This window comes from Salvelinus namaycush, chromosome 19 (assembly GCF_016432855.1).
Source record: "Salvelinus namaycush isolate Seneca chromosome 19, SaNama_1.0, whole genome shotgun sequence".
Classification (NCBI taxonomy): domain Eukaryota; kingdom Metazoa; phylum Chordata; class Actinopteri; order Salmoniformes; family Salmonidae; genus Salvelinus; species Salvelinus namaycush.
Window position 1 is genome coordinate 4,204,937 of NC_052325.1, and position 130,672 is coordinate 4,335,608.

At 41.7% G+C, this 130,672-nt stretch overlaps 5 protein-coding genes across 6 annotated transcripts; all 5 read left to right on the plus strand.

Annotated features, from left to right (window-relative positions):
• The first annotated feature begins 21,071 nt into the window (after positions 1–21,071).
• On the plus strand, positions 21,072–57,503 carry LOC120064068 (M-phase phosphoprotein 8-like). 2 transcript variants are annotated; one of them, XR_005478562.1, is made up of 15 exons: positions 21,072–21,356; positions 32,841–33,002; positions 34,040–35,035; positions 35,185–35,272; positions 35,670–35,906; positions 38,181–38,303; positions 40,502–40,590; positions 52,064–52,204; positions 52,342–52,428; positions 52,629–52,783; positions 55,608–55,765; positions 55,885–56,009; positions 56,139–56,222; positions 56,359–56,487; positions 56,706–57,503. XR_005478562.1 is itself a non-coding variant. In XM_039014397.1 (14 exons), exons 1-14 carry the CDS (start codon positions 21,267–21,269, stop codon positions 56,398–56,400), a joined length of 2,577 nt encoding a protein of 858 aa, XP_038870325.1. In that variant the 5' UTR covers positions 21,072–21,266; the 3' UTR covers positions 56,401–57,503. The 2 variants fall into 2 exon arrangements, 1 of the variants encoding a protein (XP_038870325.1); XM_039014397.1 differs by having other exon boundaries at positions 56,359–57,503.
• On the plus strand, positions 44,501–50,052 carry LOC120064066. The gene is made up of 2 exons (XM_039014396.1): positions 44,501–46,708; positions 46,948–50,052. The coding sequence occupies exons 1-2, from the start codon at positions 44,557–44,559 to the stop codon at positions 48,348–48,350; spliced, it is 3,555 nt and encodes a 1,184-aa protein (XP_038870324.1). The 5' UTR covers positions 44,501–44,556; the 3' UTR covers positions 48,351–50,052.
• Positions 57,504–64,071: 6,568 nt separating the features above from the next.
• Positions 64,072–81,715, plus strand: LOC120064070 (M-phase phosphoprotein 8-like). Its single transcript, XM_039014399.1, has 5 exons — positions 64,072–64,156; positions 72,509–72,709; positions 80,316–80,456; positions 80,666–80,752; positions 81,532–81,715. Exons 2-5 carry the CDS (start codon positions 72,524–72,526, stop codon positions 81,553–81,555), a joined length of 438 nt encoding a protein of 145 aa, XP_038870327.1. The 5' UTR covers positions 64,072–64,156; positions 72,509–72,523; the 3' UTR covers positions 81,556–81,715.
• LOC120064069 lies at positions 72,718–78,139 on the plus strand. The gene is made up of 2 exons (XM_039014398.1): positions 72,718–74,594; positions 74,830–78,139. The coding sequence occupies exons 1-2, from the start codon at positions 72,896–72,898 to the stop codon at positions 76,176–76,178; spliced, it is 3,048 nt and encodes a 1,015-aa protein (XP_038870326.1). The 5' UTR covers positions 72,718–72,895; the 3' UTR covers positions 76,179–78,139.
• Positions 81,716–83,507: 1,792 nt separating the features above from the next.
• On the plus strand, positions 83,508–120,046 carry LOC120064071 (zinc finger MYM-type protein 2-like). The gene is made up of 24 exons (XM_039014402.1): positions 83,508–83,614; positions 97,864–98,662; positions 98,809–99,097; positions 99,175–99,337; positions 99,663–99,875; positions 100,477–100,633; positions 100,928–101,037; positions 101,255–101,380; positions 101,615–101,765; positions 102,021–102,193; positions 102,365–102,530; positions 102,612–102,646; positions 102,765–102,897; positions 103,016–103,137; positions 103,416–103,566; positions 103,852–103,977; positions 104,556–104,656; positions 106,652–106,802; positions 106,952–107,106; positions 117,299–117,413; positions 117,760–118,005; positions 118,131–118,269; positions 118,440–118,632; positions 118,768–120,046. The coding sequence occupies exons 2-24, from the start codon at positions 97,882–97,884 to the stop codon at positions 118,825–118,827; spliced, it is 4,056 nt and encodes a 1,351-aa protein (XP_038870330.1). The 5' UTR covers positions 83,508–83,614; positions 97,864–97,881; the 3' UTR covers positions 118,828–120,046.
• Positions 120,047–130,672: the final 10,626 nt, after the last annotated feature.

Below are 130,672 nucleotides of genomic sequence, written 5' to 3' on the forward strand. Positions count from 1 at the left end.
ATAAAGTCATATTAAACATTCCTGAAAATACAAGTGTCTCACAAGCTTCAAAAGCCTAGAATCTTGCTAATCAAACTGCGTTGTCAGATTTAAAAAAGGATTTACTGCTAAAGAATACGATGCGATTATCTGAGCACAGAGCCCCATACCAAAATACTATTTCAACCAGCACAAGCGTAACAAAATCAATGATTGCAATGAAATAAATTGTTTACCTATGAAGATCTTGCTCTGTTTGCAATCCCAAGGCTCATTGTTACACAATGAATGTTCTTTTGTTCGGTTAAATCCATTTTTATAGCCTAACACGAAACATTTTGTGAACGCTTATCTCGTTGAATTTCGTGTCATTCAATTTTTGACTAAACATTTGACGTAAATACACAGACTAAACCTGACTTTATCCAGTCATGTTTGGTTTCATTGCAATCAACTGTTTGTTTGTATCACAACCAAACTTGATGGGTCATTTCGCGGGACGTATTGACCCAAAGAAACCGATTGGAAGACAACAAGTAACGACCTCATTGTGCACCAATTATATGACCGCTGTTTCGTTGATTGACTGTATTTTAACCCAATGACCACTGATCGTCTTGAAATCTAGCTGGGTAGATAGCCAATGAGCAGAGGTAAACAGCAATATGCAATGGCTCTGTGTTGGAAGACCAACCCATGTAGTAAACTCTGGCGTAAAGACGGTCTTTCGCCACTGAATATTCATACTGGAAGGAGCTAAGTTTTTTATGCACTGCACTATTTCGGTAACGCGCATCTTCAGCTGTTTATATATCGAACATCATGGCGAATAAGTCAGGGAAAGCTAAATCTAAGACTAGTTATACGAATGTGGACAAAATTATAGAGGAAATTGATCGTGAAAGTGAAACATATGCTTTGGGAAGACAACTCAGTTAGCGACCATGACTCAAATGGAAGCATATTTTTGGAACGGAGAGGACATTGTTTTGGACTGGTAAGTTCTTCTCATGCTAATGCCGTTGTTTGAAATTAATAATATAAAATATTATTTGTGATTGTTTTTACATTTTATTTGCAATATATAAAAATGTAATGAAATGTGTAAAGCTCCACCCCACCCCCACATGAAATAGCCTATTTGAGGCAGGCCCACAACAATGGCCAAAGTGAAATGGAACAGCACTTTATGTTCCCTGTACTCTATATATCTGTTTATTATACCTGTTAATACAGGGCTCATATGTGAAACTATTCTAACTGAACATTTTCTTTCACAGTGACACTGACTCCGAATGGGAGCCCCCAGTGCCAACGTGTCCATCCCCCTCTGAAGCTGGTTCATCCAGCTGGACCCCTGCTGTCTCTGGCTCCACACCTCCCGGGCCATCTAGAGGTAAACTGTTCATATTTACTCTTGAGGTGCTGTCCTGTTGCACCCTCTACAACCACTGTGATTATTAGTGTCTGACCCTGCTGGTCATCTATGAACGTTTGAAAATCTGTTCTGTTATAATCTCCACCCGGCACAGCCAGAAGAGGACTGGCCACCCCTCATAGCCTGGTTCCTCTCTAGGTTTCTTCCTAGGTTTTGGCCTTTCTAGGGAGTTTTTCCTAGCCACCGTGCTTCTACACCTGCATTGCTTGCGGTTTGGGGTTTTAGGCTGGGTTTCTGTACAGCACTTCGAGATATTAGCTGATGTACGAAGGGCTATATAAATAGATTTGATTTGATAGAGGACTGAGGGTCTTCCAAATATTGAAAGTGTGTAAATAGTTACCCATGTTATTTTGTAAATGTATATATTTTTTTTCCATCATATTTTTTTCCCCCCCCCCAAAAATCCCTTTTTTTTCTTTTTTCTTTTTTTTCCCTAAATTTTTTGGGGGCGTGTGTTAGAATACCATTTTGGTATTTTGTATATAGTAATTTGTTTCAAAATGTATACCTTCACCAATTTGGCCACTTGGGTACATTTGGGCTACTTGTGTGGGACACCTGGGTGACTTCATGATAAATTCCATGTAGCACACTCATTTTGGAAGTTATCATTCTGAAACTTTGCACAAGTACTGTTGCCCTCTTATGTTTTTCACTGAAATTGTCCCCATATTCATATCTGAATGTTTGTTTTATCTTGTTCATTTTAAAGATAATGATACAACAATTAAAAAGAAAAAACGTATGGTTTTTTCATTGTATTATCTAAACCAGATCTCCTACATTCAATTCACATTTACTTTTGGCAAATCTGACCATAATTCTATCCTCTTGATTCCTGCTTACAAGCAAAAACTAAAGCAGGAAGTACCAGTGACTCACTCAATACGGAAGTGGTCAGATGATAGGATGCTAAGCTACAGGACTGTTTTGCTAGGACAGACTGGAATATGTTCCGGGATTCATCCGATGGCATAGAGGAGTATACCACCTCAGTCACCTGCTTAGTCAATAAGTGCATCAATGACATCATCCCCACAGTGATTGTACGTACATATCCCAACCAGAAGCCATGGATTACAGGTAACATCTGCACCGAGCTAAAGGCTACAGCTGCCGCTTTCAAGGAGCGGAAACACTAATCCGGACGCTTATAAGAAATCCCGCTATGCCCTCAGATGAACCATTAAACAGGCAAAGCGGCAATACAAGACTAAGATTGAATCCTTCTACACCGGCTCTGATCACGTCGGATGTGGTAGGGCATGCAAACTACTACGGACTACAAAGGGAAACCTAGTCGCGAGCTGCCCAGTGACGCGAGCCTACCAGACGGGCTAAATGCCTTTTTATGCTCGCTTCGAGGCAAGCAACACTGAAGCATGGATGAGAGCACCAGCTGCTTCAGACGAAAAGGCCGCGGGGCCAGTCGGATTACCAGGACGTGTACTCAGAGCGTGCACGGACCAACTGGCATGTGTCTTCACCTACATTTTCAACCTCTCCCTGACCCAGGTCTGTAATACCTACATATTTCAAGCAGACCACCATAGTCATTGTGCCCAAGAACGGGCCACCCCTAGGTAGTAAGGGTAGGCAACAACAGATCTGCCACGCTGATTCTCAACAGGGGTGCATGTTTAGTCCCCTTCTGCACTCCCTGTTCACCCACTACTGCATGGCCAAGCACGACTCCAACACCATCATTAAGTTTGCTGACGACACAACAGTGGTAGGCCTGATCACCAACAGCAATGAGACAGCCTATAGGGAGGAGGTCAGAGACCTGGCAGTATGGTGCCAGGACAACAACCTCTCCCTCAGTGTGAACAAGACAAAGGAGCTGATCATGGACCACAGGAAAAGAAAGGTGGAACACACCCGCATTTACATTGACGGGGCTGTAGTGGAGCGGGTCGAGAGCTTCAAGTTCCTTGGTGTCCATACCAAACACACCAAGACATTCGTGAAGAGGGCATGACAACACCTATTCCCCCTCAGGAGACTTATAAGATTTAGCATGGCTCCCCGATCCTCAAAAAGTTATACAGCTGCACCATCGAGAGCATCCTGACTGGTTGCATCACTGCCTGGCATGGCAACTGCTCAGCATCCGACCGTAAGGCACTACAAAGGGTAGTGCGTATGGCCCAGTACATCACTGGGGCCAAGCTTCCTGCCATCCAGGACCTCTATACTAGGCGGTGTCAGAGGAAGGCCCTAAAAATAGTCAGACTCCAGCCACCCAAGTCATAGACTGTTCTCTCTGCTACCACACGGCAAGCGGTACCAGAGCTTCAAGTCTAGGTCCAAAAGGCTCCTTAACAGCTCCTACCCTCAAGCCATAAAACTGCTGAACAGTTAATCAAATGGCCACCCAGACTATTTACATTGACCTATTTGCATTTTTTTTTACACTGCTGCTACTCGCTGTTTATTATCTATGCATAGTCGCTTTACCCCTACCTACATGTACATATTACCTTAATTACCTCGACTAACCTGTACCCCCGCACATTGACTCGGTACCGGTACCCCATGTATATAGCCTCGTTATTTTATTCTCTTACTTTTTAAAAATGTTTAGTTAATTTAGTAAATATTTTCTTAACTCTTATTTTCTTAGAACTACATTATTGGTTAAGGGCTTGTAAGTAGGCATTCCTGTTGCATTCCTATTTTATTCTGCGCATGTGACAAATAAAATTTACTTTCATTTGATTTAAACATTTAACTTTGTATTCAGGACAAAAAGTGAATTGCTTTGCCACATTATTTTGCAGCAGTACTTTAGTGTCGTGTTGCAAACATGATGCATGTTTTGGAATATTTATATTCTGTACAGGCTTCCTTCTTTTTACTCTGTCAATTAGGTTCGTATTGTGGAGTAACTACAATGTTGTTGATCTGTCCTCAGTTTTCTCCTATCACAGCCATTCAACTCTGTAACTGTTTTATAAAGTCACCATTGGCCTCATGGTGAAATCCCTGAGCAGTTTCCTTCCTCTCTGGCAACTGTTAGGAAGGAAGCTTGTATCTTTGTAGTAACTGGGTGTGTTGATATACCATCCAAAGTGTAATAAATAACTTCACCATGCTCAAAGGGATATTCAATGTCTGCTATTTTTATTTTCACCCATCTATCAATAGGTGCCCTTCTTTGTGAGGCATAGGAAAGCCTCCCTGGTCTTTGTGGTTGAATCTGTGTTTGAAATTCACTGCTCGGTCAAGGGACCTTACAGGTAATTGTATGTGTGAGGTACAGATATGAGGTAGTCATTAAAAAATCTTGTTGAAACCTATTTTTGCTCACAGAGTGTGTCCATGCAAATTATTATATGACTTGTTAAGCAAATGTTTACGGCTGAACTTACTTAGGTTTCCCATAACAAAGGAGTTTAATATTTATTGACTCAAGACATTTCAGCGTTACATTTTTCAATTTCTTTGTAAACATTTCGAAAAACATAATTCCACTTTGACATTATATGGTATTGTGTGTAGGCCAGTGACAAAATAAATCTCAATTTAATCCATGTTCAATTTAGGCTGTAACACAACAACATTTGGAAAAAGTCAAGGGGCGTGAATACTTTCTGAAGGCACTGTATGTGTTTTACAGGGCTCAAAGACCAGTTTCCACATATAGCAGAGGAGAGATCCGATTGGCTGATCCTGATGCCAGAGTGATCTCACAGCTGCCTCCAAAACTCTCCATCACCGTTCCCTCTTTATTGGAGGTGGTGTACAGATGTTATCTAAGCTGTTTTTCTGGCCCTTCTTTGAACTTCTCATCCTCTGTGTAGATTAGAACAATGGCAAAACATGTTGCCCCCAGAATGACTGACTTGCCTGGTTGTTGAGAGTCAGCCTGGCTGATGTTGCTCTTGAGCAGGTCCTGTGGGTGGGTTATATCCTGCCTGGTTGGCCCTTTCCAGGGGGCATCGTCGTACAGGGCCACAGTGTCCCCTGACCCCCCTCCCCCTGTATCAGTCTCCAGTGTCTATGCTGCAATAGTGTATGTGCCGGGGGGATAGGGTCAATCTGTTTTATCTGGTGTAATTATCCTGTCTTATCTGGTGTCCTGTGTGAATTTATGTATGCTCCCTCTAATTCTCTCTCTCCCTGCCGGAGGACCTAGATGATAGGATCATGCCTCAAGACTACCTGGCCTGATGACTCATGGCTGTCCCCAGTCCACCTGATCATGCTTCTGCTCCAGTTTCAACTGTTCTGCCTGCGGCTATGGAACCCTGACCTGTTCACCAGACATGCTACCTTGTCCCGGACTTGCTGTTTTCGACTCACTCTCTCTCTCTACCGCACCTGCTGTCTCGACCTCTGAATACTCTGCTATGAAAAGCCAACTGACATTTACTCCTGAGGTACTGACCTGTTGCACCTTCTACAACCACTGATTATTATTTGACCCTGCTGGTCATCTATGAACATTTGAACATCCTGAAGAACAATCTGTCCTTAAATTGCCATGTACTCTTATAATCTCCACCCGGCACAGCCAGAAGAGGACTGGCCACCCCTCAGAGTCTGATTCCTCTCTAGGTTTCTTCCTAGGTTCCTATAATGACTCAGGATAAGACCCAGATGCAGACACAGGAGCTGGATGGTTCAGTTCTCAGATAATTTATTATAACACGGGGAGCAGGCAAAGGGCAGGCAGAGGTTCGTAACCAGATCAGAGTCCAATAGGTACTGGACGCCAGACAGGCTCAGGGCAGACAGAAGTTCATAAACCAGATCAGAATCAGGCAGGTACAGAATGGCAGGCTCAGGGTCAGGGCAGGCAGAAAGGTCAGAACCGGAAAAGCTATCAACAAAAAAACTAGAGAGCATGGAAAAACAGGAATCACGCTGGTGACGACCTGACAATACAAAATCAACTGGCAACAGACAAACAGAAAACGCAGGTATAAATACACAGGGCATAATGGGGAAAATGGGAGACACCTGGTGGGGGGTGGAGACAAGCACAAGATAGGTGAAACAGATCAGGTGGTGATAGTTCCTGCCTTTCTAGGGAGTTTTTCCTAGCCACCGTGCTTCTACATCTGCAATGCTTGCTGTTTGGGATTTTAGGCTGGGTTTCTGTATAGCACTTTGTGACATCTGCTGATGTAAAAAGGGCTTTATAAATACATTTGATTGATTGATTGATTGATTGAAGTGGCTCTCCTCATCTTGAAGTAAGAAGTAGTCCTGGTCGAATTCTGGAGGAATGGCCCTCGCCTTCAAACATGATTTTAAATGGGATTACAATCTGTGCTGTATTATTTTTGTTTACATTTACAAAGGGTATAGCATACACTAGCGTTCAAAAGTTTGGCGGCCTCTATTAAAAAGAGGAGGATCCCATCAGCTTTCTTTAAGCTAGGCCTACTATATTTATTTCTCTACTTCCCTAATAATAAGCACTTTACTTTGCTTTACAACAGGAGTATAGCCTACTTGGATGGCTTGAAAATGAACCGTGGGAAAAGCCTCCTCCATTCGCTATTTATGTTCCGACAGGTGCATGATAATTTTACACATATAATACTTAGTATACACTACCGTTCAAAAGTTTGGGGTCACTTAGAAATGTCCTTGTTTTTGAAAGAAAAGTATTCAAAAAATGTCCATTAAAATAACATGGAATTGATCAGAAATACAGTGTAGACATTGCTAATGTTGTAAATGTCTATTGTAGCTGGAAACGGCTGATTTTTAATGGAATATCTACATAGGCGTACAGAGAACCATTATCAGCAAACATAACTCCTGTGTTCCAATGGCACGTTGTGTTAGCTAATCCAAGTTTATCATTTTAAAAGGCTAACAGCTGAAAACTGTTGTGCTGATTTAAAGAAGCAATGTTACTGGCCTTCTTTAGACTAGTTGAGTATCTGAGGCATAATAATTGTCTCTGGCCCCCTCCCAGTTAGGGGGAGTGACGAGCTCTACAGCAGAGTCTCACAACTCAATCGCTGGTTGAAAACTGTTTTTTCCCTCCCAAAAGATAGAATTTGTAGATAATTGGCCCTCTTTCTGGGACTCACCCACAAACAGGACCAAGCCTGACCTGCTGAGGAGTGACGGACTCCATCCTAGCTGGAGGGGTGCTCTCATCTTATCTACCAACATAGACAGGTCTCTAACTCCTCTAGCTCCACAATGAAATAGGGTGCAGGCCAGGCAGCAGGCTGTTAGCCAACCTGCCAGCTTAGTGGAGTCTGCCACTAGCATAGTCAGTGTAGTCAGCTCAGCCATCCCCATTGAGACTGTGTCTGTGCCTCGACCTAGGTTGGGCAAAACTAAACATGGCGGTGTTCGCCTTAGCAATCTCATTAGGATAAAGACCTCCTCCATTCCTGCCATTATTGAAAGAGATCATGATACCTCACATCTCAAAATAGGGTTACTTAATGTTAGATCCCTCACTTCAAAGGCAGTTATAGTCAATTAACTAATCACTGATCATAATCTTGATGTGATTGGCCTGACTGAAACATGGCTTAAGCCTGATGAATTTACTGTGTTAAATGAGGCCTCTCCTCCTGGTTACACTAGTGACCATATCCCCCGTGCATCCCGCAAAGGCGGAGGTGTTGCTAACATTTACGATAGCAAATTTCAATTTACAACAAAAAAAATGACGTTTTCGTCTTTTGAGCTTCTAGTCATGAAATCTATGCAGCCTACTCAATCACTTTTTATAGCTGCTGTTTACAGGCCTCCTGGGCCATATACAGCGTTCCTCTCTGAGTTCCCTGAATTCCTATCGGACCTTGTAGTCATAGCAGATCATATTCTAATTTTTGGTGATTTTAATATTCATATGGAGAAGTCCACAGACCCACTCCAAAAGGCTTTCGGAGCCATCATCGACTCAGTGGGTTTTGTCCAACATGTCTCTGGACCTACTCACTGCCACAGTCATACTCTGGACCTAGTTTTGTCCCATGGAATAAATGTTGTAGATCTTAATGTTTTTCCTCATAATCCTGGACTATCGGACCACCATTTTATTACGTTTGCAATCGCAACAAATAATCTGCTCAGACCCCAACCAAGGAGCATCAAAAGTCGTGCTATAAATTCTCAGACAACACAAAAATTCCTTGATGCCCTTCCAGACTCCTTCTGCCTACCCAAGGACGTCAGAGGACAAAAATCAGTTAACCACCTAACTGAGGAACTCAATTTAACCTTGCGCAATACCCTAGATGCAGTTGCACCCCTAAAAACGAAAAACATTTGTCACAAGAAACTAGCTCCCTGGTATACAGAAAATACCCGAGCTCTGGAGCAAGCTTCCAGAAAATTGGAACGGAAATGGCGCCACACCAAACTGGAAGTCTTCCGACTAGCTTGGAAAGACAGTACCGTGCAGTATCGAAGAGCCCTCACTGCTGCTCGATCATCCTACTTTTCCAACTTAATTGAGGAAAATAAGAACAATCCAAAATTTCTTTTTGATACTGTTGCAAAGCTAACTAAAAAGCAGCATTCCCCAAGAGAGGATGGCTTTCACTTCAGCAGTAATAAATTCATGAACTTCTTTGAGGAAAAGATCATGATCATTAGAAAGCAAATTACGGACTCCTCTTTAAATCTGCGTATTCCTCCAGGGCTTAGCTGTCCTGGATCTGCACAGCTCTGCCAGGGCCTGGGATCGGGAGAGACACTTAAGTGTTTTAGTACTATATCTCTTGACACAATGATGAAAATAATCATGGCCTCTAAACCTTCAAGCTGCATACTGGATCCTATTCCAACTAAACTACTGAAAGAGCTGCTTCATGTGCTTGGCCCTCCTATGTTGAACATAATAAACGGCTCTCTATCCACCGGATGTGTACCAAACTCACTAAAAGTGGCAGTAATAAAGCCTCTCTTGAAAAAGCCAAACCTTGACCCGGAAAATATAAAAAACTATCGGCCTATATCGAATCTTCCATTCCTCTCAAATTTTTTTGAAAAAGCTGTTGCGCAGCAACTCACTGCCTTCCTGAAGACAAACAATGTATACGAAATGCTTCAGTCTGGTTTTAGACCCCATCATAGCACTGAGACTGCACTTGTGAAGGTGGTAAATGACCTTTTAATGGCGTCAGACCGAGGCTCTGCATCTGTCCTCGTGCTACTAGACCTTAGTGCTGCCTTTGACACCATCGATCACCACATTCTTTTGGAGAGACTGGAAACCCAAATTGGTCTACACGGACAAGTTCTGGCCTGGTTTAGATCTTATCTGTCGGAAAGATATCAGTTTGTCTCTGTGAATGGTTTGTCCTCTGACAAATCAACTGTACATTTCGGTGTTCCTCAAGGTTCCGTTTTAGGACCACTATTGTTTTCACTATATATTTTACCTCTTGGGGATGTTATTCGAAAACATAATGTTAACTTTCACTGCTATGCGGATGACACACAGCTGTACATTTCAATGAAACATGGTGAAGCCCCAAAATTGCCCTCGCTAGAAGCCTGTGTTTCAGACATAAGGAAGTGGATGGCTGAAAACGTTCTACTTTTAAACTCGGACAAAACAGAGATGCTTGTTCTAGGTCCCAAGAAACAAAGAGATCTTCTGTTAAATCTGACAATTAATCTTGATGGTTGTAAAGTCGTCTCAAATAAAACTGTGAAGGACCTCGGCGTTACTCTTGACCCTGATCTCTCTTTTGACGAACATATCAAGACTGTTTCAAGGACAGCTTTTTTCCATCTACGTAACATTGCAAAAATCAGAAATTTTCTGTCCAAAAATGATGCAGAAAAATGTATCCATGCATTTGTTACTTCTAGGTTAGACTACTGCAATGCTCTACTTTCCGGCTACCCGGATAAAGCACTAAATAAACTTCAGTTAGTGCTAAATACGGCTGCTAGAATCCTGACTAGAACCAAGAAATTTGATCATATTACTCCAGTGCTAGCTTCCCTACACTGGCTTCCTGTTAAGGTAAGGGCTGATTTCAAGGTTTTACTGTTAACCTATAAAGCGTTACATGGGCTTGCTCCTACCTATCTTTCCGAGTTGGTCCTGCCGTACATACCTACACGTACGCTACGGTCACAAGACGCAGGCCTCCTAATTGTCCCTAGAATTTCTAAGCAAACAGCTGGAGGCAGGGCTTTCTCCTATAGATCTCCATTTTTATGGAACGGTCTGCCTACCCATGTGAGAGACGCAGACTCGGTCTCAACCTTTAAGTCTTTACTGAAGACTTATCTCTTCAGTAGGTCATATGATTGAGTGTAGTCTGGCCCAGGAGTGTGAAGGTGAACGGAAAGGCTCTGGAGCAACGAACTGCCCTTGCTGTCTCTGCCTGGCCGGTTCCCCTCTCTCCACTGGGATTCTCTGCCTCTAACCCTATTACAGGGGCTGAGTCACTGGCTTACTGGTGCTCTTTCATGCCGTCCCTAGGAGGGGTGCGTCACTTGAGTGGGTTGAGTTACTGACGTGATCTTCCTGTCTGGGTTGGCGCCCCCCCTTGGTTTGTGCTGTGGTGGAGATCTTTGTGGGCTATACTCGGCCTTGTCTCAGGATTGTAAGTTGGTGGTTGAAGATATCCCTCTAGTGGTGCGGGGGCTGTGCTTTGGCAAAGTGGGTGGGGTTATATCCTTCCTGTTTGGCCCTGTCCAGGGGTATCATCGGATGGGGCCACAGTGTCTCCTGACCCCTCCTGTCTCAGCCTCCAGTATTTATGCTACAGTAGTTTATGTGTCGGGGGGCTAGGGTCAGTTATATCTGGAGTACTTCTCCTGTCTTATCCAGTGTCCTGTGTGAATTTAAGTATGCTCTCTCTAATTCTTTCCTTCTCTCTTTCTTTCTCTCTCTCTCTCGGAGAACCTGAGCCCTAGGACCATACGTCAGGACTACCGGGCATGATGACTCCTTGCTGTCCCCAGTCCACCTGGCCTTGCTGCTGTTCCAGTTTCAACTGTTCTGCCTGCGGTTATGGAACCCCTACCTGTCCCAGACCTGCTGCTTTCAACTCTTAATGATCGGCTATGAAAAGCCAACTGACATTTATTCATGATTATTATTTGACCATGCTTGTCACTTATGAACATTTTGAACATCTTGGCCATGTTCTGTTATAATCTCCACCCGGCACAGCCAGAAGAGGACTGGCCACCCCTCATAGCCTGGTTCCTCTCTAGGTTTCTTCCTAGGTTTTGGCCTTTCTAGGGAGTTTTTCCTAGCCACCGTGCTTCTACACCTGCATTGCTTGCTGTTTGGGGTTTTAGGCTGGGTTTCTGTACAGCACTTCGAGATATTAGCTGATGTACGAAGGGCTATATAAAATAAACTTGATTTGATTTGATTTGATAAGCATTTGTCGGTTAGATTACAGGCTCAAAATGGCCAGAAACAAAGAACTTTCTTCTGAAACTGTCTATTCTTGTTCTGAGAAATGAAGGCTATTCCATGCGAGAAATTGCCAAAAAACTGAAGATCTCGTACAACGCTGTGTACTACTCCCTTCACAGAACAGTGCAAACTGGCTCTAACCAGAATAGAAAGAGGAGTGGGAGGCCCAGGTGCACAATTGAGCAAGAGAACAAGTACATTGGAGTGTCTGGTGCCAATAAGATAGGATATACTGTTGTTCACTAAATTAAGTTGAGGATTTTGATAACTAAAAGACATTAGTATTTTCATTTTCTTACCTTTACAGCAATAACCATTTGCTTTCCAAACTATGTTTTTCTGTGATTGTATTTTTAAATATTTCGATGTGTCTGGTTTGGCATCTACTTTTCAGACAGTCACAATTCAAAACTAATCTGCCCAAATTGTGCTCTGCCTTTCTTTCCGACTGAAGGCAATACTATTTAAAATAATCCACAACTTATTTTTTTAGCACGTTGTGTTAACTAATCCAAGTTTATCATTTTAAAAGGCTAATTGATCATTAGAAAACCCTTTTGCAATTATGTTAGCACAGCTGAAAACTGTTAATTAAATTAACTATGCTAATTAAAGAAGCAATAAAACAAGGACATTTCTAAGTAACCCCAAACTTTTGAACGGTAGTGTATATGCCTTCATCAAAATGTACTGCATGTGACATGTCATTCTCTAGGCCTACACTAAAAATATAATTTAAAATATAATTTTGCAATATCAGAGGAATTTATTTACAACGCCAATTATAGTTTATAATTTTCCATTTCATAATCACGTTATACTCTGACATCCATCCAGAGGTGATTTGATGTTGAAGTTGAAATGGTGCTGGAATAGTGGAGGTAGCTCCTGTTTTCTTTGTGACTTGCAGTAACTCTCTGTTGTTCTAAATCAATAGTTGTTAGTTTAGTGTTCCGAAAATGTCAGAAACATTAACTTGCTTGACCATGCTGTAGGTCATGTAACTCTCTGTTACTGTACATGCAATATGGTTTGTTGACTTCACTGGACAGAGGTTGCTATCCAATTTTGTGATAAAACAAAGGTGCAGTTGAATTTATTCTGCCGCTGTGTCTTCTTATTGTCTCAGCCTTTAGACCTACAGTTGAAGTCGGAAGTTTACATACACTTAGGTTGGAGTCATTAAAACTTGTTTTTTAACCACTCCACAAATTTCTTGTTAACAAACTATAGTTTTGGCAAGTCGGCTAGGACATCTACTTTGTGCATGACACAAGTAATTTTTCCAACAATTGTTTACAGACAGATTATTTCACTTTTAATTCACTGTAGCACAATTCCAGTGGGTCAGATTCCAGGTACATTCACTAAGTTGACTGTGCCGTTAAACAGCTTGGAAAATTCCAGAAAATTATGTCATGGTTTGAGAAGCTTCTGATAGGCTAATTGACATAATTTGAGTCAATTGGAGGTGTACCTGTGGATGTAGTTCAAGGCCTACCTTCAAACTCAGTGCCTCTTTGCTTGACATCATGGGAAAATCAAAAGAAATCAGCCAAGACCTCAGAAAGAAATAATTGTTGACCTCCACAAGTCTGGTTCATCCTTGGGAGCAATTTACAAACGCCTGAAAGTACCACGTTCATCTGTACAAACAATAGTACGCAAGTATAAACACCATGGGACCACGCAGCCGTCATACCCCTCAGGAAGATGGGAGATGAACGTGCTTTGGTGCGAAAAGTGCAAATCAATCCCAGAACAACAGCAAAGGACCTTGTGAAGATGCTGGAGGAAACAGGCACAAAAGTATCTATATCCACAGTAAAACGAGTCCTATATCGAAATAACCTGAAAGGCCGCTCAGCAAGGAAGAAGCCACTGCTCCAAAACCGCCATAAAAAAGCCAGACTACGGTTTGCAACTGCACACGGGACAAAGATCGTACTTTTTGGAGAAATGTCCTCTGGTGTGATGACACAAAATTAGAACTGTTTGGCCATAATGACCATCGTTATGCTTAGAGGAAAAAGGGGAGGCTTGCAAGCCAAAGAACACCATCCCAACCGTGAAGCACTGGATTGGCAGCATCATGTTGTGGGGGTGCTTTACTACAGGAGGGACTGGTGCACTTCACAAAATAGATGGCTTCATGAGGAAGGAAAATGATGTGGATATATTGAAGCAACATTTCAAGACATCAGTCAGGAAATTAAAGCTTGGTCACAAATGGGTCTTCCAATTGGACAATGACCCCAAGCATACTTCTAAAGTTGTGGCAAAATGGCTAAAGGATAACAAAGTCAAGGTATTGGATTGGCTATCACAAAGCCAATCAATCCTATAGAAAATGTGTGGGCAGAACTGAAAAAGTGTGTGCGTGCAAGGAGGCCTACAAACCTGACTTGTTTACACCAGCTCTGTCAGCAAGAATGGGCCAAAATTCACCCAACTTATTGTGGGAAGCTTGTGGAAGGCTACCCGAAATGTTTGACCCAAGTTAAACAATTTAAAGGCAATGCTACCAAATACTAATTGAGTGAATGTAATTTTCTGACCCACTGGGAATGTGATGAAAGAAATAAAAGCTGAAATAAATAATTCTCTCTACTATTATTCTGACATTTCACATTCTTAAAATAAAGTGGTGATCCTAACATGACTTAAGACAGGACATTTTTACTCGGATTAAATGTCAGGAATTGTGAAAAACTGAGTTCAAATGTATTTGGCAAAGGTGTATGTAAACTTCCGACTTCAACTGTGTATATCATGGTCACAAGGCTTATGAATAATTTAGGGCTAGGCGTCCCGCTAGCGGGACAACTTCCGGGGATACTGGAGGGAGCGCAATTCAAATAAATAATCATAAAAATTATAGATGTTAAACATTTAGGTACATACAAGTGTCTTATATCGGTTGAAAGCTTAAATTCTTGTTAATCTAACTGCACTGTCTGATTTACATTAGCCATTACAGCGAAAGCATGCCATGCGATTGTTTGAGGACGGCGCCCGACATCAAAATATTTTTCCACCAGCACAGGTTTCATAAATTCCCAAATAGTGATTAAATATTCACTTAATTTTTGAAAATCTTCCTCTGATTTGTCATCCAGAGGGTCCTAGCTATAACATGTAGTGTCGTTTTGTTAGATAAAATCCTTCTTTATATCCCAAAAAGTCAGTTTAGTTCGCACCATCGATTTGAGTAATCCACTCGTTCAACATGCAGAGATAGGAATCCTAAAATCTACCCCTAAACTTTCTTTCAACAAGTCAAAACACATTTCTATTGACTCCTCAGATACCCTAAAATGTAATCAAACTATAATATTTCATATGGAAAGAAGTATGTTCAATAGGAAACTGATTTTAGCAGTTGCGTTCTGTCTTCATCGCGCACATACACAAAAAACGGTATCCGCGAGCACGGACAATTCAGGTGAGCACTGGTAACTCGGACAAAAATATATTGATAAAAAACTATTTGACCAAACCCTAGCTAGACTTATGCCTGTAAGTCCTGAAATCAGATGGCAGTCTCTTGTCCTGAAGTTTACAAAACTGTAAACTTATAATTGAAAGGAAAGTGGATCATCCCGTTTCTGTAGAATGCGGTTTTATCTTACCTGGAAATGGCTTAGTTCCAAATAATTGCATTTCTAAATTTGATAATTAGTTTTATCAAACTAGAGCTGCAGTTTAATTTATAAAGCACCATTTCTGACCTTAACCATATTAATTTCATCTCATGGAAAAGTTCAAATAAATCCTGAAAGTGAACTCTCAGTTGACATTCCCCGCCTGTCCACTAACACACATACATGTTTAATAGTACCCATAAAACATCCATGGGTGATGTTTTCAAAACACAACAGTGCAGTGTAGGGGTATTAAAAGTGTTTCTTGGTATCACATCTCTGCAGTATTTAAAACTGACTTTGCTGTTTTACAGGTGTGATAAGCAGCACAAGGCTTGCCTGTGAGATAAACAAGTAGGTCAGTGTTATTGAGACTCACAGGGACAATTAAAATCGAATCAAATTTTTCTGATATGGCACTGGGGGTGGACAGAAGGAACATGGTAAGGGTGTTTGGTAAAGCTGTGGTTTAAATGAGATCCCTTCTGGGTCTGTCTCCACTCTTAAACACAGGATCAAGGTTGTTCTATTTAGAGACAATGAACTGATGGGCTTTGGTTTGATTTAGAGGCTGTTGGGTATGTGTGGGGTGCTGAACCCTGGATCTAAAGAGGATCAGAATACTGAAACCTAAAAAATGCATTCTCGAACGTTTGTATAATTTCAACCAGTAGTTTTGAAAGTGGTGCTCACGAGCCAAAAGTGGTCCCCATTTTTTTGTGTACTACGTCATCCAATTGTGTACTATGTCATCCATTTCATGTGATATGTTACGTATTTTGTAATTTGTGTGATATGTTACAAATCCAATTTGTGCAATAAGTTACATGGACATACAGACCTCCTTTTCTTAAAACATATCCCTTTCTTTTACAGCCAACCCACTGCCCATATTGTATAATTTTCCATTGTACGATATGTAGATCATTAGCAGATCAGCTTTCTAATCCATCTAAAGATGGAGAGTACTGCTGGTATGAGGAAGTGGCTGCCTTTGACTTCTCCACCTCCCAGTGGTGTGTAGCCTGAGAGTTGGTGTTTGCTCGAAATCACACTGATATAGGGTCACAGGAAGTGTCTGAGCCTAATGGTCAGTGTAAAGAGAAGACATTTGCACTCTCTCTGTCCACCAAATGATAGATTACCTGTTGCTATTCACACTACTCCGAGCCCAAAGCCCACTGGCCATCCAATCACAATATCACTTGATTGCGATCTGTGTGTTGGTTCAGTGTCTTGGTGTTTTGTTGAATCTGTGAGAAGATGTCACAAATTCCCTGAGTGATTTTCCACAATCACTTTATTAAACAGGTTGTTATTTTGCTCCTGCCATGTCAGTACAGCTGAGACCAGTTATGGGTGACTTACAGGTGACCTGCCCCAGCCTGACTGGTCAGATGAATTACACAGGTTGAGGAAGTTGTGTAAACCTGCTACTGATTGCTGGTACCACTGGTACTGGCATATAATATTCCATCAAAATGGCCTATGGCTTTTAAGTATGACAGAATATTGGTACCATACACACTGAAGAGTGATAAAGAATAAAAAAGGGCAAATCTAAGTCTGGTAGGTCTAGTCTGTTGGCCAGTATAGTTAAAAGGCAGGTGTTATTATCAGTGGCCCGTGAAGACAGTGTGGATACATAAACACAAGAACAGGAGTGTAAGACCAGTTCCAGGCTGTGTCACACATCTTGCTTATTATTAGGTGCAGGTGCAGGGTACATGTCATGAAACAAAATATTGGTTATGCCACCTAGTGTGTTCAATCATGAATAGCATTACTGTATAATATCTGATCATGAGAATACATTAGGTCTTAAAACACTGTGATAGCTGCCAGCAGTTATAGGCCTAGGTTATGCTCATATTTATTGATGATCGATTGATTTAATGAGAATGCTGTATTCTAAAGTAAAAGTATCTTTTGGAATAAAATATTCTGGATCTTGAACATCTTTGATATGACTGGCTGATCATCACGTCTCCCAGCCCATGTACCTTTTCCCATTTTTGGAGTAGGTCTATCTGAGGACAGCACACTGGGCAGTGGCATTTGGGGCGAGGCATGTGCGATATACTACACACTGTCTGCGCCCACTAAGTAGTGCCATGCGAGAGTTGGGTTCAATAGGGTCTGGCTCCAGCAGATGTGTGTACTATCAAAAATCTAAATCAAATTGAATTTTATTGGTCGAGTACACATATTTTGCAGATGTTTTCGCGGGTGTAGCGAAATGCTTATGTTCCTAGCTCCAACAATGTAGTAATACTTAACAAAACAAAACAATACACGCAAATCCAAAAAATGTAAAGAAAGGAATTAGGAAATATAGAAATAATGTACATGTATATGATGGTGTGTACAGACATTATCGACAGTATATAAATAGAAAATGTGTGTACAGCAGTAGTTATATAGGATGAGCCTTGACTAGAATATAGTATATACAGTGCCTTCAGAAAGTATTCATACCCCTTGATTTGTTCAACATTTTGTTGTGTTACAGCCTGAATTCAAAATGGATTAAATTGATTTTTTCTCACCCACACAATACTCCATAATGATGAAGTGCATTTAAACAAAAAAATCTGCTAATTTATTGAAAAGAAATAAGTATTCACACCCCTGAGTCAATACATGTTAGAATCCCCTATGGCAGTGAGTTCAAATGTGAGTCTTTCTGGGTAAGTCTATAAAAGTTTTGCACACCTGGATTGTACAATATTTGCACATTATTCTTAAAAATATTATTCCAGCTCTGTCAAGTTGTTTGTTAATCATTGCTAGACAGCCATTTTCAATTCTTGCCATAGATTTTAAAGCCGATTTAAGTCAAAACTGTAAGTGGGCCACTCAGAAATATTCAATGTCTTCTTGGGAAGCAACTCCAGTGTATATTTGACCCAGTGGAGGATATTTTAATTCTGTACAGGCTTCCTTCTTTTCACTCTGTAATGTAGGTTAGTATTGTGGAGTAACTACAATGTTTTTGATCCATCCTCAATTTTCTCCTATCACAGTCATTCAACTCTAACTGTTTTAAGTCACCAATCTCTGAGCAGTTTCCTTCCTTTCTGTCAAATGAGTTAGGAAGGATGCCTGTATCTTTATAGTGACTGGGTGTATTGATACAACTTCCAGCGTAATTAATAACTTCAACATGCTCCAAGGTATATCCAAAGTCTGCTTTTATATTTTTACCCATCGACCAATAGGCGCGCTTCTTTGTGAGGAATTGGAAAACCTCCCTGATCTTTGTGGTTGAATCTGTGCTTGAAATTCACTGCTCGACTGAGGAACCTTACAGAAAATTGTATTTGTGGGGTACATAGTTGAGGTAGTCATTAAAAAATCCCATTAAACACTATTATTGCATACAGAGTGAGTCTATGCAACTTATTATGTGACTTGTTAAGCACATTTTTACTCCTGAACTTATTTAGGCTTGTCATAACAAAGGGGTTGAATACTTATTGACTCAAGACATTTCAGCTTTCCATTTTAATTTTGAAAAACATAATTCCAGTGACACAAAATCACAATTTAATCATTTTAAATTCAGTCTGTAACACAACAAAATGTGGAAAAAGTCAAGGGCTGTGAATACTTTCTGAAGTGGGTAAAACAGTATGTAAACATTAAAGTGACCAGTGTTCAATGACTATGTACATTGGGCAGCAGTCTCTAATGTGCAGGGTTGAGTACCGGGTGGTAGCCGGCTAGTACTTTTAAAAATGTAACTTGGCAAGTCAGTTAATACAAATTCTTATTTACAATGACGGCCTACCCAGGCCAAACCCGGACAACTCTGGGCCAATTGTGCGCCTCCCTATGGAACTCCCAATCAAGGCCGGATGTGATGCAGCCTGGATTCAAACCAGGTACTGCAGTGATGCGTCTTGCACTGAGATACAGTGTCTTAGACCACTAAGCCACTCGGGGAACCCAGTGACGTAGTGGTGACTGACTAAAGTTCAGGGCATGGTACTAGGCAGAAGCTGGTTAGTGGTGACTATTTTACAGTCTGATGGCCTGGAGATAGAAGCTGTTTTTCAGTCTCTCGGTACCAGCTTTGATGCACCTGTACTGTCTCTGCCTTCTACATGGTAGCGGGGGGAACTGGCCTTAGTCCTTGACGATCTTCTTGGCCTTCCTGTGACACTGGGTGCTGTAGAGGTCCTGGAGGGCAGGTAGTGTGCCTCCGGTGATGCATTGGGCTGACTGCACCACCCTTTGGAGAGCCATGCTGTTGCTGACGGTGCAGTTGCATTTCCAGGCGGTGATACAGCCCGACAGGATGCTCTCAATGGTTCATCTGTAGAAGTTTGTGAGGGTCTTAGGGGCCAAGCCACACTTCTTCAGCCTCCGGAGGTTGAACCTTCTTCAACATACTGTGTGGATGGACCACTCCAGCCCCCTCTGTTGTCTCCTGAAGTTCACGATCAGCTCCCTAGTTTTGTTGACGTTGAAGGAGAGGTTATTTTCCTGGCACCACTCATCCTGGCACCACTCGTGTGTAAACTTGATGATTGAGTTGGAGACGTGAGTGGCCACACAGTCATGGGTGAACAGGGAGTACAGGAGGGGGCTTAGCACGCAACTTTGTGCGGCCCCCATGTTAAGGATCAGGGTAACAGAGGTGTTGTTGCCTACCTTCACCACCTTGGGTCAGCCCGTCAGGAAGTCTAGGACCCAGTTGCACAGGGGGCCGAGTTGCAACCAGTCAGGATGCTCTCGATGGTGAAGCTGTAGAACCTTTTGAGGATCTGAGGACCCATGCCAAATCTTTTCAGTCTTCTGAGGGGGAATAGGTTTTGTTGTGCCCTCTTCACGACTGTCTTGGTGTGCTTGGACCATGTTAGTTGGTTGGTGATGTGGACACCAAGGAACTTGAAGCTCTCAACCTGCTCCACTGCAGCCCCATCGATGAGAATGGGGGTGTGCTCGGCCCTCTTTTTCCTGTAGTCCACAATCAGCTCCTTTGTCTTGCTGACGTTGAGGCAAAGGTTGTTGTCCTGGAACCACACTGCCAGGTCTCTGACCTCCTCCCTGTCGGCTGTCTTATTGTTGTTGTAGATCAGGCCTACCACCATTGTTTTGTCTGAGAACGAAATGATGGTGTTTGAGTCGTGCCAGGCCACGCAGTCATGTGCAAACAGGGAGTATGGGAAGGGACTAAGCACGCACCCCTGAGGGGCGTCAGCATGGTGAATGTGTTGTTGCGTTTATAGCAATGGTTATCAACTGTACTGCAGGGATAGAATGTAAGTTACAGAACATTTAGGTTGTGGTGGTAGCTGCAGAGAGGTATTTGGGTGTACGAGACTTGACAGCAGAAGAGGTACAGGCTGTGTTGGTTGGTGGTGTACTGTCCTTTCAGGCTGTTGGCCTGAGGTAAGATAGATTTAAATAATAGAGTAGGGTGGTGGGTTTTTTGTGAGTGTAGGGTTAGATGGTAGGGTATTGTTTTCTTCTTTAATTTTTTATTTATTATTATAAAAAAAAAAAATTCAAGCAAAGTAAAAAGGAGGTATACTCCAGTGTAGTAGGTGGCGGTAATACAACATGTATTGGATGCCAACTGCCTCATCGGAGAAGTCAACTACACGAAGAAGACGTATCTCAGCCTAGTCTATCAGCTCCCCGCTCTTTAATGTTAGTTAACCAGCTAGCCTAACATACAGTTGTTGTGGCTAACAAAGCTAATAAAAATTGCTAGCGTGTACTGTAGATAGTTAGCTATCTCAGGGCTTGGCTTTAATACCGGCGAAGGCATAATAAGATAATTATTGTTGTTTATTCCTGTTACGATAAAATGGCGGAAAAGCCAGAGGCTGGAGACAGCGAAGACGAGGTTGAAGATGTTTACGAAGTGGAGAGGATTATTGACATGCGAACGGAGGAGGTACAGTAACAAAGCAAGCTTGTTGTTAACTTAGCTAACTGAACGTTGCTGCTAGCTAGCAGTCTACACAATTTGACAATGACAACAATAAACACTAGGGACCGTTTTGTATTGAACTAAATAACGTTGTATGGCCTTCTAACGCAGAGAAACGCTCAAATGTCCACGCACAGTTGACTGATGTATAAAATAAACCGTTAGCTAACTAGCCAACCGCAAAGGAAATGTCAATGGCTGCACAACTTTGCCCAAGCATCCGATGCCCCCCTCGTTGCACGAACATTAACGTTTGGCCAGACAGACTGGTGTTATTCTTTCATCCACTGGACTTCAGCCAGACCCACTTGCAGAGACTTGCCAAATAGAACAAACCCTCCGTGTTAACGCGTGTACAACCAACTCGTAACTAGCTCTAACTGTCTGTAGTAGGCAGCTGCAGAATACTCTCTTCTGCTGTCAACTTTGTTTTTGTTATGTTGGCCATATATATTGACACTGTCTCTAGACATGTTCTATCTTCGAGCTAACTAAATACATTAGCAATGACGCTCCTTTTCCCACGGTACATAATACAATGGTACAGACCGTTCCTTTTCACGGCTATGAAAATAATGAACAGGTGATGGTGTTCTACAATAATGAGTCGGCTTTCTTTTGAGCTGTGGGTACAGCCAGGTGTCCTTGCAGAACATTACACTGGTCTCTTCTTGGGTGGTTGCACTGGTTATTCAGTGTTGCAGAACTGCATATTAGTTTGACATGGACCAGTTATCTTACCTGATTGACAGCCACAATAACACAGTGTAATCCTAATACTATAATATTGTAATGTTTTCTTAGAGGTATGCAGTCATTCAATGATCCAAATGCATTGGTGTAGAGACAGTGTCTATCATATTATTTACACCAATTCAATGCTTTTATATGTATTATCAAATTGTATTTGTCATTTGCGCTGAATATAACCGATGTAGACCTTACAGTGAAATGCTTACTTACAAGCCCTTAACCAACAATGCAGTTTTGAGAAAAATATCAACAACAAAAAAATTCTGAAATAAAGTTACAAATAATTAAGAGCAGCAGTAAAATAACAATAGCGAGGCTATATACAGGGGGTACCGGTACAATGTGTGGGGCACCGGTTAGTCGAGGTAATATATACATGTGGGTAGAGTTATTAAAGTGACTTATGCATAGATAATAACAGAGAGTAGGGGGGGGGGGGGGGGGGGGGGGGGGGGGGGGCAATGCAAGTAGTCTGGGTAGCCATTTGATGGGCTCCCGAGTGGCGCAGTGGTCTAAGACACTGCATCTCAGTGCAAGAGGCGTCACTGCAGTACCTGCTTTGAATCCAGGCTGCATCACATCCGGCTGTGATTGGGAGTACCGTAGGGCGGCGCACAATTGGCCCAGCTTTGGCCTGGGTAGGCCGTCATTGTAAATAAGAATTTGTTCTTAACTGACTTTCTAAATTTAAAAACCATTTAAAAAAACGGCTTGGGGTAGAAGCTGTTTATAAGCCTCTTGGACCTAGACATGGCGCTCTGGTACTGCTTGCCGTGTGGTAGCAGAGAGATCAGTCTATGACTAGGGTGACTGGAGTCAATTTTTAGGGCCTTCCTCTGACACAGCCTGGTATAGAGGTCCTGGATGGCAGGAAGCTTGGCCCCAGTGATGTACTGGGCCGCACGCACTATCCACTGCGGGACTCTAACCAAGAAGCTTATAAGAAATCCTGCTATGCCCGCCGATGAACCATCAAACAGGCAAAGCATCAATACGGGGTGAACAAGTGGGAGTGAACAACAGGGGGAGTGAACAAGTGCACACTTTGGCGAAAAGGGGGCGGGAGGACTGGAGTTTGGCTAGGGTTTGTCTTCCCCTTGTCTGAGAACGGTTTGCAAAGTCCCCTGAGAATCAGACAGATGGCAAACACATTTCAGTCTGGTGAGATAACTGTACTACATACAGTACACCAGGGATCATCAACTAGATTCAGCCGCGGGCTGTTTTTTTATTGGTCAGGGGGCCGGAACATAATTACAAATAATTTCTATACCAGCACATCGTGTCTCTCTTATTATGTGTGGAAATACTTGAACTTATGTACAACAACAAAAAAATTACACACACATTATTTATTTTCTCTAAAAACTTGGGGGCCAAATAAAACCATCCGCGGGCCAGTTGGGGAACCCTGCACTACACCACAGAAGAGAGCTGCTGTGTTGCCACACAAGATGGACCAGAAGGCTCCTCTGCAAACAAGCATGTGTGTGTGTGAAATGGAGAAAGAGAGGCTTGTGTTTGTGATTGTTGCTCAATAGCGATTCAGTGAAATACCCAGCCCCAGCAAAGGCAAAGTTTCGGAGGGGAGGGCAATATTGGATGAGAAGGAGGGGTCTGTGTGTGTGTAGGGGGAGGTCTGGTGTCACTCACACAGCCAGTTCCTCTTATGTAACTGCTTTTGAGCTGAGGCATGAGATAGGGAGAAAGGAAAACAAAGCCTCTGAGGAAGATGGAGTGGGGAGAGAGAAACCTGACTCTTTAACATTTATTTTATTTTATTTATAATCACAACCAGCCATGCACTGTGCTACAGTCACAATTGTACCCCACTTGAACCAGTACACATTATTCATATGATCCAAACAAGCAAAGTCTGTCAAATTGTCAGAGAACTCTGCAGCCCCTGTCCCTTATTCGCTCTGACTGGAGCTCTCTGTTGTCCCAGTTCACTGGATAGGAGGGTGGGGACTGAAAATACTGTGTGCCACAGTGCTAGACACAGCCGTTCAACTGAATGTGTGTTTGTCTCAGACGGAGAGGTCTATGAGTAGGCATGGGTCAAATCAAATGTATTTGTCACTTGCTTTGTAGACAACAGGTGTAGACGAACAGTGAAATGCTTACATACGGGTCCATTTCCTACAATGCAGAGTTAATACACAAGGAGTACCGGTACAGAGTCTATGTGCAGGGGTACGAGGTGAGGTAATATGTACATGTAGCAGGAAAATGTGATGCTGGACACTTGACCGGCAGCGTTTGAATTTACCTGACATATGCATAGGTTGCATAACCTGATTAGGGCGTGCACCCCCTGTTCTCAGACTGACAAATCACATTTAGTTTATGGTAATTCATCGTAACAGAACATGCAACTTGGATACAGCGGTGTGTGTCATTCTTACCGAATTTCAATGAGCAATTTGAAGATGTTAGAAGACATTGGCGGTGACTCCATAAGGCTAGGGGAAGCTAAGCTTTCCTTAAAGTACATTTAATTAAATTGCCAAAATTATATAGCCTAATTAGCTTACTCCTGTTTATACAGAAATAAATAAAATAATTTAAAATAAGCTACTACACCAGAAAGCATGATTTGGCCACAGAAGATTATTAGCTTTATTTTAAATCGCATTGCCTACAGTCGGAAGGGCCCGCAGTTTGGGCAGAGTGTGCTGCAAATGCCGTATAGATGATTGTTGAGTTGCGACTGTCAGTGAAAAGTGGAGAGCCAGGCATATTGCAATATTTAAATATACAATCTCAGAAAAACTGTTTAGAAAATAAATGGCTATTGCTGTAAAGAGAAGACAATGAAGACTCCAATCTGTCTTTTAATGATCAAAATAATCAACTTAATTGAGCGAAAAGTATTGTATTTTATTAGCACCAGCGGAGAACATCGGCCATATCCCCGGTGAGTGTGCATATTCATTGTCTGGATTATTGTGTCGGTGCCCAATGATAAAGAGGGCATTAATATCCTCCATCAGGTTAGAGGGACGTCATATTGTATTTGTCTCCCCTTTTCGTAGGCATAATATGTGGTTCAGAAAATTTTATTTATCATTGAATCACAGCCTACTTCGCCAAACGGGTGTTTTAACAAGCGCATTTGCGTAAAAAGCACTGTGGTTGCACAAATGTGTACCTAACCATAAACATCAATGCCTTTCTTAAAATCAATACACAAGTAAATATTTTTAAAACTGCATATTGAGTTAATGTTGCCTGCTAACATGAATTTATTTTAACTAGGGACATTGTTTCACTTCTCTTGCGTTCTATGCAAGCAGAGTCAGGGTATATGCAGCAGTTTGGGCCGCCTGGCTCGTTGCGAACTGTGTGAAGACCATTTCTCCCTAACAAAGACTAATTCATTTGCCAGAATTGTACAGAATTATGACATAACATTGAAGGTTGTGCAATGTAACAGCAATATTTAGACTTAGGGATGCCACCCGTTAGATAAAATACGGAACGGTTCCGTATTTCACTGAAATAATAAACGTTTTGTTTTCGAAATGATAGTTTCTGGATTTTACCATATTAATGACCTAAGGCTCGTATTTCTGTGTGATATTATAATTAAGTCTATAATTTGATAAAACAGTCTGACTGAGCGGTGGTAGGCAGCAGCAGGCTCGTAAGTATTCATTCAAACGGCACTTTCCTGCATTTGCCAGCAGCTCTTCGCTGTGTTTCAAGCTTTGCACTGTTTATGACTTCAAGCCTTAGGCTGGCAATACTATAGTGCCTATAAGAACATCCAATAGTCAAAGGTATATGAAATACAAATGGTATAGAGAGAAATAGTCCTATAATTCCTATAACTACAACCTAAAACTTCTTACCTGGGAATATTAAAGACTCATGTTAAAAGTAACCACCAGGTTTCATATGTTCTGAGCAAGGAACTTAAACGTTAGCTTTTTTACATGGCAAATTATGCACTTTTACTTTCTTCTCCAACACTTTGTTTTGCGTTATTTAAACCAAAATGAACATGTTTTATTATTTATTTGAGACTAAATTGATTTTATTGTGTTCATTCAGTGTTCATTCAGTATTGTTGTAATTGTCATTATTACAAATATATATTTCAAAAAATCGTCTGATTAATCGGTATCGGCTTTTTTTTGGTCCTCCAATAATCGTTATCGACGTTGAAAAATCATAATCGGTCGACCTCTAGTAGGCAGTCATTGTAAATAAGAATTTGTCCTTAACTGACTTGCCTAGTTAAATAAGACGAGTAATGAACAGCAAAATCACTAGCCTGTCAATCTACTATCCCCCATAGTAGAAAAGTTTACCTATTCTATTGGTCAGCTTGTCGTTGTGCGAGAAAGAAATAGCCTATTCCAAACAGACTCTGGGACCGTTGTGGGACGATAGATCCCAAATTCTTACAACCAGTAGGCCTAGACTATATCCCAAAAACTTTAAAAAGCAATGAGGATAGATTAAGAGTAGTAGCAGCAGCATACGTGAAAGTGTGTGTGGCGCAGGGTTTCCATTAGCCGGTAATAGGTGGCTTTTGTCCGACTTTTTTAAAATAGAAAAGCCGATAAAAGTGTCTCTGGCCAATTGTCCGGGAGAAAAAGAAAAAATCCCATTGCGATAGAATTTAAGCAATAAAGCCTGAGAAGGTGTGGTATATGGCCAATATACCACAGCTGGTTTGAGTCCTGAATGCTGATTGGCTGACAGCTGTGGTATATCAGACCGTATCCCACAGATATGACAAAACATGTTATTTTACTGCTCTAATTAGGTTAGTAACCAGCTTATAATAGCAATAAGGCATTTTGGGGGTTAGTGGTATATGGCCAATATACCATGGCTAAGGGCTGTATCCAGGCACTCCGCTTTGCGTCTTGTATATTAACAGCCCTTAGCTGTTTTATATTGGCCATATACCACACTCCCTCGTGCCTTATTGCTTAATTAGCCTATTCATTAATGGATATACCAGTCGATGTAAAAATGTGTGACTGGTAATGTATATCAGTCTAGGTTAATTTGCATAATCTAGTGGAATTAAATTGCAGTTTGTGTACAGTATATTTGTTAATTATCCTATTAATCACATGTGCACAGCATACAGCCTTTGAGTGGAAAATCTGTCAGACGGTACAAGAGCTTGTGGTGCTTTCAAGACAACTGGGAACTCGTAAAAAAATACGAGGTGAAATCATGACGTCAGTGATCTTCAGTTCGGAAAGTCGAAGCTTTAGAAAGAGTCCAGAGTTCCCGAATTGGAATTCCGAGTTGGATAAGCGTTCAAAACGATTTTCGGAGCTCGTTTTTTCCCCAGTTCCCAGTTAGTTGTCTTGAAAACACTGAAGTCGGAAGTCGGAGATTTCCGAGTTCTCAGTTGTTTTGAACAGTGCATCAAATGGCAACGGAAGACAGGCTTCATCAGCACGTCACACATCACTTTGCAATGAGCTGGAGGTGGTATGCATTTTGAAAAAGTACTTAATTGTTTGAAACCTGAACATTTTAAAACCTTTTATGGCTAGGTGTTCCGCTAGTGGAACGTTTCGACAACATCCGGTGAAATGGCAGAGCGCGAAAATTCAAAATAAATTATTAGAACTATTTAACATTCATACATTCACAAGTGCAATACACCAAATTAAAGCTTAACTTCTTGTTAATCTAGCCATCGTGTCAGATTTCAAAAAGGGCGAAAGCACACCATGCGATTATGTTAGGACAGCGCCTAGCCACAAAAAACCATACAGACATTTTCCAGCCAAGGAGAGGGCTCACAAAAGTCAGAAATAGCGATTAAATTAATCACTAACCTTTGATGATCTTCATCTGGTGGTACTCCCAGGACTCCATGTTACACAATAGATGTTTGTTTTGTTCAATAAAGTCCCTCTTTATTTCCAAAAACCTCAGTTTAAATTGGCGCGTTATGTTCAGTAATGCATTGTCTCAAATAACATCCGGTGAAATTGCAGAGTGCCAAATCAAATTACAGAAATACTCATCATAAACATTGATGAAAGATACAAGTGTTATACATAGGATTAAAGATAAACTTCTTGTTAATCCAGCCGCTGTGTCAGATTTCAAAAAGGCTTTACGGCGAAAGCAAACCATACTATTATCTGAGGATAGCACCCCATCAAACAAGCACAGACAATCATATTTCATCCCGCCAGGCGCGACACAAAACTCAGGAATAACGATATAATTCATGCCTTACCTTTGAAGATCTTCTTTTGTCGGCACTCCAATATGTCCCATAAACTTCATAAATGGTCCTTTTGTTCGATTAATACCGTCGTTATATATCCAAAATATCCATTTATTTGGCGCATTTGACCCAGAAAAACACCGGTTCCAACTCGCGCAACATGACTACAAAATATCTCATAAGTTACCTGTAATCTTTGTCCAAACATTTCAAACAACTTTCCTAATACAACTTTAGGTATTTTTTTAATGTAAATAATCGATAAACTTTAAGACGGGATAAACTGCGTTCAATACCGGAGGAAAACAAAGTGGAGCGTGCTTTTCAGGTCACGCGCCTCTAACAAACAGCACACGTCACTCGACCCTCGTTCTGAACAGGGCTACTTCTTCATTACACAAAGGAAAAACATCAAACAATTTCTAAAGACTGTTGACATCCAGTGGAAGCGATAGGAACTGCAAGCAACTGCCTTAGAATTCTAGATTCCCAATGAAAACCCATTGAAAAGAGAGTGATCTCAATTTTATTTTTTCTGGATGGTTTGTCCTCGGGGTTTCGCCTGCCAAATAAGTTCTGTTATACTCACAGACATCATTCAAACAGTTTTAGAAACTGATGAAAACATCAGAGTGTTTTCTATCCAAATCTACTAATAATATGCATATCCTAGCTTCTGGGCCTGAGTAGCAGGCAGTTTACTTTGGGCACGCTTTTCATCCGGACGTGAAAATACTGCCCCCTAGCCCGAAAAGCATATGTCCCTTTTGTTTATTGTCTATTCCGGTGGTTCCCAAACTTTTTATAGTCCCGTACCCCTTCAAACATTCAACCTCCAGCTGCGTACCCCCTCTAGCACCAGGGTCAGCGCACTCTCAAATGTTGTTTTTTGCCATCATTGTAAGCCTGCCACACACACACTATACATTTATTAAACATAAGAATGAGTGAGTTTGTCACAACCCGGCTCATAGGAAGTGACAAAGAGCTCTTATAGGACCAGGGCACAAATAATAATAATCAATAATTTTGCTCTTTATTTAACCATCTTACATATAAAATCTTATTTGTTCATCAAATTGTGAATAACTCACCACAGGTGAGTAGGGTGTGGTTGAAAAGGATAACTCTGCAATGTTGGGTTGTATTTGAGTCTCAACTAAATACAGGAAAATTATTGAGTTCTTTCATGCTAGTGAGGGCCGAGAATCCACTCTCACATAGGTATGTGGTTGCAAAGGGCATCAGTGTCTTAATACATATTATGAGGCATGTCTTACCTTGCTTCAAAGTAGCGTATTAGATCTCCTCTTTTTCATTTTTTTTAATGGATATTTTCATCTCACATGAAACCGCTTGCATGTGCAGTGCCTATTTGACAACGGTGTTTTCCCGCTAATTGCATTATGGAATGAACATTCGCTCGTAGCCTACTGCCTTGTGCACCTTGCTACGTTTATAATGTGAAGAAATAATAGTTTTTCAATTTTAAGCTAAACGTTCTGATCTGTTGCATCAGATTCATTGCTTTTTAACATTTTATTATGTATCTAGGCCTACTGGTTGTATGAATTTGGGAGCTGTTGTCCCACAACTGTCCAAGAGTCAGCTTAGGAATAGGCTTCGACAAGCTGACCAATATAATTCGTAGCCTAAACTTTTCTACTATAGTAGATTGAAATGTTCAAGTGATTTTGCTGTTCATTACTTGTCTTGTTGGCTGAGGAAAAGTAAATGCGGACTGTTACTCTAACATGTTCAAAGTGCACTTCAGAATTCGGTAAGAAGAACCACACGTTGTTGCATCCTCGACTTGCATGTTCTGTTAATATGAGTTACCATATTTTAAATGTGATTTCTATCATTCTGAGCACCGTGGGTGGATGCCCTAATCAGTTCACGGATCCAATGCCAATGGGTTTGGTCAATTTCTCAAATATCCGGTAAATTAAAATGTTGCAGGTCAACTGTCGGGTGCCAGATTCTCCTAATGGAAACCCTGGTGTGGTGTCAATATATGTGTGGGTTGAGGCCAGCATAGAACCAGTGCAAATCAAAAGGGGGTCAATGCAAATAGTCAGGGTAGCCATTTGATTAACTGTTCAGTAGTCTTTTGACTTGGTTAAAAGCTGTTCAGGAGCCTTTTGGTCCCAGACTTGGTCCTCTGGTACTGATTGCCATGTGGTAGCAGAGATAAGACTGCTGGTGGCTGGAGTCTTTGAAAATGCTTAAGGCCTTCCTCTGACACCGCCTGTATATAATTGTTTTATGCTTATTGCACATTTATAAAGCAGACTACACAGCCAGTATAACAGTCTTTGGCCAAAATTCTGCTAGCTGACAAACTGAATCAATGTTCATTGATACTCCTGTTTTAGTAACATCTGCTCTGCGAGCAATTTGAGGAGTTGAGACATAAAAAGGGTATCATTAGAAAGGTTAACTTCTCTATTACAGTAAAATAATGTCTCTGTTTCAGTGTCCATATGACTGTTTCTGTTGGACCAAACCGCTTGTCGGAGAGGAAGTGAGCTCTCATATTTGTTGTAAAGGGCTTGTTGTGTGTATGTGTGCGCAAACAGAGAGGATGACTGTTTCATTCCTGCCAAAATCTGTCCAAAATAAGCCCAAGTCATTGGGACAATGACTCCCATTGTTAGGGCGGAGACATGAGCATGTTGTCATTATATACAGATCTCTGGTGTAAATGGTAGGTGCACACAGCACAGAAGGAGCGAAGGAGACGAGAGATCAAAAATACAACACGAGAAGAAGCGGACATACAGTTGTAGTCGGAAGTTTACATACACTTAGGTTGGAGTCATTAAAACTCGTTTTTCAACCACTCCACAAATTTCTTGTTAATTAACAAACTATAGTTTTGGCAAGTCGGTTAGGACATCTGCTTTGTGCATGACACAAGTAATTTTCCCAACAATTGTTTACAAACAGATTATTTCACTTATAATTCACTGTATCACAATTCCAGTGGGTCAGAAGTTTACATACACTGAGTTGACTGTGCCTTTAAACAGCTTGGAAAATTCCAGGAAATTATGTCATGGCTTTAGAAGCCACACTTTGCTTGACATCATGGGAAATCAAAAGAAATCCGCCAAGACCTCAGGAAAAAAATTGTAGACCTCCACAAGTCTGGTTCATCCTTGGGAGCAATTTCCAAACAGCTGAAGGTACCACGTTCATCTGTACAAATAATAGTACGCAAGTATAAACACCATGGGCCCACGCAGCCGTCATACCGCTCAGGAAGGAGACGCGTTCTGTCTCCTAGAGATGAACGTACTTTGGTGCAAAAAGTGCAAATCCTGGAACAACAGCAAAGGACCTTGTGAAGATGCTGTAGGAAACAGGTACAAAAGTATCTATATCCACAGTAAAACGAGTCCTATATTGACATAACCTGAAAGGCTGCTCAGCAAGGAAGAAGCCACTGCTCCAAAACCGCCATAAAACAGCCAGACTACGGTTTGCAACTGCACATGGGACAAAGATCATACTTTTTGGAGAAATGTCCTCTGGTCTGATTAAATAAAAATATAACTGTTTGGCCATAATGACCATCATTATGTTTGGAGGAAAAAGGGGGAGGCGTGCAAGCCGAAGAACACCATCCATGTGAAGCACGGGGGTGGCAGCATCATGTTGTGGGGGTGCTTTACTACAGGAGGGACTGGTGCACTTCACAAAATAGATGGCATCATGAGGGAAGAAAATTATGTGGATATATTGAAGCAACATCTCAAGACATCAGTCAGGAAGTTAAAGCTTGGTCGCAAATGGGTCTTCCAAATGGACAATGACCCCAAGCATGCTTCCAAAGTTATGACAAAATGGCTTAATGACAACAAAGTCAAGGTATTGGAGTGGCCACCACAAAGCTCTGACCTCAATCTTATAGAAAATGTGTGGGCAGAACTGAAAAAGCGTGTGCGAGCAAAGAGGCCTACAAATCTGACTCAGTTACACCAGCTCTGTAAGAAGGAATGGGCCAAAATTCACCCAACTTATTGTGGGAAGCTTGTGGAAGGCTACCCAAAACGTTTGACCCAAGTTAAACCATTTAAAGGCAATTCTACCAAATACTAATTGAGTGCATGTAAACTTCTGACCCACTGGGAATGTGATATAAATCATTGAAATAAAATCATTCTCTCTACTATTATTCTGACATTTCACATTCTTAAAATAAAGTGGTGATCCTAACTTACCTAAGACAGGGAATTATTACTAGGATTAAATGTCAGGAATTGTGAAAAACGGAGTTTAAATGTATTTGGTTAAGGTGTATGTAAACTTCCGACTTCAACTGTAAATGCTCACACAAAAAATTTGTTTTTTGCGATACAGACGTTTTGGAATATCACGCAAATACATAAATCCAGATGAATTTGCTATATCGCCAAACGAGCATTCTCGTATTGCTCTCACCCACATGTATTTCTCCTTGTCTTTAGGGGGAGGTCCTGTACCGCGTTCGCTGGAAGAACTACTCATCTGACGATGACACCTGGGAGCCTGAGGCCCACCTGGAGGATTGCAGGGAGGTGCTGCTGTTCTACAAGAGGGCTCTGGCAGAGGCTAAGGTCAAGAAAGACCAAGATGCTAAGAAGGGCATGGTAAGTTCTATCCAGGAGGATCATAGCCACCATAAGAAAGGCTTGGTGGGTCTAATTCCTGGGATGTAATGTTTTAGATTTTTCGGACTGACTGTAACACTAACTACACTGACAAAAATATAAACGCAACATGTAAAGTGTTGGTCCCATGTTTCATGAGCTGAAATAAGATCCCAAACATTTTTCAGATGCATTAAAATATTATTTCTCTCCAATTTTGTGCACCAATTTGTTTACATCCCTGTTAATGCTCACTAACAGGGATGTAAACAAATTGGTGCACAAAATTGGAGAGAAATAATATTTTAATGCATCTGAAAAAATTTTGGGATCTTATTTCAGCTCATGAAACATGGGACCAACACTTTACATGTTTGCCAAGATAATCCATCCACCTGACAGGTGTGGCATATCAAGAAGCTGATTAAACAGCATGCTCATTGCACAGGTGGACCTTGTGCTGGGGACAATAAAAGGCCACTCTAAAATGTGCAGTTTTGTCACACAACACAATGCCACAGATGTCTCAAGTTTTGAGAGAGCGTGCAATTGGCATGCTGACTGTAGGAAAGTCCACCAGAGCTGTTGCCAGAGAATTTAATGTTAATTTCTCTACCATAAGACGCCTAATGTTGTTTTAGAGAATTTGGCAGTACGTCCAACTGGCCTCACATCCGCAGACCACTTGTATCCACGCCAGCCCAGGACCTGTTGGATCGTCTGAGACCAGCTGTCCGGACAGTTAATGAAACTGAGGAGTATTTCTGTCTCTAATAAAGCTTTTTTGTGGGGAAAACAAATTCTGATTGGCTGGGCCTGGCTCCCCAGTGGGTGGGCCTATGCCCTCCCAGGCCCAACCATGGCTACGCCCCTGCCCAGTCATGTGAAATCCATATATTAGGGCCTGATGAATGTATTTTAATTGGCTGTAACTCAGTAAAATTGTTGCATGTTGCGTTTATATTTTTGTTCAGTATACATTTGACTAACTGATATCACTTTCTATGGCTGATGTGAATGTCCCCTCTTCTCTGTAGAAGCTGCCCATGAAGAGTGACGTGTTCGATGCCGACTCTGACAGCGACAGTGATAAAGACAAGCCCACAGACCTGCCTGTCAAGAAAAAGAAAAAGAAGAAGCCCCAGGAAGAAGAGGCACTTCCCCCGAAGGAGAAGAGGAAAAAGAAGAAAGACAAGCGCAATGAGGACTTCAGGCCTCGTCCGGCACCAGAGTCTGATGAAGAGGAGCTTTCCCCTCCCCCGACCCCGGGCCGCAATACCAAGATGTCCGACTCCAAGAAGAGATTTGTTGAATCTGATGATGAGGAAGAAGCCCCCATGCCCTCCAAGAAGCACAGGAAGGACAAGGCCAAGGATGGAGGGAAGCATAGGAAAAAATATAACATGGAGGAAGGGAAGAAGAAAAAGACAAAGAAGGATCAAAGGGGTGATCTGGAGTCCACTGAAGATGAGGCCACCGCCCCCCTGGAAGAGGAGCTTAGCGAGGGGCCATCTGAGTCCCAGACGGATGATACCACACCAACTGAAAAGTCTCGCACTGATGACAAGCCCAAGAATAAGAAGGGAAAGTCAGAACTGAAGCTGCAGGGCATCAAGGACTTCCTTCAGGACAGGAAAGGCAAGAAGCCGGAAACTACTTCGCCCACACTCTCCACAAGTGGCCTTGCAAAACTCAAGAGCCTCGCCTCCTTCAAGAGCCAGAGCCGGGATGAGCCCACACCAACCTCTGACTCCAGCGACACCCCAGCCCACGTCCACAAGAAGGCCAAGGGCAAGAGCCAGGAGGCCACCTCTGCACCACTGAAAATCCCCTCATCCTCCTCTGGTGCAGGGGCCAGCACCAGCAAGGCCCGAGAGGAGGAGTCTAAAGAGGAAGTGGGCGGGGATAAGGAAACAGCCACCTCCACTAACCTGTTTGAGAAGTTCCTGCTGAACTGTGAGGCCAAGGACCGCGTTCCCCGCAAACAGATGGTCCACCAGCCCACCCCTGCAGAGAACACTAAACCACCGAAGGTAAACCAAGCAGCTTTGCACTACATGTAGTGAGGTTAGTAAATCAATGCTGGTGGTAAAGCCAGCAGCAAGGCCTTCACTGTTGTGCTGAAAGCCTACCTTAAGCTGCCTCAAGTAAAATCTTAAATATATTTCTGTAAAAATTTCAGCTCATAGGGAAAGTTGAGAAAAGGACCAAGCCGACAAAGGAGTCACCTGCTCGGAAGCCAGAGCCAGACAAGACCAAACATAAAGACGGTAAGAAGAGTTACAAAGTTCCATTGTTAAGCTTACACTATCAGGCAGGGGTGTGAAACGCATTCCATGGAGAGCCTAGTGTCTGCTGGTTTAAGTTTTTTTCCTTTCAATTAAGACCTAGACAACCAGGTAAGGAGTTTCTTTCTAATTAGTGACCTTAATTCATCAATCAAGTACAAGGAAGAAGCAAAAACCCGCAGAGACTCGGCCCTCCGTGGAATGAGTTTGACACGTGCTATTGGGCTTTCATTGAATTACCGATAAATGTAGTGGACGCAGCCACTACATAGTGACTCAACCAAGACGTTTTAACTGACATGATGCCTGTTGCGTATTCCACCTTTTTATTTGTTTATTTTCACTTAACTTAACATTATTTGTTCCTCTCCTCTAATAGCATTTCGGCCCAGTCAGAGCCCCGCTGCTGTGGAGACTAGTGACAAGGCGGAGGCAGAGGAGGAACCCGCCCAGAAGTCAAAGTTTGGCGGAGAGGAACGGAGGGAGGAGGCTCAACGATTGGAGAGGAGGACCCAAGACGATGACAGAAGGAGGAGGAGGAGGGAAGACAGCGAGCCACGCCTCTTCATAGCCTGCGACGACAATCAAGACGCCTTGGAGAGCGCCGACAAGTCTGGTACGCCACAGAACCATCTCACATGGAAAAGTCAACACACATACACACACTCAGTGTAGACATGCATCCATTACAAAAATACCATATTGCTTACACCTATCCTAGGGCTGTTACGAATTACCACCATACCGGCGGTCATGAATCATGACTGCAGGCAAATTCCACGTGACTGTTTAGTCATAGTAACTACGCTTCTCCAAAACTGCTCTGATGCTGCTGATGGTCGTTAATAGCCCACCAAACTTTCTAACTGCCAGTCGCTAATGGCCAGGTATTCAACGCTCTATTGTCCCTCTAATCACTATGACATCAATGTAATTGAAAATCTAATCAAACACTTCATGAGAGCCCATGAACTCATGTTGCGGCAACATTTCTATAGGCTATGCAATTGTGTAAACATAATTTTGATGGCAGCCTCTTTTAAAAAGAGGAGGATCCCATCAGCGTTCTTTAAGCTAGGCCTACTATATTTATTTCTCAACTTTCCTAATATTAAGCACATTACTTTGCTTTACAACAGGAGTATAGCCTACCTGGCTGGCGTGAAAATGAACCGTGGAAAAAGCCTCCTCCATTCGCTATTTATGTTCCGACAGGTGCATGATAATTTTACACATATAATAATTAGTTTACACTACCGTTCAAAAGTTTGGGGTCACTTAGAAATGTCCTTGTTTTTGAAAGAAAAGCAATTTTTATTTTGTCCATTAAAATAACATGAAATTGATCAGAAATACAGTGTAGACATTGCTAATGTTGTAAATGTCTATTGTAGCTGGAAACGGCTGATTTTTAATGGAATATCTACATAGGCGTACAGAGAACCATTATCAGCAAACAACTCCTGTGTTCCAATGGCACGTTGTGTTAGCTAATCCAAGTTTATCATTTTAAAAGGCTAACAGCTGAAAACTGTTGTGCTGATTTAAAGAAGCAATGTTACTGGCCTTCTTTAGACTAGTTGAGTATCTGAGGCATAAGCATTTGTCGGTTAGATTACAGGCTCAAAATGGCCAGAAACAAAGAACTTTCTTCTGAAACTGTCTATTCTTGTTCTGAGAAATGAAGGCTATTCCATGCGAGAAATTGCCAAAAAACTGAAGATCTCGTACAACGCTGTGTACTACTCCCTTCACAGAACAGTGCAAACTGGCTCTAACCAGAATAGAAAGAGGAGTGGGAGGCCCAGGTGCACAATTGAGCAAGAGAACAAGTACATTGGAGTGTCTGGTGCCAATAAGATAGGATATACTGTTGTTCACTAAATTAAGTTGAGGATTTTGATAACTAAAAGACATTAGTATTTTCATTTTCTTACCTTTACAGCAATAACCATTTGCTTTCCAAACTATGTTTTTCTGTGATTGTATTTTTAAATATTTCGATGTGTCTGGTATGGCATCTACTTTTCAGACAGTCACAACTCAAAACTAATCTGCCCAAATTGTGCGCTGCCTTTCTTTCCGACTGAAGGCAATACTATTTAAAATAATCCACAACTTATTTTTTATTTTTTAAAGAAGCTAATGATCCAAATCATGGTTTAGTAGCCTAGTTTCAATTATTTTATTTCTGTGTAGACAGGAGTAGGCTAATTAGGCTATATCATTTTGGCAATTTACTTCAGGAAAAGCTTCCCCTAGCCTTATGGACACGCTGCCTTGCTTGCATATTAAAACGTAACCTCCTTTCGCTATTCGAGTGCAGGCTACTGATGACGTTTTTTTGCGCACTCCCTCTGAAATCGTTTGGAGAAAATGTCCTATTTTATTTAGCTATGTTCAATTGTATTCTTTGTAGTATAAAATAATGCCACGGAATTCTAAGCACATCTTGTCTGCTAAATGAGCTAGTGTAGCCCACAGCCATATGGCATAGCCAGATCAGGACCTAACATAAGGACAACTCAGAATATGCTATACTGTTCTTCTGAAATAGGCTACATTTTCTTCATATATTTCTTTAGACCTGTCTAAAAGAAAGAATGGATTTGTTGTGATGGTGTAGGCTATATTAGACTTTTTTAAATGTAGATGTTCCAACTGTCTGCATCGGTGGCTTGTAGGCTATGCGTGGAAACCAGGAGATGCGAAACGTGTTTATTTTAATTAACAGTCAATGAGACCCGCAGTTGTTTGCATGACAATCATCATGACCGCCACAGCACTACACCTATCCAATCCTTTCAGATCTAGGGGTAGGGGCTGTTTCTGGACAGAGACCCTCCAAATGGCCATGTGAAATAATACTGATGTGGTTTGTGACTAACAGACAAAGGACAAGCCTCTCTTAACCTTGGAATGGACCTCAACTTGGACTGGATGACACTGGAGGACTTTCAGAAACATTTGAACGGAGAGGATGAGATTCTCTCTGCTCCACCGCTATCTCCCAGTAAGTGTCTACCATAAAATTAGAATACTAGAATGGCCATAAACATTCAAATGGTGGTATAAAAGGTCAGCCATTTTAGTCAGGGAGTTGGTCAACCATGGTTTGCCAGTGCTGTGATAAAAGCTAGCTAACAGACCAGTTTTAGAGGAACGATTATATTAATTTGTCAAATTAACTGCCAATATGCCAACATTCCATTCAAACAATGCAGTCAATCCACAGCCATACGGTGACTGAAATCAGTTGATTATACGACTTAGACAAGTTATAAAAGTACTGATTATTGTATTTACATTTTTTTTATGTAACCTTTATTTAAATATGTAACCTGTGACCTTTATTTAAGTCAGTTAAGAACAAATTCTTATTTACAATGACGGCCTACATCGGCCGAACCCGGACGACGCTGAGCCAATTGTGCGCCGCCCTATGGGACTCCCAATCATGGCTGTTTGTGATACAGCCTGGACTCGAACCTCTAGTGACGCCTCTAGCCCTGTTATATAATAGTACTGAGAAATGTATGGTCTGTTTACATATACTTTGGATGCTATTTATACAGAAAATGTGTATAAAACCCATATAAACTATTTATAATTATATGACAATATTTTAGGTTGACACTAATTCTATTACACAATTTCTGATATACAGTTGAAGTCGGAAGTTTACATACACTTTAGCCAAATACATTTAAACTCAGTTTTTCACAATTCCTGACATTGAATCCTAGTAAAAATTCCCTGTCTTAGGTCAGTTAGGATCACCACTTTATTTTAAGAATGTGAAATGTCAGAATAATAGTAGAGAGGGATTTATTTCAGCTTTTATTTCTTTCATCACATTCCCAGTGGGTCAGAAGTTTACATACACTCAATTAGTATTTGGTAGCATTGCCTTTAAATTGTTTAACTTGGGTCAAACTTTTTGGGTAGCCTTCCACAAGCTTCCCACAATAAGTTGGGTGAATTTTAGACCATTCCTCCTGACAGAGCTGGTGTAACTGAGTCAGGTTTGTAGGCCTCCTTGCATAACGATGGTCATTATAGCCAAACAGTTCTGTGTTTGTTTCATCAGACCAGAGGACATTTCTCCAAAAAGTACGATCTTTGTCCCCATGTGCAGTTAGAAACCGTAGTCTGGCTGTTTTATGGCGATTCTGGAACAGTGGCTTCTTCCTTGCTGAGCGGCCTTTCAGGTTATGTCGATATAGGACTCGTTTTACTGTGGATATAGATACTTTTGTACCTGTTTCCTCCAGCATCTTCACAAGATCCTTTGCTGTTGTTCTGGGATTGATTTGCACTTTTCGCACCAAAGCACGTTCATCTCTAGGAGACAGAACGCGTCTCCTTCCTGAGCGGTATGACTGCTGCGTGGGCCCATGGTGTTTATACTTGCGTACTATTGTGTGTACAGATGAACGTGGTACCTTCAGCCGTTTGGAAATTGCTCCCAATGATGAACCAGACTTATGGAGGTCAACAATTTTTTTCCTGAGGTCTTGGCTGATTTCTTTTGATTTTCCCATGATGTCAAGCAAAGAGGCACTGAGTTTGAAGGTAGGCCTTGAAATACATCCACAGGTATACCTCCAATTGATTTAAATGATGTCAATTAGCCTATCTTAGCTTCTTAAGCCATGACATAATTTTCTGGAATTTTCCAAGTTGTTTAAAGGCACAGTCAACTTAGTGAATGTAAACTTCTGACCCACTGGAATTGTGATACAGTGAATTATAAGTGAACAAATCTGTCTGTAAATAATTGTTGGGAAAATTACTTGTCATGCACAAAGTAGATGTCCTAACTGACTTGCCAAAACTATAGTTAACAAGAAATTTGTGCAGTGGTTGAAAAACGAGTTTTAATGACTCCAACCTAAGTGTATGTAAACTTCTGACTTCAACTGTATCACATGCCTTTCTTTTATTTTCCTGCATAAGTAAAATCTGGATTATGCTACTGCCATTAATTCCAATTAGACTGGTTTGAATTTGCCATTTTCACTCCATTCTGGAACTTTGAGGGTTTATGACACAACCCCTCTAGTAATTTAATAGTTTAATATGTTGCCTACCCTCTCTCTCATGTTTTCCCAGATGTCTCTCAACATCGGCTGTACGTGAACCGCTCGCTTCCACACACTATGTACATAGATGTAGACAACTACTGATGTGAATCTGTGTGTCCCTCAGGTGAGCTGCGGGATGCAGTGAAAAGCGGGGATTACATGTCTGTGAAACTTGCACTCAATTCCAAAGAGGATTACAATCTAGACCAGGAGGTACGTTCCGTGTTCTAAATAATATTTTTAGCCCAATCCCAGAGTACCTGTCACCGGCATTCTCCTCCCCGCTTCCCTCCTGTCTTTGGGGATCCCCAGCTGTTCCACATATTTATTCAGCACTAACTTTTCACAACTAGTCAAATAAAGATGTTTAACTTTTGTTAAAGTAGCCTATGTGTGTGGTCATACTTGTGAGTTCATTCAAATGAGGACACTCTTCTCTCACAAGCTTTAGCCTGGTTCTCGGGTTTTCAAACGTATACATACATTAACCAACTTTGGTGACAACAGATCCGCTTTTAAAGTGTACGTTAACTATTGGATATACACTACCTGTCAAAGGTTTTAGAACACCTACTCATTCAAGGGTTTTTATTTTATTTTTACTATTTTCTACATTGTAGAAAAATAGTTAAGACATCAAATCTATGAAATAACACATGGAATCATGTAGTAACCAAAAAAGTGTTAAACAAATCAAAATAGATATTATATTTGAGATTCTTCAAATAGTCACCCTTTGCCTCGATGACAGCTTTGCACACTCAACCAGCTTCATGAGGTAGTCACCTGAAATGCATTTCAATTAACAGGTGTACCTTAACAGTTAATTTGTGGAATTTCTTTCCTTAATGCATTTGAGCCAATCAGTTGTGTTGTGACAAGGTAGGGGGGTATACAGAAGATAGCCCTATTTGGTAAAAGACCAAGTCCATATTATGGCAAGAACAGCTCAAATAAGCAAAGATAAATGACAGTTCATTACTTTAAGACATGAAGGTCAGTCAATATGGAACATTTCAAGAACTTTTAACGTTTCTTCAAGTGCAGTCGCAAAACCCTTCAAGCGCTGTGATGAAACTGGCTCTCATGAGGACCGCCACAGGAATGGAAGACCAAGTTACCTCTGGTGCAGAGGATAAGTTCATTAGTTACCAGCCTCAGAAATTGCAGCCCAAATAAATGCTTCAAGTTCAAGTAACAGACACATTTCAACATCAACTGTTCAGAGGAGACTGCGTGAATCAGGCCTTCATGGTTGAATTGCTGCACAGAAACCACTACTAAAGGACACCAATAAGAAGAGACTTGCTTGGGTCAAGAAACACGGGAAATGGACATTAGACTGGTGGAAATCTGTCCTTTGGTCTGATGACTACAAATTGGAGATATTTTTTAGTTCCAACCGCCGCGTCTTTGTGAGGCGTGGTGTGGGTGAACGGACAAACTCAGCATGTGTTTTTCCCACCGTAAAGCATGGAGGAGGTGTGGAGGTGCTTTGCTGTTGACACTGTCTGTGATTTATTTATAATTCAAGGCACATTTAACCAGAATTCTGCAGTAATACGCCGTCCAATCTGGTTTGGCCTTAGTCCCACTATCATTTGTTTTTAAACAGGACAATGACCCAATACACCTCCAGGCTGTGTAAGGGCTATTTGACCAAGAAAGAAAGTGATGGAGTGTTGCATCAGATGACCTGGCCTCCACAATCCCCTGACCTCAACCCAATTCAGATGGTTTGGGGGTGAGTTGGACCGCAGAGTGAAGGAAAAGCAGCCAACAAGTGCTCAGCATATGTGGGAACTCCTTCAAGACTGTTGGAAAAGCATTCCAGGTGAAGCTGGTTGAGAGTGCCAAGAGTGTGCAAAGCTGTCATTAAGGCAAAGGGTGGCTATTTGAAGAATCTCAAATATAAAATATATTTTGATTTGTTTAACACTTTTTTTTTGTTGGTTACTACATGATTCCATATGTGTTATTTCATAGTTTTGATGTCGTCGCTATTATTCTATAATGTAGAAAATAGTTAAATAAAGAAAAACCCTTGAATGAGTAGGTGTTCTAAAACTTTTGACCGGTAGTGTACATCAGCACCAAGAGCCATAATGCATTTCTCAATTAAAACCACAATATGTAACTTTTATTACAGAAATGATTGGAAGGTCCGTAGGAATGACTGGAAATGAAAGTTACAGATTGCTGCTTTTAATTACATTTGTGCATAAGTGTAGAAAAATGTTTAATTTTGCCAGTCTGGTTCAAACATACAACTTGATCAACTTATCCACTCTGATCAACTTATAATGCAGTTTAATAATTAAACATTGCATAAAACGTGAGAGCCAGTAATGGCATGCAGTGGTTGAATACCAGGACATCGATTGCGAGGAGAGAATCCGACTGCAATACCAGCTGACTGCATCCGTTGAGGACCAGTGAGCCAACAAAGGTAAGCAGATTATGCCCTTAAACTACTCAGTTATTAATTTAGCCTAATGGATCTACAGATGTTTTTGTAAAGCTGTTTGAAGCTTGAATAGGAAAATGCAGTTTTAAATTGTTTATTGCATTGGTAAAAAAAAAAAAAAAAGGCCATCATACTTCATAAATTGTTGTTCCAACTTGATGCCTGGCAATTAATAAATCCGAGCTTTACATTGATTTGAATGTTTTTTGAGTGTTTTTTGCGTTTCTAGAGTGATCTAAGGCGGTTATGATCTTCTCATTTACAGACAAAGGACATGATGAGCAAAAGGTTAGTTCACAAGAAGCTATAAAATACAACCTTTGCCTCAGGTACAGTAATGCCTTCAGAAAAGTATTCTTGTACCACCGCAGAGCATGTAAAAATGCTGCTGCGTTTCACTCATCATTATCGACAACAACGAATAACCCCAAGCTAAAAGGAAAATGGTCCATTGAGTCAATCATTACAATACTGGTAACACATTTCAGCTTTTGCCATACCGTTGTCTTTGTGTACAATATAAATAATATTAATAGATCAAAGCTTTTTCACCGTTTTAACAAACTACTGCCATAAGCATGTATTCCGTGGAAAAGCCTTTCTTTACCGTTTCAAATGTACCACTAACATCTACCATTTTAACAAAACATTTATTTACAAATGACAGGTTACTAATACTTGCCCAGTTACAGTATGTTTTTGTTTGGGTTGTTAAATATAGTCTTCTTTACTTGATGTGCAATTATAAGGACACAATAGTATTATTACGGTCCAATCAGTGTTTTTAAGGACACTTTCATATAAATGTAGTACACTACTGCTTTTAAGAGAATGGAAAGAATTATATTTCTCAAACTTACTGCTGCAACTGGTACCTGTTGGGCAAGTACCAGAATTAAGTTGAAGCTGGGTTTGTTTTTCATCTTCATAGGCTTCCAAACGCTTTAGGATCTTATTCCGGTCTTATTTGTGAAAACACACATAAATCACCCACCATTTGCATGCATGTAACAAAATACAGAATATATGGAGGATTAGAAACAAAGTCACTGGCCAAATGTAGGCCTAGTTGCATGGCATTTTTCTTTTCTGTGCCTTCCTGGTCTCCATGCAGCATCTCATCCAACATCACAATATTAATTCCTCGTCAGACATATTTACAATGTGAAAACGGTGTAGTTCGCTACTTAATACAATAAAGCCATGAACTGTTCCTTGAATGAGTCACATGTGGTTTTTATTATGGAAGAATTCAAAGTCTACACGGTTTGGTGCTGTGTAACCATTGCATTGATTCTCGCTTGACTGTGATTGAAGTTTGAGAGCATTGTTGAGGTGCTCCTGGGCAATCATTTGAATGACTCACAATGTGTACCGCACGTGTGTTTTCAATGAGCAATACTATGGGGTTTTCACTATTTAGATTTATCTGCGTATGAAATGGGTCAGAGGACCCCAGATGTATAGTTAACCAAATTTCTCTCTGCCACAAGTTAAATACTAACTTGCAACAGCTTTGAAGCTACTTGTGCTTTTTCCCCCCAAGTTTTACATCCCACTTTTCATACATTTTAAACAAAATGCATTATAAGGTCTTATGAATCTTACGTTTACTTGTTCTTTTACAGGCATGCACTGTTGAACAGAAGAGTTTAAGTGGCAAAGAGAAGCATTTAAATGAGGAAAAGAAGAGTTTAAGTGATAATGAAGAGATGCCTTTATGTGCAGCAGATAATCCTCACCGCAGAGGAAATCCTCACCGTGAGAGTACTCTATACAAAGGGAATCATTTACACAAGCAAGAGAATCCTTCACAAAATGAAGAGAATCCTTCAGAAAATGAAGAGAATCCTTCATGTGATGTGGTGAAGACTTTATGTGACATGGAGAGAGCTTTATGTGACATAAAGAATTGTGCTGAAGAGAGCAGTTCAAGTGACAATGAGAACAGTTCAGGTGATGAGGTAGAAGGACAAAGACTGGATTCAAACGTCCCAAGTGGGTCAGATCCTCTTCCATCTAAAGCAGAACGCTCCTGCGATAATAATGTATCTGAGCAGTCCCTTCAAAAAACCTCACAAGCTAAAAAACCTTGCCGCAAAAAATGTGTGCCACGGAAAGGTACACGGTCAAACTTACGTTCTAGCACAAAAATGACAGTCAGCACATGTAGTACAACAAATGACGGTAAAAGAAAATGGGACAAAAAGTACTTCTGCCTGTATTGCAATGAACCACACCACAAAATTGCAAGACATTTAGAAAGGATGCACGCAGAAGAAGCAGCTGTAGCTCATGCTATCAGCTTCCCCAAACTCTCCAAAATCAGGTCTCTCTTGCTTGACCAACTCCGTAACAAAGGCAACTATCTACACAACTTGGAAGTTCTTCAAAGTGGAGATGGAGAAATTGTCACAAAGAAAAGACCCTCTTACAATGGTGTTTCTGTGCGTGACTACCTGCCCTGCCAACACTGCTTAGCTTTTTTCAACAAAATAGATTTATGGAAGCATGAGGGCTCATGTAAAGCCAGAAAAGGACAAGATGAAAAGAGGGGAGGAAAAAGAGTGCGGGTCCAGGCTGCGTCCTCTCGACTTCTTCCATTGCCTGTCTATTCTACTGGAGGATGTGAAGAAATAATACACAATATGAATCAAGATGACATTCAATGCCACATCAAAAATGATCCCCTGATATGTAAATATGGCAATGCACTATCTGCAAAGCATGGCCATGCCAAGTCACAGTTTACTTACATTAGTTCAAAAATGAGGGAATTGGCTAGATTTGTACTTACTGTAAATGAGATGGACTGTGGTGTCCAATATCTGCATGAAGTATGTGTACCATCCAAATTCAAATTGGCCGTTCATGCTGCCAGGAAAATGAGTGGTCATGACCCTACCTCTGACAGGTACAAGACCCCATCTCTTGCTTTAAAGATTGGCTATTCCTTGAAAAGAGCTACTGAAATAGCTTTTGGGGAGAGTCGTATGACAGAGGACCGTGAGGCAGAGGAACAAGCCAAAAGGTTCATTGAGCTGCTTGAAAACAATTGGAATAACTGTTTTTCCGGTCTGTCCCTGAGTGATGTCCCTCAGTGTGATGAAGTTGATGTGACTTCACTAACTGAGGATTTGATAAAACTTCAGAAGTTTCTCAAGGTTGCAGAGGACACAGCAAAGAGAGAATTGCTCGAGAGCCCCACCAACGCTGTCTGGAAAAAGCTCAATGAAACTCTTCTTGCCGAAATAACTCTCTTCAACAGAAAAAGGACAGGAGAGGTTGCGAAAATGCTGTTGGAAACATACACAAACAGAAAGAAATCTCCAGCTAGTGCAGACATTTTCAATAGCCTCTCAAGGCTGGAGCAGGAGCTTGGTGACGACAAACTAACCAGGGTGGAAATTGAAGGCAAAAATGGTAGAACAATGCCGGTCCTACTAACGGCGAGGATGATCTCATCTCTTGAGATCCTAATTGCAAACAGAGACAAAGTTGGTGTGTCAAAGGACAACCCTTATGTCTTCGCACGGAGCCCAGATGCAGCAAGCTACGTCAGAGGGTCTGACTGTCTGAGGAAATTTGCACGTGCGTGTAATGCAAAGAATCCTGAAAGTCTGATCCATGCGACAGTGAGGAAAGAGGTTGCTATCCATTGCCAAATACTAAACTTGAATGAAAGTGAATTGGATCAGGTGGCAAAGTTATTGGGACATGACACCCAGGTCCACAAAGAGTACTACAGGCTCTCTGAAAACGCAGGACATCTAGCAGAAATCAGCAAATTGCTGCTTGCAATGGATCAGGTTCCAGTGGTAATTCCAGGGCCATCTGAGGAAAGGATTGTTTCACCTACATATGGTGAGTATCAGTTGCTTTGGAGAGTATTTGGACAACATGTTCATTTTGTTTCAAGGGTTAAATGTTCAGTCAAAAAATCCCAATTAAAGTTGTTTTGTGCCATTTTCCATTTTTGCTAGATCTACATTTTTGAGAAGCTTGCAACTTATTACCCTAAAGTATTTGCTCTGTTCCTCTAAACAATATATAATAATGGCACATTCATGAATCCTTTTCTTCTGTATGTATTCATTTCATAGGGACATATCCAACAGGGACAGATTCTGCAAGGACATATCCTTCTGGCACATATCCCACTGGGTCATCATATCCTACAGGGACATATTCAGCGAAGTCATATACTGTAGGGTCACAGCCTTTAAGGTCATATCATGCTGGGACATATCCTTCGAAGTCATATCCTTCAGGATCACATTCTCCGAGGTCATATTCTGCGGGGACAGATTCTGCGAGGACATATCCTGCCGGGATAAATCCCGCTAGTTCATATCCTACTGTGACACATCCTGCAGAGACCTATCGAGTAGGTTCATATGCTTCAGGGACATACCTAGCAGAGACGCATGATGCAAGGTCATGTACTGAAAAAACACAACTTGCAAATGCATGTCCTGCAAGTCCTTATGACCTCTCATCTCCTGCTAGATCATTTTCTTCAGGGATGAATCCTGTGAGGACATATCCTGCGGTGACACAACTTTCGACGTCATATCCTGCTGGAACATATGCTGCGCAGACACTTCCAGCTCAAACACTTCCAGCACGTACAGTTATTACACCAACACTTCATGCGCAGACACTTCCTGCCCAGACTCTTCCAACACAGACACTTCCTGCCCAGACTCTTCCAACACAGACACTTCCTGTCGGGGCAGTGCCTGCGGGTGCAGTTCTTTTGGGGACAGGTTCTGTGGGGACGGGTAAGTTGGGCACAGTGTGGAAACAGAGGCCGTGGAGTGGTGCGGCTAAGGTTGCGGTGAACCGTCAGATGGGACACTTTATCTCAATGATGGAGGTTCCAGGTAAACGGGACTGTGAAGTTTGCCTGCACAATGAACCAGCTCTAAGAGACAGGACATGGAGGGACATCAAAAACTATGTGCACAACACAGTAAAATCTATAAAACGGAAGAATGGCCTTACAAGATTGGACCCCACAAAACAGACAAAGAAAGGATTGGCAAAGAAAGACAAAGAAACAATAGAGGCTATGAGTGCTAAGGACTGGGTTGGTGGAACAATGACAGCACCTGAACACTGTCAAGAGGAGGGTCTAGGGGCAGGTCCTGTGGCAACACCAAGGAAACCAAAGATATGGAGTAATGAGGCTCAGGCTGCGGTCAGGCGGCAGCTAGGAGACTTCACTAAACTGATGAAGATTCCAGGTAAAAAGGAATGTGACGCATGTATTGCAGCTGAACCAGCTCTACAAGGCAGGACATGGAAAGATGTAAAAAACTATGTGCATAACACATTAAAGACTATGTGCAGGAGGCATAGTTCAGGCAAACAAAACATGGACCATGAAAAACCAAGTCCATATACTCAGAATCCAGGGGTGCATCAGAAATCAGGGGTACATCAGAAATCAGGGGTGCCGTTGGGACTTCCAGAAGAGCCTCCTGTTTATCTGTCCTTGTGATTACCTTGAACTAGAACCTCCCCAGGGTTCAAGGTAAGCAAGGATGGAGAAAGGAGATAAGGATTGCTTTTGATTTAATCTGACCATCCTGGCTCACTCTGATCTCACTTTATGACATAAAGCAAGAATTAAGTAGAATTTTAACCATACCACTACCTACTTTATTCATTGAAGTATCTGTAGCAACTACATAGTAACATGCATGAAAACTTGTTTAGTCGATAAGGGAATTTTCAGAACTTCTTTTGAATTGTAAAATGTCCTTGGCACAGTGTATTATGTGGCGCCAAAACTCAAAGTCCTTTGGTAAAGGTCACACATTTGCAACCATGGCGAGAGGAGGCAAGTAAAGATGGACTCATACCTTTTTAGTTTATTTAACAATTCCAATGGTCCTTTATATAAAGCCTGTCAAACTGAATCTTCTGGGTCAGCAACAGCAACAAGGCTCATGGACGCACATTTGGAATCGAAACACACCCCATGTTTCCGTAAGACCCATGTTGCATAAAAATACCCAAGATAACTGACTGAAATATATGCTCCACATGCATAGATAACATGTACCAAGTACAGTGAATGTTTTGTTTTCTTCATAGAGGGAAAAAGTAGTGCAAACCTAGACAGTTGAACTGATGACCATACTTTTTTGATCACATTACTGTTATCCGTTACTTTCACCAAATGGATCTGGATCCAGATGTATAAAATATTGTGTATTCTTGCCTGTACCGTTGTATGTGTAGCTAATGTATATGTGTAGGTTAGGTTTTGAGTTAAAGCAACTGACCAGCATACCTGGGAACTTAGCAGGTTATTTTTAGTAGATGTGCGGTATGAATGGGTTTCATGGCTCCAGACTGACCATTTAGTCGCATTTTGCAACCATTTGACATGGCTGTGCAAGAAGAAAAAAAACAATCGCATCAGTGCGAGCTGCACATTCTACATTGTCACCTCACTCAAACCTTACTATTTTTTGGGGCAGCTAAAACCATGATTTGGTCAAACCGTAAAGAGCAATATCCTCATGATTCCTGTAACGTAAACGTCTGTCCCTCTGCCTATTTCGCTGGGGACTGCTGATGTGATGAGCAAACGGCTCTCCTCTGGGAGAAAAAGATTGTTTCTCATTTTATAACATTTCAAAATGCAATTGCGATTAAAAACACAGCATTGGAAGCAACTACCGTAGTCCCTGTCTGTAGGTATCATTTTTATTTCTCAGTATTGAGCTCTGGAACAACTATTTTACAAACAAGCGATTTGATATGGCTTTGCGATACAGAGCGGTGCACAAACTGAACATCGGTTATTGCGCTTTTCTATTTTATTTAACTTTTATTTAACTAGGCAAAAGTCAGTTAAGAACAAATTCTTATTTACAATGACAGCCTACGCTCTCGCACACGACGCCATACGCGTGGTTTGCGGTTGTGAGGCCGGTTTGATGTACTGTCAAATTCTCTAAAATGACAATGGATTTGGCCTATGGTAGAGAAATATTTTTTTTATCTGTCAACAGCTCTGGTGGACATTCCTGCAGTCAACATACCAATTGCACGCTCCCTCAACTTAATCTGTCACATTGTGTTGTGAAACAAAACTCTACATTTTAGTGGCCTTTTATTGTCCCCAGCACAAGGTGCACCTGTGTAATGATCATGCTATTTAATCAGATTCTTGATGTGCCACACCTGTCAGCTGCATGGATTATCTTGGCAAAGGAGAAATGCTCACTAACAGGGATTTAAACACATTTCTGCACAATATTGGAGAGAAATAAGCTTTTTGTGCGTATTGAAAATTTCAGGGTTCTTTTATTTCAACTCATGAAACATGGGACCAACAACTTCATGTTTATATTTTTGTTCAGTTTATATTTTTTCCAACGATTTGAGTTTTATCAGTAATTACAATCGACCTTGTTTTTGTGTATATTTGCATCTAGATGTCATTTATTTTCTTTACTAAGCCAGATTCCCCCAGTTGCATGACCCAGTGAGCCATCTCAGTCCTGGCAAGTTGCTTTGGTCAAAGGGCACTGTTGATGAGGCTTGCCAGGTGGTCAGAGTTTGCGCTTGAGGACCATTTGAAAGGTTCTGAAAGGGAAAAATCTGTGCACCAGGCAAGGTCAGTGACAGATCCTAGCAAAGGGCCCAGTTATGACTGCATTCAGATTGTCCACCCTTCTCCCAAAGTGACTGGAAGTGTGCAAATAAAGTCTTTGAAAGAAGTGTGGAGAATCCGGATGCAGCGTGAGTGATGGCTAATTGGTTTGGCAAGGACGGGTAGACTTTTCAATGGCCATCCCTTTATGTGTGGAGACTCTAACATGGTTCCTAAACCGAAGCCTTGTTTACAGTCACTAGTAACTTTACTGTAATGTTCACTAAAGTTAGTTGACTTTTCATCCAATTTGAGGCAGTTTTCGGTTCTCCAATCCACTCAGTTACAATTGATAGGTAACTGAAATGTACTTTGTGGATTGGAAACGGTTAATTCGTTCTGCATGTGGAATTGGTTTCAGAGAATCACACAACCTATTCCTCTTGTACTAAATTTGATGTGGTTTATTAGGCTTTAGCTGTCCATCTACTTGTTTTATTACTTCTTGTCAAACGATAAACCTTTCAACGTTTTATATTAATGTTGCTATTACTCACTACTGTCTTAACCATATTGATTTCACAGCAGTTTTAAGTTCCTCAACACTAATTTAAACAGACTAAGTTGTATAGGGTTTGATAGCTGTTGCTTCTCTTATTTAATCCACTTGACTACTAATATTATTATATTTCATTACTATTGAAAGTACTTCTAATTGGACCAAGGTTCATGGAAGAATCATGTAAATAAATTGCTTAGTTTAGTTATCAGTTCATGTTATAACTGTAACAGCTCTGTTAGGTGTTAACTGAGAAAAATTATCAGGTGTTTCAACCACACCCCACTATTTACTGTTTAAATTGTTTTTTTTCAGCAACATGTATTTGTTATCAAGCTGCCTTTCGTTACCCCCTGGTGCTCATTGTGTGTACTCTAAGATACTATATTTGCTTGGTTAATAAATTGTTACTTGACGTAAACTTATTAAGCTGCAAGACATGTTCTTTCGGTTCTCAGAATATTTGTAGAGCCTACTTGTCCATTAGTCTTCCAAAAGGGATTTAGAACTTTACCATTAACAATTATGGAAAACTGCTTTATGATTTGATGATGTTTTTATGAACTTAAAACCCTTTTGGATGAAAAGACAACACCCTAGGTAAGTTGATATGCTTAAAGTAGAAGTTAGCTTTTTTTTATTGCCAAATCTCATGTTTTTTTTTTGTAAATGGGATGTTAAATGGAAATTGACACTTTTGCAATTTTTTCATTTTATTTATTTTTTACTTGTTTTCGAGAGACCTACTCCAACCAACAATTCACTTCCTAATCCTCGTAAAAAATAATACTTTTAAAATCTGGACCCTTCTATAACGTGCCATTTACGTCAAAGATTGAGATTTGGTTGTAAAAAATTAAAAAAAGCTAAATTCTCTTTTAACTTTCAATAAAGTGAACTCCCTTTAATTCTTTAAACAATTACACAGATACATTTGGATTGCTGCCCCCCTCCCCATAGTATTTGCTACCAGAGGCTTTGGAAAGCTTTGGTCCTCAGTAATGAAGGAGTCGGTGTGTGTTTGTGTGTCTGTTGCCTCCCACAGGACTCCAGCGGTATGTCCCTGAGTATGTTGGCAGCAGCAGGGGGACAGGATGATATCCTGAGGCTGCTGATAAAGAAGGGGGTGAAGGGGAACGGACGGCAGAAAAATGGCACCACTGCCCTAATGCACGCTGCAGAGAAGGTAACACAGGACAGACTGGTTTAAACCACCTTATTACAAGTACACACGTATACATTCCCCTTGTTTGTATGTTAAATTTCTGTTCTGCAATGTTTACTTACTAACTTAACCCTCTATCCTTTCATTTATCATTTCAGAACTTCCTGACCACAGTTGCTATCCTCCTGGAGGCAGGGTCCTACGTCAACGCTCAGACACTGGGAGGAGAGACGGCCCTGATGAAGGTACGGGGGAGGAGAAAAAATAAGGGGAAAATGGGGGAGGTGAAGATAAATGCTGTGTTTAATTAGAACGCAACTTCACCCCTAAAGCACAGAGATGAACTTTGTCAATGACCCCTTTTTGTGAATAGCCTCATCTCTGCTAAAGTCGTATGTGTTAGACTTATCGCTATAGTTCATTACCAGTAGCCTTTGTTCTGTAGGCATGCAAGAGGGGTAATGCTGATGTGGTGCGCCTCCTACTGGAGTACGGAGCCGACTGCAACATCCTGTCCAAACACAAGAATACGGCCATGCACTTCGCCAAGGTCAGCAACAACCTGCTGGTGTATGAGCTCATCGAGGACCACATCAACATGTGAGTGTTGCTGCCATGTCACACACACTCCACTCGCTCTTTGTAAACATATATGAATTGGTTTGTATAAGTAAAGGTATGTACAGCTAACTGACAAAATGAAGGAAAGGCCAACATTGTGTCTTAATAGGGCTTTGGTCCACCACAAGCTAGAACAGCTTCAATGCACCTTTGCATAGATTCTCCAACTGTCTAAAACGGGGTTAGCCGGCAATTGATGGCTTTTGCCACCCCCCAATAAAAAACGAAAAGCCAATAAATAAAACTGTTGCTGGCCAAAATGACAGTGAGAAAAAAAATCCCATTGCAAAATAATGCTTTTTATTTATTGATAGAAATACCAGTTGATGTAAGTATATTTAACCATCATGCTTATTGGTCTATAGGTTAGTTTGCATAATTTAGTGGAATTAAATTGGCCTGTGTATTTTCATTAGTCGTCAAGTACCTTAGTTGTATTGAATAAATATCACAGGCACACAGCATACAGAACCTTTTTTTTTACTGGGATTTCTCCTGCAGCTCCTCAGCTGGTTGCTGCTGGAGTAAAACGTGCTTTTATAGGCCCATTCATAGCGCAACAATTGTAAATGCAATTGCGTGATAAAAACAGTTTTGTTGCACGATTAAAAGGAGCTACTATTTTTAGTTCTCAACTGGTTTTTGATTACGTCCTTCCCATTCACAATTCAAGTACAGGCAACAGGCTTGTCACCCACCACTTTACCATGTGAGCTGGAGGCTGAATGCATTTTGAAAAACATTTTCCATTGTTTGAAACCTGAATGTTTTATTTCATATTATGAGGCATGTCTTACCTTGCTTCAGTCAGTAGCCTATAGGCAAAATCCGACCATGGAAATGTGGAGGCAATTATTTTATAAAGACTTCATAGGCAGCACGCGAGTTTCAAGTTTCGGGAAGGTTACAATTTATCCTACCATTTATACCGTTCTGCGTGTCAGTTGTGATTTTCATGAAACAGTTTAATTTCAATAATAACATTTTTGTTTCTCAAAATCATTGTCACATGGTTAATCATAACAATCTGAATTCATATAATAAAAATCTTAAATTTAAAAGTAAAATAATGTGAGATCACCAGCCTCTGCCATATTGATACACCGTGATCCATTGGCGGCTAAAGAAATTAGCGCATGGAACTCATAGCCTATAGGCAAATGCAGCAGTAGGACTATAACTTCCATTGCTCTTGCACACTGAGGAATAGTGATTATCGAGGGGAAGATTGTTGTAAAGATTTTTCAAGTAGCTTGCTGTGAGGTACTATAGTTTTAAAATGTCATTCACAATGATGTTAAACACTTTCCTACATTTCAGCGCAGTAGGCCAAGTACTTCTAAGCGTGCTCAGGCGCACGCGCTCCCTCAACATTATCAGGACAGAGCAACCAGACACATGCTCAATGCTCACATGAAGTGCTCATTGCTCACATGAAGTACTCGAAACAAAAGACAATGAAAACATTAACAAATCTCGTAAATAATGGTTATGAAATGAACCAAAACTTGTCCCACAAGTGTAGCAGGTTTTGAACTCTGCAAACAACGTTTCCACTCTGAGAATGAGAATGATAAATTAATGTAACCAAATGACGGTACATTTACTACTGGTGACATGTAATGGGGAATTTATTTTAAATTTTAATTAAAGGGCAAACAATTCACAAAATTAAACAGTGAATTGGCAGGAGACAGTTGAGCCATTCTGGAGAGAGACTCACCCATGTCTTCACCACACACCCCTTCCTCTCAAAATGTTTAATTATATTCAAGACGCATTATCTTCAAACATATTTGTTCATTGACAGCCGAAACTCAATCAGCTAATCCTATTGCCACGCGCGCTGCCCAAATTGCGGGCTTCCCTATGAGCTTGTGATTTGAAACAATCCAAAGCTAATGATCCTCCATTGTTCTGTGGCTAAGTCATGCATTCTGGTGAAGTATTTTCAATGATTTGTATTGACAAATGTATTTCCATTTTCTTCCCTATTGGACCTGCCGCTATGCCATTTCTCTCCTTTTATTTATTTGACCTTTTATTTAACTAGGCAAGTCGGTTAAGAACAAATTCTTACTTTCAATGACGGCCTAGGAGCGGCCTTGTTCAGGGGAAGAAACAACTTTTTTTTTCTTTACCTTGTCGGCTTGGGGATTCGATCTTGCAAACTTTCGGTTACTAGTCCAACGCTCTAACCACTAGGCTACCTGCCGCCCTCCTGTTCTATTGGTTTTCATATCAACTGTCTTTCGTTGTCCAGAAGCCAAAGGCATAATCCTAGTCATTAATGGTGGAAAACGCTGTCTCAGTTGCCGCTCCAGAATCTCCTATAAGTGTTCAATTGGGTTGAGATGTGGTGACTGAGATGGCCATGGCATATGGTTTACATCATTTACATTGTTTCCACTCAAACCTTGTGGATGGAGGCATTGCTATCCTATGGGGGCATCGCCATTGTAGCCAAAATAATGACCTGCACAGCATTTTTACACATGACCCTAAACATTATGGGATGTTAATTGCTTAATTAACTCAGGAACCACACGCGTGCATGTGTGTGTGTGTGTGTTTGTGTGTGTGTGTGTGTGTGTGGGGAAGCACCTGCTTTCAATATACTTTGTGTCCCTCATTTACTCAAGTGTTTCTATAATTTTGTCAGTTACCTGTATGTAACGGAGTTAAGATCCTATACTGTATCCTCACATACTATTAGCAGCACAGTGACGCCGGTTACAAACAAAATAAAAATATTTTTTTCTTTCTCTCACACATTCTCTCCCTCAAACACACACACACTCAGGTTGTCAAATGTGGCAGAGGACACTATCCGGGCGTACTTTGAGACTCGGCTGGCCCTGCTGGAGCCAGTGTTCCCTTTGGCGTGTCACAGACTGTGTGAGGGACCAGACTTCTCCCTGGAGTTTGCCTACAAACTATCGCCGCACACACCTGGAGAGGGTAGGATACACGCACAAACAGTGCAAATCCCCTCCACACACTCTGTCTGGGTAGTGTTTAGGGAAAGCATTTCATCCCAACTAAATCTGTGTCTCTCCTCCCTCTCTTTCTCCATCCAGGCTCAGGCATCCTGCTCTTCATCTTCCATGCTAACTTCCTAGGTGAGATCACAGCCAGGCTGTGTGGGCCCTGCAGCGTCCACGCAGTGGTACTCAACGACAAGTTCCAGCTGCCTATTTTCCTGGTGAGTGTCACTCTAGATCAGGAATACTCCAGGTCTAGAGATTTGGAGTAAAGGGCTGGTGTTCTGTTCTACCTGGAAGGTGACTGAGTCAGGTCACTCATCTTTTCCTCTTTCAATTACACCCCACAGGATAGTCACTTCATCTACTCATTCAGCCCAGTGCCAGGCATCAACAAACTCTTCATTCGCCTGGCAGAATCACCTACAGCCAAGGTACACACACACACCCACCCACCAGCAGAGTAACCTATGGCCATGGTGAGAGGGGCTCTAGGCCTAGTTACTGTAAAATACTTTGACAAGTTGTTGATCAATTACATTTGATTGATTGGACTCTTTCTCTCCCCAGGTGAAGCTTCTCATCTGTGCATTCCGTGTTCAGCTACAGTGATACGTAGCACCTGCCCAGTTTCAGAGTTCGCAAGCTGTCTGGACCCAAAGCACAGCATGGAAGATTGCGCATGAATCTTGTGTGTGTGTATGTATGCAATCTCACAACATGGAGAACAGTTTGAGCTACTCCAGGCTACCTTCAGATAAAGTTGTTGGACATTCAGCATCCACCCAGAGTTTGAGAGACTGTCTCTCTGGCATAGGATTAAAGGACAAGAACAGCATCTCAACCCTGTTCAATCATGTCTATTTATGTGTGTGCAATTAATAGTCTAACAAAAGTGTGTGTGTGTGTGTGTTTAGGGGGACAATATCCTGATGTTTTGTTTGGGACCTGGGCGCTCTTGATGGCATCGCAGGCAAGGAGTGAATGAAGATACTTTGGACCAAGTTAATGCTTTGCTCAATTATACCATTTTAGACCTTTTTATATTTTTGAATTGAATAATTTTTAATTTTGCCTTTCTGGAGTTGTCTATATTTTGTGGTCTGTACATACACGTGTGAGGTGTCATAAATTTGAATGATTATTGTTGATTTAGGCACCTTTACCACTGTTGGAGTGGGTTAAATTCTAGCATGTACAGTGCAAGACGCTTCAGATGTTAATTTACTAATGGTCTAACATGACTCCTTAAGTGTTGAATCCTGTTTCCTGGGATTAGAGGAAACACATTCTGATGAATTCTTTAGTCTAGAACTACATGAGAGCTTTCTAGAATGCATGATTTTAACTACTTGAACAAAATAGACATCCAGATCACTTGTAGTTGAAGTTGTTGCAATGACGATAATGCAGAGCACATCCTGGCTATGCCATGCCATTGTAGACGTATGATAAATATAGGATAAACATCTACTGTAATATGAATAGGAATTGCCGTCCTTGTTTTTATAAGATGTTGGAATTCATTTGAGGATTCCTTCTGCCTTAATAGCCACATCATTGAAATAATTTCCCCTTTTTTGTCAACTGCTGTGCAAACTGTGGCAACAAAGTAAAATGGGGTATAATTCACAAAAGGATAAACATGTCTGTAGTTTTTTCTGAAGATTTGTCAATTTTCTTTATGTAATTTAATTACATTACTGGTCTGTCAATATTTTTCTGACATTGTCTTTGTTTGTCTAATGTTGATACATTCAGTTTTACTTCAAACACTGCTGTTTTACAAGAATCTCCATATGAACTCTATAACCCATCCTGGTTACAAGTACCCAAGAACCCTGGCTAACACACACATCTGCTAGTTGGTGTAGTGGCAGTGAGTAGATCAGGAACAGGTTCCAACATTTAATTATGCTGAAGACTAGGCTTAGTTCAAGAAAATTGTGAGATTTTATTTCTGTCTATGGTGTCTACCGGCATGATGTTTTCGCTGACATCTCTGACACCACGAGTCTGTCTCTATGATAAATGAAGTGTACACATGTTTTCATATTCATAAATGACTGTAAACAGAATGGGAATATAAGGTATTTTGTTGAAGATGTTGCGAAGTCAGCCAACTACCAACTACCAGCTGTCAGACAAACGGAACAAGAATGTTCTTTATTTCCTGAATGTCAAGTCACCAATGGAAAGTCCCTAACATGAGAACAATATTTTCTGTTTACCCCACACACGGGAAAACTCATACCATTACAAGTACACAGTTTGTATATCTGGTTATCTCAGACCTATGAAATCTCTTCAAGGCCATAATGTATGGTACTGTAGGCATGGAAACAGAAAAGAGTAGTGCCTTAGTAGGGGACATGCTTTTTAGGCACTTTGCTTTTACCAGTATTTCTAGCATTATCCACTAGTGTTGCTGCAGGTAGAAAATCCTATGTTCTTTAATTGACACAAGCTGTCTTCAATAAATGAATTGTGTGTTTGGTGGGGGGATGGCTAAGATGGTAAGTGCTATAGGGAATAGTTGGGACGTCCCTAACCTTTACCCCCTACCCATTTTACATTTAAACTTCAATGGGGTGGGGATGTCCAAAGGATCCCGGATAGCAAGGTTCATGGCCTGAGGCAGTGGAGTCATAGCTCTGCGAATCTTAAAGAGCAACTTACCATAAACTACTTTTCATTTAGAAAACCACCTATGTGGCATCGATATGAGTCCTAAACATTTATTCTACTGTCAAAATTGACTACAAAGTGTAAATAAGATAGTTTTGGTCTTAGTTAGTCTCGTCCAAAATGGCAGCACAGCATAAATTAAGGTTTGGTTTGTTTCAATCCTCCCAGCACACAATTAATCATCCATTCGGAGTGCAGCTGCACCCGACCCAGTTGTAATGCCATGGTAAATTTGGGTTGACTTTGAATATCCCTTTGGGGCTAGTTAGGGATTGTCTGTATATTACATAATGTACATGAGACAATATGTTAAAATTCCAATAGCTCCAAATTTCAATCACTTAACTTCAAACCAACTATAAATTGTACATGTACAAATATTGAAAGCATTTAATGAGACTAAAAGGTGTGGCACATGCAAATATTGTTTAATTAACCAGGTTTCCATCCAACCTTTTTAAACTTTACAAATGTTAACAAAACTAAATATGTTAGACAATATGTGATCTTTTTGTGTCTGTAAAATTAATTATGTGAGAAATGTAGGTGGAAATGCTTTTATGCGCAATTATTTCAAAATGTGTTTTTATGTGCACTGGGTCATCATGTACAGCCTTTTATCTGCAACAAGTCAATTTGATGGAAACAACTCTGGTGGGAAAATGTGCATATGTTTTCATGGGGATTTTAGATTTTCATACAAATATTCTGTCCCAGTTGGATGCAAACCGAGCTATTTACACTAACTAGATTTTCATCCAACATTTTTATGTGAGTAAAGTACATGTCGAATAATAAATGTCAGGACAGGCCTGATGGAAACAGCAATTTTGTCAGTAACCTTCCCAAATGTGAGGAAACAAAATACGCTAGATGAGGTGGGATATTTTTGTGTCAGAAAATGAATTATGTGAGAAATGTCAGTGGTAATGCTTTTAATGTGCAAATATTGATATAATAACCATCATATTGAAGTAAACTTGGGGTCACGTGATGACGTGTGGTCTTCCCCCTACGACATGTTTACATTTACGTCATTTAGCAGACGCTCTTATCCAGGAGAAATAAGGGTTAAGTGTCTTGCTCAAGGGCACAGCCAAATTGTTCACCTAGTCGGCTCGGGGTTCAAACCAGCACCCTTTCAGTTATTCTTAACCACTTGGCTACAAAGCTCCCCTGACGGCTCAGGAAAGCATGCAGTTTATGATGTTACAGATGAAATAAGTTATGATGAACTTTACAGGGTGGTTAAAGTGCAAGGTGATGAGCTTGATGCTCCTTTCCAATAAATATCGAGAGTCTTATTCTGGTGACATAATGATCGATGCTTGGCTGATGTTTGACAAATAAAAATAATCTTGATCTTTGTCAATAATAATCTCATTATGTAGGCTATACCTGCACGGTAGGAGCTACCACTCGAATTCGCTACATTGGTGTCAGAAGTGGGATGGCACCCGTGAGAGCATCAGAGAGGCTGGTACACATGAGGGACTTGATATAGAGAAGTGTGGGGACACGCTCTCCCAAAGGGTGACACTGGCACACTTTCAGAAACGTTTGTACCTAGCCTAGTACATCAAGAGGGTCAAACCACTTAGCGTAACGGTTAAGGTGTTGGCTTGACAGTCGCTGGACCCGGGTTTGAGTCCCGGTCGGGGGAAAGGTGGGGCCTATTCAGTAAGATGACATGTAGAAATGTAATGTATAGAGTTGACACAGTATTCTAATGTAATGTATAGACTTGACAGGATTCAAGGACAGAAAATAGTATGTTCTACACCAGGTATTCCCCAGGGGAATGCGCAATGCCGTCGGGGGTACACCAAATATAAATGTGATTCACATTTTTATTTTTTGTTATTTGTTTTATTTGTTCGTTTAAAAAAAAAATGTATTCACATTTTCAAACAGTCCATTTATATTTTCCAAAGGGGCTATACATTTGGGTGAGGTTTTTTTCTTGCCTGAGTAGCCTCGTTTCACTGCCAAAAATACAATTAAATAATCTAGTGTTCAGAGAAATAACAACACAATGTCAAATATAGGTAGCCTAGTAAAACAATTGACATCTAATCACATTAACCGTTACTCTCTCGCAGGAATTCCACTAACGGTCCGTATGTAGCCAAATGTAGCTGCTGCTCATTCCGTTTGCTTGAAATGGATAAATGGTTAAAAAAATAAAAGTATAAAAACAACAGATACCATTAATAAGAAGGGGCTAAAAGCGTCTTATATGGTGAACTACCGAGTGGCTAGGACAGGCAAGCCCCATACTATTGTGGAGGATTTAATTATTCCTGCTGCCGCGGATATGGCTGGTACAATGCTGGGGGAAAGGCCAAAAAAACTATACATTTGCGTTACAGCTGGATGAGTCAACAGACATGGTGGGCCTAGCACAGCTCCTGGTATATGTCCGTTACGTTTATGGGGGGTCAATTAAGGAAGACATCCTCTTCTGCAACCCACTGGAAACCAGGAGAACAAGAGAGCATATTTTTAAAGTACTGGACAGCTTTGTGACATCAAATGGACTTTGGTGGTCAAGATGTGTTGGTATTTGTATTGATGGCACAAAAGCCATGACAGGGAGACATAGTGGAGTGGTAACGTGCGTGCAAACAGTTGCTCCCGACTCCACTTGGGTACACTGCAGCATCCACCAAGAGGCTCTTGCTGCCAAGGGAATGCCTGACAGCTTGAAAGATGTTTTGGAAAAATGGTTAACTTTGTTAAAGCAAGGCCCCTGAACTCTCGTGTATTTTCTGCACTATGCAATGATATGGGCAGCGACCATGTAACGCTTTTACAACGTACAGAAGTGCGCTTGTTATCAAGGGGCAAAGTATTTACACTTTTTCTTTTACATTGAGAGACAAGCTTAAAGTTTTCTTTACTGACCATAATTTTCACTTGTCTGACCGATTGCATGATGACGAGTTTCTCACACGACTGGCCTATCTGGGTGATGTTTTTTCTCGCCTGAATGATCTGAATCTAGGATTACAGGGACTCTCCGCAACTATATTCAATGTGCAGGACAAAATTGAGGCTATGATTAAGAAGTTGGAGCTCTTCTCTATCTGCATTAACAAGGACAACACACAGGTCTTTCCATCATTGCATGATTTTTTGTGTGCAAATGAACTCAAGCTTACGGACAATGAAGGTCAAATGTGATATAGCGAAGCACCTGAGTGAGTTGGCTGCGCAATTACGCAGGTACTTTCCCTAAACGGATGACACAAACAACTGGATTTCTTATCCCTTTCATGCCCTACCTCCAGTCCACTTACCGATATCTGAACAAGAGATCCTCATCGAAATTGCAACAAGCGGTTCTGTAAAATGTTTATTTAATCAGAAGCCACTGACAGATTTCTGGATTTGGCTGCGCTCAGAGTATCCTGCCTTGGCAAATCGCTCTGTTAAGACACTGATGCCCTTTGCAACCACGTACCTATGTGAGAGTGGATTCTCGGCCCTCACTAGCATGAAAACTAAATACAGGCACAGACTGTGTGTGGAAAATGATCTAGGACTGAGACTCTCTCCAATACAACCCAACATTGCAGAGTTATGTGCATCCTTTCAAGCACACCCTTCTCATTAACCTGTGGTGAGTTATTCACAATTTTCAACGAACAAATAAGCTTTTATATGTAAGATGGTTAAATAAAGAGCAAAATTATTGTTTATTATTACATTATTATTTGTCCCCTGGTCCTTTAAGTGCTCTTTGTCACTTCCCACAAGCCGGGTTGTGACAAAAACTCACACTCATTCTTATGTTTAATAAATGTATCGTATAGTGTGTGTGTAGCAGGCTTACAATGATGGCAAAAAACAACATTTGAGAGTGCACTGACCCTGGTGCTAGAGGGGGTACGCAGCTGGAGGTTGAATGTTTCTGGACTATAAAAAGTTTGGGAACCACTGTTCTACACAATATATTTATATCTGAATGTCTTGTACCATTTCAATGTCCTGAACAGGCCTCTGGATGGTCCTTTATCTCCACTTAATCAGTGGAGAGTCCTTTGAGGAAGAACAAAGAGGGTGCGTTCCTCTGTACAGGCGTTGCTGACGAATGAAAGAACTTACAACGCCTGGATAGGTATTTTATGATGAGCTAACCACATATGTTATAGAAATCTGATGCACGACGACACAGTCGATGACGTAGCACATTGGTTGATGGTTGATGCACATTGGCACATTGGTTGATGCAAGCAACGTCTGAGCAGGGGAACGCGACATGAGGATGGAGTGGATTGCGTGACAGTTGCCAAACTCAGAGGGCTGTGGTCCAATTCTCTCCTCTTCTTGTAAGCTCAGTTTTCCACCACAAACACCAGAACATAGCAAAAAAGAGTATAAATGAGTTCACCTGCTTTTACACTATGATTTGACTGTTATATGTGTAATGTTTCTTTTGAAAATATATTTAGAAAGGAATAGTTTCACCATATTAAAAAGAGAGTTCAGTTCACTTCACAGGGTTTACCTTAAAATTAGGGACATATGTAAATGAATCACTAATCACATTAAATAAATAATAGTCTTCAGGGCATAGTTTTTCAAGTGTTTTAATTCTGTAATCCTCATTTTTGCAATACAGAATCAGATAAATGTGGCTGTTTTTGAGCAAGTTTTTTAAATATTTTTTAAATTGCATAGGATCATTCTGATCCAGATACCACAAAATCAAGTTCACAGAATCTAGATTTTCAGTTCTTTGAATAGGTCTATACCATTCGATCTACTGGACAGGTTATGGTACTACTTCTACACTGTCATAGGGAAACAGAGATGGGTACATAAATACATAAACTACATTAATAAGGGTACCTATGTTAAAAATAATAAAGCCTGAAGATCACTTATGTTATAAGTAAGTACACACATTTATTTGACACATCTAAATATGACAACTGACCACATACCTATACTGCAGTCAATTTAACATATGAACCTTTGGTTTTCAGATGTAAGAACTTTTTTTACCTGTTCACCTTAATTACATTACATTGCTTTCTTGCATGCCTTTCACCTTTCTAAGTCCACCCTGAATCCACCCTTCCAGTGGGATCAAGATAATTCTTATTTTAGGCATCAAAACTATACTAATCACCTTTGAAAAATGCAAAAACGACATTTAATCCTGACTAAATGTCAGATTGGATGACCATATCTGAACCCTACCGGGGTTTTTTAGTTTTGAAAAACCCAATTCTAACATTTAATCCTATCCGATTGTTGAAATCCGATCAGATAACTTTTGAAAAACTGGGCCCAGAAATAACTTTGTCAAAGCAACTAAATAACTTTACAATGATGGTGAAAATGTGGGGAGATTTGGGTTCAAATCTTCCTAGAAGTCAGAAAAACATGCCATGTGAAAATTAAGCTTTTGGGCACTTTAGGAAGTTTTAGTTATATTTCAAATCTGATTTATGAAATGTTCCATGTGGTTTATATTAAAATCGGGCTGGTAGTTCCTCCCTGTCGCTGATCCACCCTCCAGCACAGTAGGTGGCGGTAATGCACCGTTAACGCTGGAGGCCAAACGTCGATTAATCCCACCGAAGAAGAACGGCTCATTGGCGCGCATGCGTTCCTCGATGTATGTCAAGGCACAAAGTGGCGCTATATCGTTTCAACCTCTACTCAGGTAAGAATTTCCAAGACCTTTTATACAATTTTACGGTTAATTAGTCAAAGTTTCAACGACTAGCTATGGTGTAAGACAGATATCCACGGGCTTCCCGTGTCTCCTGATATGTTTTAAAGTAAAAAAGGCGACCACTTAGCAGTAAATGTTTAACCCGCCTGAGATTGTATTTATTTGTCATCCTCTTGCCTCTGCCCTCTCTTATTGTTTCGCGCTGTCTCTAATGGCGGACGTGAGGCGGTCCTGCTTGCTGACGGAAGAGGGCACATTTTAGCGGTTGTTGAACATGTTATATTATCCTCTGATACTTGGAATAGTGTTGTAAAAACGACATACTGAGAATGATTGTTTTTAGGTCTGTCAAGTATTTTGACACAAACAGGGCAGTTAGACATGTAACAGTATAGCGCCTCCCTACGGCGAGTTGACTACGTCACGTGTATTTTCTTTGGTTACACGGAGTAGTTTCTGGGGTAACTTTCCAATTAAACGTTGACGTTACACAGGTATCTCAAATACAAGACATTTGTTTTGACTGTTGTGAAAACAATGTCCACTGTATTGTTTTCGGAGCACTGAAGTGTTTTTCCTTCTATGTAGTGCTCTTGGTTTTGTGTCAGTTACATGACTCACCATCACATGTATTACTAATAGTCGGAATAATTTATAATTTCTTTGTAAAAACAATGGCACATCTGGTTGTCTCTCCTCCCTCCAGTTCGCCTCTAATCCATTCCTGCCAGCAGGGGTGGGTATAGCTACAGTTTGTAAGGAGGTAGGGTGTCATTGGGACAGCCGTGATTGGGCGCACAATTGTCCCAGCGTCGTCTGGGTTTGGCCAGGGTAGGCGGTCATTGTAAATAAGAATTAGTTCTTAACTGTCTTGCCTACTTAAATGAAATAATGTATTCTATACGTAAATCTGAGATACTCCATTTAGTATGATATGTTATGTATGGTATTAATTTGTGTTAACATTTCGTATGATGCACTACATGACCAAAACTATGTGGGCAACTGCTTGTCAAATTTCTCATTCCAAAATCATGGGCATTAATATGTAGTTGGTCTCTCCCCCTGCTGCTATAATAGCCTCCACTCTTCTGGGAAGGCTTTATAGATGTTGGAACATTGCTGCAGGGGCTTTCTTCCATTTAGCCACGAGCATTGGTGAGGTTGGACGACTAAGCCTGGCTCGCAGTCGCCGTTCCAATTAATTCCAAAGGTATACGATGGGGTTGAGGTCAGGGCTATGTCCAGGCCAGTCACATTCTTCTACACCGATCTCAACAACCATTTCTGTATGGACCTCCCTTTGTGTGTGGGGTCATTGTAATGGTGAAACAGGAAAGGACCTTCCCCAAACTGTTTCCACGAAGTTGGAAGCACAGAATGGTCTCGAATGTCATTGTATGCTGTGGCGTTAAGATTTCCCTTCACTGGAACTAAGGGTCCTAGCCCGAACCAGGAAAAACAGCCACAGACCATTATTCCTCCTCCACCAAACTTGACAGTTGGCACTATGCATTCGGGCTGGTAACTTTCTCCTGGCATCCGCCAAACCCAGATTTGTCCATAGGACTGCCAGATGGTGAAGCGTGCGTCATCACTCCATAGAACGCTTTTCCTCTGCTCCAGAGTCCAATGGCGGTGAGCTTTATGACTCCAGCCGACGCTTGGCATTGCACATGGTGATCTTAAGCTTGTGTGCGACTGCTCGGCCATGGAAACCCATTTCATGAAGCTCCCGACCAACAGTTCTTGTGCTGACGTTGCTTCCAGAGGCCGTTTGGAACTCTGTAGTGAGTGTTGCAACTGAGGACAGACAATTTTTACGCGCTTCAGCACTCGGCGGCCCCGTTCTCAGCTTGTGTGGCCTACCACTTCAACAGCTAAGCTGTTGTTGCTCCTAGCTTTTTCCACTTCACAAAAACAGCACTTACAGTTGATCGGGGCAGCTTTAGCAGGGCAGAAATTTGACCAATTGACTTGTTGGAAAGGTGGGGTCCTATGACAGAGTTTGCATGGTTGTGTGCTCGATTTTATATACCTGTCAGCAACGGGTGTGGCTGAAATGGCCAAATCCACTCATTTTGAAGGGGTGTCCACATACTTGTGTGCAGTGTCTGAAATGTCCTTTTTGGCTCACCTGCCAAGGGGACTGGTAGATGAAAAAATCCACCAGCCAGGCATTTTTTACCAGCCAAAATAATAAATTGCCTTTTTGTGTCACACATACATTCATTTCAGACAATAAGGTATTATGTTGAATACAAACTTAAAGAGGCTAGAGCAAAATTTGAAATCAAATAATTGTAATATATTGAGCAACGATTAATCAAATCAAGTTTATTTGTCGAGCATATTTTAAAAACAACTGTAGTTGACCAAAAGTGCTGTACAGCTTGCAAAAATGCCAAACAGTGGGCACACAATGAATTAAACAAAACATATCAGATATAATGAATAAGAGTACATAGAAGTCAAAACAGGGAAACAATGGTAAGATACAATTGAGAAGTGCAGTGGACATAGAACTGAACTGAAGCAGATCTACAAATCCTTTACTTTGAGTAGAAATACCCTGATAAAATAAATGTAAAATAGAGATTCATCAGATGCTGGTTAATTATGGCTGGGGCTAGATTTAATTTCCCATCCTGAATACAACTGAAGAAGTCTTAAACTCAAAATTCTACTGAAGTATTTGTTATTAAATGTATTTAAGGATCAAACAAAAGTAAATTTGAGGGTTTTGTAAACCTATCAGATTCTTAATCATTTTAATCAACTTAAACCTCATCAGACTCCTCACTCTCTACTGCAATCACCCTCTTTGCAAGGTCCATGAAGTTTGGCCTCCTGCTCCTGACAGAGTCCTGGTACCACAGCATCACAGCTTTTATTGGCTCATACTCCCTGATCTCTGGAGAGGACAGCTGGACCATAAGGAGATCAGACAGTGTATCAGATTTTAGGTTGGACCGCCAATTGGTTTTCATCTGTTTCATGGTATTAAAACCTCTTTCACATTCAGCTGTGGAGGCAGGGAAAGACAGGAGTAGGTCAACCAATGCCAGCAAGTCAGGGCAGGAATGCTGATGGCTCCTGTTGACATGGAACCATGGCTCCTGTTGACATGGAACCAGGACATCTTCTGCAGGGACTGGGGCTCTTGGTACATCAGCACCTTCAGGACAGTCCACTGGTCAGGGATCCTTTCAACATGGATGCCAGAGGTCTCCAGGACAGGCTAGAAGTGGTCCACCAGGGTTTCCAGTTCAGTGTTTCCAAAATCTGGAATAATTGTATACATTACAATACAACAAGCATCATGCAGTTTTAATTCTCCAACTATAAAAATATGATAATGAACCTAACCTGACTGCCCTGTAATACAAAACATAAAGTAACCTGCTGCTGCGTCTCCTGACTCTGGCCAATTGGTGAAGCTGACCAGCTTGGTGGCACACAGGACCCCTACACTGGCGTCCCCGAACCTGTCAGTCATACTCTCGACTAGCCTGTCAAGCATTTTGTCCTGTGAGGTGACGAGGGTCTTGGTGTCACCTCTGGTCAGCAAAATTCCCTCATCTGTTGGCCATTGTGGCCTTCATCATGGGCCCTTCTCTGATGACAAAAAGGCTCATTTTAACATCCTTTCATATTTTTCCTTTACAACACACTCTCCCTCTCTTATTGACGTAATCTTTTCTCTTAATTCTCAACTTCTTATGGCTGCAATCCCGTCACTGGGATGATATGACAACAGCCAGTGACAGTGCAGGGCGCCAAATTAAAAAAACAGAACTCTCATAATTAAAATTCCTCAGACATTCATGTGTCTTATATCATTTTAAAGGTAATCTTGTTGTTAATCCCACCAAAGTGTCCGATTTCAAATAGGCTTGTCAGCGAAAGCACTACAAACGATTATGTTAGGTCACCACAAAACCACAATAAGCACAGCCATTTTTCCAGCGAAAGATAGCAGTCACAAAAAGCAGAAATAGAGATAATGTATCACTAACCTTTGATTATCTTCATCAGACACTCATAGGACTTCATGTTACACAATACATGCATGTTTTGTTTGATAAAGTTCATATTTATATAAAAAAATCTGAGTTTACATTGGCGCGTTAGATTCACTAGTTGCAAAAACATCAAGTGATTTTGCATAGCCACATTGTTTCAACAGAAATACTCATCATAAATGTAGATGATAATACAAGTTATACACATGGAATTATAGATATACCTCTCCTTAACCTTTCAGTGCTACCCATCCCGGATCCGGGAGCATCCTCATCAAAAAAGCTGACTAGCATAGCCTAGCCTAACGGGACAGGGATATCATATAATATAATTTCATGAAATCACAAGTCCAATACAGCAAATGAAAGATAAACATCTTGTGAATCCAGCCATCATTTCTGATTTTTTAAAGTGTTTTACAGCGAAAACACAATATAGAATTATATTAGCTTACCACAATAGCCAAACACACAAAGCCATTTATTCACCGCCAACATAGCTTTCGCAAAAACCAGCAATAGAGATCAAATTAATCACTAACCGTTGGACAACTTCATCAGATGACAGTCTTATAACATCATGTTATACAATACATTTATGTTTTGTTCGAAAATGCGCATATTTAGAGCTGCAAATCGTGGTTATACATTGTGAATACGTAGCAACAATTCACAAATGTCCGGAGATATTTTGGACAGTCACCTAATCTAACCAAAGAACTCATCATAAACTTTACATAAAAATACTTGTTGTATGGCAAATGAAAGATACACTGGTTCTTAATGCAACCGCTGTGTTAGATTTTTAGAAATAACTTTACTACAACATACAGCATGCATTATTGTGAGACAGCGCTCACCTATTCTCCGCCGTGTTGGAGCCAACATATTACACAAAAATACGAAATAACATCATAAATATTCTCTTACTTTTGCTGATCTTCCATCAGAATGTTGTGCAAAGGAGTCCTATTTCCAGAATAAATCGTTGTTTGGTTTTAGAATGTCCATTTCTTCTGTCGAATTAGCAACTTTGGCTAGCATTGTGGCGCGAACATGCCCATCAACTCTTGGCGCCTGGAACGAAAAATTCAAAAATTCCCAATAAACGTTGAATAAACTGGTCAAACTCGGTTGAAAATCCTACTTTATGATGTTCTTCTCATATGAATCCAATAAAATCAGAGCCGGAGCAAGAACACCTAGCGTCAGGAAACTTGGTCACGAAAATCAGAAAAGCAATCAAATTAATCGTTTACCTTTGATGATCTTCGGATGGTTTCACTCACGAGACTCCCAGTTAGACAGCAAATGTTCCTTTTGTTCCATAAAGATAGTTTTTATATCCAAATACCTACGTTTGTTTGCTGTGTTATGCCCAGGAATCCACCGGAAAGAGCGTTCGCGACAACGCTGGAAAAAATTCCAAATTATATCCATAATGTCCACAGAAACATGTCAAACGTTGTTTATAATCCATCTTCAGGGTGTTTTTCAAATATCTATTCAATAATATATCAACCGGGACAGTTGGCTTTTCACTAGGACCGAGAGAAACAATGGCTGCCTTTTTACTTTTGCGCAAAAATCGCTCGGAGAGCCCCCACCTATCCACTTACGCAATGTGGTCGTTCACGCTCATCCTTCAAAATAAAAGCCTGAAACTATGTCTAAAGGCTGTTGACACCTTAGGGAAGACATAGAAAAAGAAGTCTGGTTGATATCCCTTTCAATGGGCAATAGGTATGCATGGGAATAGAGAGGTCTCAAAAACAGGGCCACTTCCTGGTTGGATTTTCCTCAGGTTTTAGCCTGCAATAGCAGTTCTGTTAACTCACAGACAAAAAATTTACAGTTTTGGAAACTTCAGAGTCTTTTCTATCCTAATCTGACACTTATATGCATATTCTAGTTTCGGGGGCTGAGAAATAGGCAGTTTCAAATGGGTACGTTTTTTAGCCAAAAATGAAAATGTCGCCCCCTATACTCAAGAAGTTAACATACATCTTGAATTACGTTCCAACCGGAGAATTAGATTGACTTCAGAAGAGCGGTGGAACGGAGGTCCTCCTCATGTGAACTCGCATGTGAAAGCATGGTCCGCTCGTGGCAGACCTGACTAATTCCTGTCTCCTTCGGCCCCCCTTCACATTAGAGTCATCAGACAAAGTTCTATTGACTGTTGACATCTAGTGAAAACTCATCAATATCTCGCTGTAATTTCAATGAGAGCTTGGTTGAAAATCTGCCACCTCAGAAACAATTCAAACAGGAAGTGGAACTTCTCAGGTTTTCCCCTGCCATATGAGTTCTGTTATACTCACAGACATAATTCAAACAGTTTTAGGAACTTCAGAGTGTTTTCTATCCAATACGAATAATAAGCTGTGGAATTGTGGAATGGAAGTTATACCCAGTTTGTGTAGTCAAGGGCACGGCCTCATAGGGGAAAAAGAGCGCTTTGGGACAAATGTGGTAGGCTTCTTTTTTTTCTTTTGTGTTTTGAGCCACATCATTAGGATCATCAGCTGTTAGTATCCCTGAACATGGGGCTTGATGGCAAGAAATTATGAGTTGCATTCGCAGGCTAGCAACAGGAACGTGCAATAACATCTGCTAAACATGTGTATGTGACAAATAACATTTTATTTGAATAGAATATTCTGTAATTTAGCATATTCCGGTGTTTCAAAACCGTAAGAAACTGATTAGTGAACTTGACCACCACCCATTTTTTTTCTCATGTCATCAAGCAAGCAAAGAAACAAACAAACAAACCTTGGAATGGAAACAAATATATTACAGCTCTTTTTTTTATTGCTGTGAGTCGCATTACATGGGTTTTTGTAAGCCTGACACATTAATTAAACTACTTGATTTTTGCCTAGGCTTCAGAATTGTATGATATTTCACGTTGCACTTGGAGAATATTAACCCTTTATTGTCCATGGTTTGAGACAAAATGGATCCCATGATGCTGAGACAGTTGCCGTGTTTACTATGTTGTCATAACAAAATGACCATTCAGTTGTGTTCAGCTTTGGTCTTTGGGGGTGTCCATCACACTCATGAACGGCTGTGCAACAGCATTGGCGTTCTATGTCTCTGTGGCAACTACAATCATTTGCAGTCTACAATCGTGTTTGATATAGTGGACTGGATTATACATGGACCCAAACTGGAGAATGAGCATGGCCAGGTAGTGCTGCATCTCGGCTCCCGTTTGGTGCCTACTACCTAGTACTGAATGTTAGCCTGATGTCTACCTTCAGATAACAACCAACCCCCATGGTAGTCTCCTGATCACTACGGCAACCAAGGTGTTGGATCACTTGGCAACAGAGATGGTAGAAGTGGACAAAGGGGGAGGAGAGAGACAGAGGATAGATTTGTGACAGTGTTTGTAGGGTGAGGTAGAGGTTTGAATGAGAGCAGAACCTGGACAGAAGGTGTAGAGGGAGACCAAAAGGGTTAGGTGGGACTAGAAAGAGGGACAGGATGAGAGAGAAAATATGCAGAGATTATTATTCTTGCAAGACAGTGGCTGCCCTGGACAGTCTGGTATTGCAGGGCTTTTTATGCTCCACATACAACCCTGTCATTGTCCCCTGACCACAGTCATGTTCAATAATGTTCCAACCGGAAAATTCCTTTGTCTTTTAGAATTGCAATGGAACGCAAGCTACCTCTCACATGAACGCGCGTGGTCAGCTCATGGCATTCTGGGAGAGACCTTACTCAATCCCCTCTCATTCACCCCCACTTCACAGTAGAAGCCTCAAACAAGGTTCTAAAGACTCTTGACATCTAGTGGAAGATATGACCCCATAGACACTGTATATTCGATAGGCAATGAGTTGAAAAACTACAAACTTCAGATTTCCCACTTCCTGGTTGGATTTTTTCTCTGGTTTTTGCCTGCCATATGAGTTCTGTTATACTCACAGACATCATTCAAACAGTTTTAGAAACTTCAGAGTGTTTTCTATCAAAATATACGAATTATATGCATATTCTAGCTTTTATGGCTGAGTAGCAGGCAGGTTAATTTGGGCACGCTTTTCATCCAAAATTCCGAATGCTTCCCCCTACCCTAGTGAAGTTAACTGGACTTTACCTGAGCAGAGCTCATTAATGATTCTTAAGAAATCCACCTGCGAGCCTAAAAAGTGGTTGGCTATATTCTTATTTTTTCACATATACACAGCTTGTACCTGGAATACTTGCACTCAACATGTTTACCATGGACTATGCTTACCCATAGGCTTATGGTAGGTTTATCCTAATAACCTGTGCTGTGTTTGTGTGGGTGCAGGTGGTAGCAGCCTAAATGATGGACGTGGAACACCAGGAAGAGAATCCTTCACATGAGAAAGAAAATGCTCTACACAATGAAGAGAAGACTTCATGTGATGTGGTGAAGACTTTATGTGACATGGAGAGAGCTTTATGTGACATAAAGAAGAGCGCTGAAGAGAGCAGTTCAAGTAATGACGAGAACAGTTCAGATGATGAGGTAGGACAAAAACTGGATTCAAAAGTCCCAAGTGGCTCAGAGCCTCTTCTATCTAATGCAGAACACCCCTGCGATAATAATGAATCTGAGCTGTTGCCCCAAAAAATCTCCCGAGTTAAAAAACCTCAACGCAAGAAATTCGCGCCACGGAAAGGTACAAGGTCAAGCTTACGTTCTAGCACAAAAATGACAGTCAGCACATGTAGTATGACAGATGATGGTAAAAGAAAATGGGACAAAAAGCACTTCTGCCTGTATTGCAATGAACCACACCACAAAATTTCAAGACATTTAGAAAGGATGCACGCAGAAGAAGCAGCTGTCGCTCATGCTATGAGCTTCCCCAAACTCTCCAAAATCAGGTCTCTTTTGCTTGACCAACTCCGTAACAAAGGCAACTATCAAGTTCTTCAAAGTGGAGATGGTGAAATTGTGACTAAGGATAGACCCTCTTACGATGGTGTTTCTGTGCGTGACTGCCTGCCCTGCCAACACTGCTTAGCTTTTTTCAACAAAATAGATTTATGGAAGCATGAGGTCTCATGTAAAGCCAGAAAAGGACAAGAGGAAAAGAGGGGAGGAAAAAGAGTGCGGGTCCAGGCTGTGTCCTCTCGACTTCTTCCATTGTCTGTCTATTCTACTGGAGGATGTGAAGAAATAATACACAATATGAATCAAGATGACATCTTATGCCACATCAAAAATGATCCCCTGATATGTAAATATGGCAATGCACTATCTGCAAAGCATGGCCATGCCAAGTCACAGTTTACATACATTGGATCAAAGATGAGGGAATTGGCTAGATTTGTACTTACTGTAAATGAGATGGATTGTGGTGTCCAATATCTGCATGAAGTATGTGTACCATCCAAATTCAAATTGGCTGTTCATGCTGCCAGGAAAATGAGTGGTTTTGATCCTGCCTCCGACAGGTACAAGACCCAATCTCTTCCTTTAAAGATTGGCTATTCCTTGAAAAGAGCTACTGAAATAGCTTTTGGAGAGAGTCGTATGACAGAGGACTGTGAGGCAGAGGAACAAGCCAGAAGGTTCATTGAGCTTCTTGAAAACGATTGGAATAACTGTTTTTCCGGTCTGTCCCTCAGCGCTGTCCCTCAGTGTGATGAAGTTGATGTGACTTCACTAACTGAGGATTTGATAAAACTTCAGAAGTTTCTCAAGGTTGCAGAGGACACAGCAAAGAGAGAATTGCTCGAGAGCCCCACCAACGCTGTCTGGAAAAAGCTCAATGAAACTCTTCTTGCCGAAATAGCTCTCTTCAACAGAAAAAGGACAGGAGAGGTTGCGAAAATGCTGTTGGAAACATACACAAACAGAAAGAAATCTCCAGCTAGTGCAGACATTTTCAATAGCCTCTCAAGGCTGGAGCAGGAGCTTGGTGACGACAAACTAACCAGGGTGGAAATTGAAGGCAAAAATGGTAGAACAATGCCGGTCCTACTAACGGCGAGGATGATCTCATCTCTTGAGATCCTAATTGCAAACAGAGACAAAGTTGGTGTGTCAAAGGACAACCCTTATGTCTTCGCACGGAGCCCAGATGCAGCAAGCTACGTCAGAGGGTCTGACTGTCTGAGGAAATTTGCTCATGAGTGTGATGCAAAGAATCCTGAAAGTCTGATCCATGCGACAGTGAGGAAAGAGGTTGCTATCCATTGCCAAATACTAAACTTGAATGAAAGTGAATTGGATCAGGTGGCAAAGTTATTGGGACATGACACCCAGGTCCACAAAGAGTACTACAGACTCTCTGAAAACGCAGGACATCTAGCAGAAATCAGCAAATTGCTGCTTGCAATGGATCAGGTTCCAGTGGTAATTCCAGGGCCATCTGAGGAAAGGATTGTTTCACCTACATATGGTGAGTATCAGTTGCTTTGGAGAGTATTTGGACAACATGTTCATTTTGTTTCAAGGGTTAAATGTTCAGTCAAAAAATCCCAATTAAAAGGTTGTGCCATTTACATGTTAACTCGAGCTACATTTTTGAGAAGCTTGCAACTCATTACCCTAAAGTATTTTCTCTGTTCCTCTTTACAATATATGATAATGACACATTCATGAATCCTTTTCTTCTGTATGTATTAATTTCATAGGGGCATATTCTGAAGGGACATATTCAGCGGGAAACGATTCTGCGAGGGCGTATCCTACTGGCACATATACCACTGGGTCATCTTATCCTACAGCGACATATTCAGCGAAGTCATATACATTGGGGGCACAGCCTTCAAGGTCATATCATGCTGGGACATATCCTGAGAAGTCATATCCTTCAGGATCACATTCTGCAAGGTCATATCATGCTGGGACAGATTCTGCAAGGGTGTATCCTACTGGGATAAATCCTGCTAGATCATATTCTACTGTGACACATCCTGCAGAGACCTATCCAGCAGCTTCGTATGCTGCAGGGACACATCTTGCAAGTTCATATCCTGCAAGTCCTTATGACCTATCATCTCCTGCAAGATCATATGCTTCCGGGACAAATCCTGCAAAATCATATCCTGAAGAGACATATCCTATGGGGACATATCGTGCAGGGACACATCTTGCGGGGTCACAACTTGCAAGGTCATATTCTGCCGGAACATATCCTGCACAGACACTTCCAGCGCGTACAGTTATTACGCCAACACTTAATGCACAGACACTTCCTGTTGGGGCAGTGCCTGCGGTTGCAGTTCCTTTGGGTGCAGTTCCTGTGGGGACAGGTTCTGTGGGGACAGATAAGGTGGGCACAGTGTGGAAACAGAGGATGTGGAGTGATGCAGCTAAGGCTGCGGTGAACCGTCAGATGGGACACTTTATCTCAATGATGGAGGTTCCAGGTAAACGGGACTGTGAAGTTTGCCTGCACAATGAACCAGCTCTAAGAGACAGGACATGGAGGGACATCAAAAACTATGTGCACAACACAGTAAAATCTATAAAACGGAAGAATGGCCTTACAAGATTGGACCCCACAAAACAGACAAAGAAAGGAGCAGCAAGGAAACAAAAAGAGGCAAAGCGTGCTAAAGAATGGGTTGGTGGAACAATGACAGTACCTGCACAGGGTCAAGAGGACAGACTTGAGGCAGGTCCTGTGGCAACACCAAGGAAACAGAAGATATGGAGTAATGAGGCTCAGGCTGCGGTCAGGCGGCAGCTAGGAGACTTCACTAAACTGATGAAGATTCCAGGTAAAAAGGAATGTGATGCATGTCTTGCAGCTGAACCAGCTCTACAAGGCAGGACATGGAAAGATGTAAAAAACTATGTGCGTAATACATTAATGACAATGTGCCGGAGGCATATTTCAGGCAAACAAAACATGGACCATGAAAAACCAAGTCCAAGGACACCGAAACCAGGGGTCCAACAAAATTCAGGGGTGCATCAGAAACCAGGGACGCTGTTGGGACTTCCAGAAGATCCTCCTGTTTATCTGTATTTATGATTACCTTGAACTAGTTTTAAAAGCTTTTGATTTAATCTGACATCCTTGCTCATTCTGATCTCACTTTGTAACATAAAGCAAGAATGTAGAACCATTTTAAGGATATAATATCACTATGTACTTTATTCTACAAATGTATCCATAGCAACTAGACTACATAGTGACGTAGTATGCATATAAACTTGTTTAGCTGACTTTTACGTACATTTTCTCAGCTTCTTTTTAACTGCAAAATGTATTTTGGCACGATGTGTTCTGACGCCCAAATTCAAAATCCTTTGGCATGAGCTACACCAACGATGTATGTAAACCCTGGATTGCTGATGCTATGTATTGTCCTTTAAGAGGCTTTGAAGACACTGGTTGGCCTTGTTGGCACTCCCCACTAGGAGTAGTCCTCCATAGGAATGACTGGAATTCTACAGTATTTTAATTAAATGTTTCAAGGATTTTGTTGTTGTAGTGAGGACAGTAACATTAGTACTCTAAAATACTTTAAGGAACTTTTGTGTATTTTTGCCTGTACCATTGTATGTGTAGCTAATGTATATGTGTAGGTTAGGTTTTGAGTGAAAACAACTGTTCAGCAAACTGAGGATTTAGTGGGTTAGGCTATTCCTGGTAGAAGTGCGGTGTGAATGGGTTAAAGTACTACATTTGCGCCCAGGTTAGAGAGTATAGTTTGATGTTTGAGCCGCTTGAAATCCACCAATCACGTAAAGAAAAATGTTTCTGTTCTAGAATTATACTGAACGAAAATTATAGGGCGCAAATAGAAGATGCCAGAAATTTTCCATAAGCACAAAAACCTTATTTCTCTCATGTTGGGCACAAATTACTTCACAGCCCTGTTAGTAAGCATTTCTCCTTTACATTACAACTTACAGTAAGGAGTGTATACATTTTAATATTTGTTCGTACTGGTCCCAAGTGGGAATCGAACCCACAACCCTGGCATTGCAAGTGCCATGCTCTACCAACTGAGCCACACAGGACCTCCTTTACCAAGATAACCCATCCACCTGACAGGTGTGCCTCTCCCAGACTGCAAAGAACTTTGGCGTGACCCTGGACAACAAACACCCTGCCGTTGTCTGCAAATATCAAAGCAGTGACCCGCTCCTGCAGGTTCATGCTCTACAACATTGTACATTACGACCCTATCTAACACAGGAAGTGGCGCAGGTCCTAATCCAGGCACTTGTACTCTCCCGTCTGGACAACTGTAACTCGCTGTTGCCTGGGCTCCCCACTTAACCCATCAAGCCCCTGCAACTTATCCAGAACGCTGCAGCCCGTCTGGTTTTCAACCTTCCCAAGTTTTCTCATGTCACCCCACTCCTCCACACATTCCGCTGGCTTCCAGTCAAAGCTCTCATCCACTACAAGACCATGGTGCTTACCTACGGAACAGCAAGAAAAACTGCCCCTCTCTACCGTCAGGCTATGCTCAAACCCTACACCCCAAGCCGAGCACTGCATTCTGCCACCTTAGGTGGCACCCCAGTTTACAATTGGCTCATTCATCCCCCTCCTCTCCCCTGTAACTATTCCCCAGGTCGTTGCTGTAAATGAGAACGTGTTCTCAGTCAACTTACCTGGAAAAAGAAAAGGTCTCTTGGGGCTCCCAGCTCTGCCCAATCCAAGTTCTTCTCTGTCCTGGCACCCCAAGCTAGGACAGCAGGGTCGTCCCCTCCCCACTTTCTATGCCTGTGATGTGGTTGTCCCACCTAGTGCATTCATCTTATGATGGCTAACTGTATGTCATTCTGGATAAGAGTGTCTGCTAAATTACTAAAATGTAAACAGCATGATCATTACTCAGGTGCACCTTGTACTGGGAAAATTAAAAGGCCACTCGATAATGTGCAGTTTTGTCACAACACGATGCTACAGATGTCTCATGTTTTGAGGGAGTGTGGAATTGGCATGCTGACTGCAGGAATGTCCACCAGAGCATTTAATGTTAATTTCTCTACCATAAGCCGCCTCCAACGTTGTTTTAGAGAATTTGGCAGTACATCCAACTGGCCTCAGAACCGCAGACCACGTGTAACCACGCCAGCCCAGGACCTCCGCATCCAGCTTCTTCACCTGCGGAATTGTCTGAGACATGAAACTGAGGAGTATTTCTCTCTGTAATAAAGCCCTTTTGTGGGGAAAAACTAATTCTGAGAAAGAAAAAAATTATTCCCTCCCAGGCCCACCCATGGCTGTGCCCCTGCCCAGTCATGTGATATCCATAGATTTATTTGCTTATGAATTGTAACTCAGTAAAATTATTCAAATTTTTGCATGTTGCATTTATATTTTTGTTCAATATAGAATCTTCACATGACTACACAAAGACCAGCTCCATTAAATGTTTTATTTTAATGGATTATACATACATACATACATACATACATACAAGTAACTGAAATGTGTTTTGCCAATTGGAAACAGTTCCTTCGTGTAATTGGTTTCAGAGAATCACAGAGCCTATTCCTCTTGTACTTCGGTCTTTAGCTGTCCATGTACACTACCGTTCAAAAGTTTGGAGTCACTTAGAAATGTCTTTGTTTTTGAAAGAAAAACAAATGTTTTTGTCCATTTAAAATAACATCAAATTGATCAGAAATACTGTGTAGACATTGTTCATGTTGTAAATGACTATTGTAGCTGGAAACGGCAGATTTTTCTTTAAATGGAATATCTACATAGGCGTACAGAGGATCCTCCAACTCTATTCTTGTTAGAGCCAGTTTGCGCTGTTCTGTGAAGGGAGTAGTACACAGCATTGTATGGGCTCTTCAGTTTCTTAGCAATTTCTTGCATGGAATAGCCTTCATTTCTAAGAACAAGAATAGACTGACGAGTTTTAGAAGAAAGTCCTTTGTTTCTGGACATTTTGAGCCTGTAATCGAACCCACAAATGCTGATGCTCCAGATACTCAACTAGTCTAAATAAGGCCAGTTTTATTGCTGCTTTAATCAGAACAAATTTTCACCTGTGCTAACATAATTGCAAAAGGGTTTTCTAATGATCAATTAGCCTTTTAAAGTGATACACTTTGATTAGCTAACACAACGTGCCATTGGAACATAGAAGTGATGGTTTCTGATAATGGGCCTATGTAGATATTCCATAAAAAATCAGCCGTTTCCAGCTACAATAGTCATTTACAACATTAACAATGTCTACACTGTATTTCTGATCAATTTGATGTTATTTTAATGGAAAATAAATGGTAGTGTAGGTCTACTTGTTTTATTAATGTTGCTATTATTCAGTACTGTCAACCATATTGATTTCACAGCAGCAGTTTAAGTTTTTCAACACTAATTTAGGCTGGCTAACCTGTATAGGGTTTGATAGCTGTTGCTTCTCTATATTATTTAATCCACTTGACTACTAATATTATATATTTAATCCACTTGCCTCCTAGATAATGTTATTATTGCAAGTCAATCTTTGTTGATTCTAATTGCATTAAGGTTCAAGGAGGAATTATGTAAAAACATTTGTTTGTTTATATTTATCAGTTTGTGTTATAACTGCAACAGATCTGCTACGGTGTTAGGTGTTAACTGAGAAAAATTATCAGGGGTTTCAACCACACCCCACTATTTACTGTCTAAAGATGTTTAAGTAGTTTTTTTTCACCAACATGTATTTGTAATCAAGCTGCCTTTCGTTACCCCCTGGTGCTCATTGTGTGTACTCTAGATACTATATTTGCTTCGTTAATAAATTGTTACTTGATGTAAATGTTCAAATGTTATTCCAGTTCTCAGAATATTCATATAGCCTTCTTGAGGTCCACTATTAGTGTTCCAACAGGGATTTAGAATTGTACCAATAACAGTTCAAGGAAACAGCTTTGAGATTTCATGACGTAATGCTAGGAATCTATCATCACCATTGCTTTATGCTTTTATGAACTTAACCTTTTTGGATGAAAAGACAACACCCTAGGTAAGTATAAAATCAGCTAAACCTTCAAATAAGTGAACTGCCCCTCTAATTCTTTAAGCAATTAGCCCCTCCCCATTTAATATCATATGTAACTTGTTTGCTACAAGTGGCTTTGGAAAGCTGTGGTCCTCAGTAATGAAGGAGTCTGTCTGTGTGTGTGTGTCTGTTGCCTTCCACAGGACACCAGTGGTATGTCCATGAGTATGTTGGCAGCAGCAGGGGGACCGGATGACATTGTGAGGCTGCTGATAAAGAAGGGGGTGAAGGGGAACGGACGGCAGAAGAACGGCACCACTGCCCTAATGCACGCTGCAGAGAAGGTAACACAGGACAGACTGGTTTAAACCACCTTATTACAAGTACACACGTATACATTCCCCTTGTTTGTATGTTAAATGTCTGTTCTGCTATGTTTACTTACTATAAACAAGGGGGCATGTAGACAGGACCCCGACACCTAATAATGGTGATGAGTACATATAAGTTAAGGCCAAAGCTTAACCCTCTATCCTTTCATTTATAATTTCAGAACTTCCTGACCACAGTTGCTATCCTCCTGGAAGCAGGGTCCTACGTCAACGCTCAGACACTGGGAGGAGAGACGGCCCTGATGAAGGTACGGGGGAGGAGAAAAAATAAGGGGAAAATGGGGGAGGTGAAGATAAATGCTGTGTTTAATTAGAACGCAAACATTTCTATAATTATTATATATTTTTTAACGTTTTTGCTTTGTCACTATGGGGTATTCTGTGTAGATTGAGGGGGGAATAACGATTTAATCCATTTTAGAATAAGGCTGTAACGTAACAAAATGCAAAATGTGGATAAAGTCCAGGGCTCTTAATACTTTCCCGAATGCACTGTACATGTGTGTGTGCGGTGGCCATAAGTATGAAGGATGGTTGTTGTTTTAGGCACTTTTGCAACACAGGATTCTATATCCTAAACTACTTTAACTACATAAGAGCTTTCAAGAATGCATGATTATAACTACCTGGTTAAAATAGTCATCCAAATCACTTGTAGTTAAAGTAGTAGTTGTGATGATGATAATGCAGAGCACATCCTGGCAACAACATGCCATTGTAGACGTACGATAGTTGGATAAGCAGTTATCAATGATGATCTACCGTAATCCTTGTTTTATAAGAGGTGGGAATTCATTTGATGTGAGCATTACATATGTCTTAACAGCCATATCATTGAGATAATTTTCCCTTTTTTGTCAACTGCTGTACAAACTGGTATTGAAGTAAAACAGGGTGATATATTTGCCTAGTTCAATAAAACAGTGAGGTTTTATTTATGTCTTGTGTCAGCCGGTACTTTGATCATGTTTTTTTCTCTGTGTGTGTATGTATTGAACGTATTGTACCGTTTCAATGTCCTGAACAGGCTCCTGGGCGGTCCTTTATCTGAACGTCATCAGTAGAGAGTCCTTTTGAGGACGAACAAAATGGCCGGAGTGGATTGAGTGACGGTTGCAAGACTCATAGGGCTGTGGTCCAATTTCTCCCCCTTTTGCACTTTTGTTTTAACTCCCCCTCATCGATTGAAAATAAATGGACTTGTCTATGAATTATGGTGGAAAATCTCTGGTTTATTCTTACACCAATCCAATTATTTTAAATCCATGAGGAGGAGTGGTCAAATGCACACTTTGTGGAGTAAATAATTGGAATGCAGTATTTTGAAACAGGGCATTTGTTCCTGCTTGTGTGAGAGAGTAATAGCCATGGTAGCTTAGAATGCAAATCCTGCTGATGAACGACACGACGGATGACATCACAACTTTGACCAGCAATTCAAGTCTGTCACCCATTTGTTGCAATAGAATGGGACTGCAAAATGGGAATAAGTGCTTGTGAATGGTTTGGAATTAGGTTAGATGTACATCTAGATTTTTTAAATATGTACTGTATATCAAATGTCTATTGATAATGTATTTTTATTAATGGCCTATTAACTATAAAGGCTCATACTTGTATAATAAGCACTGACAGGATGCAGTTGTGTGACCAACTGCGGTCGAACTCAGGTTTCCCAAGGTTGGGTTGGCCTGCTGAGCTAAAAGCCTAGGCGTTAGCAGGGTGTTACGCAAGATGCCAGATCATATCAGTAAGGTAACTCATTCACATGTGATTTACACACAGACACTATGAGCATCAACGTTCCACTCTTCAACAATAAAGTATAGCCTAATACAGTCAGTGCACACAATCATCTGCTTGCAATAGCATAAATTCATCGCTAGGCGGGGGTTAGACCAATAAAAGGATGCGGATAAAATGCCCCACAGCACAAGGGTCATGACTAGAAGGGATCCAACGGTTGTCAAAATAACGCCAAAATTTATTTTTTTGTGGCATTTTAGCTAACCCTAACATTTAACCTAATTCTCCTAACCTGCTGCTTCAGTTTTATCCTGCTACGAAGTCAAATCTGACGTTAATTTGAGATAAGCAGGACCCGTTCTAGCCATTACCCATTACCGTTTTTTTTTAGTTCATAGTACATGGTCCTTTAGAGCTGGGTCAGAGCAAGCGGATCCTGTTCTTTTATAGATCAATGATCCTGAATCATTCAGCACATTAGCAAATATTGCCGTTATAGCATCATCACCATGAAAGTAATGTTCTTGGGTCTTCTTAATTCGGTAAGTTTGCAGATGTAGGCTATCAGAGTATGGACATAGCACCTGGTTTATATGTTTTGTTTTGAGCCCATGCTTGACTCTTTCTCACGCACCTGATCCGCCATTTTTAAACGCCCTATAGTCCTGTGCTTTGTATAAAAAGTGCCCCGTGCTCTCTCAACGTGAGTATGGTCCAACTCCGCAATGCTTCGTTGCAAGACGGTTCCGAAATGGTTAAGATAACATTGGTCTACAGAACACATACTGACCAAAGTGTTAAAAGGGTGATTTGAACCAGATGTTTGCAACATTAGGCTTTTCATATAACATGCTACATGATTCCAAGGGTGGTGTTTGACATTTTCCGTTAAAACATTTATTTTGGCACATGGTAATATTCTATTGAAAGCCATTATGTAATGCAGAAACCACCGGTAGACGTGTGTTGGACATGAACGCAACCGGGACAGGACTGAATGCTGATTGGATCTCTACAGTGTGGTCAATGCCACCTCGATTGCGGTTCAACCGTAAACACACCAGATGGCAAAGTAAAATGCGTAATCATTGCCAAATGCATTATGTGGCTGGTTCATGGTAAAGTACTGCTATTATTATGAGTTTCAGGTATTCGAGACCAATTGAATTGTCAACCGCACCACTCCTGATTGAACATTGTGCGCCTGCGCGATGATGAAACAGGAGAAAGATCTCGTTCAGATCTCGTTGGAAGAATCCTCCCACGCGCGGACAAGAACGTCTTTACGTTGGGGCGCATGCGTGCGTTCCCCGATTTATATCAAGGCACAAAAGTGGCGCTATATCGGTTCAAGCTCGACTCCGGTAAGAATTTCCGAGACGTTTTATTGACATTTTACGGTTAATTAGTCAAAGTTTCAACAACCAGCTGAGGTGTTAGACAGCTGTCCACGGGCTCCCTTAAGTCTCCTGCTATGTTAGAAAGTAAATATGTGACGATTTATCAGTCAGTTTGTACCCCGCCTGAGATTTTCTCCCCCTCTCTGCTGTGGAAGGGTACTAAGCTATATTGCCTCCACTCTTTCATATTGTTTCGCTCGCTCTCTAATGGCGGACGTGAGGCAGTGCTGCTTGCTGACGGAAAGGGGGGGGGGGCATTTTAGCCCTTGTTGAAAATGTTTAGTTACCCCCACATGTTTGGATTAGTGTTGTAAAAACGACACATTGAGAAGAAATGTTTTTAGGTCTGTCAACTATTTTATTGACACAGAGTAGTTTGTAGATATGTAACAGTATAGCGCCCCCCTTCGGGTGGCAACGTGTATTTTCTGTGATTGCCCCGGGTAATCTCTCTGGGGTAACTTTCCAATTAAACGTTTACGTTACACAGGTATTACATAAACAATACATTTGTTTTGGTTTTCAGACTGTTTTGTGAAAACAAATAATATCCACTGAATAATGATTCGCCTCAGAGAGCACGTTTTTTTCTAGCTATGTAGCCTATCACATTGTCGGATTAACGTGAATAATACATTGCTCTCTAGGATTTTTGTCGGTTATGCGACTAAACATCACATGGGTCACTAATAGTCTCGAATAATTTACGATAATTTTTCTATAAGAATGGCGCAGTCTCGTTGGCTCTCATCCCTCCAGTTCGCCGCAAATCCATTTCGTGGAAGGCCGGGCAAGCAGAGGTGGGAACGGAACTGAACCACGTTTTGTGGTTCTCAAATTAGCTCACTGACCCCATCTACCCCTCTCCTATGTTCGTCAGTGGGTCTTCTCGGGTATGCATTAATGATATTTGTCATAGGTCTATTATCCACCTAAAGTTTTGGACCATTCGCTCTAAGTTTCCTGAATAAAAATGATAGCAGGGCGGGTTGACATTGTTATCCGGTTGCCTTGACAGTGGAGGAGCTGTGGTCCTCGCGATTGAACGGAGGTTCTACCCGGGTTGTGTAGTCACGGGCACGGCCTGATATGGCACGGCCTGATATGGGGAGAGCTTTGGACAAAATGTGGTATTTTTCATGTATTGAGCCACATTGTGATCATCAGCTATTAGTAGCCCTAAACATGGGGCTTGATGGCAAGAAATTATATGAAGCATTAGCAGTCTAACAGCAGGAATGGAATAGGACTACAATTGAGCATATTCAGGTGTTTGGTAGCTGCTTCACTCTGCATCAAGCATCATTCATAAACAGTGGCTTGAGCATTACATAATATGACTGAATGGTCATGACTGTAAGAGCAGAAGAGTACCAGGGACCACCTGGGGTATGATGAAAGCAAGGGGCATGTGCTTGTCTTAATTACATCATACCTTAGTCACTCCCCATGATCTAATTGAAATGATGCAGTTTTAGCTGTACTCTGTGTTGCCTGTTTGCAGATGTATGAGAATGTGGCTGTTGTACCGTCTGTTTAACACTAGTGCAGTGCTTCAGTGTTCAGTTCAAATCCTGAATGTCTCGCTCTAACCACACCTGTTATGAGGGTAGGAGCATCAACTGATACGTCTTGTTGGTGGAACGTTGCATGTCCAAGCCCTTTGCAAGAAGGAGACACGTGAATATGGAGTACATTCGCACAGTGCTGCACTGCAGTCTGGAGTCTATTTTCTCCTTTGTGTCAGTGACTTGGTTCTAGCACAGGTCGTTTTGCGGTTTTATTTTTTACTATTTTGATATGAATAATGCATAATGTTACTCTATGTATAGAACCCAGAACAATCTTATTGATACTTTAAATGTTTTATTTTATTTAACCTTTATTTGAAGGGATACCTCGAGATTGAGATTTAGGTTGTTTTTCAGACAAACTCATGGATACCATTTATGTTCTTGTGGTTTGGAGATTATAATGTATTTTATTTTGGGGGGTATTTTACCCCCATTTTCTCTCCAATTTCAATCTTGTCTCATCGCTGCAACTCCCGAACGGGCTCGGGAGGCGAAGGTCGAGTCATGCGTCCTCCGAAACATGACCTGCCAAACCACGCTTAACACCCGCCCGCTTAACCCGAAAGCCAGCCGCACCAATGTGTCGGAGGAAACACCGTTCACTGTCAGCCTGCAGGCGCCTGGCCCGCCGCAAGGAGTCGCTAGAGCACGATGAGCCAAGTAAAGTCCCCCCGGCCAAACCCTCCCCTAACCCGGACGGCGCTGGGCCAATTGTGTGCCGCCCTATTGGCACTCCCGATCACAGCCGGTTGTGACACAGCCTGGGAACAGACCGCTGCCTACCGGGGAACAGTGGGTTAACTGCCTTGTTCAGGGTCAGAATTACATTTTTACCTTGTCAGCTCTAACCACTAAGCTACCTGCTGCCCCAGTACAGTAGCCAGCTCCTCTCAAAAGCAGGGAATTGGACCTTAACTACTCCAAAGCTGGGTGGTTGGTCATTTATAGTCTTACAAAGCTATACATACATACATTACCGGGCAAAAGTTTTATAACACCTATTCATTCAAGGTTGTTTTTTTTACTATTTTATATTTTTACAAATTATATTTTAGATTCTTCAAATAGCCACACTTTTCCTTGACGACAGATTTTGCCAAGAGTATGCAAAGCTGTCATCAAGGCAAAGGGTGGCTATTTGAATAATCTCAAATATAAAACATATTTAGATTTAACACATTTTTTGATTACTATATGATTCCATATGTGTTATTTCATAGTTTTGATGTCTTCACTATATTACACAATGTAGAAAATGGTACAAATAAAGAAACCCTTGAATGAGTAGGTGTTCTAAAACTTTTGACCGGTAGTGCCGTAATCAATGTTTTATGCATTTGTACATTTGACTGATAATCATAAGAAACAAGGTTCTATCCACTTCCCCATTCTCTGTCTTGTTGTCACATAGAGATGTATTGAGATAGCAACGTTGTATCTGTCACATTATGGCGTCAGTGAGCGCATGGGCAGCGCCATTGAGACAGATACAACGTTGTGATCTCTATATATCTGTGTGCGACAGAGCATGAGGAAGTGGGTAGAATCTCGTTTTATAATGACCAACCACCCAGCTTTGAAGTAGTTGGGTCTATTACCGTAAATCAGCTTCTGGCCAAAATCATTCTACAGACTAGAGCTGGGCGATATGGATGACGAATCCATATCGATCAATTGCCTGAATGGATACGATAATGATAAATAGGACGTTAAGTTTATAACATTAATATGCACCAATTTAATTTTTTATTTATTTTAACCTAGTACTACTAGTTTGATGGGACTAGCCATCAATTTCCCATTCACAATCACCCATATTAGCAAACTTATTTCAAACTTCAAATTTCTCTAGTATGGGCTTAATTACATCAGATGCCTGATGGGGGAGATGTGTTAGAAAATATAATAGAACGAGGAGTGGATACAGGGTAGTAGCTTCACTAGGGTTGCAAAGGGTCTGAAACTTTCTGGTAAATTTCCGTAGGAAGTTGAGCCTGGGAATTTTGCTTAAATTCATCAAAAAAGTTAGCTTATAACAGTGAACCTTTTTTGAGGGATACACATAAGGCAATTCTAGGTCTTGTGGCATATTTTGGTTAAACTATCCCAAAATAAATGGAATTGCAACCCTCTGCATGCACAGTGCATTCTTCCATCACATGTGCAGTGCACTCTACCATCACATGTACAGCTGATTCTCAAGATCTTGCACACTAATGAGATGCTGTAGAGCCCACACTACTACACTGGCTGAGCCAAGGACTACATGCTTTCTGGTAAGTTTTGATTACAATACTGGGTGGGGTGAATATATGACATAATTTTCTTTGTTAACTAATAAATAGTAGCCTACATCAAAGTGTGTTTAAATCATTTCTAACTTGTTAACAATTTCTGCTAGTTAGTTTTTGCTACCATGTGGGTTTTAGCTTGCTTGAGCCTGCTAAATGAGTGTTATTTCACCTGTTTCCATACATGTTTCATTTGAAAACATTTATCTTACAAAGGAGTTGTTTAATTTAACTTCTTATGGCTGCAATCCCGTTAACGGGATGATATGACAACAGCCAGTGAAAGTGCAGGGCGCCAAATTCAAACAGAAATCTCATAATTAAAATTCCTCAAACATACATGTATCTTATACCATTTTAAAGGTCATCTTGTTGTTAATCCCACAAGTGTCCAATTTTCAAATAGACTTTACAGCGAAAGCACCACAAACGATTGTTAGGTCACCGCAAAATCACAGAAAAACACAGCTATTTTTCCAGCCAAAGACAGGAGTCACAAAAAGCAGAAATAGAGATAAAATTAATCACTAACCTTTGAGGATCTTCATCAGATGACACTCATAGGACCTCATGTTACACAATACATATATGTCTTGTTCGATTAAGTTCATATTTATATCCAAAAACCTCAGTTTACATTGGCGCCATGTTCAGAAATGCCTCCAAAATATCCAGAGAAATTGCAGAGAGCCACGTCAAGTAACAGAAATACTCATCATAAACTTTGATGAAAGATACATGTTTTACATAGAATTAAAGATACACTTGTTCTTAAACTTCTTATGGCTGCAATCCCGTCACCGGGATGATATGACAACAGCCAGTGACAGTGCAGGGCGCCAAATTCAAAAAACATAATTAAAATTCCTCGGACATTCATGTGTCTTGTATCATTTTAAAGGTAATCTTGTTGTTAATCCCACCAAAGTGTCCGATTTCAAATAGGCTTTTCAGCGAAAGCACTACAAACGATTATGTTAGGTCACCACAAAACCACAATAAGCACAGCCATTTTTCCAGCGAAAGATAGCAGTCACAAAAAGCAGAAATAGAGATAAAATGTATCACTAACCTTTGATTATCTTCATCAGACACTCATAGGACTTCATGTTACACAATACATGCATGTTTTGTTTGATAAAGTTCACATTTATATCAAAAAATCTGAGTTTACATTGGCGCGTTTGATTCACTAGTTGCAAAAACATCAAGTGATTTTGCATAGCCACATTGTTTCAACAGAAATACTCATCATAAATGTAGATGATAATACAAGTTATACACATGGAATTATAGATATACCTCTCCTTAATGCAACCGCTGTGTCAGATTTCAAAAAAAACTTTACGGAAAAATAAACCATGCAATAATCTGAGACGGAGCTCAGAACAATAGCCAAATTAGTTGCCATGTTGGACTCAACAGAAACCAGAAAATACATGATAAATGTTTCCTTTGATGAACTTCATCAGAATGCAGTCCTAGGAATCCCAGGTCCACAATAAATGCTTGATTTGTTCGATAATGTCCGTTATTTATGTCCAATTAGCTACTTTCGAATTGTTTACCAAACGCCCTAACCAAAGTCTCAAAGCGCGTCCACTATAACGTGACGAAATGTCCAAAAGTTCCGTTACAGTCAGTAGAAACATGTCAAACGATGTACTGAATCAATCTTTAGAATGTTGTTAACATACATCTTGAATAACGTTCCAACCGGAGAATTACATCAACTTCAATTGACCGATGGAACGGAGCTAACTCTCATGTGAACGCGCCAGTTCAATGCGTGGGCACCTCATGGAAGTGATTACTCATTCCTGTCTCCTTCGGCCCCCCTTCACATGAGTCATCAGACAAAGTTCTATTGACTGTTGACATCTAGTGGAAGCCGTAGGAAGTGAAAACCCATCCATAACTCTCTGTATTTTCAATGAGAGCTTGGTTGAAAATCTGGCACCCCCAGAAAATATCCAAACAGGAAGTGGAACTTCTCCGGTTTTTGCCTGCCATATGAGTTCTGTTATACTCACAGACATAATTCAAACAGTTTTAGAAACTTCAGAGTGTTTTCTGTCCAATGCTAATATAGGCATAGTATTATTAGTAACTATGACTGAGGAGCAGGCCGTTTACTCTGGGCACCTCTGTGCACCTTTCATCCAAGCTACTCAATACTGCCCCTGCAGCCATAAGAAGTTAACTGCACAAGGATTTGTATTTGTTTTTTACTCATTTTTCCCTCTAATCTATACAGGAAAAGGCCACGGGTACTATCTGACCTGTGGAGACATTTCACTGCAGCTAATGTAGAAGGAAAACCTGTGTACACTTGCAAATACTGTGTCAAATCATATGTGAAGAATGCAACAAAGCTGCAGAATCATCTGGCCAAGCGCATAAAGTTCCCTCAGCGCTCACAACAAGCAACCTCTGACAAAAGTCCCTCTACTTCTATTTGAGGTGAAAATGAAGAATCGGACACCTCATCGATAGCAACAGCTCATGGTCCTCCTGGGATCAGAAGTTTTATTTTGACTCAATGGAGGAATGTAGTCAAATGCTGGTGAATGTCTTGCTCGAGCTGTGTATGCAACTGGTTCACCTCTGATGCTCACAGGCAACGTATATTGGAAGAGATTTCTGAATGTTCTTTGCCCAGCATCCACCCCTCCAACCAGACATGCTTTATGTACTCATTTGCTGGATGCAGAGTTCAAGTGAAGGTCACGCAAATCATAGAGAAAGCAGACTGTATTGCAATCATCTCTGATGGGTGGTCGAATGTTCGTGGGCAAGGAATAATTAACTACATCATCTCCACCCCTCAACAAGTATTCTACACAGGCACAGACACAAGGGACAACAGACACACCGGTCTCCACATTGCAGATGAGCTGAAGGCGGTCATTGATGACCTTGGACCACAGAAGGTATTTGCACTGATGACAGACAATGCTGCGAACATGAAGGTTGCTTGGTCTAAAGTGGAGGAGTCCTACCGTCACATCACACCCATTGACTGTGCTGCTCATGCATTGAATCTGCTCCTCAAGGACATCATGGCACTGAAAACAATGGATACACTCTACAAGAGAGCCAAGGAAATGGTTAGGTATGTGAAGGGTTAGGTATGTGAAGGGTCATCAAGTTATCGCAGCAATCCACCTCACCAAGCAAACTGAGAAGAATAAGAGCACCACATTGAAGCCCCCCAGCAACACCCGTTGGCATGGTGTTGTCATCATGTTTGACAGTCTCCTGGAGGGGAAGGAGTCTCCAAGAAATGGCCATATCAGTCTGCCGATATGAACAGCCCCATCAAGAGGATCCTCCTGGAGGATGTATTTTGGGAGAGAGTGGTAGGCAGCCTGTAACCTGTAGCCATTGCATGGATTGAGGGAGACAATGCTGTCCTGTCTGATGTTCAGACTCTGCTTGCAGATGTAAGAGAAGAAATCCGTACTGCCCTGCCCACTTCACTGTTGCTCCAAGCAGAGGAAACTGCAGTTCTGAAATGCATGAAGACTTCTGCCTGAAGCCCATACACGCTGCAGCGTACGTGTTGGACCCCAAGTATGCTGGCAAGAGCATCCTGTTTGGTGCAGAGATCAACAATGCCTATGGTGTCATCACTACCGTGTCTCGCCACCTTGGCCTGGATGAGGGCAAGGTTCTTGGCAGTCTGGCGAAGTACACTTCCAAGCAAGGGCTTTCAGTCGTGCCAACATATCTCATCAGCCACCTGGTGGAAGGGACTTTGTGAATCTGAGGCTCTTTACCCTGTTGCCTCCATCATCCTCCAAATCCCACCAACATCAGCCGCCTCAGAGCGCAACTGGTCCTTGTTTGGGAACACACACACCAAAGCACGCAACCGGCTGACCAATACAAGGGTTGAAAAATTGGTGGCCATCCGGGCAAGTTTGAGGCTTTTTGAGCCTGACAACGAGCCATCCTCAAGGTTGAAAAGTGACAGTGAAGATGATGCCTCAGAGTCTTGACTTGGCGAAACCTTCGTTGAGGGGGACCCTGATATTTTCCATACCAAACATATGGGCCCATATGAAAGAGGTGGTCAAATAAATGACATCTGGGGTCAAAGGTTAAAAGTTCATGCAGTTCGGGTCAGGCTGTTGAGTCTGATGCTCAAGAGGTGGACATTGAGGAGGTCCAGGGAGAAGACCTGGAAGCCTGAGAGGAAGACAGTCTAGAAACTACAGCTTTGCTTTTTTTTTGCAGATGTATGTTGAAACAGTTTTTTGGGAGATGCGATGGATCATTGGAGATCATTCAATATTCCCTTTTGTTGTTCAGTCAACTCATCCCATTTGAAGAGTCAACTAATTTACTTAAAGTTACATTTGGAACTAAATTATTATTATTATTTTTTCTATTGGAAGGATTTAATCATTTGCAATTTATGGGGCGGAAGGTAGCCTAGTGGTTAGAGCGTTGGGCCAGTAGACTAAAGGTTGCTAGATCGAATCCCTGGGCTTACAAGGTACAAATATGTAGTTCTGCCCCTGAACAAGGCAGTTAACCCTAATCCACTGTTCCCCGGTAGGCTTTCATTGTAAATAAGAATTTGATCTTAACTGACTTGCCTAGTTAAATAAAGGTTAAATTGTCTACTTATGGTAAGTTAAAAGGTTTATTTTTCTGTCACCGTATATGGTAAATGTATCCAATGCAAAAACATCTACATTTAAATGGTAATAATATTAATTCCAATATATTCCCGTTAATTCCCACGTACAGTTTGCTCCACCCCCCCGAATTTGATTAATCAACACAGCTGATATTCAGAGGTAGGAATATAGGTAGATGTTTTTTTGCATTGGATATATTTATCGTATCATATTGAGACAAATATAAACCTTTTACCTTATCATAAGTAAACGTAATTGCCAGTTACTAAATCCTTCCAATAGAAATAAAACAATTGTTACGAATTTAACTTTCATTAAATGAGCTGACTTTTCACATTGGATGATTTCACTGAACAACAAAAGAAAGGGAATATTGAATGCTCCCAATGATCCGTCGCATCTCCCCAAAAACGTTTTCAACATACAGCTGTAAAATGATAGTCTAGAAACTAAAGCTTTAGTTATCATTTTACCGATGTATGTTAAAAACGTTTTTTGGGAGATGCGATGGATAATTTCAGTGCCATGATGTCCTTGAGGAGCAGATTCAATGCATGAGCAGCACAGCCAATGGGTGTGATGTGAGGGTAGGACTCCTCCACTTTAGACCAAGCAGCCTTCATGTTCTCAGTATTGTCTGTCACCAGTGCAAATACCTTCTGTGGTCCAAGGTCATTGATGACTGCCTTCAGCTCATCTGCAATGTGAAAACCTGTGTCTGTTGTCCCTTGTTTCTGTGTAGAGTACTGGTGGAGATGATGTAGTTAATTATTCCTTGCCCACAAACATTCGACCACCCATCAGAGATGATTGCAATACAGTCTCCTTTTTCTATGATTTGCGTGACCTTCACTTGAACTCTGCATCCAGCAAATGAGTACATAAAGCATGTCTGGTTGGAGGGGTGTATGCTGGCAAAGAACATTCAGAAATCTCTTCCAATATACGTTGCCTGTGAGCATCAGAGGTGAACCAGTTGCATACACAGCTCGAGCAAGACATTCACCAGCATTTCTGACTACATTCCTCCATTGAGTCAAAATAAAACTTCTGATCCCAGGAGGACCATGATCTGTTGCTATCGATGAGGTGTCCGATTCTTCATTTTCACCTCAAATAGAAGTAGAGGGACTTTTGTCAGAGGTTGCTTGTTGTGAGCGCTGAGGGAACTTTATGCACTTGGCCAGATGATTCTGCACCTTTGTAGCGTTCTTCACATATGATTTGGCACAGTATTTGCATATGTACACAGCTTTTCCTTCTACATTAGCTGCAGTGAAATGTCTTCACATATCAGATAGTACCCGTGGCCTTTTCCTGTAAAGATTAGGGAAAAAATGAGTAAAAACCAAATACAAATCCTTGTGCAGTTAAATTAAACAACTCCTTTGTAAGATAAATGTTTTCAAATGAAACATGTATGGAAACAGGTGAAATAACACTGTTAGCAGGCTCAAGCAAGCTAAAACCCACATGGTAGCAAAAACTAACTAGCAGAAATTGTTAACAAGTTAGAAATGATTTAAACACACTTTAATGTAGGCTACTAGTTAACAAAAAATTATGTATGTCATAAAATATATTCACCCCACCCAATATTGTAATCAAAACTTACCAGAAAGCATGTAGTCCTTGGCTCAGAGTGTAGTAGTGTGGGCTCAATGGCATCTCATTAGTGTGCAAGATTTTGAGAATCAGCTGTACATGTGATGGAAGAATGCACTGTGCATGCAGAGGGTTGCAATTGAATTGGGGATAGTTTAACCAAAATATGCCACAAGACCTAGAATTGCCTTGTGTATCCCACAAAAAAGGTTCACTGTTATAAGCTAACTTTTTTATGAATTTAAGCAAAATTCTCAGGCTCAACTTCCCATGGGAGATTTACCGGAAAGTTTCCGACCCTTTGCAACCCTAGGTGTGACACCTTTTGCCTCAGGCAGTGCGGCACATCTCCTTCGCATAAAGTTGATTGTGTCCTGTCGATTGTTGTCTTAATCCTCTTCAATGGCTGTACGAAATTGCTGGATATTGGCGAGAACTGGAACACGCTGTTGTACATGTCGATCAAGAGCATCTCAAACATGCTCAATGGGTGACATGTCTGAGTATGCAGGCCATGCAAGAACTGGGACATTCAGCTTCCAGGAATTGTGTACAGATCCTTGCGACATGGTCGCTGTGCATTATTATGCTAAAACATGAGGTGATGAGGCAGATTAATTGCAGGACAATGGGCCTTAGGATCTCGTCATGGTATCTCTGTGCATTCAAATTACCATCGACGAAATGCAATTGTTTTTGTCTGTTGCTTATGCCGGCCCATACCATAACCCCACAGCTACCATAGGGCACTCTGTTCACAATGTTGACATCAGCAAACCGCTCGCTAATACTTCGCCATTAACAAGTGGTCTGCGGTTGTGAGTCCGGTTGGAAGGATATCTGTAATGTTGTGTGACAAAACTGCTAATTTTTGTGACCGTTTATTGTTCCCAGTACAAGGTGCGCCTGTGTAATGATCATGCTATTTAATCAGCTTCTTGATATGCCACACCTGTCAGGTGGATGGATTATCTTGGCAAAGGAGAAATGCTCACCAACAGGGAGGTAAACAAATTCGTGTTCAAAATTTAGGTAAGCTTTTGTGCATATGGAACTAGTCATGCACCGATATGACGTTTTTGGCCGATTCCGATATTTTTCTTGCAAAAACGATACAGATTTTTATTTTTTATTTTTTGCGGCCTTTTAAGCATTCTAGTACAGTTAAGTAGTTAACACACACGGACGCAGCGGTCTAAGGCTCCGAATCTCAGTGCAAGAGGCGTCACTACAGTCCCTGGTTTGAATTCAGGCTGTATCACATCCGGCCTTGATTGGGAGTACCATAGGGTGGCGCACAATTGGCCCAGCGTCGTCCAGGGTAGGCCGTCATTGTAAATAAGAATTTGTTCTTAACTGACTTGCTTAGTTAAATAAAGGTTACACACCACACTGACCAAAACGTTATTTTGTTGGCATTTACGTATGTCCCCATTTACCAGTAAAACCTAATCAAAACCTATTTCTTTCACTTACTTGCGCCGCTGTTTTGTTGTTCAGTCGCTTCATTCTCTACCAGAATTTCTATGGAACGCCGTTTGCGTCTGCTATGGAACGCCGTTTGGGTCTTTGCATGTCAAATAAGCTTGTTGACTAGTCAGGATCTGAATATGACTGCACGTCACATAATTTAACTCGTTCATTCATTTTAACATAGTGTAATCAATATGTAATAACTATCTTTCATATTTCATATGTCACAACAATTCATCGATACGTATGCTCTATGATGCTGGAGAAGTTGTCTCGCGCACATACAGTGCTGGTCATTAAAAAAAAGCTAGCTAGCTCATGGATGCAAACAATGTTCTTCACCAAAAACATAGCAACACGGCATCTGTTTCAGTAGCTATAGTTAGATGACACCTAGCTATATAGTTAGCTAGCTAAAATAACCCTAATTTATAAGACAGTTCTTATTTGGTTATTGGTGGTTGGGCCCATCTGTAAAGCTAGCCACAATAGTGGACTTTGCGGTTAGCCTTCAAAATAAAAGCATGGCATAATTCTATTTGTATTCATTTGCATCACTGTCAATTACATACTTTTTACATTTTGAAGGAAAACTTCAAATTCCACTTGTACCTAGTCCCTATTGTGGCTAGCTTCACAACCCGGTCCGGTCGAACCTCACTAGTCAGATGAAGCTAGCTGGCTGCTTATAACGTTAGCTTTGGGCAAGAGAGTTTAGTAGCTGGCTAGCTATTTATTTTCCTGAAGTTCAATTTCAATAGGCGAACAAGAAGTGGCAACATAGCTAATACTTACAAGGATTCCTAAATCATTGCTAAGAATAATGAAAATGACTGCAGTTTCTACTGGCCATTGTTTTCAGGCTGATTGTATTGGTGCTAGCTAGGTACCAAGCTAAAGCTAGCTACCGCAGAAGTTGTGGTCAAACAAATTATGCTTTATTACCAACGCGGTATTCTAAACACATCGTTCATGGCCGGTGTTTGCTTGTTTGCAGACTTTTGTACAGCTTTGACAGTGCTACCCTATCTTTTTTGAGACGCAAAGAACCAAACTGCATTCCATGGTATGTATGTATGTTGTGAAGCTAATAGCAGTGACGCTATTACTGTGTAACTCCGGTAGGGCAACATCTGAAAAATAGTGCACTTGGTAGTGTGTACCGGTGCTCGACCAGTCGGCGAAAGCCAACATCACCCACGACAGAACGGTTGATTGTCAAGGGCAATGAATTCCATTATCTTGGCTTTAATGGATTTCACCTTTTGAGTTGTCTCGCTGATATTTTCTTACTCTTTCAAATGACTGCTCGACTTGTTGACTACTCGATCCACACAGCAGACATTGTGGGCTGTGTTAGGAATGCTGTGTTGCACGTGTTCGTCAATTTTAAGTGGCGTCATTACGTCATGAACCTATGTTATATAGGTATGCACGTCAGCTTTGACATCGGTTTTGCACATCAGCGTTAAACTAGACATCAGCCGATACCGATGTTGGCATTTTTAGCTAATATCATCCAATTCCGTTATGTTCACCTATATATCGTGATTCCCTATATGGAACATTTCTGGAATCTTTTATTTCAGCTCATGAAACATGGGACCAACACTTTACATGTTGCATTTATATTGTTGTTCGATATATGTTGTCATAACAGTGGTCTTTGGGGGGGGTGTCCATCGCGCTCATGAAAGGCTGCAAAATTGACCGTTTGTCTCTGTGGCAACTGCAATCCGTTGTAGTCTACAATCGTGTTTTGGTATAGTTGACTGGATTAAACATGGACCCAAACTGGAGAATGAGTGTGGCCAGGTTGTGCTGCATCTTGGCTTCCATTTGGTGTCTACTGCCTAGTACTGAATGTTAGCCTGATGTCTACCTTCATAGAACAACCAACCCCCATGGTAGTCTCCTGATCACTACGGCAACCAAGGTGTTGCATCACTTGGCAACAGAGATGGTAGAGGTGGACAAAGGGGGAGGAGACAGATGGTTGAAACTGAGAGGATAGATGTGTGTGGCTGTTTGTCTGAGAAGGTAGAGGTTTGAATGAGAGGAGAACCTGGACAGAAGGAGTAGAGGGAGACCAAAAGGGGTAGGTGGGACTAGAAAGAGGGACAGGATGAGAGAGAGAAAATATGCAGAGATTAGTATTCTTGCAGGACAGTGGCTCCCCTGGACAGTCGGTGGTATTGCAGGCATTTTTATGCTCCAGATTCAGCCCTGCAACTAGATTCACATGTAATCCAATCAATGTCTCCTGAACACACAGGTGTGTTACAAATACACCAAGGCATGCACAACATTTCAAATATGTTTTACAATTCCCAGAGAAGTCTGAGGAGCCACATCAAGGTGACATGATCTTGAAATGTGCACAGGCCTGCATAGAATTTGTATGTCTGGAAAGAAACCACTCTCCTAACTGGGATTTAACTGAACTCATTAATGACTCTTTAGGGAATCAACCTGATAGCTTAGACAGTGGTTGGCTGTATTCCTATTTCTTCACATACACACAGCTATACCTGGGATACCTGCACTTGACATGCTTTGCACTTAACATGCTTATGGTAGGTTTTACCTAATAATCTGTGCTGTGTTTGTGGGTGAAGGTGGTAGCAGCCTAAACGATGGATGGGGAATCGGAGGCCAAACCTCGAGTAGAGGAGGAGAGCACAGCCCCAGATAAGGAACCCATGGACACAGACACCACTCCCTCAGAGCAAACTACACCCCCCACGAGAACCCAGGCTCCTGTCACCAAGGCAATAGAGGAACCCTCCAGGGTTATAGAGAACAATGACGATGATGATGTGGTGCTGGTGGAAGAGGTCCCGTCTCCCTCTGCGACTACCTCTTTCCAAGCTGCCTCCACCCCCACAGACTGCACTGAGCCCCACCCCTCTGAAACAGAAACCACAGCAATGATAAACATGACAACAGCCACAGCCCCCGCCAAGATCCCCAGTCCACCCGCCACCTATTCTGCAGCACCCACAGAGCCCATTGTCATTGACGATGAGGAGGATCACGGGCACAGAGGCTTTTCCTCACTAGCCACAGCCGGAGGCCCTTCAGATAGCGAAGGCATACTGAGCAGCACAGAGCCCGATTCTGAGATAAAGATCGCCAGTGTCACAACGCTGGGGCCCTCTGTAGCCACAGCAGCCGAGCCAATGGCGGAAGGGGACATGAACCTGGTGATCACCAGTGTGACGTCACTGCAGGGCGGGGTGGGCATGGTGGAGAATGGCTTGCAGATCAGCAGCACCTTCAGTCTGAATCCTGAGGCCCAGAGCTCCATCAGCACCAACAGGCTCCCGACCACCTTCAACCCTGGCCGGGTTAGCAACACCTCCACCACTAGCCAGCCTGTACAGAACGGAGACTCGGTAACCCACCAGACGCCTGGTAATAAACACTCACTCATGATTTTCACACGAATGTGCTGAATCATTCTGTGCTGGCTTATTTTTCTTTTCACATTGCAGCCATGTTAAGTCATTTCTTCAGGTGTGCTAATGTTTGTTTTTGTTCTTGTTTTCTTCCTGCCACAGATTTGTGGATCTCCCAGTCGGCCTCGTTCCCGCGAAACCAGAAACGGACGGGGGTGGACTCTACATCACCAGCCGTATCCCTGCCCAAACCACCCGGCCCCTCCCCCTCAGGCTCCCAGAACCCCCCTCGCACTGTCAAGGTGACCTGCGCCAATTGTAAGAAGCCTCTGAAGAAAGGCCAGACGGCTTACCAGCGGAAAGGGTCCACACACCTTTTCTGTTCCACCACCTGCCTCTCTTCTTTCTCACACAAACCTACCCCTAAGAAGAGCTGCACCATGTGCAAAAAGTAAGAAGGAAGTGTTGTTTTTTTGTGTCGCTATATCTAATTTGCTACATTATTTCTAATGTTACCCTGTCTTCCAGGGACATCACTACAATGAAGGGCACTATCGTGGCCCAGGTGGACTCCAGTGAGTCGTTCCAGGAGTTCTGCAGTACAGGCTGTCTGGGCGCCTACGAGAATAAACAGAACACACCCAAGTCCTCCCTTAAAACTAAGTGCACTGTCTGCAGCAAGCTCACTGAGGTTAGTCACAACTGTGGGTAGGGGTCGATTAGGGACTGAGCATATATGAGATGCGTTCCAATCACTCTCCCTCCAACATTGCTGCCGACGGCACAGTTTCTCATCCGCTGTGTCTGTCCAAGCCTGGTGACCATGGTTACTGCATGGAAAACAGTTGGCATCAAAATTAAGCGTGGCTCCCATCTCACAATAGAGTATTTATAAACAACCCCAACAACACCAGCTAGAATCTCTCACAGATCTTACCACTTCCAGAGTATTCATTCACTATGATTGATTCATAACAATATGTGGTCAAAATAATTATTCACTTTCCTCATAACAGATCCGCCATGAGGTGAGTTTCAAGACGGTCACGCATAAGATCTGCAGCGATGCCTGTTTCAACCGTTACCGCATGGCCAACGGGCTCATTGTGAACTGCTGTGAGCAGTGTGGTGAATACCTGCCCAGCCGCGCCACTGCCAACCACTTCCTCATCATCGATGGCAAGCAGAAACGCTTCTGCTGCCAAAACTGTATCAGTGACTACAAGCAGGTAACAACCAGTCAGAACTGTATCAGGGACTACAAGCAGGTAACAACCAGTCAGAACTGTATCAGGGACTACAAGCAGGTAACAACCAGTCAGAACTGTATCAGGGACTACAAGCAGGTAACAACCAGTTAGAACTGTATCAGGGACTACAAGCAGGTAACAACCAGTCAGAACTGTATCAGGGACTACAAGCAGGTAACAACCAGTCAGAACTGTATCAGGGACTACAAGCAGGTAACAACCAGTCAGAACTGTATCAGGGACTACAAGCAGGTAACAACCAGTCAGAACTGTATCAGGGACTACAAGCAGGTAACAACCAGTCAGAACTGTATCAGGGACTACAAGCAGGTAACAACCAGTCAGAACTGTATCAGGGACTACAAGCAGGTAACAACCATAATGTATCAGGGACTACAAGCGGGTAAAAAGCCAGGCTGTGTCATCCAGTCTCTCCCTGACACTGGGAGATGGTAGATTTTTGCTATTTGTTTCTATTGGTCCATATCAGCTGGTAATTGTTAACAATAGTATCCACCTTAGGTGCTATTCATGATTTGATGTTATGGCTACAAATATTTGTGTTCCCTTATTCCTCCAGGCCAACTCTAAGATGACGATGTGTACTGGCTGTAGGGCCATGGTCCGGTCTAGTGAAGTAACTCACTGCATCGGGGCCAGCGGCACAATGGAACCATACTGCTCCACAGCCTGCATGAACAAGACCAAGATCGCCAGCAGCGCTACCACTATCCTCCGTCAGTATTTGTCTATCCCTCATCATCAGAGCATCACTGTTCTCAATTATCACTTCATTACTTGAATTTCAGTTCCTGGATTAAACCTCGTCTCACACATATTATAGCACTGCCACTCTCCAGTGAGCCCACATCTTATGTCCTTTACACTAACTGTTGGTGTGGTTGCTTAAATGTGGTGGTTAGTTGTTTTATTTGTCTCTGTGTACATATGCATGGGTGTATGAGTGCAGTGCAATACAAAAGGTGTTATGTGGTAATTGGTGTTCTATGTTTTTATTTCTGCGGATTCAGAGCCCACGTGTCACTTCTGTAAGAAGACATCGTTACCTCAGTACCAGGCATCACTGCCTGAGGGGAAGGTCGTAAACTTTTGCAGCTCAATGTGTGTCACCAAGTTCCAGGTACGTATGAACTCCTTTCTGTCTTTATTATTGTAAATGTCACCTTAACCAGGGCAAAAGATTTGAATAAGAATTCTAAAAGCCTACTTATAGTTAGGTTTCATGTTAGAAAGAACATGTCTAGTGCAGTGCAATGAAACAATATGAGTCCCTGACTGTCTGGGGCCCTTATCTGGTTGTCTGCAGCTCAATGAAATGTTTTTTTCTCTTTCTTCAGAATGCAACCATTCATACAGTAACCAATGGACAGGCTCCCATGTCTACAACGAACCACAACATCCAGCTCAAATGTAATTACTGTCGAGGAGCATTCAGCCTAAAGCCTGAAATCCTGGAGTGGGAGGTAAATTCACTTTGTGGTCATGAACTTGGTTTATTTAACACAATTATATTACGTTTTTAGTTGTAGTCTTTTTTTGTTCTAAAAATTGAGCACCAAAGTTAATTGTACACCTTTCTGTTGGAAGTCTGAGTGTACATGCTCCACTTCTCCCTCTGTGTGCAGGATAAATAAAGTGGTCAAAATATTAAATATGCAAGAGCATTCAACATTTTGTCGGTATCTATTCCCCCCCAGGATAAAGTGTACCAGTTCTGCAGTAAAATATGTTGTGAGGACTACAAGAAGCTGCACTGCATAGTCACGTTCTGCGAGTACTGCCAGGAGGAGAAGACGCTCCACGAGACGGTCAAGTTCTCTGGAGTCAAGAGGCCCTTCTGCAGCGAAGGTTCGCCAAGGGTCTCACTCCTTCATCTGTGTACTTGTTAGCTAGTCAGTTTTGATTGTGAGAGAACCCTGATTGAACACTCTCGGGGTGGATAATACTTGTCCTCATCCCATATTTATTCATGGCCTTACCATGTTCTGCCACTAGATGGGGCACTTCATCCAGACCAAACATGAGTTGAGCCACAGTTTGTCTGTCAGGTGAGCACTGACATCATGTAACCACCTAATAGTTGTTGTCCCTGTTTCCCCTCAGGTTGTAAGCTGCTGTTCAAGCAGGACTTTGCCAACCGGCTGGGTCTGAAGTGTGTCACCTGTAACTACTGCACTCAGCTGTGTAAGAGAGGAGTGACCAGGCAGCTGGCCGGTGTTTCCAGGGACTTCTGCAGTGAAACCTGCGCCAAGAAGTTCCATGAGTGGTACTACAAGGTCAGAGCACCTACCTAAATCAGTTTAGTTAAAAAATCCTATTCCTGAGTTAGTCAATGATTACTTATTTTTATGTTATTCTCAAAATTGTGTCTCCAGAGGGTGATTTTGATTTGATCAATCTCTTATATGAAGGGTGTTTTTGTGTGCGTTTCCCTGTATGTCCTCCAGGCAGTGCGTTGTGACTGCTGTAAGGTGCAGGGGAACCTGACTGAGTCGGTACAGTGGAGAGCAGAGATGAAGCACTTCTGTGACCAGCAGTGTCTCCTCCGTTTCTACTGCCAGCAGAACGACCCCAACCTGGCAACGCAGAAGGGCCCAGAGAACACCAGACTTGGTATTAATTTGTGTGTATTTAGTCTTTTAATACAAGTGCTTCTTTGTGGTTGACTTATGGAACCCTGTTTTCTATTGACAGGATTTGGAATACAAACCGAGGCAACCAACATTGCGGTGAGAGAAAAAACACTTCATGTTAAAACCCTATAATCGTTACAGTACGGCTGACCGCAAGGTAAAGAATATCATTCTCCTTTAACAAGTATCGTCTCTTATCCTTTCTATCTGCTAGATGTTGAGTCAGCCGTACACCGGTGGAGGGATCCTAAAGGATGTGAAGAATAAAGCTGTACTCTGCAAGCCTCTCACTATGACCAAGGCCACCTACTGCAAACCACACATGCAGAGCAAGCTCCTACAGACGGGTACACAGCTCAATATTACTCTCTGAGAAGCTGTGGTTCAAACTGTTCAGCACATTATCTTCCACAAAGTAGTGTCATTGTCCTTGGTTTGACCTTTGACCAGTGTGTCTGTCTCCAGATGAGGATGACGGGGTGAAGAGGGAGTACATTCCCGTTCCCATCCCTGTACCTGTGTTCATCCCCGTCCCCATGAACCTCTACGCCCAGATTACACCCATGCCCATCACACTACCCGTCCCGGTAAGAAACGCCCTGGGCTCCATGGAACCAATAGAATCGTCCCAAAAGTGCACATTCAGTAATTTCAAGCAGAGGTGTGTCCGATGATTAGAACTCTATTGCTGTTCACATTCTGAAACTCTGATTGGTATTTTGTAAATATGAGGACAACTATGAATCACATTCTTGTTATGAAAATAATAAGGTGGAGCGGATATTGACTCTCAATCGACTCTTACTAGTATTTAACACATGGACAGTCCCTAACCAACCAGTTGTCCCTGTCCCTCGTATCCCAGGTTCCAGTGCCGGTATTCCTGCCAACCACGATGCAGGGTGCAGATCAGATTGTCCAGACCATCACCGAGCTTAAGGCCAAAGTACCTACTGACCCCCACGAGGCTGACCTCCTCTCCATGGCTGAGATGATCGCAGAGGACCAGAAGCCAGGTAGAGAGAGCGAGAGACACACACACACAGAGAGAAAGAAAGCTGGATACCACATCCACAGTTTGCATGTTCCAACAGTACAAACTCAGTGTTACTCAAGTACTGTGAAGTGTGTCCAATGATTAGGACTCTATTGCTGTTCACATCCTGAAACTCTGTGATTGGTGTATTGTTATGAGGACATGAAACAAGCCATGAAACTTTATCCATGACTACCAGTGTATATCTTTGTCCACCTGAATGGGAAGCACAGTTGTGAGGTTGATTGTTGTATGACTGTTTCAGATGTGAAGAGGGAGCGAGGAGGAGGAGAGGCCAAGTCCAGCAGCTCCAGTAGCAGCAGCTCTGAATCGGATGGGGAGGATGAGAAGTATGAACCAGACCTGGACCTGGAGAACGACTTTCCTCAAGGTACGATGACTGAACAACATCTGACCACCCTGACACTGAGACACTTTCTGGTGCTGTCCTTCTCTATTGTGGAAAATGATATTATTTGACTGCTCTCTGTACAGTGGGGAGGTGTTACACAATATCACAGGTCACATGGGTGTGTTTTTTATATTATGGAACATTACAGTAATTCAGATAAATATTTCTGGACTGCCTGCTCATTTGACTCGTCACTCCTATTGGACAAAGATTTTTCTATTTATTTCTAATCCGAAGTGGACCTAGCTAATAAATTAATAATAATTATAATAGTAGCTTAAAGAACCTAGCCAGCTGAGCCAGTGACCAGCAGCACTGAACTATGTGTTCAGTAGAGAGAAGCTAGTTATAAAACAGCGGTTTGATTTAATTCACACCCACAGTTAAGGGCCAGTAGCTAATTCACTCATTCACATCCCTCGCTCCATCTGTCTGGCTCAGTTTGTCTCAGTTCAGCCCGGTTCACTTTAGCTCTGCTTACCTCTGTCCAACGAAGTCTGGTGGGCTTTGACTTGGCTCATCCCTTACCTGTGTCTTTTTGTCCTGTGGTGCCTCAGACCCTGTCCCTGTGCTGGAGGACCTGGACGTGGACATGGGGTTCACCCTGCCCCCTCTCCTGGCTGAGGAGAAGGAAGTGGCACCCAGAGCCAGGAGACAGGTACACTACCCACCCTGACTAGTGTTGTCGCGATACCAACATTTTACAAACAGTAATATACCAGATCAAGTATCAAGATACCACGGTGGGGCAAATATCTGTGGCCTACCATCCTGTTCGCACCATCCCCCAGACACTTGTTCCTGTTTTCTAAACATTCTCTAAAAACCTGAAACTGAAATTCACACTTCTACTCAATACAACACATATTCAGTTTAACTGCACACTGTTCGCTGTATAATGGAATGCTGCATAGAATGGCTGATTTGCTCATATTTGCAAAGGCCTACCTGTGATTTGGCTGGAGGGATGGGAGGAAGGAGTGTACATACTTAATGATCTGCATGTCATTGTGTCAGTTAGGGGAAAACACTGCATGAAACCTTGTTTAATCTTCAGTTTACAGACACACACTCTCCCTTCCTCACACACTCTCGCTGTCTCCCTCATTCTCATAAACACACACCCCACGCTCTCTTCCACAAACACACATACACACACTGCTCCAACTTTTAAAACATTAGGCACCAAACAGAATTTTAAGGAGCACCAGAAAAGGCCTATTTGAAAATAACCTTTTGAAACACATCTCATGAGTAGCAGACTTTTTTTTATTTTCTTCCTGTGCCAATCAAATGTGCCTAAACCAACTGTCAAGTTACCAGGTTGTTAGCTAGCTAGGTAACATGACTGAACAACGTTGTTTGTTATCAAACCAATAAATAGCGACCCGGGATTAGTTTAAAATAGCCTGTGACATGGTTTGTGAAATTATATAATATGTTTGAAAATTCCAATAAAAAGGTATCTCTGATGATATTGATTTAACTGTTTAGGCTACAGACTAGACCTCTGGTGCTCCATTTTCCCTCTGACACTGAGGATGCATGACGGTGAACTTGCAAAGTCTACTCTGACTGGTCTGTGCTCTTGGTTACAACAGGCAATGAAATTATACAATGTATCAACATTGCTCGCTTTGCGCGCTGTTCCAATGTAACCAATGTACAAATCTAACAACAGAAGACTCTTCTGGGTCTGCATCCCCATTTCCGCTCGCCATCACTGCTAAATTATATATTTTTTAATCTGACAGAGGAATAGATGTGCATGAATCCCACCAGATTCATATCCAAATTCCAACCATACCGTCCCCATACACTGATATCACACTCTTTCCCTTTGAGCTCACCCCTCTCTTTATTCATGTTTTGACTCTTGTTTTTTCTTTTTCGTTTCTATAATTGTAAAGCGACTTTGGGTCCTTGAAAAGCTCTATGTAAGTCCCATGTTTTAGAGCGGATGGAGAGAAGCAGGTGAGTGAGGGCTGGTATGGGATACGGTTGGCTGATTTACAGCTGCCACACCTGATATGTGCTTAGTTAAATAAAGGTGAAATAAAAATAAATAAATGAAAGTGAAGTGGATATTATTGGACCGGTGCAATAAAAATGTACTAAACTTATAAACAACTGACTTTATAAACATTTTATAAAAGGCTCCAGCGAGTTCTTTATATCGGTAGGGCTGGATAATGTGGTAGTATCATATGAAACGGTACTACTGTATATTAAAATGTTGGTATCATGACGTTTTGGTACAGTGATATTACCATGGTACCGGTATATCGTGCCACTCTAACCCTGGCCCCTTTCATCCAGCTACTAGCTCCAATTGGAAGCAGAATTGTGTCTGATGATTAGAACTCTATTGCTGTTCACATCCTGAAACTGATTGGTATTTTTCATATGAGGACATTAAATAATAAGCCATGATGAAGATTTAACATCTAAACATCTTGAAAAAAGATATACTAAAAACAATCCGGCATCATTAACACAACAGAAAAATTAAATTATTTAAATATTGAAAGTGTGTGGGCTAATGTTTTATAAAATTATTCGTACAAAGAAAAGAGTAAGGTCTCCCACACGACGAAGGCTTCTACCCAAGACATTACCAGTCTCATTCGTAGGAGCTGTGTGTTTGTTTTAGGGACACAAGAGGCGAGCTGTGGAGGGAGAGCCTTCCTCCCCCTCTCCCCCTACACCAGATGGTCCTGTGGAGGGGCGCTCGCTACCTCTGAGATCTCGCTACGCCATCAACGCCTGGAAAAGTTGGGTGCTGTCCTCAGCTGAACAATCAGGTGACCATAAAGGGAAAGACTATCTCAAGCAGGCTGAGTAAGCTCCGCCCACAGCAAGTATTATCGTACAACAATTGGAACCATTGGTTGTCTGTATGAAAGGTGCTATATAATTAAGTTGCTAAGAGATTATAATTCTTTGTCCTCAGAACCTCCACCGGCCTGGTCGAAGAGTAACCCGCTCTCTCTGAAAGCATCAGAACTCAGCCTGGCCCTGTCACGATTTGTCCATGAGGTACGGCGGCCCAACGGGGAGTGCTACGCCCCCGACAGCGTCCTCTACCTCTGCCTGGGCATCCAGCAGGTCAGTCACTTCTGTTTAGTTTCCCCCTTCTCGTTTGACTTCTGTGGCCTGGTTCCATTTCAGTTTGTAGCCCTTTGCTTCTACCTATTCAGACAGTGTTCACAGATCTGGCAAGCCATGGATAGGTGAAAGCAATATGTTGGAGGTTCTGTCTTAAGGCTGTTCCAGTACTATGTAGATCTATGAACATTAGCTGAATAGGTGCTAATGACCAGAATGGCTCCACATTTGGAAAGTATTCAGACCCCTTGATTTTTTTCCACATTCCACACTTATTCTAAAATGGATTAAATAGTTTTTTTTCCCTCATCACTCTACACACACACTACCCCATAATGACAAAACAAAAACAGTTTTTTTTAGACATTTTTGCAACAAATAAAATGTTTTTTAAAAAACAGATCACATTTACATAAGTATTCAGACCCTTTACTCAGTACTTTGTTGAAGAACCTTTGGCAGCGATTACAGCCTCAAGTCTTCTTGGGTATGACGCTACAAGTTTGCCACAACTGTATATGGGGAGTTTCTCCCATTCTTCTCTACAGATCCTCTCAAGCTCTGTCAGGTTAGATGGGGAGCGTCGCTGCACAGCTATTTTCAGGTCTCTCCAGGGATGTTAGATCAGGTTCAGGTCCGGGCCCTGGCCGGGCCACTCAAGGACATTGAGACTTGTCCCGAAGCCACTCCTGCGTTGTCTTGACTGTGTACTTAGGGTCGTTGTCCTGTTGGAAGGTCTTCGCCCCAGTCTGAGGTCCTGAGCACTCTGAGGCAGGTTTTCATCAAGGATTTCTCTGTACTTTTCTCTGTTCATCTTTCTCTTGATCCTGACTAGTCTCCCTGTCCCTGCCGCTGAAAAACATCCCCATAGCATGATGCTGCCACCACCATGCTTCACCGTAGGGATGGTGCCAGGTTTTTTCCAGACGTGACGCTTGGCATTCAGACCAAAAAGTTTAATCTTGGTTTCATTAAACCAGCGACTCTTGCAATTCCTACCAGTATAATGTCAGTTTATAGTTTCCTCTGTTTGCTACGTGAGTCATCTCTCCCCCTCCTGCTGCTGCATGCCGCTAACCACACCAAGCCCTACCCCGTCACTCAAGGAGAGAGCAGTTGCTCGGCCACGGAGTCACAAGCACTTTCTTGTCGTTCACTCTGCATGGTCAGATGGATGCAACAATGTCGGTGACATGCTGCTTTCCACAAGCGTTCTATACACTGTTAGTAGTTTGTAGACAGTAAGATGCACAAAATATCTGCTAGTTTGTCTTTTCTTAGCAAGTTGTTGCTAAAATAATTTGTGTCCTGTGTGGCTGTTGGTAGAGCAAGACCCTTGCAACACCAGGGTTGTGGGTTCGATTCCCACGGGCGACCAGTATGAAAATGTATGCCCTCACTACTGTAAGTTGCTCTGGATAAGAGCGTTTGCTTAATTTACTCAAATGTGTTAACCGCTAATGTTAATCGGCAGTTAGCTGGCTGGCTAGCTTGCTAAATGTACTAAGAGTCAGAGCAAACGCAGCTAGCGAGCTGGTACCAGTGCCGGTGTAGGCCTGGATGAGCATGTTTGTGCAACGGTATCTTCTCAGACAGGAATAGGCGCAGCATGTAGATGTTGGCTGGCTACATGAAGGCTGCAGTCCAAACACAGTATTTTTACCCCCTCAGCCCTTGTGCTAGCCACTTTCCCTCGAAACCAGAATACAGTTTGATTGCCATCTTAAGGGGAGGTCCAATTCACTAATGTTGTCCCCTTGGCCCTCGATTTAGCTCAAGGGAGAGATTGAACGTCGGTCACTTGCGGGGTTGATATGACCCACAATTCAATGCAAAATGTAGTCACATGTCAAACTCTGGTGGCCGCAAACTGTCACATTTAATCAAAAAGGCTGCATTTTCGCTGTCAGAAAAAAAGTAGCTTGCTTTTGCATGCATACAGTTTGTTTGCATACCCTTAGGTGGAGTCATTTTCAACCACTCCACAAATTTCTTGTTGACAAACTATAGTTTTGGCAAGTCGGTTAGGTCATCTACTTTGCATAACAAGTCATTTTTCCAAAAATTGTTTACAGCCAGATTATTTCACTTACAATTCATTTCTGACCCACTGGAATTGTGGTATAGTTTACATACACTGTGTTGACTGTGCCTTTAAGAATCATGGAAAATTCCTGAAAATGATGTCATGCCTTTAGAAGCTTCTGATAGGCTAATTGACATAATTTGAGTCAATTGGAGGTGTACCTGTGGATGTATTTCAAGGCCTACCTTCAAACTCTGTTCCTCTTTGCTTGACATCATGGAAAAATCTAAAGAAATCAGCCAAGACCTCAGGAAAAAATATTGTAGACCTCAACAAGTCTGGTTCATCCTTGGGAGCAATTTCCAAAAGCCTGAAGGTACCATGTTCATCTGTACAAACAATAGTACGCAAGTATAAACACCATGGGACCACGCAGCCGTTATACCGCTCAGGAAGGAGACATGTTCTGTCTCCTAGAGTTGAACGTACTTTGGTGCAAAAAGTGCAAATCAATCCCAGAACAACAGCAAAGGACCTTGTGAAGATGCTGGAGGAAACGGGTACAAAAGTATCTATATCCACAGTAAAACGTGTCCTATATCGACATAACCTGAAAGACCGCTCAGCAAGGTAGAAGCCACTGCTGCAAAACCTCCATAAAAATGCCAGACTATGGTTTGCAACTGCACATGGGGACAAAGATCGTACCTTTTGGAGAAATATCCTCTGGTCTAATGAAACAAAAATAGAACTGTTTGGCCATCATTATGTTTGGAGGAAAAGGGGGGAGGCTTGCAAGCCGAAGAACACCATCCCAACCGTGAAGCACGGGGGTGGCAGCATCATGTTGTGGGGGTGCGTTACTGCAGGAGGGACTGGTGCACTTCACAAAATACATGGCATCATGAGGGGATAAAAATTATGTGGATATATTGAAGCAACAGCTCAAGACATTAGTCAGGAAGTTAAAGCTTGGTCGCAAATGGGTCTTCCAAATGGACAATGACCCCAAGCATACTTCCAAAGTTGTTGCAAAATGGCTTAAGGACCACCAAGTCAAGATATTGGAGTGGCCATCACAAAGCCTTGACCTCAATCCCATAGAAGATTTGTGGGCAGAACTGAAAAAGCGTGTGCGAGCAAAGAGGCCTACAAATCTGACTCAGTTACACCAGCTCTGTCAGAAGGAATGGGCCAAAATTCACCCAATTTATTGTGGGAAGCTTGTGGAAGGCTACCTGAAACGTTTGACCCAAGTTAAACAATTTAAAGGCAATGCTACCAAATACTAATTGAGTGTATGTAAACTTCTGACCCACTGGGAATATGATATAAATCATTGAAATAAAATCATTCTCTCTACTATTATTCTGACATTTCACATTCTTAAAATAAAGTGGTGATCCAAATTGACCTAAGAAATTAAATTTTTACTAGGATTAAATGTCATGAATTGTGAAACTGAGTTTAAATCTATTTGGCTAAGGTGTATGTAAACTTCCGACTTCAACTGTGTGTGTGTGTATCTATCTCAGCAAAAAAAGAAACGTCCCTTTTTCCAGGACCCTGTCTTTCAAAGATAATTAGTAAAAATCCAAATAAACGGTTTCCCACAGATCGTCATTGTAAAGTGTTTAAACACGGTTTCCCATGCTTGTTCAATACATAATTAATCACCATGCACCTGTGGAATGGTCGTTAAGACATTAACAGCTTAGACGGTGGGCAATTAAAGTCAGTTATGAAAACTTAGGACACTAAAGAGGCCTTTCTACTGACTCTGAAAAACACAAAGAAAGATGCCCAGGGTCTCTGCTCATCTGTGTGAACGTGCCTTAGGCATGCTGCAAGGAGGCATGAGTACTGCAGATGTGGTCAGGGCAATAAATTGCAATGTCCGTACTTTGAGACACCTAAGACGGCGCTACAGGGAGACCGGACGGACAGCTGATCGTCCTCGCAGTGGCAGACCACGTGTAACACCTGCACAGGATCGGTACATCCGAACATCACACCTGGAGACATGTACAGGATGGCAACAACAACTGCCCGAGTTACACCAGGAACGCACAATCCCTCCATCAGTGCTCAGACTGTCCGCAATAGGCTGAGAGTGACTGGACTGAGGGCTTGTAGGCATGTTGTAAGGTAGGTCCTCACCAGACATCACTGGCAACAATGTCGCCTATGGGCACAAACCCGCCGTCGCTGGACCAGACAGGACTGTCAAAAAGTGCTCTTCACTGACGAGTCGCAATTTTGTTTCACCAGGGGTGATGGTCGGATTCGCGTTTATTGTCGAAGGAATGAGGGTTACACAGAGGCCTGTACTCTGGAGCGGGATCGAGGTGGAGGGTCCGTCATGGTCTGGGGCGGTGTCACACAGCATCATTGGACTGAGCTTGTTGTCGTTGCAGGCAATCTCAACGCTGTGCGTTACAGGGAAGACATCCTCCTCCCTCATGTGGTACCCTTCCTGCAGGCTCATCCTGACATGACCCTCCAGCATGACAATGCCACCAGCCATACTGCTCGTTCTGTGTGTGATTTCCTGCAAGACAGGAATGTCAGTGTTCTGCCATGGCCAGTGAAGAGCCCAGATCTCAATCCCAATTGAGCATGTCTGGAACCTGTTGGATCGGAGGGTGAGGGCTAGGGCCATTCCCCCCAGAAATGTCAGGGAACTGTCAGGTGCCTTGAAGGAAGAGGGGAGTAACATCACACAGCAAGAACTGGCAAATCTGGTGCAGTCCATGAGGAGGAGATGCACTGCAGTTCTTAATGCAGCTGGTGGCCACCAGATACTGACTTTTGATTTTGACCCCCCCCCCCCCTTTCTTCAGGGACACATTATTCCATTTCTGTTAGTCGCATGTCTATGGAACTTGTTCAGTTTGTCTCAGTTTAATATTTGTATGTTCATACAAATATTTACACAAGTTTGCTGAAAACATCCTCCCTCATGAGGACGTTTCTTTTTTTGCTGAGTTGATATTTATATACATACACAAAAATCAATATGTATGTATCAAATTGGCTTAGTCTCATAGTGAGTATCCTATAAAACATAGCTAGATTCATAAACATATTTTTTGGAATTCTGAAATGTATTGAAATAAAATACCAAACTATAATACTAGCTAGCCAGCTATGGGTAACTGTAGCTAGCTGCCTGACAGGAGTGCTAGCTAGATCCGTTAGCTTACTAGGTACATTAATAGCTTTAGGTTGGTTGTTTTTTTTAAAGCTCAACTTCAACATTTTCACCAAGGACGTTGCATCGCCAATCATCAGTCTCCGTCGCTTGGGCAAAGGACATTTTGAAGGTACACTCGGATGTGACGATGTAAAATGTCATTCAAGTTGCTGAAGGTTTAGGGCCGAGGGCTGTCTACTTTGAGTTTGAAATGCAGCCGAAGTAAGAAAACAACATGTAATGTAGCATCTAATTAGGGTCACTTAGAAACACTGACCAACATTTTGGTTCCCACCCAGTCAATAATTCCTCCTTGGTTTATTCATTCGTTGTGTTGGTTCCGTTTTTCTGTGCTCCGTTTTATTTACTTAAAAAAACTTCTTGTCAATAGGGGGGCGCTATTTTCACTTTGGAAAAAATCGTGCCCAATTTAAACGGCCTCGTACTCTATTCTAGATCATACAATATGCATATTATTATTACTATTGGATAGAAAACACTCAAGTTTCTAAAACTGTTTGAATTATATCTGTGAGGCAGCTAACTTCCAGACAGGAAGTGAAAATTCTGAAAATGGGGCTCTGTTTCAGGGCCTGCCTATTCAACTGGCTTATATTTATCGATATACATGCACTTCATACGCCTTCCACTAGAGGTCAACAGGCAGTGGAAGGTGGAATGGGGTGTCTAGCTTGATCTGAGGTCGAACAAGAGCTTTTGGAGTGGCAGGTCAGGAATTTCCTTTCTCTACCTAGGCGTGCGAAGCACCTCGATATTGTCTTCTGATAAGCGTTCGGTTTACACGGCGAATATCTCCGGCTCTGATTTTATTTGATACATGTGATAATAACATCGTAAAGTATGTTTTTTCAACTGAGTTTTATCAGATTATTCAACGTTTATTGGGACTTTTGGAGTTTTCTGTTCTTTGCGTAGAGAGAAGATGGGAACGTTATCAAGCTTGGCTAGCATTGTGGCGCGAATTCAACAGAAGAAAAGGACATTCTAAAACCAAACAACGATTTATTCTGGACCAAGTACTCCTTGTACAAGATTCTGATGGAAGCTCAGCAAAAGTAAGAACAATTTATGATGTTATTTCGTATTTCTGTGGAAAATGTTGATTCCTATTCTCTGCCGTTTTGGCGAGCGCTGTCTCGCAATAACGCAAGCTGTTTGTTATGGTAAAGTTATTTTTTTAAATCTAACACGGCGGTTGCATTAAGAACCAGTGTATCTTTCATTTGCCATACAACAAGTATTTTTATGTAAAGTTTATGATGAGTTCTTTGGTCAGATTAGGTGAGTGTCCAAAATATCTCTGGAGATTCTGGTGAATCGATGCTACGTATTCACAATGTATAATCAGGATTTGTAGCTCTAAATATGCACATTTTCGAACATAAGTGTATTGTATAACCTGACGTTATAAGACTGTCATCTGATGAATTTGTTCAAGGTTAGTGATTAATTTTATCTCTATTTTGTCGGTTTTGTGCAAGCTATTTTTGCGGGGAGTAAATTGCGTTGTGTGTTTGGCTACTGTAGTGAGCTAATAGAAATATATATTGTGTTTTCGCTGTAAAACACTTAAAAAATCGGAAATATTGGCTGGATTCACAAGATGTTTATCTTTCATTTGCTGTACACCATGTATTTTTCATAAATGTTTTATGATGAGTATTTAGGTATTTCACGTTGCTCTCTGTAATTATTCTGGCTGCTTCGGTGCTATTTGTGATGGTAGCTGCAATGTAAAACTATGATTTATACCTCAAATATGCACATTTTTCAAACAAAACAAATGTATTGTATAACATGTTATAAGACTGTCATCTGATGAAGTTGTTTCTTGGTTAGTGACTAATTATATCTCTATTTGGTCGGTTTTGTGATAGCTACCTATGCGGTAGAAACATGGTGAAAATATGCGGTTGAGTCTTTGGCTATTGTGGTTAGCTAATAGAAATACATATTGTGTTTTCGCTGTAAAACATTTTAAAAATTGGAAATGATGGCTGGATTCACAAGATGTTTATCTTTCATTTGCTGTATTGGACTTGTGATTTCATGAAAATTATATGATGTCCCGCTAGGCTATGCTAGTCAGCTTTTTTGATGAGGAGGATCCCGGATCCGGGATGGGTATCACTGAAAGGTTAACAAATAAGGAACACTCAAAATGTGCACTTATAAATCATAACAATTTTAATCAAAATACAGCTGTAGACAGAAGTCAAACATCACATTATACAAGTAGTCCAAGTTGCTTTGATCATGCTTGTAGTCAACCCCCTGTGATGTCACTGCATACGTCATTACCTGCTACTCCTCAGACCAAGTCCATGCATACACAGCTATACAAACTTGAAAGAGATACAATAGTTCCAATGTTTTCTAAGGCCTCAGCAATAAATGTCCAATCCCCCAAGTTGATTTTATAGAGGTATGTCTGACTAGCCTCTTATCTATTCTACTCCCTTGCAGGGCTCTTTATTTATTTGAAATGCTTTCTCACAGACCCCATTTCATTATAAGAGGCAGAGACTTAGAAAAGACTGTGGAACAATTCTAAAACCTTACAATGAATATATATATATATATATACACTGCTCAAAAAAATAAAGGGAACACTTAAACAACACAATGTAACTCCAAGTCAATCACACTTCTGTGAAATCAAACTGTCCACTTAGGAAGCAACACTGATTGACAATAAATTTCACATGTTGTTGTGCAAATGGAATAGACAAAAGGTGGAAATTATAGGCAATTAGCAAGACACCCCCAATAAAGGAATGGTTCTGCAGGTGGTGACCACAGACCACTTCTCAGTTCCTATGCTTCCTAGCTGATGTTTTGGTCACTTTTGAATGCTGGCGGTGCTTTCACTCTAGTGGTAGCATGAGACGGAGTCTACAACCCACACAAGTGGCTCAGGTAGTGCAGTTCATCCAGGATGGCACATCAATGCGAGCTGTGGCAAAAAGGTTTGCTGTGTCTGTCAGCATAGTGTCCAGAGCATGGAGGCGCTACCAGGAGACAGGCCAGTACATCAGGAGACGTGGAGGAGGCCGTAGGAGGGCAACAACCCAGCAGCAGGACCGCTACCTCCGCCTTTGTGCAAGGAGGTGCACTGCCAGAGCCCTGCAAAATGACCTCCAGCAGGCCACAAATGTGCATGTGTCAGCATATGGTCTCACAAGGGGTCTGAGGATCTCATCTCGGTACCTAATGGCAGTCAGGCTACCTCTGGCGAGCACATGGATGGCTGTGCGGCCCCACAAAGAAATGCCACCCCACACCATGACTGACCCACCGCCAAACCGGTCATGCTGGAGGATGTTGCAGGCAGCAGAACGTTCTCCACGGCGTCTCCAGACTCTGTCATGTCTGTCACATGTGCGTGTGAACCTGCTTTCATCTGTGAAGAGCACAGGGCACCAGTGGCGAATTTGCCAATCTTGGTGTTCTCTGGCAAATGCCAAACGTCCTGCACGGTGTTGGGCTGTAAGCACAACCCCCACCTGTGGACGTCGGGCCCTCATACCACCCTCATGGAGTCTGTTTCTGACCGTTTGAGCAGACACATGCACATTTGTGGCCTGCTGGAGGTCATTTTGCAGGGCGCTGGCAGTGCACCTCCTTGCACAAAGGCGGAGGTAGCGGTCCTGTTGCTGGGTTGTTGCCCTCCTACGGCCTCCTCCACGTCTCCTGATGTACTGGCCTGTCTCCTGGTAGCGCCTCCATGCTCTGGACACTACGCTGACAGACACAGCAAACCTTTTTGCCACAGCTCGCATTGACGTGCCATCCTGGATGAGCTGCACTACCTGAGCCACTTGTGTGGGTTGTAGACTCCGTCTCATGCTACCACTAGAGTGAGAGCACCGCCAGCATTCAAAAGTGACCAAAACATCAGCTAGGAAGCATAGGAACTGAGAAGTGGTCTGTGGTCACCACCTGCAGAACCATTCCTTTATTGGGGGTGTCTTGCTAATTGCCTATAATTTCCACCTTTTGTCTATTCCATTTGCACAACAGCATGTGAAATTTATTGGCAATCAGTGTTGCTTCCTAAGTGGACAGTTTGATTTCACAGAAGTGTGATTGACTTGGAGTTACATTGTGTTGTTTAAGTGTTCCCTTTATTTTTTTGAGCAGTGTATATATAGTTCATCTGTAGTCTAGTACCCTATAAATGTAGAGGAGGAGGGATCCCATAGCCCCTCCCCTTCTATTAATACAACATAAGAATAATGAATTATTATAATACTTCAAACATTTGTTGCATCCCCTATCATGACCCCAATTTGACCCCATCAGTTGTCATGTCAAACAATGTATTCAAGGTGCTGCCCACTATATTCCAACTATAAAATGTCCTTAATTCCAACTGTTCACCTAGGCCTATATTCTTTGCCCATATCATGCTGCATGGCACAGTGTGGAAATTATGAAAGTGCTGGTTTTTTTTTGTTGTTGGATTGAACAGTAAGTATAAATGGAGAAAGCCCCTTTTTTTATTATAATTTTTTAAAATCACGTATTTATGTGTTGTCACCTTAGGGTCATGAACTACTCATAAAGCATATTTAGAACTTTTATCATTCAAATACATAAAATACAGTCATATTGTGATATGAATTTTTGTCAATATCATCCAGCCCTAGAAGATGGTATTGTGAAATGGACTCTCTCAGGAGCAGGAACAGACCTCTATTTCTCACCGCTCTCCTTTCATCTTTCCTCCTCTATTGCCCCTCCCATCATTTAAAAAAAAAAAGTATTGTCCAATGATTATAACGTTTGCTGTTCACATCCTGAAACAAGGTGTTGACTATTTAAAATATGAGGACACCATCTATATTCTTCACAATCTCATAACCAGGCCTAGGTTTGGATTCCCACAAGATTTACCTTTATTCCAGTTATTCTCTACTGGTGACTTATTACTTGTTTGTCTGTAGCATCTGCAGGCCAAAGGCAGGAAAGATGACCTGTTCAGTGACCTGTGCTATGAGCGGTTTGGAGAGGAGCTCAACAAGGTCCTCAAAGACTGGCAGCCCAGCGTGATGCCTGATGGTAAACAAATAGCTCACACTTTACCACGGCTTAATTTACTTGTCTATCAACTGAATGATCTTCAGCACACACTGATTATGGTAATAGGTTTAGACCTGGAAGTGTATGTTTTGAACTACAACTCCTCAATAGAAGACCTTCCTGCAGTGTCCAATGATTAGAAAAAATTTTGCTTTTCACATTCTGAAACAGTGATTGCACAATATTTATGATATGAGGACACTAGACACGATACATTTTAAAACCACATTCAATTGTAGCAGGGTTCATACCTTGTACCTGTGTTTGTGTTAAGTTCAGAGGTATTGTGATCTGTGTTAACAGCTGTCTGTCTGTCTGCCCCCAGGCTCTCGGTGGGGCCGTGTGGAGGAGCAGTGCCTGTGGAGCTGTAAGCTGCTGGGGGAGCAGAGTCCTGCAGCATTGCTGCGCTCCCTGGTCTATCTCAACACAAAGTACTTTGGCCTGCTCACCGTGGAGCAGCACCTGCGCCTCTCCTTCAGAAATGTCTATGGCCCCGACCACACAGACCCAACCACACAGGAAACCACTGTCTGCATCTGCATCCCCTCCTTCTCCCCACAGGACCACCACTGTGAGTCTGACCACTAAAACACACACACACACACTCTTGTGGGCAAGTCCATCTTTGTATCAGCATTTACTATTTGTGCCAGGCTGCCTGTCATGTTAATATTCTCTCTTTGTCTCTGTGAGCAGTACCAACAGGGTCCAGGAAGAGGAAACGTAAAGAGGACAGTCACGCGGCCTACGAGCCAGACGACGGCTCGGGATGCTCCACACACTGTCCAGTCAAAAAGCACGAGGGCAGATTCTACGAACTCTACCGTTCCAAGTGGTGAGTTACTCTGCTCTTCTATAACCTTGTCTTCCTCAAGTGGTTAATTGCAACTTCCCTTAATACATTGCACTCATTTATTAGTGATTTTGTCAGGGACCACTGCACAACAAATATATTGGACCAAATGTAGCTACATAACTATAATTTGTGGTCATTCCTCTCTCCAGCCCGGGGTCGTTGAGTCAGCGTATGGATGTGTTCTATATGCAGCCAGAGTCATCGGGCAGCAGCAGTGACGGTGACAGCTCGCTGTGGTTCTCCTCTACTCCTTTGGACCGCAGTGTCCTGGAGAGCATCCTCACCCCTCTCCTTCTGGTAAAAGACATCTACAGAGAGCGCCATCTAGAAGAAGAAGAGGAGGTAGGCGGAGATTAGTCCACTCTTCCGCCATCACAGAGAAGAGTCCGCTTATGCTCCATGTTCCATCCGCAACAACATTACAACTGGGTTGCTGCGTTCTCTGTTAGTAATTCCACCATTTCACACCGATCTCAGGCCAGCTGTGAGCATACAGTGGATGTCCGGTTGGAAGGGACTACACATGCCCAGAGCTGATCGGAGGACGGTGTTTCCCTGAAGGGCCAAGGAAGGGGACTCTGACTGCGAGTAGCTAGGGTGATATTGGAGTGTGTCGTGTGAAAAGCAATTCCCCAAGAACTGTTGCACTTCCTTCCTTCCATAGGGGAACTCCGTTCACGTGATGTAGCATTACTTACTAAGCCCAGATTGGGCTGCTATGCTGTGTAAATATTTCTGAAAGTTAAAAGTAGTAGATGGGAAGAGACAGAGACATCCACAAGAAATGCCAACCGAGTTCTCCGCTTTGACCCCCAGAAGCCTTTTAAAGATGAGACATTTATTTATTGCGGTTGATTGATTGCTTCTATTGTACGTTTGTTATTTTTACGCCGGGATGGGATGTGTGTTCGATTGTGCCCCGTGTGCCATTTTCCTCTCCTCCATTAAGAGCATGAATTAGTTGATCAATTAAATCTGCTGCAGCCTGGAGCTCTCCCGTGTTCCTGTCTTTCCCTTCTCTTTGTCCTGAGGGGGGCTGTAGGGGTACTGTCTGGGGCTTCAGAGTAGTTGCAGGTACAAGTATGAAGGAGATGGTATCCTGCCGAAATACTATTTTGTCAGTTTGAATTCCATTGTGTTTTGTTGTCTCATTTAAGCTATTTGATGTTTATTATTTAGTTGAAAACGTAGCACTTGATAATGGGTGATGTATTACTCCCAGCTAATGAGTGATAATCTGTTAAAACGGCAACAACTAAAACTGTTTGTTGCAACTAGGGTGGTCAGATCTCTTTCAGGATTAGCACATTATAGACCTGCCTGGTTACGTTTCCCAAATTCACTCCATCTCCAGGCATCCAAGTTACAATAGAAAGCTCTGACTTTATCTTTTTTTTCTTTTTTTGTTGTTTTCTTTTATTTTCTATCAATAAATTACACAAGCGAATACCTCGTTTTTACGTTGACTTCTGAATAGGTTTGTGTTTGTTTTAGTTTTCTTTGAATGGCACCTGCCTTGCCTATTGACTTCCATGTAATGTCTGGAGACCACGCTTCGAAGCTGAAAGGTGTTTGGATAGAGCCTGTCAAGGAAAGGAAAAGAGTCCCGGTTGGTTCTGTGAATGACCGGCTGGCTCTGAAGCCTAATGTGAATGTGCCTATCTGTGTGTACTGAAAGTGTGTGTGTGTAACTTCACGAGAGGTTGATGCCGTTTGTGGGCTGACATGACAAAATAAATCATTTCATTTCTTAATATTTATCCTCTTACATTGCTTACATTTCTCTTACATGGCGTACAAAGTTCTCTATGGGAGATGGTGTTCACATTTGTGCTGTTTTTTTCTCACCTTTATTTAACCAGGTAGGCCAGTTGAGAACAAGTTCTCATTTACAACTGCGTCCTGGCCAAGATAAAGCGAAGCAGTGCGACACAAACAACACAGTTACACATGGAATAAACAAGAGTACAGTCAATAACATAATATAAAAATAAGGAAGTCTATATACAGTGTTCAAATGGCGTGATGAGGTAAGGCAATAAATAGGCCATAGTAGCAAGTAATTACAATTTAGAAAAGTTAACACGAGTGATAGATGTGCAAGTAGAAATACTGGTGTGCAAAAGAGCAGAAAAGTAAATTAAAACAATATGGGGATGAGGTAGGTAGATTGGATGGGCTATGTATAGCTGCAGAGATCGGTTAGCTGCTCGGATAGCTGATGTTTAATGTTAGTGAGGGAACTAGAAGTCTCCAGCTTCAGCGATTTTTGCAATTTGTGCCAGTCATTGGCAGCAGAGAACTGGAAGGAAGGTGGCCAAAGGAGGTGTTGACTTTGAGGATGACCAGTGAGATATACCTGCTGGAGCGAGTCCTACAGGTGGGTGGTGGTATCATGACCAGTGAGCTGAGATAAGGCAGAGCGTTACCTAGCAAAGACTTATAGAAGACCTGGAGCCAGTGGGTCTGGCAACAAATATGTAGCGAGGGCCAGCCGATTAGAGGATACAGGTCGCAGTGGTGGGTGGTATATGGGGCTTTGGTGACAAAATGGATGGCACTGTGATAGACTGCATCCAATTTGCTGAGTAGAGTGTTGGAGGCTATTTTGTAAATGACATCGCCGAAGTCGAGGATCGGTAGCATAGTCAGTTTTACCAGGGTATGTTTGGCGGCGTGAGTGAAAGAGGCTTTGTTGCGGAATAGAAAGCCGATTCTAGATTTAATTTTGGATTGGAGATGTTTAATATGAGTCTGGAAGGAGAGTTTACAGTCTAGCCAGACACCTAGGTATTTGTAGTTGTCCACATATTCTAAGTCAGAACCGTCCAGAGTAGTGATGCTAGTCGTGCGGGCAGCGATCGGTTGAAGAGCATGCATTTAGTTTTACTAGCATTTAAGAGCAGTTTGAGGCCACGGAAGGAGTGTTGTATGGCATTGAAGCTCGTTTGGAGGGTTAACAGTGTCCAAAGAAGGGCCAGATGTATATAGCATGGTGTCATCTGCGTAGAGGTGGATCAGGGAATCACCCGCAGCAAGAGCAACATCGTTGGTATATACAGAGAAAAGAGTCGGCCCGAGAATTGAACCCTGTGGTACACCGAGACTGCCAGAGGTCCGGACAACAGGCCCTCCGATTTGACACACTGAACTCTGTCTGGGAAGTAGTTGGTGAACCAGGTGAGGCAGTCATTTGAGAAACCAAGGCTGTTGAGTCTGCCGATAAGAATACGGTGATTGACAGAGTCGAAAGCCTTGGCAAGGTCGATGAAGACGGCTGCACAGTACAATCTTTTATCGATGGCGGTTATGATATCGTTTAGTACCTTGAGCGTGGCTGAGGTGCACCCGTGACTAGCTCGGAAACCGGAGTGCACAGCGGAGAAGGTACAGTGGGATTTGAAATGGTCGGTGATCTGTTTATTAACTTGGCTTTTGAAGACTTTAGAAAGGCAGGGCAGGATGGATATAGGTCTATAACCGTTTGGGTCTAGAGTGTCACCCCCTTTGAAGAGGGGGCTTTCCAATCTTTAGGGATCTCGGACGATACAAAAGAGAGGTTGAACAGACTGGTAATAGGGGTTGCAACAATGGCGGCAGATAAGTTTTAGAAAGAGAGGGTCCAGATTTTCTAGCCCAGCTGATTTGTACGGGTCCAGATTTTGCAGTTCTTTCAGAACATCTGCTATCTATATTTGGGTGAAGGAGAAGCTGGGGAGGCTTGGGCAAGTAGCTGCGGGGGGTGCAGAGCTGTTGGTCGGGGTTGGGGTAGCCAGGAGGAAACATGGCCAGCCGTAGAGAGATGCATATTGAAATTCTCGATTATCGTGGATTTATCGGTGGTGACAGTGTTACCTAGCCTCTGCAGTGGGCAGCTTGGAGGAGGTGCTCTTGTTCTCCATGGACTTTAGTGTCCCAAAACTTTTTGGAGCTAGAGGATGCAAATTTCTGTTATAAAAGCTAGCCTTTGCTTTCCTGACTGACTGCGTGTATTGGTTCCTGACTTCCCTGAACAGTTGCATATCATGGGGACTATTCGATTCTATTGCAGTTCGCCACAGGATGTTTTTGTGCTGGTCGAGGGCAGTCAGGTCTGGAGTGAACCAAGGGCTATATCTGTTCTTAATTCTACATTTTTTGAAAGGGGCATGGTGAGGAAATTACTTTTAAAGAACGACCAGGCATCCTCGACTGACGGGATGAGGATGTGTCGATGTGATTGCGGCCTCACTGGTTCCGTCAGTGGCGTAACACTAGGGCCCTCGCATGTAGTCGTGGTAACTTGTTTCCTGCGTTACAGCCCACTGAAGGCCCTTATTTATTAGGTGGCAGACAGAGGGGGCATAAAGGGGTGACGCATGTCAACAACTCGCCCAGAAAAAGAGGCTGGGGGATCACATGACAGGAACTGATGTAAGCCCACTGGGCACAGACGTCAATTCAATGTCTATTTCACGTTGGCTCAACGTAATGTCATTGAAATGATGTGGAAACATTGTTGATTTATCCAGTGTGTGCCCAGTGGAGAGTAGTGAATAGTATCAAGTTTAGTAAGGAAAGTTTGGCATTCCATTCCTATTTTCTATCAGTGAATTGATATGGTCAATTCCACGGTAAAACGGAGCGATGGTGAGACTTTCCCTTTAAAATGTAAGCCAAACAAAAAGCAATGATTGCAAAGTTAAACAAACCATACAACTGTGCAGAAGGTTGACTTAACATTTTCCACAAATAATTTTTTACATTATCACATTTACTTGAACTGTGTAGATGTAAAGTTTGGTAATGGAATGACTGCACCGACAGCACAAACCCTTTTTTTGTTACCAAACTTTGCACTGTTCTTCAAGTAAATGTTTTTGTAAAATTGTCAATGGACATTGTTAAACCTAGTCCTTGTGCAGAGAGTTGTATGGTTTGTTTACATTTGCAGTCATTGGTTTTTGTTTGGCATACATTGTAATGAAAAAAATCTTAGTCTCAGCATCACTCTTACTGTGGAATTGCCCATATGTTAATGTCTTGCCATACAATATCATAATGATGGCGCCATTCTGATAATCATCCACTGTTAAATGTAAAGTGATTGGGGTCAACTCAGGAAGTGAATTGAAATTAAATTAATGAACTCAAAATTGTCCATTCTTTTCCATGGCATGTAATTCATATTCCTGTTTAGTGTTCATATTATTGTGAAAAACATTCTGAACAAGGGTATTGAATATGTTCCCAATAGGGGGCGCTATATCCCATGAGCATGCACGTGCTCCATTGACCAGTGCATAGATGGGCAGGTGGTGCCTAAACTCTTAAAGTCACAGCACAAGGTCATGTTAAAATAATATCCATCATTCCCCACATGAATGCTGCTATGCTGAGCTCCACGACAGGGGCGTGTGAAAGGGGCTGCAGTGTTTCCCCTGTGTGTGTGACTGACGTAAGGCCTTAATGGCCATCCCACCAGAATTTCAGAGGACATAGACCCCTGTAACCTTCCCCACTAGCAGTGCTAAATCTAGAAATCTTAACCTTTAAATGGTCTAGCATAAACTTCAGGTGTTTAAACAGGCCATTTCATCATGAGCATTATGACAAAGGTATGACAACCCCTTTTTTTGAAGAGGCAGCTTTTTTCTTTTCTATCGGTTAGAGTTGGCCAGACTCCAATAACTTGTCCCATTGATCTAAAGCTAAAACGGCCCTGTGCGCACACAGCCAGACCTGAGAGAGAGCGGGCCGGGTGTAAAAACATTTTTCAACCTCTTGTTTTTTTTTGTTTGGGCTCAATCCCCAGTTCTTTCAGGGGGCATAAAGGAAGCGCTGCGCTCAGCAGGGTCATGTGGGTGAACCCTGCAGCCCAGGCGAGGGGCAGATTATAGGTGGTGATTAGGGCCTCTAATGTGTGATGAATCCTTTTCGAATCACATGATATGAACTAATGTCGCCATTTAATTATAAAACAACAGAGGGGGGGGGGGGGTGAAGAGCGCACAGCTGCACTGGACCGTATAGGGGGGATGGAATGGATGACAACTGCATTTCTAATGTTTTGTGCTCCAACACATGCCTCATACCCCAGTGAAGAAATATTTAAAAAACCCAGGGGGACTGATGGAAAGATACATGTATTTAAGTTAAACACCTGACAACTTTTTTTTGCTTTTGCCTCATTGTCAATCCTCAACAATACTGTATCTGACAGTAGCTGTTTTCTCCGCTTTATTTGCTCCCTGTGTAAGTTATGGATGGTTTAGTTTGTCCTTCCCATTGGCCAAAAGAGTGGGTGGACAGGATAGTGTCCACCTCCATAAATAACACAGCCCTGTAACCTTGGGAGCTGGTTTTAAAGGCTGACTCTCAATAGAGGGTTGTCGGGGTGGATTAAGTTACATTTAGGATGACCTATCCTTATTTGGGGGACTCAGGGAAGCAGTGGGTGTAGCCCTCCAATAAACACACACACATCTCTCTCACTCAAACAGGGAGTTTTCATACTCAGACTGAGAGATGGCACTATGATACCCTAGCACTGATCTCTGTTGAGATCAGCCCCTCTCCTCATCCCTATGTCCTTCTCATCCCCATGTTCCCACATCTCTGTCACTGGGATCTTGGATGTGTTGTCTTCTTTACCTCACTTTCTCATGACAAGCCCCTCTTTCTCATGGACAGTCAAAACACAGGGTCCCTATTGGATGCACTGTTTGGCCACACTGTAGAAAAGTTACAGGACATGAAGTACTCATGACAAGCCCCTCTTTCTCATGGACAGTCAAAACACAGGGTCCCTATTGGATGCACTGTTTGGCCACACTGTAGAAAAGTTACAGGACATGAAGTACTCAATACCAGGATTAGGGTATATGGCATTTTCAAATCAGTCTATTTAGGCAATAAGGCCCGAGGAGGTATGGTATATGGCCAATATACCATGACTAAGGGATGTTCTTATGCGCAATGCGGAGTTCCAGAGGTGCCTTATTGTTATTATAAACTGGTTACCAACTTAATTAGAGCTTTAAAAATAGATGTTTTGTCATACCGTGGTATAAGGTCTGATATACCACTTCTGTCAGCCAATCAGCATTCCTGGCTCGAACCACCCAGTTTATAATCATGATTATACAACAGGTGGGTATAATCTGGAATGCTGATTGGTTAAAAGCGCATTCCAGCCGGTGTCTTTTCCACAAGTTACCACCGGCTAAATCTATGACGTTAAAATGCCTATTTACTCTGTTCCATCTGACTGCGCAATCCACTATCTCATCAGCCCAGGCAGGGAAGTTATAAACTTGATCTCCACTATAAAAAGCATCTAGACATTATCTCACATTTCTTTTAGACTAACATTTAGTTTTCAACAGCGGAGATTTGTATAAAACATACTGTCTGCCTCTCCGACATTTGCAACATTGTTTCAATATTCAAATTCGATCTAAAACTGTCCCTTAGTTATGAACGTGTAGGGTTCGGGAGTCGGGACTAGAGAGACAATGGCAGCGTATCTCAGGCAGTCGAAATCATGAATCAGCTGGCATCATTTTTATGGATATAACAAAGAAATGTCAATTGAAAAAAAGGTCAAACAAAACGAAGTGCAGCTAGTTTGCAGTCTTTCCAGCTTCAGTTTGAAGTTAGTGTTCGCTGTGTTGTTGGCTAGCTCCTCTGAACAACAGTGTCTTATTAACTAGAGAGCACATTTTCTATGCCAGGCGAAAAATCGTGCCTCGTTAGCTCATTGTTATGGATGTATCCAAATAAATGTCACTAGATAACAACAACAGTAGCTGCATTTGTTTATCTGCACCGTTTGACGTGACTGTAAGTTAGCTACTGGCTGGCAACGTTCTTATCCCCTGCTTGCTAGCTAGCCAACTACGGCTAACTTACAGTCACGTCAAACGGTGCAGATAAACAAATGCAGCTACTGTTGTTGTTATCTAGTGACATTTATTTGGATACATCCATAACAATGAGCTAACGAGGCACGATTTTTCGCCTGGCATAGAAAATGTGCTCTCTAGTTAATAAGACACTGTTGTTCAGAGGAGCTAGCCAACAACACAGCGAACACAATAACTTCAAACTGAAGCTGGAAAGACTGCAAACTAGCTGCACTTCGTTTTGTTTTACCTTTTTTTCAATTGACATTTCTTTGTTATATCCATAAAAATGATGCCAGCTGATTCATGATTTCGACTGCCTGAGATACGCTGCCATTGTCTCTCTAGTCCCGACTCCCGAACCCTACACGTTCATAACTAAGGGAAAGAACGTTGCCAGCCAGTATGGCAATGGAACATTTAGAACGAACGACTGGGCCGCGTCCATAGATACAGAACAAAAAGAGTGGATGACTGGGTCGCGTCTCTGGCAACCGAACCAATCGAACGAACGACCAGCCGGCTTTCGTTGCAACCCTAGATTTGTTTCGGGACAATATCTTGTGGAAGGATGAAATAGTATGAATAAGTTAATCAAAATAACGATTTTAATGAAAAAGTGATAATGCCCTCGAAGCCGGTGTTTGGAGGATATACTGGCACGGTTTGCCTGCCCTCGACGAACAACACCCGGCTTCTCGGGCATTATCACTTAAGTAGAAAATGGCACATTATTTTCTATGTGGATACGATTCATGAATCAAATGTAATTTAACTTGCTGAATTGACAGAATAAAACATGGAATGTATTTGGCCACACTGTTTCAATGTTCCAATGTCTTCACTATAGGTTTAATTAACATCATTGTTTAACCCCTCATTCTCTCTCACACGCACACATACCCACGCACACCCTGTCACTGAATTTTGAGGCCTTGTATTAGAAGATTATGTCTGTGGGAAGGCTATTCTAGGCCCCATAAAAACATCCAGGGCACTACTGAAATTAACAACTGGGTACTGACTGGCTAACTGAAGTATTCGGACTCTGGGGCTAGTGTGAATTTGTTAGCCGATTAAAGACTATAAATAACTGCTGTCTGTTTTGGGCCTGGCGGGCAGGGCTGGTGTCTCTGTGCCCTGGCAGCATGCAGAGCAGCTTTCACATGGCAGCTCCTTGCCAACCCACCAGCAATCTACCAACACTCCTCAGCCACAGGACCCTGTACCCCCGCACCTATCTGTTATCTCTCTATCTTGTCCCTCTGCCAGTCTGGCTGGCCCTGTCTGATCTATGCACCCAATACTAATCACTCTCCTCCTCCTTGTTCTGTTGTACCTACTCACATTTCTTTGTCCATTGTCATTCTCCCTACATTTCTCATCTTCTACCCACTGTTCTTCACAACTCTCAAACATGTCCACAAGTTCAGAACAGGTGTCCATTTAATTTGTAGATGTGTATGTTTTGTTTCCCTGGTTCCCATGAGTTCCAGGAACAGCCTGAAGGGCCATTCCTTCCTCATTCTCATGCGTCAGGTGCTCCTGATCCAGGCTCTACACTAGACTCCCCTAAGCCTGGTCATTTGTTGTTTTAGGCAGGTTACGAATCACTCATTGACTCGTGAGTGCCCAATGTAGATATCATCGACACCTTGATGTCTTAATTCATATTCATAAGCCAGCTGGCTAACTACATTGCCCTCAGTTTTCTTGGGTTGCAGTTTACTATAATAATGTTGATTGTCTCTATTTTTATCCTAGTTATTATATGCCACCTCTGTGCCAAACTCATATTAACTTTCCCAGAGGTTTAATGTTGGGGAGTTGGTCCACCGGTGCTGGTAAAAGGTGCTGGGTCTGTGTGATGATGTTTAATGGATTTGTGATAGATGTTTGTCTCCAACGTGTGAGACTGACACGCTGGTCTCAATTTAATTATATGTGTGGATGTGTGTTCGCAGGGTAGTCAGCACTGGGGAGTGGTGTCACTCTTTCCTCCTTTCCAGCGCAATATCCCATTCTCACATCCAACCTTGGAATGTGAAGAGAGGGAGCGATACATTTAAAGGTCAATGAGTGTGAGCTCTTCTTGTACAAGATGCATCCCAGCTTCCCCAAGATATTATCTACTCATGAAGGTACAGAATGTGTGTGTGTTGAAAATGTATACTCAAGTACAGTAGGTCCACATACTGGCTCAATTTTATTGATTGCCACATATACCGGAAATATGGTACAAAAAGTTTATTTAATAACAGTTTTGTAAACATTTGAGGTAAATTAACATTTACATCAACTTGTTTTTACAAAATGTCATACACAAGGCACTTCTCTTAAGACAGCATTGAAACAGGCTGTTGTTCTGAGCATACAGTAGATGGTTCCTACTCCCTGACTGGCCAGAGAAATCACACTCAGCATGACACACATCAAGAGTTTGAAGAAAGCTACTGTATATTAACCTATTGGATGAGGGGCTTGCGGGCAACTCAAAACGATACACAAGTTGCTGTGTGTAGAAGAAGAAAAGGGCCAGCTACCCAGCTAACATTGTCTCAACATTAGTGTGATGTTTTAATTCGAGCTAACCAGAGAGTTACAGGAATGTGTTGAGAACATAGTGAAAGCACTGAGTGAGCACACAGGAAATACTCACAGCCCACTTTTTTCTATATTTGAAAATCCAAACTTTCTGCAATCGTCTCAGACCATGACATTTGACGTATTTTTTTAATTGAAATTCTGTCTTTAACGCAAAGAGCCGTTGTGTTTAACTGTTAAGACATTTTCCTTTAAAGATTATAAACATCGGCAGTCTGGTGTCTTTTCCAGTCTCTCTCCTACCAATATAAACTTCTTAGAACAGCATGTTTTGCCTAAATGTGCAAATCTTTTACCTTTTTACTAAAATGTAAACTTTGAGAACCAAAATGACAAATGCAAATAACACAGATTTTTTTGTGGTTTGGTACATTTAAATAGTTTAAATGAAAAGGTAACATACATTGGGAAAAACGGTTGTCCCAATAAGAGTAACACTGTCTCCTCGGGTAGTCTCTCCACGGTTGTAACTATGGTTTCTAGTTTGCATTGAATGTTTGTTGTTGTGTTTATTTATGATCCTTCTCTAACTATAAATTATAAGCATATGGTAATTTCAAAGTATAAGAACTATGTAAGAATTACATAGAAGTGTGGTATTATACCAATCATGTTTCACAAATCATTTTAGAAAAGGCCTATTTTAAGTGAATGATTGTGTTATGCAATTACTTGCATAGCTTTTCAGTTATTCAAGATGGTTCAGGTAATCTACAAGGTGAAATATTACATTTACACTAACTAGGCGGAAGCATGTGCTTCCCATTGTTTACAACAGGTGAAGTAGTCAGTAATAGTTGAGCTTCTATCAAAAATAAGAAATGAGGATGGACTTTTCATCCTGGCGTTATGACACTTGCCATGTCATTGCATTTGTCCGTTTTGTACCATATAGCTGTTTTGGTTGTCATAAACTGACTACAGTTTAGAAATTAGATTTCATTATAATTCAATTCTTTTTTTCTTTTTTTTAAATAGCACTTTTAAGAAAACCAATAAAGTATCACGTCATGTATGAGAGTGAGTTACCCTCAACATGAAGATACAATGATTAAAAAGTGATATTGTGTTTATGATGACAGCAATAAACATGGTTATCATAAATATATAAAAAACCAAATCTTATTTACCGTCTTAAGTTGAAGCATTTGGTTTATATTTTGTTTTCAACCTCTTTAAAATCGGATGTCAACTTTTCATTGTGCATATGGCAGTGTGCTTTTTAATTTCAGGCAAAAACAAATACTTTATTTGCTTAATTTCTGCATTCGAGAATCAAATGTAGGAGCAGGGGCTGGAACCATGGAACCTTATAACAGCTGTAGACTACAAGAACACATTCAACTTCTAGTTTTGACCCATAATCCGGTTATAGTTTGTGTGTAAATTATGTGTTCAGTAAGTGGATCCTGGGTAAACTCAGACAGATAAATGGGTCTGCAGACCAGTTAGTGAATCGGTGAGTTGTAGTTTGCATTTACAGATTCCACTGTTACTCTTCAAACACATAATACAAAAAATAGCTAGGCTATTTCCTGAATATTATAAAAAAATAAAAGTTATTTAGATTGTGAAATTCAGGAAGTGTCAAAGTACAATATAAAAGTTTGATAATGAACAAGCAAATGTTGTCCCCATATTGGTGTCATTGCTGACATTGAACAGTATTCTTCATCTTAGAGAAAGAATGAGAGCATACATGTTTGGATTTAGTTTGTCTTGCAAACAACTTTCTGATACACCAAAAAAATGATTAAAAATAACTTGTTTTAAGAAAGACTCAACTTGAAGGAACTGTATAACAGCATAAGAGTAAACATACTAAACACACAAGTGGTTTCAAAACACCCTGTACTTACTTGTTCCACATAACGGTTTTATTCGAAGTTGGT

What these genes read in the sequence shown, in the direction of transcription:
- LOC120064068 (XM_039014397.1), top strand. Translation starts at nt 21,267, where the DNA reads ATGGCGGAAAAGCCAGAGGCTGGAGACAGCGAAGACGAGGTTGAAGAT. An exon ending in AGAACACTAAACCACCGAAG is followed by an intron (nt 35,036 to 35,184) that starts GTAAACCAAGCA and finishes TAAAAATTTCAG; the next exon opens with CTCATAGGGAAAGTTGAGAA. An exon ending in GAGAGACGGCCCTGATGAAG is followed by an intron (nt 52,429 to 52,628) that starts GTACGGGGGAGG and finishes TTTGTTCTGTAG; the next exon opens with GCATGCAAGAGGGGTAATGC.
- LOC120064071 (XM_039014402.1), top strand. Translation starts at nt 97,882, where the DNA reads ATGGATGGGGAATCGGAGGCCAAACCTCGAGTAGAGGAGGAGAGCACA. An exon ending in CGCAGAGGACCAGAAGCCAG is followed by an intron (nt 103,567 to 103,851) that starts GTAGAGAGAGCG and finishes TGACTGTTTCAG; the next exon opens with ATGTGAAGAGGGAGCGAGGA. An exon ending in CACCCAGAGCCAGGAGACAG is followed by an intron (nt 104,657 to 106,651) that starts GTACACTACCCA and finishes TGTTTGTTTTAG; the next exon opens with GGACACAAGAGGCGAGCTGT.
- LOC120064070 (XM_039014399.1), top strand. Translation starts at nt 72,524, where the DNA reads ATGATGGACGTGGAACACCAGGAAGAGAATCCTTCACATGAGAAAGAA. An exon ending in TAATGCACGCTGCAGAGAAG is followed by an intron (nt 80,457 to 80,665) that starts GTAACACAGGAC and finishes TTATAATTTCAG; the next exon opens with AACTTCCTGACCACAGTTGC. An exon ending in GAGAGACGGCCCTGATGAAG is followed by an intron (nt 80,753 to 81,531) that starts GTACGGGGGAGG and finishes TGTCCTGAACAG; the next exon opens with GCTCCTGGGCGGTCCTTTAT.
- LOC120064069 (XM_039014398.1), top strand. Translation starts at nt 72,896, where the DNA reads ATGACAGTCAGCACATGTAGTATGACAGATGATGGTAAAAGAAAATGG. An exon ending in GATTGTTTCACCTACATATG is followed by an intron (nt 74,595 to 74,829) that starts GTGAGTATCAGT and finishes TTAATTTCATAG; the next exon opens with GGGCATATTCTGAAGGGACA.
- LOC120064066 (XM_039014396.1), top strand. Translation starts at nt 44,557, where the DNA reads ATGCCTTTATGTGCAGCAGATAATCCTCACCGCAGAGGAAATCCTCAC. An exon ending in GATTGTTTCACCTACATATG is followed by an intron (nt 46,709 to 46,947) that starts GTGAGTATCAGT and finishes TTCATTTCATAG; the next exon opens with GGACATATCCAACAGGGACA.